Here is a 122005-nt window from a genome sequence, read left to right as displayed (position 1 = left end):
ACACCCCCCCCCCAAATGTACTTATAAATTCTCCTTCAAGGGTTTTGGGAATTACCCATGTCACACCCATACATCAATACTGACCGTACTAGACTCATGTACAGAAGGATCTTGTTTCTTAGATACCAAGAGCAACGATAATATACACTGACTGAGCAAATGTCATGGGATAGCGGAGCACTGATGCGCAGGTGTGTTGTCTGCGCACCACACGCCCCCTGTGCCAGCGACAGTTGTATAGGAGACCTTGTGAGCAGTGCCTGTGCATGTGACAGGTGTAACATGGAACGTCGTCGTGAGCTGACACCGTTCGAACGGGATATGGAGGTCGGTGCCCGACGGATGGGAATTGTTAACCCAACGTCATCGGGCACAACGACGCGCATTTGTCGCCAGTCACCAGGGATGGACACTGGAATAAAGGCGGAACGTGATATGGTCTGACGAATCACGATTTCAATTGCACCATGACGATGGGAGGCACCGTGTACGGCGCAGACCACATGGATCCCGCCTGCCTCGGAGGTGTGGTCCAGGGCGCTGGTGTCTCTGTTATGGTCTGGGGTGCATTTTTCTGGTATGGAATGGGACCCCTAGTTGTTCTGGAAGAGACTTTGAATTGTGCGCGGTATGTTGAGCTGCTCGGAGACCATCTCCACCCATTTTTGGCGTTCCAGCGCCCAGACGGTTCTGCGGTGTTTCAAGATGATAATGCGCTGCCACATCGCTCCCACGTCACCCGGGAATGGTTCCATGAACATGCAGCGGAGGTCCAACGACTCCCATGGCCACCTAGGAGCCCGGATATGAACACTATCGAGCATATCTTGGATGTCCTGGAACGCAGGCTTCATGCCATAGATCTTGCACCCACGAACAGAACAGCATTGGCGGCCGCTCTGCAAACGATTTGGTGTCAGCTGCGTCCAGAGTACTACCAGAGACATGTCGACTCACTTCCACGGCATCTCACTGCAGTTCGCAGGGCCAGAGGAGGCCCCACACGCTATTAGGTGACTATCCCGTGACATTTGCTAAGTCAGTGTACATGAAGAGTACAAGGAAAAGGCCGGGTAAGTAATTTTTTCATGAAACCCAGAAATCATTTTTTTTTTAAATTGCCAAACGTAATACGGTACTGTGAGTGGTTCTCATACGAAATAATTGTTTAAAACAAAGTGAAATATTGAAATTTCAGGTGTAACGAACAAAGAAAAAGTGTGCTTAATGCTCAGAATGCCTGTAATATCAAACAAATCCAAAATTTTCTCTCATGCACTAATTTCTTCAGGAAAAAAAAAAACAGGTAAGTCAGCTGGGTTTCTTCTGTGTGATTGTAAGACGATGAAATGTGTGCCATAAAAATCGGGTAGTATTCCTGAGATAACAAGAGCATCCCACTTAAGGTAATTGCAAAATTCTCTGCTACAGTTCATTTCTTCAGTATATCAGGACTTCTACAAGAATCTAACACCAACTCAGAGCACATATGTCTCGTGAGCGCCCTCGAGTTGGAGGTCATCAATATGGGCCATCCTTGCAGCAACACGTTGAAGATTTAACAGTAAAATCCCCGATATGGTCGAGAATCGAACCTGTGGCCGTCTAAACGGAAACCACTAAGTTAACAATTTGTCCAAGGATGTGATTATTATTACTACTTATAAACAGACCCTGAAAGAGCTGTAAACAAGCAACTGGATCACTGACTGACATAAGTGTTCACCCATTTCGGAATGAACTAGAAACTTTCATTTGCCAATGTTATAGCTACTAGCCTGTAACCGACATAGAAATTGCAAGAAGTTCAAATATTTAATATTTTTCCACTAAAAATATCGAAATTTTAGCCAAATTTAATGATGGTGCAGACTTTTGTTTCGAGATATCTAGTGTCTGAACGGTAATTGCTATCAATAAACGGACTGCACTTTCGCGTCCTTAAATAAAGGGATCTACAACTTTGCTCCCGTGGCTTTTTGTCGTATCTCGACCTCTTCTACATGAGATTGTGCTTCATTTCCTCGGTGTTGGTAAATTCTGTTCAATTTCCACAATTTATTTTACTGATTCTCACACTCTTAGGACAAATAGATGCATGAAATACAGCACGCTCCTTGGCACGAACAGTGGTCATATGTAGACCGACTTTAAATACTCCACCTGCCTTGAATGTATTGGAAAACGGAAGGTATACGTGGAAACACTACTCAAATTTCAGCCTAATTTACGATTCTTAAGCATTCTATGGCGAAGCCATTGGAGATACGACAAAACCACAAATAACCTAAATTGTAGGCCGTTTCATCGTCGATATTTCCTGTCAAAGTTTCAAGACTGTAGCTGTCTGCTAAGTTGGCAAAATATTTTTTCAACTCGTGAAAAGCGGACGAAATTTGGTATGGATCTGAAAGTTCACCTCTCTCTGTGGTATAAATAGGCGAGATACGGCAAAATGCCTTAAAGCAGTAATGTAGGCGACTAAAAGGGTCGTCCGATGGCGCAATCCATACATCGATACGACGTACCGTTTGGCCGCGATAAGTTTCCAAATGAAACTACATAGCGTGCACATTGCCTGGCTCTATCTTATGTAGATATATGTATATAAAACCCTATGGCTCACTGACTGACATAAATGTTTACCTACTTCAGCATGAGCTAGAAACTTTAAATTTGTCAATGTGATAGATATTAGCCTGTAACCTACGGAAAATGTCCTAAAAATTCATTTTTAATTTTTTTATTTTTGTCCCCCTCCCCGCAAACAAAATAACGGCTGCCATGATGCAGTGCCCTACAAAATGAAATTTTTTCTAAGTTATAGCTCCTACCCTGTAACCGACGTAGAAATTGCAAGATGTTCTTCTTCTTCCTCTTCTCTTCTTCATGTGTCATGTCGACGCAGAACGTTGGCGATCAGTAGCATGATCTGTTGTTTGTTCATAGCTGTTCTGAACAGAGTAAGCTTTGTCACCCGAAACCACTGGCTCAAGTTGTCGAGCCATGATGTCCTACTTCTCCCCGGACCACGTTTTCCATTCATTTTTGCTTGGATTATTACTTGCAGAAGGTGGTATTTACAGTTCCGCATGATATGACCAAAGTATTCTAGCTTCCTTCTATTGATGGTAGCGAGAATTTCTGGTTCTTTGTTCATACAGTGCAAAACGTCTATATTGGTCATTTTAGCTGTCCAAGGTATCTTCAGCATCTTTCGGTACGTCCGCATTTCAAATGCTTGCAAACGCCTTCCACATGGTCTCAGTTAATGTCCATGCCTCAACGCCGTATAACAGAATGCTGAAAAAGTAGCACTGGAGTAGTCGTGTCCGTAGTGAAATGGAAAGGTCATGGCTTGTCAAAAGTTTTCTAAGTCTCTGAAAAGAAGTTCTGGCCTGCTCAATTCTGCATTAGATCTTGTGAGTAAGATGTTCAAATATTTAATGTTTTACCCACTAAAAATATCGAAATATTACGCCAAATTTAATGACGGTGGAGACTTTAGCTTTGCGGTATCTTGTGGCTGAACGGTAATTGCTATCAATAACGGGATTGCACTTGCGCCTCTTAAAATGAAGAGATCTACAACTTTGTTCCTGTCACTTTTTGTCGTTTCTGGACCCCTTCTACCTTAGATTGAGCTTCATTTTCCCGGCTATTTCCATAATATTTTTTTACTGATTCACGCACTCTTCGGACAGATACATGTACACAATTCAGCACACCCCTTTGCACGATAATTGGCCATATGTAGACCGACTTTCATTATTCTAGCTGCTTTGTATGTATGGGAAAGCGGAAGGAATTTGTGGAAACACTTATCAAATTTCAGCCTAATTGATGTCCCTTAAGTAATCTATGGTGAAGCCCATGGATATACGGCAAAACCTCAAATAGAAAAAATTGTAGGTAGTTTCATCGTCGAAATGCCTGCCAAGTTTCAAGACTGTAGCTGTCTGCTAAGTTTGCAAAATATATATTTTTTTTAACTTGAGAAAAGCGGGCGAAATTTGACGGGTATCGAAACGTTCACCTCCATCTATGTTATAAATCGGCGAGATACGACAAAATGCCTTAAGGCAGTAATGTAGGCGACTAAAGGGGTCGTCTTATAGCGCAATCCGTACCTATATACCATGTACCGTTTGGCCGCAATCAATTTCCAAATGAAAGTCTGCACTACATACCGTGCACATTGCCTGGCTCTATCTTATGTAGATATCTATTTATATAAAATAAGAGTTTTGTCTGTACATTGCTCAGAATTTGAAAAGAATGGTATTTCTGTATCGATCATGTCCACAGTAACAAGAAAATGCAGTTTTTACTTTTCCGTAATTTTTGTCTGTCTGTCTGTCTGTCTGTCTGTCTGTCTGTCTGTCTGTCTGTCTGTCTGTCTGTCTGTCTGTCTGTCTGTCTGTCTGTCTGTCTGTCTGTCTGTCTGTCTGTCTGTCTGTCTGTCTGTCTGTCTGTCTGTCTGTCTGTCTGTCTGTACACCCATCACGAGAAAACGGCTGAAGAGAATTTAATAAAAATCGGTATGTAGAGTCAGGGGGTGAGCCGCTACAATCTAGGCTATGCATTATTTTATTCACCCTGAGTAAAATGGTAGTTTAGGGGAAGGCCTAAAATTCAATTATCAAATATTTATATTATTAGTGGTCATATCGATAAATACTGCATAACTTAAGTTATGTAGAATTAAATTTCTGATCATTTACGTCTTATGCATTTTTACCGTATCGGCTATGATAACAGAGATATTCATGAATTTGGATTTTTGTTGCTAAGTCCATATCAACGCCGAGCCCCGACAAAGTGGGTAAATCGGTATATAGAGTCGGGGAATAAGAAACTACAGTTTAAGGTATAAACAATGTTATTCACCCTGGGTGAAATGGTAGTTTAGAGGAAGGCACCTAAAATTTAATTTTTAAATACCCATGTTCCTGGTCCTATGGAAAAGTACTACATAACAAAAGTTATAGAGAATATAATTTCCGATCATTTATGTTTTATTCAGTTTTACCGTACCGACTATGATAAGAGTGGTATTTCAGAACCAGAAGACAATTAATAATGTGACGGCCTACAATATCGAAACCGCGTAACATAGATCAACAATAACATAACACTGACCGTTGTTTGTTGTATGTTCTTTGTCTCTTATGCTGTCATTCAACTCCGATAGATAGGATTACTGCCGCGTACCGAGTATAACAGCCTAACTGAAAATTGGCGGGACATAGCTGAGGAATTAGATAACTTTCTTCTTTGGCATGCCAATCCTGTGGTTCATAAATTTTCTGATACTGCTGGTACGTAACACAATGGGTCATCATAGTATGCCAGCTATTCGATACCTACTCTGACGCGCTGTTTTGAATGAGCAGTGTGCGCACTTAAGTCAGAGGCCCAGTTAGTAGTAGTAGGAGTAGTAGTATGAACTGGTCTGGAATTGTGATTACAATTTAGCCCTATTCCAAATTATAGTACCAGAATTCAGTAAATAACTCAAAATTCAACCCTGAAAAGAGCCGTTTCTTAGGAAAAGCTTCTTCCTCTTCACTTTCATTAAATCTACATTAATTTTATTCCAAATTAGCAGCGAAGATGTGGTTTCTTCTCTGGCTTGGAGGAAAAATTGCCTCCACGTCAGATAGTTCTTTCCCCCGCCAGTGTAGTGAACTGAGATTTTCCGACTCAGCGGGTACTCCCAGGAAGCCGATAAGTAAGCGGACATAGTTTTTGCCCCTCCCCCCGCCGAAAAAAGGACGAAGATTGTTCATGGATCACGGATGTCTGCATCTTGGTCATTCCAGCTTTGTAGCTTTGGACTGTTAGTTCGGCAGTATAGTACTGTTCGTTGAAAGTGAAAAAATGTGTGGTTTTTCATTTGATCGAGTATTTCATATGAAGGCATTGCTTTTAATCGCACCATTCCTACCGACGTCATTGTAATAACCCATGTTCATTTCAGTTTGGAAAACCACTAAGAGAGTCTTTCTTAGAATCTATAAAGGCAGGCTGAGAGTGAGTGTCTTCCATTATAATGAAAACTCCCCAACCTGATTGTGACCGACTGTAGGCAAGGTGGCCTACCATTACAATGAAAATTCCCTAACCCAGTCTTGATATGAGAAAATACGTTGGTGTCTTCCCCGTCGCGTTTCTATGGCAACGTTAAAAGCTATGCAACTTAATACAATCTTGCTCACAACGTTTACACTACCTAACCTAGAATTCTGTATAAAATTTAGAATTCCGTAGCGAAGCACGGGTACGCTGTGGCACACTGACCAACATTAATGTTTATCAATTTTGACATGAGCTAGAAACTTAAATTTATCAATGTGATAGCTATTAGCCTGTAAGCTACAGAAAAATTCCAAAAAGTTCAATTTCTTTACTTTTGCCAACCACCCCCAAACAAAATGGCGGACGCCGTGATACAGTGCTCGACAAAATTAAAATTTGGTAAAGTTCTAGCTCGTAGCCTGCAACCGACGTAGAAATATCAAGAAAAGCAAATATTTAATATTTTTCCACTAAAAGTATCGAAATGTAGGCGAAATTTAATGACGGTGCAGTCTTTCATTTCGAGCTATCTAGTGATTGGCCGGTAATTGCTATCAATAAACGGATTGCTCTTTCGGCTCGTAAAATTAAGAGATCTACAACTTTTGTCCTCTGATTTTTTGTCGTATCTCAACCCCTCCTATCAGGGATTGAGCTTCATTTTCCCGGTTTTGTTCAATTTTGTTCAATTTCCATAAATTATTTTACTTATTCACACACTCATAGGACAGATAGATGCCCGAAATTCAGCACAACCATTGGGATGATGATTTGCCATATGTAGATCAACTTTCATTATTCTAGCTGCTTTGCATGTGTTGGAAAACTGAAGGAATATGTGGAAACACTATTCAAATTTCAGCCTAATTGATGTTTCTTAAGCAATCTATGGTGAAGCCCATGGAGATACGGCAAAACCACAAACAACTAAAATAAATTTTCAACTTGTGAAAAGCGGACGAAATTTGACAGGGATAAAAATATTCACCCCAGGCGAGATACGACAAAATGCCTTAAGGCAGAAATGTAGGCGACTAAATGTTTCGTCTGATGGCGCAGTCGGTACCTATATACGATGCACTGTCTTGCTGCAATAAATTTCCAAATGAAAGTCTGCACTAATACTGTGCACATGCCCGCCTCTATCTTACGTATGTATATAAAACCCTATGGCTCACTGACTGACATAAATGTTTACCCACTTCGGCATGAGCTAGAAACTTTAAATTTGACAATGTGATAGCTATTAGCCTGTAACCTACGGAAAATAATCATTTTTTATTTTTAACCCCCTCCCCCCAAACGAAATGGCGGACGTCATGATGCAGTGCCCTACAAAATTAAAACTTGGCATAGGTCTAGCTCCTAGCCTGTAACCGACGTACAAATTGCAAAATGTTCAAATATTTAATATTTTTCCACTAAAAGTGTCGAAATATAAGCCAAATTTAATTACGGTGCAGAGTTTCGTTTCGAACTATCTTATGGCTGAACGGTAATTGCTATCAATAAAGGGACGCTTTCTAAAATTAAGAGATCCACAACTTTGGTCTTTTTTTTTTTTGTCGTATCTTGACCCCTTCTACCTGAGACTGAGCTTCATTTTCCCGTTTTTTGTAAATTTGGTACAATTTCCATAAGTTATTTTACGGATACACACACTCATAGGAAATTGAGCACGCTCCTTGGCACCATCAGTGGCCATATGGAGCCCGACTTTCATTATTCCTGCTGCCTTGGATGTATTGGAAAAGGGATTGGGGAAACACTACTCAAATTTCAGCCTAATTTATGATCCTTAAGCAATCTATGGCGAAGCCGATGGAGATACGACAACCCGAAAATAACTTGAATTGTAAGTCGTTTCATCGTCGATATGCCTGCCAAGTTTCAAGACTGTAGCTCTCTGCTAAATTGGCAAAAAAATTTTCCACTCGTGAAAAGCGGACGAAATTAGACATGGATCGATAGGTTCACCTTATTCTGTGGTATAAATACGTAAGATACGACAACATTCATTAATACAGTAATATAGGCGACTAAAACGGTCGTCTGATGGTGCAATCCGTACCTATATACGACGTACCGTTTGGCCGCAAAAAATTTCCAAATGGATGTCTGCACTATTTAGCTTGCACATTGCCTGGCTCTATCTTATGTACTGTACATACGTATATAAAATCCTATGGATCACTGACCGATATTAATGTTTACCCACTTCGGCATGAGCTAGAAACTTTGAATTTGGCAATGTGATACTTATTAGCCTGTAACCTACGGAGAAATTCCAAAAAAATCAAATTATTTATTTTACCCCCTCCCCCAAACAAAATGGCGGACGCCATAATGCAATGCCCTTAAAACTTAAAATTTGGCAAAGATCTAGCTCCTAGCCTGTAACCGACGTAAAAATAGAAAGAAGTTCAAATATTTAATACTTTTCCACTAAAAATATCGAAATATAAGCCAAATTTTATGGCGGTGCAAACATTCGTTTCGAGCTATCTTGCGGATGAACGGTAATTGCTATCAATAAAGGGACTGCACTTTCGGCTCCTAAAATTAAGAGATCTATAACTTTGGTCCTATGATTTTGTGTCGTATATCGCCCCCTTCTACCTGAGATTGAGCTTCATTTTCCCGGTTTTGGTCAATATTTTTTTCAATTTACAAAATTTATTTTACTATTTCACACACTCATTGGACAGATATATGCACGAAATTCAGCACGCTCCTTGGCACGATCAGTGGCCATATGTAGCCCGACTTTCATCATTCTTCTGCCTTGTATGTATTGGAAAACGGAAGGAATATGTGGAAACACTACTTAAATTTCAGCCCAATTTATGTTTCTTAAGCAATCTATGGCGAATCCGATGGAGATACGTCAAAACCGCAAATAACCTCAATTGTAGGTCGTTTCGTCGATGATATGTGTGCCAAGTTTGAAGACTGAAGCTGTCTGCTAAGTTGGCATAAAAAAATTTCAACTTGTGAAAAGTGGACGAAATTTGACATGGATCGATAGGTTCACCTCTTTCTGTCGTACAAATACTCGAGATACGACAAAATGCTTCAAGGCAAATAGTCGTCTGATAGCGCAATCCATACCTATATACGACGTGCCGTTTTCCCAGAATAAATTTCCAAATGAAAGTCTGCACTATTTAGCGTGCATATTGTCTGGCTATATCTTATATATATATATAACCCTATAGCTCACTGACTGACATAAATAATTAGCTACTTCGGCAGGAGCTAGAACTTGAAATTTGGCAATGTGATAGCTAATAATATGTAACATGCGGAAAATTTCCAAAAAATTCAAATTCATTTTGCCCCCTTCCCGCAAATAAAATTGCGGATGCCATGATGCAGTGCCCTACAAAATTTAAATTTGACAATATTCTAGCTCCTAGCATGTAACCTACGTAGAAATTCCAAGATGTATAAAATTTTAATATTTTACCTACTATAAATATCGAAATATTACGCCAAATTTAATGACGGTGCAGACATTCGTTTCGAGCAATCTTGTGGCTGAATGGTGATTAATAGAAAGATTGCATTTTCCACACTAAAATGAAGAGATCTACAACTTTTTCCTATGACTTTTTGTCTTATTTCGCCCCTTCTATCTTAGATTGAACTTCATTTTCCTGGTATTGGTCAATTTTGTTCAATTCCCACAATTTATTTTACTGATTCACACTCTCGTAGGACAGATTGGTGCACGAAATTCAGCACGCTCCTTGGCACGATAATTGGTCATATGTAGATCAATTTTCATTATTCTAGCTGACTTGAATGTATGGGAAAAACGGAAGGAATATGTGGAAACACTAATCAAATTTCAGCTTAATTTATGGTCCTTAAGCAATCTATGGTGAAGCCCATGACGATACGGCATAACCTCAAATAAGCAAGATTGTAGGTCGTTCTATCGTCGATCCGTCTGTCCAGTTTCTGCTAACTTGGCAAAATATTTTTTCAACTTGTGAAAAGTGGACGAAGTTTGACTTGGATCGAAACGTTCAAGTTAAACGGTTAAGTTAAATTAGGTGATGCCGTTTGTATAAGAAAACTGAAACATTTGCCACAAAATGCAATCGAACATCTTCGATATCGTTTTCTCGCTATGTACACTTGCAAGCTATCTCGTCGACATTTGAAGACAATGTCTATGGTATAAATGGGCGGGATGCGACAAAATACATTATGGCAGTAAAGTAGACGAATAAAAGGGTCGTCTGATGGCGTAATCCATACCTCGATTTGACGTACCGTTTGGCCGCAATAAATTTCCAAATGAATGTCTGCATTATTTAGCGTGCACATTGCCTGGCTCTATCATACCTTACCTGTATATATATATAAAACCCTATGGCTCACTGACTGACATAAATGTTTACCCACTTCGGCATGAGCTAGAACTTTACAATTGGCTTTACGTCACAACGACACAGATAGGTCTTATGGCGACGATGGGATAGGAAGTGTCTAGGAGTGGGAAGGAAGCGGCTGTTGCCTTAATTAAGGTACAGCCCCAGCATTTGCCTGGTGTGAAAATGGGAAACCACGGAAAACCATCTTCAGGGCCGCCGACAGTTGGGTTCGAACCCACTACCTCCCGGATGCAAGGTCGCAGCTGTGCGACCCTAACCGCACGGCCAACTCGCCCGGTGAGCTAGAACTGGAAATTTGGCAATGTGATTGCTATTAGCATGTAACCTACGGAAAAATTCCAAAAACTTCAAATGTTTAATTTTTGCACCCCTCCTCGCAAACAGAATGGCGGACGCCAAGATGCAGTGCCGTACAAAATTTAAACTTGGCAAAGTTCTAGCTCCTAGACTGTAACTGAGGTAGAAATTGCAAGAAGTTCAAATATTTAATATTTTACCCACTAAAAATATCGACATATTACGCCAAATTTGATGACGGTGCACACTTTCGTTTCGAGGTATCTTGTGGCTGAACAGTAATTGCTATCAAGAAAGGGATAGCACTTCCGCGTCCTAAAGTGTAGAGATATACAACTTTGTTCCTATCACTTTTTGACGTATAGCGACCTCTTCTACCTTAGATTGAGCTTCATTTTTCCAGTTTTGGTCAATTTTGTACAATTTCCATAATTTATTTTACTGATTCACACACTCATAGGGCAGATAGATGCACGATCATTGGTCATATGTAGACCGACTTTCATTATTCTAGCTACCTTGAATGTATGGGAAAACGGAAGGAATATTTAGAAATCAGCCTAATTGATGTTTCTTAAGCAATTTATGGTGAAGCCAATGGAGATACAGCAAATCCTCAAAGAACGTAATTGTAGGTCGTTACATTGTCGACCCGCCTGCCAAGTTTCAAGACTGTAGCTGTCTGGTAAGTTGACAAAATAATTTTTCAACTTGTGAAAAACGGACGAAATTTGACATGGATCGAAACCTTCACCTCTTTCTAGGGTATAAATAGGCGAGATACGACAAGATACCTTAAGAAAGTAATATAGGCCGCTAAAAGGGTCGTCTGATGGCGCAGTTCGTACCTCGCTACGACGTACAGTTCGGCCGCAATAAATTTCCAAATGACAGTCTGCAGTATATAGCGTGCATATTGCCTTATATATATAACGTAACGACGTACCGATTCGTCACAGTAATTTCCAAATGACCACTTATAATGTAGATAAATTGGAGGTTTGGGGGCGGAGCCCCAAACGAGCGAAAGCGAGTTATATTATAAAAACTTTTTCGGGTCTGTTTGTGAAACCCGGAGTGCACCAGCCTTGTATGCATTTTCTTCCCAACTCAGGCTTCTGAAATACGCTAATGCACATACATTTCAAGAATTATTGTAGTTAATAAACCTCCATGATTGGTAAAACAATATTATCGGTACTAGGGGGAAAATTCCCAGTATTTTTGTAAATTGAAGTAGGACCGATTGATATATATTTTCATGATTATGTGTGTTCGTAGATGATGTTACGACAGAATATAGAGCGTTTAATTAAATGTGTGGTGGAGGAGTTATTTCAGGAGAGTGACCTAGGTACTTTTTTTTTTTTTTTTTTTTTTTTTGCTAGTTGCTTTACGTCGCACCGACTCAGATAGGTCTTATGGCGACGAAGGGATAGGGAAGGGCTAGGAGTGGGAAGGAAGCGGCCGTGGCCTTAATTAAGGTACAGCCCCAGCATTTGCCTGGTGTGAAAATGGGAAACCACGGAAAACCATTTTCAGGGCTGCCGACAGTGGGGTTCGAACCTACTATCTCCCGAATACTGGATACTGGCTGCACTTAAGCGACTGCAGCTATCGAGCTCGGTGACCTAGGTACTGATCAGGCGCGGATCCACATGGGGAGGAATGGGGGAAAGTCCCCCACCCAAAACTACGGTCAGATCAAAAGGGATTATTTTTAAAAATTATAGTCATTTAAAAAATAAAAGAGAGCACCAGTCTTTAGGGTGATACGAGAATACAGTATAAAAATAATCACTTGTAAATGTATTGAATGTACAATTTACTTAGTGACAGGACACACGTTGTGGCGTTATAAAATAAAATGACAATAAGCAGGCCTGTCGCCGGTTCAGCATAAATGGCAACAGCTAACCACTTCTGTTAGCAGCACCAACAACTTGACCTTAAACACGAGAAGAGAGAGAGAGAGAGAGAGAGAGAGAGAATGCAACCCCTGGTGTCGATTTAATTTTTTGACCACGAATAGACTTGAGTTTTCGGAAATATCTGTTGTGAGGTTCACTTAATCCTTAAACATATTTCCAAAACGCCGCCCTTCTCATAATATAACGAGCCCCAGCTCGTAACATATCTTTGGTGATCCTTCCCTTGCGACGGCCCTGTGGTACACAGTTCAAAAAGTTAGGGGAACATGTTTTGTAACATCTGGTATGTGAACGTTAATTTGGTAGATGGGGTTCCTATGGTCGTACAGCATACAATGAGACCTTAGCTACTCAGGGTATGACAAATCGAAGTGATACTCCAACTGTAGGGCGTAGCCATGCATTAAACTGTCAGGTGACCCCTCAAACAAAAGTGAATAGCGGTGCGTCCATGGTCGTTGTGAGGTACACAGACTACTGCGGCCATTTGAGCACGTTGGACGTGAATCAGCACATCCCATCAGACATCTTAACGAGGTTCAAGTCGCAAGGGCCGTCACTTTGATCCAGGAAGGATGAACTTTTCGTCGTGTTGCTGTGGATCTCAATGCTCTCCGTCAACACTTGTGGAATCGCTACAGTGAGACAGGCCAGTTCACAAGGAGGGTTGGACAAGATCGTGGCTGCATGAGAACCCCACAGGATGACCGATATCTGACCATCTGTGCGTTGCGGCGTCGTTCAGCAACTGTCAGGGAGCTGGAACAAGACCTCATGAGGGTCACTGGAGACACGGTGTCTGACCAGACAGTAAGGAACAGGTTAAGAAAAGTGTCCTTACGACCCAGACCTCCTATTCGAGTGCCCCGTATAACGCAGCAACATCGCTCAGCTCACCTTCTGTTTGCCCGTACCCTCATCGACTGGCAACTTCACCAATGGAGATCTGTGTTGTTCGCAGACGAACCCAGATTTCCCCTGGCACAGCGTGATGGACGTCAACGTGTATGGAGATGCCATGGTGAGCAGTACATGCCAAATGTTGTCCAGGAAGTTGACCGATTCGGACAAGGTTCTGTGATGATGTGAGGTGGCATCTGTATTGATAGCCGTACGGGTCTTGTCGTCGTCCGTGGTAATCTTACCGCTGCGGGGTACATCGAACAAATACTCCTACAACATGTGTTGGTTGCTGCATACTGTGTTGGCCATGAAATCGTACTCATGCACGACAATGCCAGGGCTCATGTAGAGCGCATCACCAGAGTTGTCTTGCGAGAACTGGACATTCAAGAGATGGAATGGCCAGCAGTGAGTGCCGAACTTAATCCCATCGATCATGTGTGGGGTAGGCTCGGCAGAAGTGTTCGTGAGCGTCCTGTTCCACCACAGACTCTCCAGGACCTCGAACAGGCTCTCATTGAAGAATGGGACCTGATAGCGCAACGTGACCTCCGTCGACTTATAAGGAGCATGCCCCGTAGGTGCCAAGCTGTGATAATTGTTCGTGGAGGACATACACCATACTGAAGCCTTCCAACTGTGATAAACATCCACCCTAGAGGATTGATATCACTTTGTTTTCGCCCCTAATTGGAAATTTCCGTTTGTGTTCTGAAAATGAACGCGAATTCATCGATGTTCTTTTGTATGCTTCAACGGTAAGATATAATGGTTCAGTTGGTAATACACCTAGATGTGAGGTATTGTTTTGTGGTGCTTAGCATACGTTCAAAAACATGTTCCCGCAAATTTTTTGCACTGTGTAATCCTTGTTTAATTTTTTTTTTTAATGTTATTTGCTTTACGTCCCACTAACTACTCTTTTACGGTTTTCGGAGACGCCGAGGTGCCGGAATTTAGTCCCATAAGAGTTCTGTTACGTGCCAGGGAATCTACCGACACGAGGCTGAAATATTGGAGCACCTTCAAATACCACCGGATTGAGCCAGGATCGAACCTGCCAAGTTGGGGTCAGAAGGCCAGCGCCTTAACCGTCTGAGTCACTCAGCCCGGCATTTCTTGTTTCTGGGGAGGGATAGTTTATTCCTAGTATGCTGACTTGCTAAGGCGACGTCCGCACCAGAGGTGCCTTGCCTAGCGCCCAGATGGCGGATAGTCCCTAGGATGGTCCATCCAAGCGAACGAACTCCCAAGAACGAATGCAAATGGCCGCACCGAGCCCTCTGCTTGGCATAGCTCCCTGGGTAGTCGCTAAGCGTCTATCCTAGCGAACGAACTGGGCTCTTTTTCCAAGCTTCTATCCAGGTAGAAACGTGAACTTGTTTCTGTACTTTAGGTCCTTTTTACGTAGCTTTGATTCACTCTTAACTGGACTTACGCGCATTTTTTCTTTAAATGAAAATTAAATTATGTACCTTGGTCTTTTACCAACATCAAAGTGACGACAAGTCGTTCTTTGGGTGATATGCATTTCCTATAGTTGGCATCCTGCTTTTGCAGTGTGTCTTGAATTTTAATAAGCAGAATATCGTACGTTTTTTGTAGTCATTCGTAAATAATCATTAAATGTGTCCGGATGATATTGTAACTGTTTGTAGAGATTAAACGACCCATTCACAGACCTACGCTCATTCACTTCGTGTATCCAACAAGAAGAAGAACGCAAGTAGAATATTTCGTACTTCAAACTAGACTTTCCAGTAAGTCCTAACTTCGACAGAGGCATTTTTAAAGAGCAATTAACACAGCTCCGGGCAGTGCGGCCACCACATATCCTACCTAAGCTCCTATCTAGGCACCTATTATCGGCACACTTTATCTGGATGCATTTGTGTACGAGGGTGAGGAGCAAGGAGGGAGCTGTTCGGGTTCCGGTAGTGCTGCCAACTGAATGAAAATGAAATCTGAATTGAATCGAGAATATGATCGACCGATATGAAGTTTCTAAACCGTTATTATTTTAAGCCAACAACTCTTCACATACATATTATATAACATTTCTCGATGCGAATCTTGTTCCTAGTATGGATTCTAGAGTTTGTATTTGCTGTACACGCTCTGTGACTGGGAGTCACGCGGCTCGCTTCAGCGAGTAAATTGGTAGTGCGACCTTGCGCAAGCTTGCATCAAGAAATAAGAAAAAATCTGATCAAGTCGTAAAGAAGTGGAATTTCGCTGGCGGGTGGTTATTACACTGTGTGCACGTGGGATGCGTGTGCCTGCTCGTGGTAGCACCACTAACATTTTCTTTCTTTCTTTCTTTCTTTCTTTCGTTGTTAATCCTTTTATCCTCCAGGGTTGGTTTTTTCCCACGTACTCAGCGAGAGATCCCACCTCTACCGCCTGGAGGGCAGTTTCCTGGAGCGTGAGACTTTGGGTCGGGGCTACAACTAGGCAGGAGGACCAGTACCTCGTCCAGGCGGTCTCATCTGCTATGCTGAATAGGGGTCTTGTGGGGGGGGGATGGGAAGATCGGAAGGGATAGACAAAGAAGAGGGAAGGAAGCGACCGTGGCCATAAGTTAGGTATCATCCCGGCATTTGCCTGGAGGATAAGTGGGAAACCACGGAAAACCACTTCGAGGATAGCTGAGGTGGGAATCAAACACTCTCTAGTTACTTGACCTCCTGAGGCTGAGTGAACCCCGTTCCAGTCCTTGTACTGCGTTACTACCAACTCAGTGAAACCAAATAATTTGTTTCTAGACGCAAGCGTGCTGCTTGTCGATTGAAGCTGCGAAGTGACTTTAACTTTCTAAAACGTTTGATTAAAACCCTTGAATATTTGAGTTTTTTTTAATGTGTATGCTATTTCTCAATTTGTGTAGTCTTTCCCGTATATGTAATACTGATTGAATATATGTACACTACAGCAGATATTTCAAAGTTAAATAAAATTCCTTCATATAACAATTTAAAAGAACAGCCTGCTTAAAGATTGTATGTTTTTTTTTTTTTAACCTTAAGCTTACTTCAATGTAACAACGATCATTTCTTCAGGAGACACACAGTTCATAACATATGATCTGATTGTCTGAAGATTAATGGAGTTATATTTTCCACGATGTAATAAAATGTGGAAGGCATCATTCGGAAATACCCAAAGAACTTTTCCGGTTATTTGAGTAGATCACTAATATATATATTTGTATCTCCATCTTCTTGTCTAGCAATAAAATATTAATCCACCCATTCTTCTCTTATTACAACTAAATCCATAGCTAAAAACTTTAAAGTACTATCTTCTAGTACAAAATTCTCTTCGTCCGACGAATCCATTTTGCAACCTACTCGCGGCACTACGGTATAACCATTTCAGTGCAAGGCACTTGTGCCCGCTCGCATCACCAATTATTCGTGCAAGCGTGCATTCAACGAGCCCTAATACAGGACAAAATGTAAGAGTGAGGGACAAGGCCTCGCTGATATTGGTTGGGGGGTGTTTAAAGCTTTCATTCCATACCCGAACAGGGTATGGCGGGCCTCCTGGACGGTAGCGCCGTCTCTCTGGTCAGGGAGATGCGTGTTGGTGATGTGATTTGTGGAGAACGTTCCTTAGTGCAGTAGAATGGAAAACCAGGGAACAGCCGCTGGTGAGGACCAGTCCCATCGTTTCCCCAACGTACAGCTGCAAAGGTAGCCAAAGATAGCCGCTATTAAGAATAAGGCTATTCTGTTCGCTTCTGGTAGGGATCCGAAACCGAATGCAAGTTTTCATTTCCTACCCTGAAGGAGTGGGGCGGACTACCTGAAAGGTTGTGCCTTCTTTTTTTAATTCACTTTACGTTGCACCGACACAGATAGGTCTTATGACGACGATGGTATAGGAAAGGACTAGGAATGGGAAACAAGCAGCTGTGGCCTTAATTAATGTACAGTCCCAGCATTTGCCTAGTGTGAAATGCGGAACTACGGAAAACCATCTTCAGGGCTGGCAACAGTGAGGTTCGAGCTCACTACCACCCGAATGGAAGCTCACAGCTGCGCGCCTCTAACCGCACAGCCAACTCGCTCGGTTTTGCGCCTTCTCTAGGGCCACAAGATATAAGGGTAGCAGAAGATGTGAGGAATGAGGGGGGGTGTAAAAAGGGCCCTGTATTTGCACATGGCCCGAGCTGATCCAACATGCATTGCGCAACATAAAAGCCACGTGTGGTTGTCTAGGAACTGTCATTACGTCGCCTGATTACCGCGATTACACTACATAACACTTCGATGATTTCCGGATAGTTCAATGCTCAACATGGCAGAAGACAACGTGGAATTCCAGTCCGCTTTTATCTTCATTTTAAACGAACATACAATTCTGTTTTCAAATTCACAGTTACCGGATAAGAAGCACAAGAAAACAAGTGCAATAAATGCAGTTCAGTGTGAACTACTTGCTAAATTTAACTTAAATACCTTTCCGTCCAACAACTGTTAGTAAAAAATTACAAAACGAAAACAAGACTGAAATATAAAGTAGAATTAAAGCGTACTGGAAACAAACCCATACCGTTAAAATAATGGGAGAAGTGACTGATGAATCTGATCCAGAGGGAGAATAACATTCAAATTATATACAGTAATGAGGGTTCGGATTTTAGGTACAAATGTCAGATGAAAAAAGGAAGGGAAAAGGTGCTAAAAAACGGTAAAAGGTATTGGTTTATTCAACTAATTCAACGATTTCTCTTTCCTCCATTTTAGTTTATTGAATTACAAACAAGTACATCATAGCTCATCACTCATTAAAAGAAGGAAACAGCATGAAGCTGTTGTACTTCAACACATTAAGCATCTCTACATTTTTAAAAGTAAGTCTGTTTCTGTTAGGAGATAAAATGTCTTTGTAGATGCGAAAGCTTCTTTCGAGATCCACAGAAACCAGTGGGGCAAACCTTGTATTCACTCGGAACGGCAACTCTACACATGTGGCGAATTTCTCAATACCTGGATTCTTCTGAAGACTAGACTCAAGTTTGTCTTTGGCAAAGCCACCTAACTGCTCCCTCACGGAAGTAAAAATATCCCATTGTTTTTCCTTTTCCGGAACTTGTTCTTCTAATCGTTTAATAAGTGCAGTCAGGTACTTGTAACTATGGATACAATATAGTTATGTCTACTAATGATGTATTTTCTCCGCTAACAGAAGTTGCTGTGCCTTGAAAATTGCACCTGCGTCGGCTGGATGCGAAGAAAGCACAAATTCTCTATTTTTTTCAAAATGTTCACACAACATATCAGCACACTCAATCCACGATCCCCAGCTAATAATGACCGGAAAATTTGGAAGGGGTAGGCCAGTGGTTTCCCTGTAGGCAACAACACGACTCGGAGCTTTCAATGATCTTCTTCAGGGCAGAGATGACATGATTTGCGATGTCGTATTCCATCCTTATGGATTCACAAAACCCTGTGAAGGGCATGAACCAAGCATGGTTTCAGTCTGTTAACAGCTGAAACCATGTATGGAGCTTGGTCCGTAACCACAAGAAGAAGGTTTTCAAACTCGATACCAGTAGGCCAGAGTTTTTGGCAGAAGATCATAATCGATTGCATTACTTTACTGGTATTGGTTGCAGCTCATGCATTTTTAATAACATGGGCTTAACGTTCTCACTTGCTAAGGGAAAAACTAAAATTTTCAAGACATATCGTTCCACTGAGTCTATGGTTTCATCCACAATAATTCCCACACCGCAATCAGACACTTTCTCCTTGATTCTTTGTGTGGTTTCTTGGTAATCAGACTCCATGCAGTTTTTTCTTAAAGTACTGCAACCCACCCGTTCTCTAGCGACATTGTAAAACGTAAAATGATACGAACGTAGGGGAAAATCGAGGCGTGGACCACGACTAGGAAAGGCCATCAGAAAGCAGCCTTGAGCTGGAAACTATCATCATTATTGATGAATAAGGATATCAGTCTAAAACTACAGCAATAAAATCCAAATAAATCTTAAGTGGAGGTTTATTGATAAAATAAGATTGAAACAGAAAGGTAAAATAGTGATGTCAATAACTTAAAAAAGGGCAAAAGATTGTATCATAAGCATACCTCGTTCAATGGATGTCTGAACATTATAGCGTGTGCGCGGCGTTTTTACACTCCAAGATAGAAATAAATATTACCACAACCTTGCCGCTTCAAATATAACCTGGTTACATTATGTGCAGGTAATTATACAGCTCACACGGCCCAACTAGGTCGTTCTTTTTACGAGATTTACTTTATTCACAGCATATCCCTCTTTATAACCATTATTCACACCACAACAATAGCCATAGCTCATCAAAAAAGCTCCGCGCATAATGGAGAAGGAAAAAAGTAAAACAAAAACGTTAGATAATAACACGCCAGAGAGAGAAACATCTCTGGACCAAAGAAGTGTATTAAATCGAAAGGAGAAAACACAGGCATTTGCATAGCCCAAATGAATAAAAGTAAGCAATCATGGCTGCTTCACGGATAAGCAAGCGCCCGAGATAGAGACCAAGCCAAAACAAGCAATACTGTACCGAGAACAAACAAAAGATACAGAAACTAAAGCACAAACGAAAATACAACTCACCGATACATCATCTTTCCACTCCCCTCACTCACACAGACGCACCCAGGTTTACACCCATATGCCAGCACGGCAGGCAATATGAGCGGTCGCTCTAATTAATAAAGTAGAACACCAATTCATACAGGGTGACTCACCTGGTCACGAACTACAGGTCTCGCATACACCAGACAGCAGTGTGCACGACGCAAACAATATAACAAAGGGATCGGAGGAATCCCGTACTCAATTTCATCATGTCACGCGCCTCGTACGACGAGAATGGATCTTCCAGTCGACACGGAGAGCATACACATATTTGATGGCGAAATATCATACGATGCAGTGCACATAAATTGCGTCTTTTTAGACCCAGTTACCAACATTGCATAGTCACAAACACACTAACAGACACACGTCCCATTCATGCTGTTTGGGGCGAAAGACGCATATCAATCAGCTATACTCAATAGGGCGAATAGTAATACTAAAGAAACGTAAAACCAAAGTTAAACAAGAATTAACGTACCTCCAATATGAATAATCAAAATATTAAGATGCATGTTAGTATGAGCTTGGTTTGAATATATTAAACATCCATTTATAAGATAAGAATGCAGCTCTGCTCTGTGTGGGCTCCATTGTTAATTAGTCTCCCATAAACAAAGCAAAGATTCCCCTCAAAGAGATAATACTCCTCGTCTCGCAAAAGGAACGATCTTCCGTGTTTATATCAGAGAGTACTGCCCTCTCTGCTACTTTATCAGACACGAATAAGTTATTCGAACTGAGGCCATAGGAAGCCATTTACATATTTGAAAAACGTCACATTTATGAACATGCCACTAGGCATGGTTCAGTACTCTCATCGGGCATTGACATCTTTGTGTATTTTTCAAGAAATACCTTGAAGGCTGGATGGTTCACCTTATTGAGTGGAATTCCTGCTTGTGTAAGTTGCTGCATACAAATCAGTGTTTAATTCCTTCAAATTTTGGCTTTTTGAAGAACTCTGTTGAAACGCATTTCGTAATAGAGGTTGCCGCGATTTGTTTGCTTGAAGAGTCTTATTCATTTGATGCTTAGAGCTGGAAATGTGTTGTTTGATGCGATCTCGCTGGTGTTTTTCATCTAACAAAATTCTGGAATCACAAATAGTACATCGCATAACAGTTCCGTCAGTGTCTATGAAATCTTGTTTTAATTCTTGCTCCAGAGCAATAAATCGGGCACTGGACACCTTTGGCATGGTAAAATTTAGTAGTACACTCGTTTAATAATGTGACAAAGTGCTAAAACCAGTTCACTTGCTACCTCAATGCGACTGTCACACAACACACTCTGGAGCTCACTCGCTCACTTGCTGTCCACACTCTCTTATAAGAGCGCGACAGTTACCAGAATGTTCTCATTCATGGTGGAACTGCAGTCTCAGCGATTTCTAATAGTTTCGAGTAGAACCCAGTCTCAATTATCGGAACTACGCGGGTGCGGTCGCTGACATCTCTGCGTCACCAGCTCCCGCCTTCATGTGAACAAATGACATCTCTCACAGTAACAAACCCACATTCACGAACAGCAGGTTACTGATTCTGGTGGGGTAGAATCACTCACTGTCAACTGCATTATTGCGGGCTACATTATAGCGGTAAAGCGAGAGAAAGAGGTTTTGTCGAACATACAATTATTTTCCATTGTTGCCGGTGTACTTTCAACTCCAGAGCGGTGTTTCCTGAAAATGGTAGGCTTACTATTCGTGGAGACATTAATTGAAAGTTAAATATTTTATATTGATTAAAAATATTATAGAATAAATTGGAATTAAAAGAAAAAAGGGGTAAAAGGGGAATTATAGGCATGGTTCGGGGAAAAGGTGCGTGAATATTCCTCTTTTCGCAACTAGGAGCAAAATTCACACTGTGATGTCTTTCCTAACAGCTTTAATTTACCCTAACAAAAAAGTGCGCACCTAAAAATCCTAATATTAATAATGATAATAATAATAATAATAATAATAATAATCGTATGGCCTGAGCTACTTTCTACGTACATTTTAATTTGACCCCATCTGTCTGTCTGCTCGTCAACTTCGACGTTCCGTTTTACTCTAGGCCTACTAGATGGCAGAATAAACCGAATCTTTTCTGGGTGTCTATGGCTGAGTTTTAATTAATTAATTTTGTCGAGTAAACACCAAAAGTGTCACCAGATTAGAGATTACCTTAAGGGCCGAATTCATAGACAGCACTTATTCGTTTCATATTACCTACTTAAGTGTCCCACTTATTGCTATAAGTGAACCTCCCATTGCATTTCATTCACAGAATACTTTCCGTGCACACAGTAGAGATGAAAAATCCTGTCGAAATGTAATGCGACCAACATTTTAGTAAAGTGAGAGTTATGAATATTCTTGTTCCTTTGATTGAGAGAGTGAACATAATATCTAGAGGACCCACTATCTCATCATTAATGAAGATATTGTTTTGAGATAATATACCACCACTTAATTCCAGGTTATTGTTATTATTATCATCACCATCATCCTTACCGGTATTTGGCTTAATTAATTGGAAACCTGTTACAAGTTGATAAGTTATCAAGGCTGTAGGCCTACGGAATAGTAAAGAACTATACTGAGTTATAAGAAAAATGAACGTGTTGCACTACCACCATTTAAGATTGATTTGTGCCAATTATATCAGGTAAGTCAACCAATCGTTAGCCGGATTATATCAGAAGTTTCTGAAATTATGGCATCGCATATTAAAACATACTATTTACATTTTATTGGGGAGGTAATGAGGCCTATTACAACGTAACGGCTACGGATATATTTGTCAAATCATTAAAACCCTTTAAGGCTAGATATTCTAAATTTGGATGAATATTTGTAGGTACAGATGTGAGTACCTGGATAACAATAAACATATTATGTATGTGTATGTTGGGTATTCAGCCCGAAGGCTGGTTGGATCCTGAGCAGGTTCACCATTAGCTGTCATAGATGGCCTAGGTGTCATTGAAGAGGCGTACTAGGGAAATGAGAAGTGAGGTAGTTTCCCGTTGCTTTCCTCACCGAGCCAGAAGTTGCTATTGCATATCAGTCTGCCAAGTCCACTGAAATGCCTGCACCAACTGACCCTACGAGCGACATTTTCACACCATTCATGGCAGGGACAGGCTGCATAAGGAATGTATGTCAAAGCCAAGGATGAGACTGAGACAGGTCAATGAAAGTAACAATTTTATTCTAGCCCATACCAGAAGACATAGCGCACTGTAAACACTACATCTTGCCAGCAAAGGCATAAACATATTATATTAAGAAGAAAATTAGAATCGGGGCATTTTTGTAGTTTGCATTGTCCACAACAAGTTTTTCCACGTCATTCATAATCTGATGAGAAACTGCATCGGTCTACTTGTTCTATATTATGTGCATGTACTTCGACACAAGTTCTTGCAGGTACCGTCTCAGCTCGCTGTTGTTATCCATTGTGATAACCAAATACAATATAGACGATCTTTTAATCTCAAAAATTTCGCGCGCAATCACGCGATGTCCTTCGATAAACAAAACACAATAGATCATCCCACTAGTCGGTAGCCAGAACTACATGATCCAGGAAGCATAGGCATAAATACAGCATTGCCACATCTCCAGTGATACTGTATCAGTGAGTGTGCTCTTTAAGTGCTGTCTATGAAATGTGAACTCACATAAGTGAATACTTAATATAAGTGATCCCTTATTACTTAAGGGTTCCACTTATGTATAAGTGCTGACTATGAATTCGGCCATAAATGATATTTCAGAATATCTGTGACACAAAAATATCTGTGACTTTTATCTGTGATTCTGTCACAGGAAGCATCGTCACGGTCATTCTGGTGGCCGGCGGCCAGTATGCAAATACTTCTAGTTGATATGATTACAATATCGAGCAGTATTTTTCGGAAGATTCGGGACATTAGAAGTGGAAAAAATAGTATTCACCGTTATAATTTTAAAGTTTTAATATTGCATATGGAAAAGGTTGTTAACATGATGTGCAATAAATTAACAAAATGGAGTGTGATTACCCGTGTGGTGTCTCCGGGATACCAAATATTTACAATACTAAATGTAAGTTTAAACAAATGACTAAAAATAATACATTTATGATCTTAATATAAATATTCTTCACATATACAGGGTTATTCGGCAAAGTTGTTCACCTCAAACGACTTGTGAATGGTTAAAGACATTGGCATTTTGAATATTGAATTTTCACGACCGCATTGTAATCGAAACAGACTTTCAACGTATTAGGTCGAGTTACGTACATGTAGTACGTGTTGATGAGATGTTAAGTACAGAACAATAATGGCCAACCGGACACCAGTGGGATCCGAACCCCCAACCTCCCGATTTCGCGTTGGTTGCTCTACCAATTGAGCTATGGTGGCCTAGGCCATCTTTGTTCTGTTTGAAAGGATCTGAGCTACAGGTCTGGCACTGCTGCTAGCACACTGTAAGTGCGTTTAAGTCGCCCGTTGTGGGGCATGTCAATGAATATTGAATTTTCACGACCGCATTGGGTCCGCCTCTGTGGTGTAGTGGTTAGCGTGATTAGCTGCCACCCCCAGAGGTCCGGGTTCGATTCCCGGCTCTGCCACGAAATTTGAAAAGTGGTACGAGGACTGGAACGGGGTCCACTCAGCCTCGGGTGGTCAACTGAGTAGAGGTGGGTTCAATTCCCACCTCAGCCATCCTGGAAGTGGTTTTCCGTGGTTTCCCACTTCTCCTCCAGGCAAATGCCGGGATGGTACCTAACTGAAGGCCACGGCCGCTTCCTTCCCTCTTCCTTGCCTGTCCCATCCAATCTTCCTATAACTCCACTAGGGCCCTGTTCAGCATAGCAGGTGAGGCCGCCTGGGCGAGTTACTGTTCATTCTCCCCAGTTGTATCCCCGACCCAAAGTCTGAATGTCCAGGACACTGCCCTTGAGGCGGTATAGGTGGGATCCCTCGCTGAGTCCGAGGGAAAAACCGACCCTGGAGGGTAAACAGATTACGAACGAACGACCGCATTGTAATCGAAACAGACTTTCAACGGCTGGCCATTTTTGTTCTGAACTTAACATCTCATCAACACGTACTACATGTACGTAACACGACCTTATACGTTGAAAGTCTGTTTCGATTACATTGACATTTTGTTTTCATTTTCAGTATTCGTACAGTAGGTACCAAGGGGCTAATTAATCAGTACTTACAGTGTGGTATGCTCTCGACGAACACTCCTACTTACCTCTCTTCTAATTTTCGTTTCCTTTCCTCTTCCCATGAAATTAGTACCCGTTCTGGTTCTCTACTTGAAATTCCACTAAGTCGAACGTATTCCTACAATCATTCCTTTTTAGTTACTGCATCGAGACTCTGGAATACACTCCCAATGGACATTCGGCACCATACTTCGTCTCATAAATTCAAATCTTTCTTTCTTTCTTAATCTGTTTATCGTCCAGGGTTAGTTCCCTCGGACTGAGCGAGGGATCCCACCTCTACCGCCTCAAGGGCAGTGTCCTGGAGTTTCAGACATCGGGTCGGGGGATACAACTGGGGAGAATGACCAGTACCTCGCCCAGGCGGCCTCACCTGCTATGCTGAACAGGGGCCTTGGTAGGGGATGGGAAGATTGGAAGGGATAGACAAGGAAGAGGGAAGGAAGCGGCCGTGGCCTTATATTAGGTACCATCCCGGCATTTGCCTGGAGGAGAAGTGGGAAACCACGGAAAACCACTTCCAGGATGGCTGAGGCGGGAAACGAACCCACTTCTACTCAGTTGACCTCCCGAGGCTGAGTGTACCCCGTTCCAGCCCTCATACCACTTTTCAAATTTCGTGGCAGAGCCGGGAATTGAACCCGGACCTCCGGGGGTGGCAGCTAATCACACTAACCACTACACCACAGAGGCGGACATAAATACAAATCTGCCTGCCGAAAGATTTTCCTGGGAACATAAAACTGAGTTGTGTGAGTCATTGTGTGTACGTTGTGTGAATGGGTTTTCTTCATTTATTATTACTATTATAATTTTTATTATTATTATTATTATTATTATTATTATTATTATTATCACACTAATTGCCGTACTGATATGTAGGCCTGACTTAGTCTTAGAATTATCTGTCCGTAGTATTATTTCTTTTTAGAATTTCTATGTCTTACTTTTATGTTTAAATTTTTAAATTTGACTGTTTATAGTGGTTAAGTGTGAGGGAGGGCCGTGAGCCTTAACTTCGCCACAAATGTAGGTCGGAAATAAATAAATAAAAATAAATAAATAAATAAATAAATAAATAAATAAATAAATAAATAAATAAATAAATAAATAAATAAATAAATAAATAAATAAATAAATAAATAATAAATAAATAAATAAATAAATAAATAAATAAATAAATAAATAAATAAATAAATATTTTCTGAGATCATGGTACTACCTTCGATTTTTAAACGGTACCACATTATTTTGTTCACATAGCCTTAACATTACAAACATTGCAAGTTCAGCATCGTGATTATTTTGAAAATCGGTCAAGCACTTCTCGAAAAAAGATCATGTATTCAAACGTGCTTCATTTGGTAGCTGTTGGCATATCGAGTTGCTAGTCAGATATTCTCTCTACTGTGCTCATAAATACACTATGATAAAATGAATGATTTAACACCTTTCATATAGCCATAGGTAACTGGTAAATTAAAACGGATATAGACCTGTGAACGTGATCCAAGTACACAACTAAAATGATATTTTGTCACAGATACTTCAATGGCCGCGTATCTGAGAATCGGTGACAAAGTAGCAGGCTGTGATTTTTCGACCATGTCTACACCAGATGCCGGCCCCGCGGTGTAGGGGTAGTGTGCCTGTCTCTTACCCGAAGACCCGGGCTTGATTCCCGGCCAGGTCAGGATCTCAGGGCTGGTTCGAAGTCTACTCTGCCTACGTGATTACAATTGAGCAGCTATCTGACGGTGAGATGGCGGCCCCGGTCTAGAAAGCCAAGAATGACGGCCGAGAGGATCCGTCGTACTGACCACATGGCACCTCATAATCTGCAGGCCTTCCGGCTGAGCAGCGGTCGCTTGGTAGGCCAAGGCCCTTCAAGGGCTGTAGTGCCATACGGGGGGGGAGGGATCGATTCAGTATTTTTAGTTTAGTTTAGTCATCATCATCATCATCATCATCTGTTTACCCTCCAGGTTCGGTTTTTCCCTCGGACTTAGTGAGGGATCCCACCTCTACCGCCTCAAGGGCAGTGTCCTGGAGCTTCAGACTCTTGGTCGGGGGATACAACTAGGGAGTATGACCAGTACCTCGCCCAGGCGGCCTCACCTGCTACGCTGAACAGGGGCCTTGTGGAGGGATGGGAAGATTAGAAGGGATAGGCAAGGAATAGGGAAGGAAGCGGCCGTGGCCTTAAGTTAGGTACCATCCCGGCATTCACCTGGAGGAGAAGTGGGAAACCACGGAAAACCACTTCCAGGATGGCTGAGGTGGGAATCGAACCCACCTCTACTCAGTTGACCTCCCGAGGCTGAGTAGACCCCGTTCCAGCCCTCGTACCACTTTTCAATTTTTTTTTCGTGGTCCGAGATGGTACCTAACTTAAGGCCACGGCCGCTTCCTTCCCTCTTCCTTGTCTATCTCTTCCAATCTTCCCATCCCCCCGCAAGGCCCCTGTTCAGCATAGCAGGTGAGGCCGCCTGGGCGAGGTACTGATCATCCTCCCCAGTTGTATCCCATGATGCTTCAGGACACTGCCCTTGAGGCGGTAGAGGTGGGATCCCTCGCTGAGCCCGGGGGAAAAACCGACTCTGGAGGGTAAACTGATTAAGAAAGAAAGAAAGAAAGATTAAACTTTTTTATAGCCTAGAATATAGCGCCTTATCTCAGCAAGCATACGGGAGGGAGTTTGGTTGAATCAGGAAACGGTCTTGGATAACGACAAAGAGCTGCGCATGACAATGAGGCGGGTCAGGACTGGGAACATGCAGCCTTGTCGAGAAGCACTGAAATATTAGTCTATTCAAGGACGGGGTGATGTATTGTCATAGGTCGTGGCTTGCGAGTCTAGATTTGGATGACAAGACACGCTGATTCAACCAAGGCTTGCCATGTATATAACTGTTGCCGTTTGCCGAATGATTAGTCATGCAACCATTAACCAATTATTCATTCAATTCATTAATTCATTCATTTATTCAGTTTATTCACAGGTCTGTTGTAAATGGAGGCTAACTCTGTACAGAATGGCTATATAAATGTAGCGCCATATTCCCGACTTAACATACCATTTTCTCGTGATGCGCATACATACATACTGAACCCATGACCTTTGTGGGGACCACCAAGGGTTCAATACATACACACATAAATGACGGAAAAATAAGAAGCGCACTTCATTGTTACTCAGGACATGATTGATGCCGAGAAACGTCCAATGAAAGACAAAATTCCTTTTTGATTTTGTGATTTTGTTGGGTCAGAACGGGTTAATTCTTGGTCTGACTCCTCGGCTGAATGGTCAGCGTTGAGGCCTCGAGTTCAGAGGGTCCCGGGTTCGATTCCCGGCCAGGTCGCGTCTGATTAATTCTTCTGGCTCGGGGACTGGGTGTTTGTGTTTGTCCCAACACTTTCCTCTTCATATTCAGACAACACACTACACATTCAACCATCACAGAAACACGCAATAGTGATTACATCTCTCCACATAGGTTTAGTGTCAGGAAGGGCATCCGGCCTAAAACATGTGCTACACTGTTCGAACCCGCGACCCCACAGGTGTGAGAAAAGCTGTAGCGAAAGAGGAAGAACGGGTCGATTGTTGACTGTGACAATTATCCTGTGCCTGTTCTTTCACTAGGTTGTTCCTCTGTATCAGATATAATCAATATTCTTCGGCAGTCCCTATCAACTGTAGCACGCTTGTGGGTTGTTGTTATTGTTGTACTATAGCTCATTCCATGCTAAGAAAACAGTATTGTTCTTATGGACCTACAAGGATTAAACACACCCCCTCTTAGACTCCCCTAATTCGATTCCCGCCTCAACCATTCTGGAAGTGGTTTTCCGTGGTTTTCCACTTCTCCTCCATGCAAATGCCGGGTTGGTACCGAACTTGACACCACGGCCGCGTCTTTCCTCTTCTTTGTCTACGCCTTCCAATCTTGCCATCCGCCGACAAGGCCCCTGTTCAGCATACAAGTGACGCCGCCTGCGCGAGGTACTGGTCCTTCTCCCCAGTTTTATCCCGACACCAAGTCTCACGCTCGAGGATACTAACTTTGAGGCGGTAGAGGTGGGATGCTTCGCTGAGTCCGAGGGAAAAACCAACCCCGGACCGCAAACGGATTAAAAAAAGGAAGAAAAAATAAGGAAAATTTGCAAAAATGATTCAACTTATTATTATTTTTTTCTAGGGGCTTTACGTCGCACCGACACAGATAGGTCTTATGGCGACGATGGGATGGGAAAGGACAAGGAGTTGGAAGGAAGCGGCCGTGGCCTTAATTAAGGTACAGCCCCAGCATTTGCCTGGTGTGAAAATGGGAAACCACGGAAAACCATTTTCAGGGCTGGCGATAGTGGGATTCGAACCTACTATCTCCCGGATGCAAGCTCACAGCCGCGCGCCTCTACGCGCACGGCCAACTCGCCCGGTATTATTATTATTATTATTATTATTATTATTATTATTATTATTATTATTATTATTATTATTATTATTATTATTATTATTATTATTTCATAAAATGCATATCACCGAGCAAGCGTCTGGGGGTCTTGGGTCACGTAATTATCAGTTTGCATTCGGGAGATAGTGTGTTCGAGCCTCATTGTCGGCAGCCGTGAGGATGGTTTTCCGTGTATTCCCTTTTTCACACCAGGCAAAGGCTGGGGATGTACCTTAATTGAGCCACGGTCGATTCCTTCCCTCTCCTAGATCTTCCCTCTCCCATCGTCGCCATAAAACCTATCTGTGTCGGTGCGTCGTAAAGCGAATTATAATAAAATGTATTACATTATAACAGTAAATTTGTGTCGTCATCCCCGTGGCTGTGCGGCCCTTTCTTTTTTTCGGGCACACCCGCAATAGATGTGAGCTGAATGTACCACTGCGACCACATATCATTCTTAAATTTCCCTCAGTACCTGGAATCGAACCCGAACCACGAGGACGGCAGTTAATTACATAAACCGTTACACTACGAAGGCAGTTCTCTAATATACGCGTTTATTTCCGTTACTCGAAATGTAGCCTAATTTGCTGGCTTTAATATTTATTATAACAGGCCTGATGTTGTGTTAGGCCTTAGCATATATGTAATTATTTAATTTTAACCGTTCACACTTCCTTGATCATTATATTATTATTATATATATTATTATATATTATTATTTTATCCATGGTTGGGTGTCCTAAATTAGGCCTACTGGCTGAACAATTGATGATGATTTTGTCATGTAGTCTGTTCTTAATGCAAACACAACTGCTCAAAACTTATGCACTGAGTGCTTATAGAGACACAATATATCATCATCATCATCATCATCATCTGTTTACCCTCCAGGTTCGGCTTCTCCCTCGAACTCACCGAGGGATCCCACCTCTACCGCCTCAAGGGCAGTGTCTTGGAGTTTCAGACACTTGGTCGGGGATACAACTGGAGAGAATGACCAGTACCTCGCCCAGGCGGCCTCACCTGCTATGCTGAACAGGGGCCTTGTGGAGGGATGGGATGACTGGAAGGGATAGGCAAGGAAGAGGGAAGGAAGCGGCCGTGGCCTTATGTTAGGTACCATCCCGGCATTCCAGGATGGATGAGGTGGGAATCGAACCCACCTCTACTCAGCTGACCTCCCGAGGCTGAGTGGAAACCGTTCCAGCCCTCATACCACTTTTCAAATTTCGTGGCAGAGCCGGGAATCGAACCCGGGCCTCCGGGGGTGGCAGCTAATCACGCTAACCACTATACCACAGAGGCGGACGACACAATATATAAATTAGCATTATTTCACAATTCGCAGCTTATGGAAAAACTATTAATTACATGTAATCAAAGGTAATATACAAATGTTAACAGCTTTTTGATTCTTAAATCCATTTTTAAATCCGAAACTAGCCTGTATCCAACACGGAAATACTGTGGAGTAACGCCCAACTTAGTCCCAATGTGGCGGCTACCGGCTACTTGTACGTGTCCTGGGGGTCCTGTTTCATAAAACATATTTCACTAATATTATTAGTAAGAAACAAATAATGTCCACCTCTGTGGTGTAGTGGTTAGTATGATTAGCTGCCACCCCCGGAGGCCCGGGTTCGATTCCCGGCGATACGAGGACTGGAACCGGGTCCACTCAGCCTCGGGAGATCAACTGAGTAGAGGTGGGTTCGATTCCCACCTCAGCCATCCTCGAAGTGGTTTTCAGTGGTTTCCCACTTAAGGCCACGGCCGCTTCCTTCCCCCTTCCTTGCCTGTCCCTTCCAATCTTCCCGTCCCTACACCAGGCCCCTGTTCAGCATAGCAGGTGAGGCCGCCTGGGCGAGGTGCTGGTCATTCTCCCCAGTTGTATCCCTCGACCCAGAGTCTGAAGCTCCAGAGGTATATGTGGGATCTCTCGCTGAGTCCGAAGGAAACACCGAACCGGAGGGTAAACAGATTAAGAAGAAGAAGAAACCAATAATATTAACTAATAATATTAGTAATTAGTTTATGAGTCAAAATTAATAGTAAGTATTCCTAATAATATTAGTAAATTGTTTAATAGACAACATGACTAATAACATTTACTTATATTATTGGGATTATTTCCACGAGTGTATTTTGACTCATAATCCATATTATTAGTGAAACTAAAGTTGGTGATATTTTAATATTTTAACATAAAATCGTGAAGATCAGTGAAATGGTCGACTCTGATTCAAATAATGATGTGGAATGAGTGCAAGTATTCACCGTTCAATAAATGTTAGACCAGAAACAGCCTGCACTGGTACATAACAAACATACGAATACAATGAGAGATTAAGGTTAGATTACCGAACATTTGAGTATTTGGTTGATAGGACTGGTAATAGAATGTTCCACAGCAAGGAATGAAGTATAACCTCAAAACAGCAGCTTCACATTGCACTCCATGGGTTGGTAGTGATACACAGTATCATCGTGTTTCCCTAGTGCAATTCTGCTCGGAGACTCCAGCTATCCTTTAAAATCTTGGCTTTTACCACCAGTAAACCAAGTTGGAGGTGGTGATGATTATTGTTTTAAGAGGAAGTACAACTAGGCAATCATCCTCTATATAACACTAATCAGATATAAAAATGGAAGGGATCTAGTAGTTCGAATGAAGGTATCGGGCAAAGAAAAAGAAGGGCCACAAAGGGCGTGAAAATGAAAGTCTCTCTAGGCCTCGCAACCTAATACCGTCAGGATCGGAAAAGAATAAGATTTGAACATGAGAGGTCGGATAGGATAAATTAAAGTGAGGAGCCTCGCACAATTAAGTGGAAGTAATGTAAGGACTCAGCTCAGGGCACTGTGATCGCCAACCCACACTCCCAAGTTGTGAGACCTTGGGGACCCTTTTAGTTGTCTGTTACGACAGGCAAGGAATACCATGGGTGTTATTCTAATGCCCCCACCCACATGGGGTAGTAAACCAAGATTTTGCTAGTCCATCTCAACAGAGATTTTTAAGAGAGCATAAAATAAAACAGTAAAAAGAACAAGGACGGTTATAGGTACCAAAGGGTGCGAATAGTTGACGCTTTAACTCAAATCTCTTTTTTCACTTCTTTTATCCATTCTCTTACGTATCAACATCAGGGAAACGAAAATATCAAGCGAGCCTATTGAACATATGGATTAATAGCCGCTTGTAGCCTACTGCTAGGAACAAACACAAACCAAGAACATATGCAACAGACCGATGCTAACCTCCATGTGAATCAGCTGACTAATGAACTAATATTATGAGTGAAAATATTTTATTAGTCATGTGTAAACCTTAATGAAACAGAATTAGGTTAACTAATAATTATTTTTATGAGTTCTAATATTATTAGATAATATTATTGTGTAGTTTTATGAAGTAAGGCCCTGACCTGTGTATATAGACCTTTCTGATTGCAGCCACTCGAGGAGCCACCAACTGGGTATAAGTTCAATTAACTGTCACGCCAACAGATGTGCATACTAGACGTAACTTCAAAGAAGGGTTTCATATGAAAAAATGTCCATGTTATTCCAAATGTTCGAAAGTTCCGTAGTAAGGTCTCAGCCATCAAGACGAGTCCAATAGACCTCGTCTTCATCAGTAATCTCCCATGATCTACCCTATCAAAAGCCTTGGATAGATCAATGGCGGTATAGTCCATTTGATCTCTTGAATCTAAAATATCTGCTATATCTTTCTGGAACATTAAAAGCTAAGCTTCACTGGAAAAACTTCTCCTAAACTCAAACTGCCTTCTATCAAACAAGTTGTCAATTTCACATAACGTGTCTAATATAATCAGAAATAATGTTTCCCCAGAGCAAACAGATAACACATGTCAAGCTCACTGGCCTGATTTATTTTGCTACATTCAATTTTCCAGTAAGATCCTTTCTTTAACTGCTTTACGGCGCGCCGACACTGATTGGTCTCATGGCGACGATGGGATACAAGAGGCCGAGGGGTGAGAAGGAAGCGACCGTTGCCTTAATAATGATACAGTCACAGAATTTGCCTGGTGTGAAAATAGGAAACCACGGACACCATCTTCAAGGCTGCCGTCAGTCGGGGTTCGAGCCCAGTTTCTCCCGAATGCAAGCTGATAGCTCCGTGACCCAAACCGCACGGCTGTAAGCTCCTTCAATCTCCCGTTACTCATTATGTTCGTCATCGTTTCCCCTGTACACTGGGGCTTCTATTGCAACTGCCAATAACTTGGTATCGCTCGTTCAGACATGGCATTATATTCCAACCCGAGAAAGCATGTCAATTCCAGCTGCTTTTCTACCTTCCAACTCTTGTACCTTTTTATAAATGTCTTTAATATCATAGGTTAATATCAGTAATATGCCAGTATAAATCGCCTCGTCTATGTGGACATTATCTTTATATCCAACTACCTTTAATACTGCTGACTGAATACTTCTGCCTCCTGTAAATCCCTCATATACACTCCCCTTTTTCATTAATTATCCTTGGAATGTCCTTCATGGAACCAGTTTCTGCTTTAAAGTATCTCTAAACATACTTCTATTGCTTCCTGAGAGTCATACGACTGCCAATTATGCTTGTCATCATTTTATCATTAGCTGGTTTCTTCGCTAAATTCAATTTCCCATTACGCTCCTTCAGTCTCTCCTTACTCCCGCAACCATTCCTAAGTATTTCTTTCTCATCTGCACCTCCTTAATCTCCTTATTTCCCTGTTATAACATAATGGGCCCTTGCCATTCTCCCGTGCCTCTCTTAGCAATAATGTAATTGGTTTTCACGTCCCATTAACTACTTTTACGGTTTACCGAGCCTTTCTTATGAACCATGGTATTGCATCTCAGTCCTATTTTAACGACATTCCTTTCTATCACATTTATTTTTACTACGACAGAAACATTTTCATGATCATTTATACCATCCATCACTTCAGTTTCTCTATAGAGCTCATCTGGATTTGTCAGCACAACGTCTATATTCGGCGTCAACTCAAGTCCTAAGGGGTCCCTTTGATGGAAACTGGGAAGGGGATGCAAATGACAGAAAGCATAACCACAAATGGCGAATAATTAATATGCGAAAAACAGCTGAATCAAAGTGATGGAACAAACTAGAGGGACAAGTATACAGTATTACAGGACTTAATATACATTCCATTTCTTACCGCATTTAAAAATAGGTACATAACTGTTCTCACACACCGCAACAATTGCTTTAAACCCATTCTATTACATTGAAGTTGAAAAGGAGCTCCCAACTTTCGTAAGGGAATTAAATGAAAGTTCAAATCTTACTATCATAAAACAAGTAATGACACTAAAAACAAAGTTAAGCAAAAATAACGTAGTTGTTACCAAAGCAGACAAAGGTAAAACCACAGTCCTTTTAAATAAAATGACTATATTGAAAAATTAGAAGAATTCTTTTCAGACAAAACCTACACTGTCGTAAACCAAGATTCCAAAAATAAGATTCAACGGAATCTAAAAATTATCCTTAAGAATTCAACTATTTTATTTAATGGACAAGAACACAAAAAATGATATGTTTGAATCCGAAGTTACCAACGGCTAGAGCATTACCCAAATTACATAAATCCAACGTACCCATACGTCCTATAATTAACAGTAGAAATAGTCCTACGTATAAAACATCTAAATTTATACACTACTTCCTCAAATGACATTACAAGTTTAATGACGAATCGACAGTCAAAAATTCAATAGAATTTTGTAACAAACTAAGTAAATTCAAGTAACAACCACAACATAAAATTGTTTCATTCGACGTAACTAACATGTGTCCAAATATACCGATTAAACAAACTATCAATATCATAAAACACAATCTCCTTACACACAATACATTAAGTAAATGCGAAATAGAATAATTCATTAAGTTATTGAAATTTATCTTAAACAACAATTATTTCACATTTAAAAAAATTTTCAATCAAACATGCTTGGCAATGGGAGATCACACGTCGGGCACACTGGCAGACATATATATGGACCATTTGGGGCAAAAAAATAAAAACAAACATAAAAGGACTTTGTCTTTGGATCAGATATGTAGACGATACCTTTGTCATAATAGATAGAAAAAAACGATAGTGAAAACATCCTAAATTTCCTAAATAATATTGACCCAAATAAAAATTTACGAAAGAAGACGAAACCAACAACTCAATAAACTTCCTGGATATTAATGTAACACGAATAGGAGACAGGTTTGAATTTCAAATATTTGGAAAATCATCATACGCTCCTTTAACGATAAAAAGTGATTCACTCCATCCAAAATCACACAAACAGACGGCTTTTTTCAGTTTGATTTATAGAGCCTTTAAAATCCCCCTCTCAGATAGTAACTTAAGAAAGGAGCTCAAATTTATAACAGATATGGCTTCAATTAACGGATACAAAATAAATATGATCAATCGGATCATCATTAAAGTAAAACAAAACATAGCAACTAATGTTACTCCCGAAAAAACAAAGAAGTCTAAAATCGCAACATTTTCATTCACTAATCCAGCCATTTTTCAAATAACTAATCCTATTAAAACGAGAAGTTAATATAGCATTCAAGACACAAAATACAAACAGAAACAGTTTTTCAACTACAATAGTATAAATTCTAACAATAACCCTTATCTAAATTCTGGCATCTATAGATTAACATGAGTAGAGTGTAAATGTTCATATGTTGGCCAAAGTGGCCGTAGCTTTCTCACAAGATACTTAGAACACGTTAACGCTGCAAAACACAACACACATTCTGTGATGAGTGCTCACATTAGAGAATCAGGCCACCATTTTACAACTATAGAAAAAGACCTAAAATTATCAAAAAGGTAGAAAAGGGAAAATTAATGACAGAATTGGAAAATATCTATATCCATTTAGACCAGCATTTCATTAAGGAAAACCTTTTAAAAGACGAAATCGAAATAAGAAATCCTTTACACGAACAATTACCTAAACTTTTACAAACGCTTATTCTAGATAAAAAAAGTTTTGCCAAAGTTTTCATCCCCCAAAACAAATAGTAATCGTGGAACATTAAATAACACAACGCCTCCCTGCGCCCCTACTAGACATTCCTCGTCCAAAACTACACCTACTAACAGTTCTCCTCTTACCCCTACTCCCTCCCCTCAACTCCTACCATCTCAATCATATAACACAAGGAGTCGGCGCGGAACAGCAAGCAGTCGTCGCACAACCTTAGTTAACACCAAACTGACAAACGGCGGTTGGAGGGGTCAGTAAAGTTCGTGAAGCAAGCAATTAAGTAGCAACACAACTTCCGATTACTTAAAAGATTCCTTTTCTTGTTACAGACAAACAACAAGATAAACTACGCAACAACTTTTTTAACCACGATCGTCGATTTATGTCCCTTTCAATCATATCTTATTAAATCTATTATTTCAACGAATGGTCACTGACTTCAACAAGAGCATATTTATTCAACAGCACTCGCCGAGACCAATATTATTATGTCACAAGTTCAATCATCAAATCGACGAGATTTTTGAATCTTTATAGACTCTTATCCTTAAGGGATATAAAACATTTTTACCAGATCTACATTGCAAAGACATTTGCAAATTTAGTTCTTAAGATTGAATTTCACGTCTTTCTAAGATGTTAGACATGCACTTGCTTTAAGTATTTTAGAACAACTCATTCTACCGCAATTTTAATGTATCTCTCCTACTAAGCCCAAGTTATTAAGGCATGTCACCAAAGATTCTGTATTTTATGATATTCTACTAGAGTAAGTTTGAGTTTGTGAAAAAAATGGTTTAATAGTATTTGAGTCTTTACTTACAAACCTAACCATTTTTCGAGATTCAGATTTGGCTGATCCTGTCACAAGTTCAATTATCAAATCGACGAGATCCTTGAATTTTTATAGATTCTTATCCTTAAAGGATATAAATTATTTTACCAGATCTCATTGCAAAGAAATGTTCAAATTTAGTCCTTAAGATTGAATTTCACCTCTTTCAAAGTTATTAGACATGCTACTTGTTTTAAGTATTTTAGAACAACTCATTCTACCACAATTTTAATGTATCTCTCCTACTAAGCCCAAGTTATTAAGGCATGTCACCAAAGATTATGTATTTTATGATGTTCTAGTACAGTAAGTTTAAGTTTGTAAAAATCGGTTTAATAGTTCTTAAGTCATTATTTACGAACATGACCATTCTTCGAGATTCAGATTTGGCTGATGATGCTCTGTAAGGGAGTGAAAAATATCCCACAAATAAATTTTTAATTAATGAAGATATTTTAAATGTGACAACGTTAGAATGTATTGAAGAGGTTGTGCCATTTCACTATTCACAATAGGATCCAATCGGAACAAAAATGGAGTCTAAGTTATCAAAACGACGATATTAAAACGTCATATACTACTACAAGCCGAGGTAGTAATGTTTTCGTCAAGCGCTAGGCGAAAGAAGAAACATAGAAGGGGGTGATAAAAGAATGACGTATGAAGATTGTTAAGAATTATTATTAGAAGAAAATTTTTACATTCATTCAATCTGCTTATAAGAGGAACGTCAGAGTCGGTCTGAAGAGAAGGGAAAATATCGTTGCACCGGAATTCTAATCCTAAGACAGAAAGAAGTCTTCGTTCAAGGCTATTCTCTGCAATATTAGCGCTACAAATTATTTCGCTCCGCGAAAGTAAATCGCTTTTAAAATATAAAAAGATTCCACAGTGATACATCACGTCACACACCTAAGACGACGTATTAGCCGATACCACCAATTCAGAGCGGCTAAAGGAGTGTAATATCGGCAAGAAGATAGAGAAAGAAATATATAAAGACCCAATCTTCACAATTTGATTAGAATACTCATTTCTACATATTTCAAACCGTTAAAATATTTCTGAGATCAACTCTTCCAAGAACAACATTTATTCATCACAGGCAGATAGTAGCAAAATATAGCCATAAGATGACGACATTGACTAAATTGATGTCTTATTCTGTTCCAATTGCTCAAGCTACTACCATGATGCACTAAGAAGATGAAGGCGAGACTGCCCAGATGAAAGCAGCACAGGATGCCGCTGCCGGCCCGTGAAGACCAGTAACCAGGCGAGACGGTCCCAAAAGTTCCCAAACACCTAAGGGAAATGCAAGGAGCTATGCCCGCATGTCCAGCTACCCGGATGTGAGACGACTACGTGAAATGCTAAGCAAAGATAAGTGTCCTTTGAGTCAAATGTACAAGTAAGAATTTATTCATTCTTTTTATTAAAGCGCTATTCTACTTAGTATCAGTGTGATAATGATATACGAGAAGATGGTTACCAAAGTTAGGTTAAAGGATGTTAGGTATTCATCAAACCTAAACGTCAAATCCATATGTAGGGTATAGTTAACCAGTGATAATAAAACATCCGTTCGTAATGCTGTCAATATACAGTAATATGAGAGCAAGTTAATTTCTTTTAATCTATTGGTGAATTTCATACGACGTTGTGATAAAAGTTAGGCATATGTGAGAGCTTATGACACTGCATAATTATGGAAATGAGATCGTATGTAGGAAATACTTACTATATAGAAGGATATGGTAATATCTTTTGAAATTATGAAAGGATTAAAACTATGACAGAGTAGTTAAGTTCACGGTCCATGATGACAGTGAGAAATACGTCGAGTTGGAAAGATAATGCATATACTGTAAAGTGAAATGTGATATTTATATGAAATGTGAAATGATGGTTCTTTAATGCGAGTAATGATCTGAGGTTATAATAATTAATGTTGGTGATAGTTATTATTCTTCATGAATATGGTCATAGTTGTGTTGTTAAGGAAAATAATGTTCCATGTTACGTATTTTTGAGGTAGTTAATGAATATAATCTGTCTTCAGTCGACCATTTTGTAACTGTTCGACCCCTCATCAAGACACTTAGGGAGATGAAAGTTATTATCTTGGGACACATGAATATCGAATAAACTATTTGTGGCTTGCCCGCAAATTGCCACGCAAATAGAAACAATTAACATTCCATGGTTTCCCATTTTTCTATGTGATGTTTGGGCGCCAGGGTTACAGTTTTAAACAAAACTGTAAACCAAAATTTATATTTACTAGCATAGAGACTTATACTTAAATCACATAGGTAGGATTTTAAATAATTAACCATTAAGTATCGCTTAAGAAAGAAAATTAACGCAATATAAAATACAAATTCATTTATTATACAAAAAATGAGATGAATCGGAAAAATTCCTTAAAGCGTGGAGGAATTTATAGTTTACTTTACTGAATTTACTATTGCTTGCTTTATCTAATTGAAGCTCACCAATTGCAGCTTCCGTTGAAGTCATCTGGTTTCCGTGGTTGCTCGTTCTCTTCTTTTCGATGTAGAATTTGCTCAATGGACATCCTTCCTTCCTTCTCTGATATGGTACGGGCTATCTGGACTAGCACTCCCTACTTGACTAGTCTTTAAATTAGACATTGGCCCTATACTTGTAAAAACTGATGAGCGTTGATCGTATGAGGAGAAAATTCAGAGATATGAATTTTTCCATATTAGTAGAAATCTCAATCCAACTGAGCTATACTACTTGTACCAAATTCCGTAGACTTGAACTAAACATAGTTCTTCGTCCAGAATATTTACTGAAAATAACACAAGCCGTAAGCTTGTTTCGTCTCACGCAGATCCGATAACATTACCGCAGCTGAGTACTGTATCGAAGCGACAACACATTGTACAAAAATAACTATGTCACGGAGCGACCACACACTGTTTCAAAAATCAAATCACGTCGTTCAAAGTAGATGTTCACAGTAGAAGTAGTAGTGATGGAGTATCCGTAAGTATCTCGCTCCTCACTTGATATCACTGGGCTCCCCCACTCTAGGTAACAGCATAATCACAGATCTCTATATAACGAAACATCTGATTCGTAGATCGCATTATCATCTCCCCTTCTCTTCTTTCTTGTCGAGTGCAGGAGGCGTGGCGATGATGTACTCTACTGGTATGCAAGCCTCGCGCGCGGGTCGCTGTTTACTGCCTTCGCCAAACCCATGAGTCACGCAAAATCCCAACTTTAAGAATAACTTTCCGTATACACAAATATGAGATGAAATGAAAACAACTATGTCTCAACATATTGACCGTATTTACAACATAATGAATTCCTATCCTACATAATATAATAATTTAAATAATAAAACGATATTATCATATATACAATATGATTCCAAAAGGCCTTGATTACAAATGATTGACGTTGAACAAATATGTTATTACAAATAATTGCCGATGGCGGATAAACTTGATATCAAATGATATCGCGTAAATGATATTATATTAAATTAGTAGGGCTGGAGAAGCCTGGACGGTTACAATTTATCCATGAGTAAGCCAAGAGTAGAATAGGATACATTCTCGATGCCGTCCGTATTTTTATTAAAGATCACCAAATGATTCATAATGAGAAGGATGATATTAAACTAGCCTACATCCGTATATTTCTTCTAATTACAGGAATTTTCTCACATGTTAGGCAGACTTTAAAGTTGATTCCAATGCATTACCCGATGTCACTGGTAAATTAACTCCACAAATATGAGTTGTTAGTTGAAAGTGAAGTCTTCTTACAAGGTAGACCACCCAATTATCGTATATTTTGAAGGAACTGTGGTTAGATACACTTAATAGCACAGTGTTAAGACATAGATATGCACTTGAATTAATTAATAATCTCGAAGTGAGAGAATAATTTGCATAATTTTCTAGATGTGATGTTTGATCATGATATTTTAAGAGTATATTTTGACTTAAAGGGGAGTTGTCGATGCTTATGCATGAAGATGTGCCAAGAAACACGAACATTTTGAAAATACGATATCTGTCAAATGTTTTAAATATTCTGAAGATATTTTCCCAGGTTAATTTGATTGTGTATCTGGACACAAAGAGTTAGGATCAAGAAAAGTTAACGTATTTCCATGAATTAACGTAAATGAGACGAAAGAAAATAGAATATTTGGATTAAAGTTTTCGAGAATTCATTTAGGGAAAGATGTGCTTCTAATTTTTAATTGATTTGTTGCCAAACATAAAACTGCGCCCTACATTTTCAAGAAAAACTTTCAATCCTCGATAGTGTACATAGTATGTTACGATGTAATCTTTTTATTAATTTTTATTAGATGCATATATAATTTCCATTTATTTTGGAAAGACCTCCTGTATTTACAGGCTGCCGCTAAGAACAAGGTAAAACATATCAATTTTATGTACATATGTATTAATAAAAGAAAATTCAAAATTAGCTGTAGAGGTGGTGCCTCATGATCTTGATGGAGGCTCGGAGGACGAGGGTCGCGATTTCTGGGATCAGCTTCATTGGGAGTTGGAAGCGCTTCCATGTGGCAACGAAGTGACGAGGTATGGTACCGCGAGCTCCGACCATTATCCCTATTATTTCAATTTCCTGAAGGTGGTATTTAGATTTGTAGTAAGGGATAGTGGGTTTGTATTTGTTAATCTTTTCTAGATTAACCTCCTCTGGCTGACCGCTATGGTGCTCGAACCTGACCGTCGGATCTAATATGAATCCTTGAGAGCTGTTGTCTTTAAAGGCTATGATGTCAATTCTTTGCGAACTACCATTTACGGCCAGTCAGAGTACCTCCTCATGTACACTGAATCCCTTCTTTCTCAGTTCTGCGGCAATGAAGGATCTGATCTGGTGGTGCCGCGTGTTTCTAAGGAGCTCCCCGCGTGTGCAGAATCCCAGGACATGACCAAGAGTTTCTTTCTCTCCGTGGCAATGCCGACAGAGGTTGTTGTCCAGGGATCTGCCTGGCACCGAGCGCACCGCAGAAACATTAGCAGTCATCTTTATAGCCTCTCTCCACTCATTACAAGACAGTCCGGTATGATCTCGCACCCAAGAGTTTGCTGGTGTATACTCTTTGTAAAGTTGTACTCCGAGTCCCTTTTGCGGTAGTGAACACCAGGAGGTGAATTCACGTTCTCATAGCTCTTGACGGATCTTCTTAGTATCGTACAGGCCGTTCTTGGCGGTTATTTTCTGGGTATCAGCGTTTGTTAGTTTTAGGCGTTCTATACATTCCCGACTCTCCGCGTGACAATCCCTCGAAGCGACACCAAGTGGATGTTTAGTCTTCAGCAATATATTGCAGGCATTAATGCATTGTAGGTAAACTTCCCACGAGGTTTTAAACAGAGCGAGTCCTTTTCGGTGTACATCATGCCATCTGGGGTACCCGTCGGCAACTGCAATATCTCCTTTGTTGCACTTTTAATCATTTTATCGCTATCGGATAAAAATTTCTGTGCAATTTTCTTGAAACTGCATGCCAGGAAAGGGTATATCAGGGTGGGACAGATTGAGGAATTTAGTACTATGAGCTTTTGGTCTTCCTTAAGCAGTGGCGACGATATTAGAAGTTGGAGCTTATTGTGAAGGTCTTACATTACAGCAGTCTCTTCGAACACTAGAGTACCCCTTTTATTATCTAATACTTTTATTATCTAGTACTTTTATTACCTAATACTTTTATCATCTAATACTTTTATTATCTCATACTTCTATTATCTAATACTTTATTGAACTTAGATTTTTTTTAAACTTTTCAATCACTTATTTCCAGATTAATTATTTTTTTCAGTTTTAGTTAAGATCTTTTAAGGTCATGATTATTTTATTTTCAAGCATACTCACTTGATACTTTATTTCTACCCAAAGACTTAAACTTAATGTTCCCAAAAATGAACTTCAAGACATATGTAAAGTTCAGTATTCATTACCTTTTATTTCAAAGAGAGAGTATGATAATCTTTGACTACTGATTGGACTTAATTTATAATAAATCAAACATGAAAAGTCAATCTTTCTTTTAATGACTTTTAGAGTAGTTGCCTAGTTGTAAGTGACGATATCTTGATAATTACATAAGCTATAGGGGGATACTAGCTAGGAATACGAGTAGGAGACGTCCTTCTGCGTAGGTTAGATATTTCCACGAGTATAGATCGGTGTTCTTTTTCTCTCAGTCGGAACTCATAGCCCATAAACGACGAACAGTGGAAATTATAATTATATTTGAGCTAGTCTGGAACTTGTGCGTCCGTACCTGGACGAGGGAACGGCGCAAGGTGGATTATAATTAAACTATTTTATTGCAAATAACAGACTTCAATACGGATTAAAACATGTGATTAGTCACTTGCAAATATACACGTACCTATAAAATTACTGAATTCTATTCCTTTCTTTACAGTACTTTTACAGTTCAACACTAACATAATGATATCATCCCTACTTGACATCATGCTTTCCTTACTGTCATCACCGCTCCCTGGCCCACCCCGTTTCCCTGAATGTACTGTGCTTCCCTATAACTGTTCATTTTATTCTTGTTCTTGTTCTTGTTCTTCCCCTCCTTCTACTTCTACTTCTAATAATTATAATAATAATAATAATAATAATAATAATAATAATAATAATAATAATAATAATAATAATAATAATAATAATAATAATAATAATAATAATAATAATAATAATAATAATAATATTTGTTTTACGTCCCTCCAACTACATTTACGATTTTTGGAGACGCCGAGGTGCCGGAATTTAGTCCCACAGGAGTTCTTGTACTTGCCAGTAAACCTACCGACACGGGGCTGACGTATTTGTGCACCTCCAAATACTACCGGTCTGAGCCTGGGTCGAATCTGCCAAGTTGTTGTCAGAAGAGCAGCGCCTCAGCCGTCTGAGCCACTCAGTCTGGCAATATAACTCTTCTAAACAAACCTCCTAACTTAAAAGTACCATTGCAGTTCAAGTGAAGGCCATCTGAGCATAGATCCCTATCTCCTACCCACCCATTAGCATCTACGAATGTCACTCCTAGTTTTCCACATACCCATTCCGTAGTCTCATTTAAATCCCAATTACCCTCCAGTCAGTATTCCTCCTACACAGTATCCCACTGATAACAATCTATCCTTCCTTAACACCTCCTGTGCTGCTGTAACCAGATCCCTCACATCCCCAACTATGTTAGTACTTATTCCAGTTTACCTTACGTTATTGGTACCAACGTGGAAAGTTACAATCTTGTCCTCTCCCTCTTCCTTCTATTTTTCCTAAACATCTGCCTCAACCTCATTCCTGGATAACACTGCCCTGGTTCTCTTTCCTCCACACACTTTCCCCACATGCCTGACAATTGAGTCACTCATGACTAGAGCATCAACCCCACCCTCCTCATTCAATCCCTCCCCTCTCCTGGCCTCCCTTAACTTCCCTGACGCCTGTAGAACCCACTTCCTCCTCCCTTTTGTCCCTTCACTACCTTGTTCCCCCTCCCTCTTCCTATCCTCTACTCTGTATTTCCCTTTCCTCCTGCCCCGTCACTCCTCTGTAGCTCTTCCACGATCTCCATCTTCCCTCTGCAGATCTACACACAGACTCCTCATCTTAACCTTTCCTGGGCTCACCGTCAGAGGAAAACACTTAGCCCTCGTTTTCCTTGACCTTCAGTCATTAGCTCACCTGTCTTGCAAAACTACTCCCCTTCCTTCCCCTCCCCCCCTGCCTACCCATGTATCCTGTACATTGATTGAGGGATAGCTATTTTCATTCCTCTCTCCAGTTACAAGTCTAATTATCTCTCTCGAAATCGATATCACTTCCCACATCTTCCTTACTACCCACTCATATCTACATTCCTTACACCTGCCTCTCTTAGTCATTCTCATATCTTCAAATATGGAAATATCAACAGAAAAAAAAAAGAAGTTTTTCTATGAATAGAAGTATGTATATATGTCAGCGGAAGGAAATATTGTATACTATAGAAAGATCTTACGACAATAGTTCAATCAGTAAACCGATATAATAACTACTCTACAATTATTCTAGTTAAACGTATCTTAATTTTAAAATGCACGAAATAAGAGGCTACCTATGGAAATATATAGCTACACAAATATGTACATATATATTATTAGAATTATTATTATTACTATTATTATTACATCCATTAAGAAGGCTGGGCTTGTACCGGTAACATAATGTTCTGACTTGGCCTAAGCAAGGGGTCACCGTCCTGATTATGAAACTATAGATACATATATCTCCAAATATTTACATCAGAAATAATTACAACATATACATTTATACAATGAATATGCACAGATGATGTCACTAAACAACTTCTTATATCCCAGTTTTGGAAATCTGTTCTTCAGTATTACGGGAACTCCGGCCTCGAACTTCATGCTGTTTCTTGTAACTCAGATGAAAAGTCGTTCCTAGAAACTTTCTCACAATGTGGCAGGTGCTCAGGAGGGTGGCTTCCTGTAGTTTGACGTACTGTATGTGTGATGATGCAGGTTTAATGCTCCCAGAGAACTGTGCAAGCTTTTCGGAATAACACCAGGACACGATATTACTATTGGAACTGTGATGACTGATTCTAGTTTCCACATGCGTTGCATTTCTATTGCCATGTCTCTGTATTTTTATCTCTTTGTTTTTTTATTATTATTATTATTTCTTTCTTTCTTTCTTTCTTTCTTTCTTTCTTTCTTTCTTTCTTTCTTAATCCCTTTACCCTCCAGGGTTTGTTTTTCCCTCGGACTCAGCGAGGGATCCCACCTCTACCGACTCAGAGGGCTGTGTTGGGGATATACAAATTGGGAGGAGGACCAGTACCTCGCCCAGGTGGCCTCATCTGCTGTGCTGAACAGGGGCTTGTGAGAGGATGGGAAGATTTGAAAGGATAGACGAGGAAGACCGAAGGAAGCGGCCGTGTCCGTAAGTTAGGTACCATCCCGGTATTCGCCCGGAGGAGAAGTGGGAAACCACAGAAAACAATTTCGAGGATGGCTGAGAATAGAATCGAACCCTCCTCAACTCAGTTGACCTCAAGAGGCTGAGTGGACCCCGTTCCAGCCCTTATACCACTTTTCTAATTTCGTGGTAGAGCCGGGAATCGAACCCGGGAGTCCGGGAATGGGAGCTAAACACATTAACCACTACACCACAGAGGCGGACATTATTATTACTATTTCCAAACAGACAAGGCAAGCAAGATACTGTCTAATAAGAATATTTTTGCTAAAATTCCAAACTGCAATTAAGCCTATCGTAATTACAACAGTAGAATTCTAGCCAGTTGCTTTACGTCGCACCGACACAGATAGGTCTTATGGCGACGATGGGATAGGAAAGGCCTAGGAATTGGAAGGAAGCGGCCGTGGCCTTATATAAGGTACAGCCCCAGCATTTGCCTGGTGTGAAAATGGGAAACCACGGAAAACCATCTTCAGGGCTGCCGACAGTAGGGCTCGAACAGTAGAATTCTAGTAAGTGCTAAATGTCTAGAGAGAGAGTTCCCCTACTACAAAAATATTTCGCTGTAATACAAAATGAACGCTAATTCTAATAAAATAACTACACTACAATAATTCTAAACTGCGTTCAGGCGTATCGAAATAAGAAGAGCTAGTTACTACGCCCAAACAGGAATGAAAATCGTCATAAATGTTATATTTCGGAATAAGCATACAAGGATTACACAATAAAGCTAAATACGTAGACAGATTATAATAATTATCGTTACAAATTTTTCTGCTATGCCCTAATAGAAATGAAAACCACCCGTAAGTTAAATGTTGAAATATCGAAAGGGTTACCGTACATAACGGTGACATACGAATATAGCAGGCAAGATGCTATGTAATAAAATGATTACACTACAATTCACAACTGGAAGGAATGCAAGTAAGGGTCAGACGCACGCCCTTAAGGAATAATGCTTTGGAAAATTTGAAGGTGACAAAGTTCAAGGAAAACTCATCCGAGACCTGAAAAAAAAAAGGAAATATTTTTTCTTTTGCCACATATTCTTGTGATGTTGGAAAGCAGAATAATTAGCATGCATAAGTTTCAAGGTTTCTTCAGTTTGATATTATCATATCAATCCGTGCCACGACACTCCGGACTCTGACCTTCACTCCATCAACTTTTGCCTTTTTATGATAGATAGAGCCCGAGAGGAAATTCTGCGACCTTGCTGGTAGAACTGGCTCATATAAGAGTTGCAGTGATGTGACTGCTGCAGTTTAGTGCATGCCGTCATGGGAAACGTTTGGAAGGCTGAGTATGGCATCGCCATTTTAATACTATGCTGTGCGTTTGTCTTTAAGCTTTGGTGGTCACGGCGTCGACTCCGTCAACTGGGCAACAAGATCCCCGGACTGCCGACATTACCTCTTCTGGGAAATGCAATTCAATGTCGTGGTAGTCCCCGTCAGCTGTTCGCTCTCCTTCGCCAGCAGTGGAGTCAAAATGAGGGACGTTGTTTCAAAGTTTGGATTGGGCCATTATTATACACAGTTGTAACATCTCCTGAAGACGCAGAGCAGATATTAGTGAAAACACGAGTGTTAAACAGAGATAAATATGCGATGAGGCCAGTCAGTCGATTTGTTGGAAATGGTTTAGTCACATGCACGTCTCAAACATGGAAGAAGCAGAGAAGGATTATTTCTCCATCAATGCAATACAAGATGCTAGATACATATATACCAGTATTCAACAACAGATCACGAATTTTGGTCGATGAGTTAAAGAAATTTTCTGATGGAAACAAGTTTAACCTCATGCCCCCACTGATGACATTCACTGGTTATACAATAAGCGAAACTGCAATAGGCGCTCCTCTAAATACAGATCTCGAATTTGAAGCAATCACAGACTTAGTGAAACGGGCGATTCAGATGATCACTGAACGTGTAATGAGACCTTGGTTAATGTATGACGCCGTCTACTACTTAACTGCTATGGGAAAGGAACAGAGAAAACTGGAAGAAATGTTACACAAAACAATAGACAGAATGTTAAGCAGAAAGCTGGAAGAATATCGGGAAATGAAATCGTCTGGGAGTATAACGGATGAGTGGATGAACAAAGGGAATTCTATTATAGATAATTATATCCGTGATTCCGAAACAGAAGGCGCTGAATTAGATGAACAACAGTTAAGAGACGAGGTGTGTACCGCTTTGATCGCAGGGACGGACACAACAGCTACCACCATGTGCTTTACTCTGATGTTACTAGCGTTGCATCCAACAATACAAACTGCTGTCTTTGAAGAACTGAAAGAGGTCTTCGCGGACGACTGGGAGAGGGATGTGACCTCCGAGGACGTTAAGGAGATGAAATACCTGTCTCGAGTCATCAAGGTAAGTGATTGTCGTTATTTGTGCCTTCCGACCATAGAACAGTTTGGTGCTGCTTTTAATTTCACCGTATCTTCAGCTAACATCTTAATATCTAAGCAGTGGCAGCTTGTGAAGTTTGGTAATACGTTTGAAGGAAGATATTTTTTTTAAATTGCAATAACAATGTAGCATACTTCGCATCCTATAAAATAAATATGAAATAAGCCAATAAGTCTAAAATAACCGTCCAATAATAATAATAATAATAATAATAATAATAATAATAATAACGTTATTGATTGACGTGCCACTAACTACTTTTACAATTTCGGAGACGCCGAGGTGCCTAAATTTAGTACCGCAGGATTTCATTTACGTGCCATCAAATCTACCGACACGAGGCTGCAGTATTTGAGCAGCCACAAATACCAGCGGACATTGTCAGAATCGAGCCTCCCACGTTGGGGTCAGAAGGCCAGCGCCTCAGCCGTCTGAGCCACACATTCCGGCAAATACACATTTCCCCTAACCCACAAAATGTGCAAGAAAATGGTGTTTTTGCCTTTCTTAAGCTTTAGTATCAAGATCTGGCTCTGAGGAGAACATTATTTCTCACCACAATAAACCGCACGCTTTAGGCTATTATTAATGTAAACGTACAAGAAACATACTACCAAATACGATGATTTTTTCACGAAACTGATATCTGCACTACAGGAATGTACCCTTTAACTATTTCCGGTTTGAGAACAATTCATCGGCCTGTCCACCTCCAGCTTGTTTTAAATGTTACCAAAACAGAGACGAACCTCACATTTGTGCCGCTCTATCCTGGATGAAATTAAAAAGGAATAATAATTGACTGAGAGAAAAGGGCAGTGTGGTGACGGAATTGGGAAATATATGAGCCGCAACTTTCTGTGGCGCCCCGGAAATTTTTTAAACACGTTACCTCTTGTCACTTGTACCTCACCAAGGGTTGATTTGGAAACTTTTGCTGGATCACTGGGCAACATGAATGCACAGATATAAGTGTTTCGAATGGTTAGGATAGCTGTATCTCCTCTATGCCCTAGGCCAATCAATCAATCAATCAATCAATCAATCAATCAATCAATCAATCAATCAATCAATCAATCAATCAATCAATCAATCAATCAATCAATCAATCAATCAATCAATCAATCAATCAATCAATCAATCAATCAATCAATCAATCAATCAATCAATCAATCAATCAACAGTTTTCTGCAGTTGGGGCAGCCGCTCAGGTGGCTGATTCCCTATCAGTTGTTTTCCTAGACTTTTAGCTAATGTACCTGCGCTTTGCTACGGTATTCTACATTGTATTCGAATATCGAAGTAAATACTGTACCTGCAGTAAATAAGATTGTTTTAAAAATGCATGTCTCTTAGCGTTATCCGAGAAATAGCATGGGCAGGTCCCCATACGCTGTTTCCAATATAAAGTGTTTGTTACGGACTTGTGATATAACGGCAGGCTCACTTGCCTACTGCCATTCACAATCGAGTTGGTAAGTTTACATTATAATTGCAGGCCCCATTGTCTACTGCACGGTCACAATCGATTTGGGGGAGTTTTCGTTACAATGGTAGCCCCTTTCCTACTTCCAGACAGATAACAGTTGAGGAGTTTTTATTATAATGGCAGGCAACTACCCTACTATCAGTCGAAATTGAGTTGTGCAGTTAATAATATAATGTCAGGCCCCTTTTCCTACTGCCAGCCAGCTTACTGCTAGCCACACCAAGTTGGTGAGTTTCCATCAAAATAGCAGGCCACTATGCCTAATGCAAGTCACATTTTAGATGAGGACATTTATTTATAATTGCGAGCACCATTGCCTACTGCCAAACGCAATCGGGTAGAGATGTTTTAAACAAAACTGCATGCTCTCTTGCCTTCTGAAAGTCAAATCGGGAAGTGAACTATTCATTACAATGGTAGGCCTTCCTTACTAATGCCAGTTACACAGGAGTCGGAGAAGGACCCCATTCCTACTGCCGATCAAAGTCGGTGTGGGGAGTACTGATTACAATAGCAAACAAACCCTTTGTCGATCGCTACAAACAGACATCAGTGAATATATATAGATCGACATACGAAAGTATATGCGTGTTTACAATATTGCAGAGTCTGACTCGTTGGCTGAATGGTCAGCGCCCTGGCCTTCGGTTCAGAGGGTCCCGGGTTCGATTCCCGGCAGGGTCGGGGATTTTAACCTTCATTGGTTAATTCCAGTGGCTCGGGGGCTGGGTGTTTGTGCTGTCCCCAACTCACACACCACACACACAACACTATCCTCCACCACAATAACACGCAGTTTCCTACACATGTCAGATGCCGCCCACCCTCATCGGAGGGTCTGCCTTACAAGGGCTGCACTCGGCTAGAAATAGCCACACGAAATTATTATAATATTGCAGACCTTCATTTACAGATTAACTGCTGCTAAACGTACGTCATATCGACAAAGGATTGTACCATAAGACGCCGGATTTAGTGGCCTAAATGGCTGGTCCTATGATATCTCATCTATTCATGGGTCAGATTTAGAAACGTTGAAAAGAGTAAAATTTTTGTAAGATTATCTCACATTGCATTACTTTTCGGATAATTATGTGACAGCTACATACAGAGCATTTGGCTCACATATGGCTACTGGATGGGCCAATTTTCGTGAAGAGTTTGATGATTGTATATTTCCCATAAGTTATTGAAAGTATGAATTATGCATGTGAAAAGTCGAACTTTACTTAAAATCGATTAATAGAGAAAAATAAAACGTAAAAAGGATACAGATACGACAAAAAGTCATAAGACCAAGGTTGTAGATCATTCCAAATTGACCGGGCGAGTTGGCCGTGCGCGTAGAGGCGCGCGGCTGTGAGCTTGCATCCGGGAGATGTTCGAATCCCACTATCGGCAGCCCTGAAGATGGTTTTCCGTGGTTTCCCATTTTCACACCAGGCAAATGCTGGGGCTGTACCTTAATTAAGGCCACGGTCGCTTCCTTCCAACTCCTAGGCCTTTCCTATCCTATCGTCGCCATAAGACCTATCTGAGTCGGTGCGACGTAAAGCCCCTAACATTCCAAATTGAACGGAGATTGTGCAATCCGTTATGAGTTAGGACTTCCCGAAGGTCTGCACCATCATTAAAATTGCCTCCATATTTCGATATTCTTCGGGGATAAAATGTGAAAAATTTAAGGATCTTGGAAGTTTTCCGTCCGTTACAGGCTAAAACGTATAATTTTGTCAAATTTCCATTTTCTATTTCGTCTGGCGGATTATGCCGAAATCTGGATTTTGGGCGAGGAGGGTAAAAATTAGGACTTTCAGGAAACTAACCCCCCCCCCAAAAAAAATATATGCAGATGGTCATTATTACCCCTTAAACGGGTAGCTGTGAGAAAATTTCGCCAAAATAGTCAATGTAGAGGCACACAGTCGTTCCGATTTTATTTATATAGAGAGATAAGGAATCTGCTCCACGTACAACACCTTTTGGGGTATGACCGCTGGACTTAACCTGCAAAACTGACCATTCATGATATCTCCCTTATTAATCCTCCTGACGAAAAAGTGCATATGAAAAAAAAAAAGTTTTAGGGATGGAATTCCATCACGTTTGATCCATTTCCAGTCAGGTTGGTCTTGTACTGTATATATTGTGGAAGAGTAAAATCACCATTTCTGTTCCCTATAAACCACCAGTCCATTCTGGGATCATGAAATGTTATTGACCTTTAAAACCTACCTTTGGACAGGTGGATGCTAAATATAAAGTTTCTTTCGAATATCTACAGTAGTTTTTCAAGTTGTTAGAAATGCGCTTTACACGCACCCACTCTTGAATTAAGTCCGAAAGGACTTTTACCGAAAAACGGTCCGTTAATGATTAGTCCCACCGAGCTCGATAGCTGCAGTCACTTAAGTGCAGCCAGTATCCATTAATCGGGAGATAGTGGGTTCGAGCCCCACTGTCGGCAACCCTGAAGATGGTTTTCCGTGGTTTCCCATTTTCACACCAGGCAAATGCCGGGGCTGTATCTTACTTAAGGCCACGGCCGCTTCCTTCCTATTCCTAGGCCTTTCCTATCACAACGTCGCCGTAAGACATATCTGTGTCGGTGCAACGTAAAGCAAATAGCAAAAAAAAAAAATAATAAAAAAAAAAGATATCTCCCTTATTAATCCTCGTATCGAAATGATGCACATGAGAAAAAAATGGTTTAGAAATTAATTTCCATTAGGGCAGGTAGATTTCCATTTTGGTTGTGTATATGTTGTGGGAGTGCAAAATCACTGTTTCAGTCAATTCAGGGATTTAGAAAAAATATTTGCCCTAAAACCTATCCGAGGACAGGTGGGGTCTAAATATATGAATTTTGGTGGAAATATGTCCAGTAAATTCTAGCACACGCGTACATACGGAGTAATTAAGGAAGAAAATAATACAGTTGTCCGCGTCGGTGTTGTTGTGTTTCGTGTGATTATCTGCCACAGCTGGAGGCCCGGGAACGATTCCCGGCTCTGCCACGAAATTTGAAAAGTGGTACGAGGGCTGGAACGGGGTCCACTCAGCCTCGGGAGGTCAAATGAGTAGAGATGGGTTCGATTCTCACTTCAGCCATCCTCGAAGTGGTTTTCCGTGATTTCCCACTTCTCCTCCAGGCGAATGCCGGTATGGTACCTAACTTAAGGCCACGGCCGCTTCCTTCCAACTTCCTTGCCTATCCCTTCCATTCGCCCCATCCCTCCACAAGGCCCCTGTTCAGCATAGCAGGTGAGGCCGCCTGGGCGAGGTACTGGTCATTCTCCCCAGTTCTATCACAGGGCCAAGAGTCTGAAGCTCCAGGACACTGCCCTTGAGGCGGTAGAGGTGGGATCCCTCGCTGAGTCCGAGGGAGAAGCCGACCCTGGAGGGTACTCAGATGATGATGATGATGATGATGATGATGATGATGATGATGATGAATACAGTTAAGAAAGTTGAAATTAATAGAAAATGGATTATAACTGAGGACAGCTGGATAACGACAAATATGTAAATGTCAAGTGAATGTATTGGAAAATCAAATGCCCCTCAATAAATTAAGCTGGTGTGAGTTATGGGTATAATAAAGCGGTAACAGAGGAGAAATTTAGGCGCTGTGATTCTTAGGTAAACAGATAAGAAGATGCCTAATGGTGTTATGACCTCCAACGATATTCCGCCAATATTCCGCAGATAGGCCGATTGACGCCTCTCTTGCCTTCTACCCAAGGAACAACCACGAATTTAAAAGCATGATGAGGAAAATGGCAATACGTTACTTCCCTGCTGGCTAGCAATCAGAGACGTTGCCATGGTAACCTGTAGGTTCGTTGTCGGTCTGTCGGTCACTTAATGCAGAGCATGATACCCACAGAAAATAGTAAATTTCTCCGTCATGTGAAGAGTAATGTAAATTATGAACATAACGAATGTTGTTTATAATGAAGCAACGTTTTACGTACGGTCCACAGAGTTTATAGAAAATCAATAGTATAAGAGAAAATGGAGGAAAACCGTTCTGATTTTCCTACAAACCCCCCGTTTATTCAAAGATTTTAAAATGAAATGCATATCGACACCTTCTCCGGGATGAGTATACTCCAAATATGAAGTTTGGTTGAGATCTATCCAGCCGTTTCGTCGTGATGGTGGGACAGACAGACAAACAGACAGACAAACAAACATACACGAAAAGTAAAAACCACCGATTCCGTCTTGAGTTGAACTAAAACGGATATATATCTGAAAAAATTGGCAAAACAAAAGAAATTACAGAAAGCGGACCCCCTACAACTTTATTTATATAGATTTCAAATAATTTGGAACTTTCTCCCTCCGTAAATTACTCCAAACACTAACAAATTTTCCTATAAAAGAATAGGGCTATTTTCCTCAACTTGTTCTCTTGAATTGCAATTTTATCTTCATACAGTATTTTCATCTTTCCTACTTTCGAAAATACCACTCAAATTTATTAGTCTGCTAATGTCATTCCACATCATCTCTCCACTAACAGCTCGGAACATACCGCTTAGTCGAGCAGCTCTTCTCCTCACTGCTGTCTTCCCAGTTCAAACTTTGCAACATTTTCGTAACTCTAATTTTTTGTTGGAAGTCATGCAGAATAAATCGAGCTGCTTTCCTTTGGATTTGTTCCACTTCTGGAATCATGTAATCCTGGTGAGAGTCGATAAACCGAAATCATATTCTAATTGTGGACTTCACAGTAAATTATATGCCCTCTCTTTTACATCATTACTACAAAGGCTAAACACCCTCATAACCAGATGGAGAGGTCTGGAAACTTTATTTATAACCTCGTTAATGTGATGAAACATATTAACACTTTTATTCTTACACTGATCGCCGTGAGGTAGGCCTACCTTCACGCCATCAACACAGTAATTAAAACATGGAGAGTCTTAGAACCTGACTTTTCGTCCCGGTTACCATCATATCACTGACGGCTGTCCCAGTAAAGTCTAAATTATAATTAGACAACGAATTTTGCGGAAAAACCTATTTTGTTTATGAAGGGATAACTTAAAATGAAGTTGTAATTGCAAGTTTCATATATTTGAAAGTTTAAAAAAGATGGACCTACAGTGCCTTTACGTGCCTAAATTAACATTAGAACCTACGTTTGCCTATAATCTTATAGTCCCTATATTTTGTTCCTTAATCGAAAAAAGCGTTTTTAATTTATTTCGAGAAAGTAAAATATTCTTGAAACACTTTTACAAACAATACCTTAAAAGCGGGAAGCTGTAAACTACACTCCCCGATAGTCCTTAAGAACCTCCCGCAGAAAACACTCCACAAGGCGAGAGACAGCGTCCATTGACTTGCTTAAAAAAAAAAAAAATCATTCTTTCATTCTCTGAGAACGTTTCGCTTGTGCATTTGTTCAGTGTGTGCATTATGCTCAAAGTATCAGTTTCCATGTCGTCTTTAATTAAACAGTGGTTACAGGAGCTTTCCCATGCCACATCGGATTGTAAATTAATATTCTGTGACGTTTGTTGCAAAGAGATGAATGAAGTTTGTTTTATGTTTCCTCTAAAGAATTATTATCAATTTAGTGAAGTAATATTATTTTGTATTTTATTGACAAATACTTATTAAAATAATTAAAATTATATATGCCTCAAATATACTTATAGAACCAGTTTAGTTCAATTTTGAAAGCCTATTGTAGGCACCTAAATTCCCTTTTAGTTCCTAAAAATCCCAGTTCTAGGGCTAGAAATAAATATCAAGTGCAACATAAATAATTAATTTCCATTATTAATATTGTAGGTTTTCAACTTCCCTAGAATGTGTCTTGTTTAATGTATCGTACGCCAGTTCGAACGACACAAATCGTAACCATTTTCCTAAAGATTGTAATATCAGAATAAAATAATCTTACCTAACCCTCATTTGTTTTACCACACTGGCGTGAAGAAGTTGAACCTTTGTGTCCATGTTCCAAATACTGTACATGTTACTGACAACCGCTTTTTGAATTTTAGGAATGTTCGTTTCAAGCAAAAAATCAAACTGCTCTAACAATCATATCATAAAAAATCTATATTCTTTGAGATCTTCAGTTTCAAATTCCCTTAACACAGTTGTACTTACTCATTTACTGTCTCTTCTTAATGAGCAGGGTCTTGTCCATATTCGTTTTCTATTACTGTTTAATTTCGTCCTCCATTTCGTCTATTATGGCTGAATTCAGTATACACTTACTAAATTACATGACTGAAAGATGAAAATATTTTTACAATATTTGTTTGTTTGTTTGTTTGTTTGTTTGTTTGCTTGTTTATTTGTTTATTTGTTTGTTTACAATTTGCTTTACGTCGCACTGACAGAGATACGACGACGATGGCATAAGAAAGTGCTAGGGAGCAAAGCAAAGAGCAAAGTCATCTCCGTACAGGCCATGAAGGCCCTTGGAGGGGTGGAAGGTAAAGGCTTCCACTATCCCTAACCTTAGCACTTGTTGCGGTAGGAATTAACCTGGTCCTCATTTTTTGTGTAGGCTGAGTGAACCTCAAGGCCATGTGCACCTTCTGAAGTGGCCATCTCATTTCTTAAATTTTACGACTTCCTGACGGGCATTCGAACCCACGTCTTTTCGGGTGAACCAAGCACGCCTTTACCGCCTCAGCCCCTAAGAAATGGCCGTGACCTTGGTTAAGGTACACGTGGAACGTTTGCCTGGTGTAAAAATGGGATACAACAGTAAACCATCTCCAGGGTGCCAACAGTAGGTTTCGGACCCACGACATCCTGAATATGCGCTCACAGCTGCGCGAACTAAAACCCGCAGTCTCTCGCGCGGTATCATGCACATCAATGACATTACAAGAAAGGAAAATAAATTCCTCAGGTTAATCTCTAAACACTGAGTATTCATGAACGTGGGGAGCCACTTGTACCCGTCAATGTGATCAGTTCTGTAAGAAATATGTTGAGAAATCAACATTACTTCCTGATTATAATCAACCTATTGGTTTTTTCTTTCTTAATCTGTTTACTCTCCAGGGTTGGTTTGTCCCACCTCTACCGCCGCAAGGGTAGTGTCCTGGAGCGTGAGACTTTGGGTCAGGGAAACAACTGGCGAGAATGACCAATACCTCGCTCAGGTGGCCTAACCTACTACGCTGAACAGGGGCCTTATGGGGGGAGGGGGGGGGGAATTGGAAGGGATAGACAAGGAAGAGGGAAGGAACTAGCCGTGGCCTTACGTCAGGTACCAACTCGGCATTTGTCTGGAGGAGAAGTGGGAAACCACGGAAAGCCACTTCCAGGATGGCTGAAGTGGGAATCTAACCCACCTCTACTCAGCTGACCTGCCGAAGCTGAGCGCACCCCGTTCCAGCCCTCGTAGCAATTTTCAAATATCGTGGCAGAGCCGGGAATTGAGCCGGGGCCTCCGGGAGTGGTGGCGGGGGGGGGGGGGGGTGGCAGCTGATCACACTAACCCCTACACCATAGAGACGGATGGCCCAGTACTCGGTAGGTGTAATTCCGGCTTTACACAAATGGTGGTTGTAATTATTGTTTTATTGAGGTAAAACAAAACACCAACACAAGGGTGAAAAGTCCCATAAACGAACACTTGGATGTGATTCGTTTAGGAGATATATTGAAAACGCTGTAGTCCCAGAATTCTCACAGAGTGTTCTCTAAGTCAGGGCATAATAAACCCCGGATACCTTGACACTCTGGCGTTAAAAATAAATTACTGGGTTACAGCTATTTACTACAAATTTCCCTCAATATGGCATACATTGGGCGTATAGACAGCGGCGGCTGCTCTTTAAGGGCACAAGGGCACGTGCCCCCTCCTCACCCCTACCGTCTTATAAGATACGAGCCTCGTTGCTTTTCATGTAGAACTTAAAATTAGAAAATCGCCGAGATTAAGGTATTTACATTCAGGCCCCGCGGTGTAGCGGGCAACGCGTCCGCCTGTCACCCCGCGGCCCCGGGTTGGATTCCCGGCCGGGTCAGGGGTTTTAAATTCTAAATGATTAATATCCCTCGCCTGGGGACTGGGTGTTTGTGTCGTTTTTAACGTTCATTTCCTCACATTCAACACTCTACACTTCCGCTATTTACAAAATACACGCAGGTTCCCCACATACGGTGCAAGTAGGGGCAAAAGACCTTTGTAGGTTGACGCCCCGGACAAATATCGTTTTTAAATAAAAATAAATAAATAAAAACATATTTACATCATCGTAGCATAAATGCAGCCAATTACTATACTTCCATTCTGCAAGTCCCAGTGCTAAATGTAGCAGCCAGGCATAACCTCTCTGCGACTGAAGGAGCAATATATAAGGAAAACTTACGGCTACATTGCCGCTGGGAATGTGGACGAGGGAGAACATTGCAAATATTACAGGAGCCTCGGTCACAAGCTCGATGTGTATGACCATCTACAATATACACCAGACCTTAATGCAGCTCGACATTAGCTAAAATAGCGCCGCGTCCGGTTTGTTCAAATATACATCGCTGATCTACAAAGACTGAGACTGATTTTTATTTATTTATTTATTTATTGATGTCTTTATTTGTGGCGAAGTTAGGGCTCTTGGCCCTCTCTTACACTTAACCACATTATGCGGCTTAATACTGAATCCAAACTTTACATTCTAACTTAACACAGTGTATATAATATAATATTAATATAACTTAATGTAGTCTAATACTAAAAGATTACATCCTAAGTCTAAAATTAGAAAAATAATAAATAAATTCAATATTAACTACTCTAGGTGGAATTCATAAAAAATAACAGTAATTTATGTAAACTTTTGGGAACTATTTACTCCAGACATTCACTCACACATTCACACATAACTACATGATATAGCCTACGTATTCAAGAGGAAATCTTTAGACTGTCTTTTGAAGGTAATTAATGAGGAACAATTTCTAATTTCAGGGGGTAAAGCATTCCATATTCTAGCGCCCGACGCAAGGAAAGAATTACTGAAGGCAGATGTATGATGTGGAGGTATTGCAATTGTTGACCCAGATCGCGTGTCACAGTCATGAAAGGAGGATAGAAAACGGAAATTACTGGAGAGATATTCAGGTATATTTTCAGTCAAGAGTCGATAGATAAGGGTTGATACATGGTGATTCCTCTGCTGCTCTACTTTTAACCAAGAAAGTCGTGCATAAAAAGGGGATACATGCGAGGCAAAATTCAATAAAAAGATAAATCTAATGCAGGAGTTTAAAGCTCTCTGCAATTTCCTATTTTGTTCACTTGTAGCATCCAGCAACACAACATCACAATAGTTAAAAATTGGAAGTATCAATGTTTGAACCAATTTTATTTTTAAGTTGAGAGGTAATACGGTCTGGTGAATCTTAAGGGGATGAAGTGATGAGTGAATTTTCCTGCATACGTTAGTGACATGCTCATCCCAGTTTAAAGTTTCATTTATAGTGACTCCAAGGCTTTTTACTGATTTACAGAGTGGGATAGCAACGCCATTTAGTTGAATGACTGGAATTTGTAGACTGTGTAGATGGGCAAGCAGTTTTCTCTGCCCTAGTATGATAGCTTGTGTTTTCGTTGGGTTGATGGAGAGAGAATTCTCAGCTGCATAACAGCTGATCTGCTCTAAGTTTCGGTTCATATTTTCAATAGCTGCATTTATGTCATTCACTTTTGTGTGGCAGTAAATTTGAAGGTCGTCGGCATAGAGATGGTAGTTGCAGTTTTTCAACTTAGAAGAGATGTCATTCAAATATAAAATAAACAACAGGGGGCCGAGTATAGAACCTTGTGGCACACCATTAAATTTGTACTTCCACTCCGTTCTCTTATCATTCATGACAACACACTGTCGTCGGTTATGGAGGTAGGAAGCGAACAATTTGAGAGCAGCGTGGCTAAGATGGAAGGAATGCAATTTCGCTATTAATATGTCCGTACTGATAGTGTCAAAAGCACTGCTGAAGTCTAGGAGAATGAGCACGGTCACTTTACGTTCGTCAATTGCTTTTATTACGTCATCCGTAATTTTTAGAAGAGCCGTAGATGTACTATGTCCTTTTTTAAATCCAGATTGCAGGTGATCAAGTAACGAATGGTGCATCAAATATTGGAGCAGTTGTTCATGCATGAGTTTTTCTAAGACTTTCGAAAGTGAAGAAAGTATACAGACAGGTCGATAGTCAGATGGAGAATTTGCTAGAGATTTCTTTGGTACTGGGAAAATTAAGGCATCCTTCCAAACAGTTGGGAAGTAGCCTTCCGAAAGACATGAGTTACATATGTGGGTTAAAATTGGCAGTATTACATCTATCAAGGTAACGACGAAGGATATCGGGATGTCGTCTACTCCGATTGCTCGCGATTTGATTGATGTTAGTTTTCTTCTTACATCGTTTTCATTTACTTTACGAAATTCGAACAAAGGCCGTTGTGGCAACGGAGTAGACTGGAGAGAATTTATTGTTGTTTGTATAATATGAGGGTGGGTATTAACTATTTCTCTAGTAAAGTGGGCATTTAATTCATCTGGATTTATGTCATGCGTATTGGAGTTTGTAGTTTGCCTCCCAATACCTACGGATCTGAGTTGTTTCCAGGTACTTTTTGTGTTCAAGTTACTGGCTAATTGTTGGAAGTACGCATATTTTTTGTTTCTGATTATTTGTTTAACTTTATTTCTAAGCACACGGTACTTTTCAAAATCTTCAGTTGATAATGTCTGCTTGTAACATCTGTGTAGTGCATCTCGTTCAGCCATTGCGGACTTAATGTCATTAGATAACCATGGAGCAGCTTTGCGAGTCACCCTAGCAGTACGTTTAGGTACGTGTTTGTTATACAATCCCAACAATAATGTGTTAAACCTCTTTACTTTTTCGTCATTGTCAGTCAAGTGCAGTATTTCGTCCCACGGGCAGAGATTAGCATCTTGTATCAATTGTTGAGGATTTAACTTTTTCATGTCTCTATAGGTTATCCACTTCGGCTTTGTTTTGGGAACTTTCAAAGAATAAGCTAAATATATGAGATCGTGGTATGATATACCAGGTACAGAAGTTTGTCCGTGTTTCAGTATTTTCTGAGGATTGTTTGTGATAAGTAAATCTATTAGAGTGTGTGAGGATCCGTTAGCCGTGTGCACGTGGTGAGTGGGGTTAAGTGGCAACACTGACATGTTACAAGAGGTAAATATGTTCTGTAAACGATTTGCTTCAACGGAGTCTATTAACAGGTTTGTGTTAAAGTCGCCAAATATGAGTACATGTTCGTAGGTAGGTACGAGTCTTAGTAACTTTTCTTCAAAGTCGGTGAAGTTTCCTGCTTTTGGTGGTTTGTAAACAACTCCAATCAGTACTTTAGTCTTATCAACAGATAGTTCTACAAACATATATTCAGTTAAGGTGTCAGTAGATAATGTCGAAGTTTGCATAATCTTCCCCGTTAAATTGTTTTTGTAGTATAGAGCTACTCCTCCTCCACGGCGGTTCGGTCTATTGTGAAAAACTGCATTAAATCCTTCTATATTTACCGAGTTGAGAGGGACCGAGTCCTTCATCCAACTCTCACTAATTGCTACAACATTTACCATGCTTCCTTCAAAAATAGCTTTCAGCTCAGTGTGATGGGCAATTATAGACTGAGCATTGACATGGGCACACAGTAATGAGCGGGGAAAGGACGAGAATTCTCTCTCCAGGTGACTGCGGGCGGGGTGAGAGGGGGTCAGGGAAAGAAAAGGGTGGGAGGGTTCAGAATCAAGGTGAAGGTTGTTTACCCTACCCAGGGAGAAAGCTACGTTATTACCTGTGTTAGCCATAATCAAAAATAAACAGAGGGCAACTTACCATGGTTTCCTCTTGCCTACGTAAGCCACTTGAATCATTTAAACATTCACTCATACTAAACTTATAATAAAACCACTTATAATTAAAACGTAAATCCATGAGTCATGTACTCTACTAATCACCTAGCCCTGAAATAACAGCATTTAGTTCCGCTTTAGTGGTCACAGTGAATTTGTTTTTGTTTTTGCCTAGGACTACGATTCTTCCTTCCTGGGTCCAAACGTTACGCACTCCGAGCTGGTCTCGGGCTCGATTTAACAGATCTTTTCTAGAAGCAGTCAATGACTCCGTAACCAATAGTTTGGTGCCTTTGAAGAGTTTCTTAGCGCGCCAGACACGATCGCGAACATGAAACCGGACGAATTTGACTATAATCGGCATGTTTCCCGAGGTCACAACTTCCTCAGCTGATCTGCGTAGAGGTCCCAATCTATGACAGCGATCGATGTCATCCCTCGATAATTCCACTTGTAGGTAAGATTTTACTGTCTCTATCACTTTGGCATAGACATTCTCAGCCGGTTCTTCTTTCACCCCGTGTATGAGTAGACAGTTCCGTCTACTGTATTGTTCGGCTTCGTCAGCCCTGGCTTCGTGCTGGTCAAGACGCTGTTGAACAACTAGTAACTCCTCCTTTACACAAGAAATTTCCGCCGAGATGTACTGGCGAAAGTCTTTGAACTCGGAACAGAGGGAAGACAGATTTTCATCGGCGCGGTCGTTAGTGTTGGCAGCCCTGCTGGCACTGGCTGATGTCAACTGTTCCAAGCGAGCTTGGAACTCATCCATCCGTTTAACAAACTTTGTTTCAAAGTCCGACACACGCTTATTTACACTTTTTACGGACATGTTTTTACTAGAACTAGACGTCAGTTGTCTGGTGTAATTACTGACACACACTCTCCGGACCTGTCTGCTAATTATCTTGCTAATTCAGGCTGGTAACACAGAGCTCTCCTACACAACACACACAGCACGCGCCATCTTTACTTAAATACTTGTAGTTTTCGTGATAATTTCCTATCTGTAACATAAATATTTGAAAAGAGCGGGTTTTTATATATAATGCACGTAGTCGGCAGCACTCTCATATCGGTAGGTTGGTTGTAGACGCTACGTGCATTTCGCATACCAGACAATGTGATGGAATGATTTACCAGCATGCAGTTCCCCGTCACACTACTGTTACTACACGTCAGTATTGGCTACACTGAGGAAGCACATTGCAAAGAAACGACCAGAGCTTTCTCGGACTGGGTGGCGACTTCATCATGGTAAACAAGTCAAATGGTCAAATGGTACTAGTTTCGGCATCTCTGTGCCATCATCAGCCTTAAATACAAATTAAACAATATATATATATATATTTAAAACATCTAAAACACATTTTAGCACATTATAAAATACAATTACTGTAGTGATACATGAAATAAGTTAAAATTATGTTGCAATTGATTGCTGTGATATAAAATTCTTAAAATTCCGACTGTTCGTTACATATTTCAGTCTGTGTACATCTGAGATAAGTGAACTTGTGCTGTTGTATGCTGTCTATGTGAATAACATTTGTTCCCTTGATATTAGGTGGTTCCGGGGAAGTTTACTTTGATCACGTAAGATCGTGATATAAATAAAAATGAATTCCCACTTCAATTTAAACCTAAAAGACCAAATAGCCAAGTTAGACGTTGGAAGCAATGTATGGAAGTTACTAGAATCATTAGGTTCATTGAATGATGATTGACTCACCTTGAGCAGCATGTTAAACGTGTTGTTACACAGACGGAGCCGGACGAAGTGTGTGGGCAGCGGTACAGGAGGCGAGGGGAAGGAAAGAGGCGGAGCACCTGCGGGGAATGGAACTAAGGCGGGGTGGAAGGATGGGGTAGTGGGGTAATTGACGGGAGTGTGTATTCCGGATTACTTGGAAAATCGAACTTTTTTTAATAGTTTGGTATTTTTAAGCCAATCGATTGAAAGATCGAAAAGGATATTGGGTTTCTCGTAAATTTCATTTAAATTACAATTGGGGTTGAAGTATTGATCGTAGTTGATGTAACAACCTTCAATAATATTCATTATATGTCCCTTCCTTACTGTCTGAAGAACTTCCATATCCTGCTCAATGCCGGTAAATTTGTGATTAGTGTCGTGCATATGTATACCCATGGCGGAGAACTTATTGTGCCTCATCGCGTTGACATGTTCTGAATATCTAATCATAAAGTTGCGTCCTGTTTGACCTATGTAAGAGCTGCTGCATTCATTACATTTTAGTTGTGTAAAATTTCGGAGGTTCTATTGTTAGTTTTGAATAAAATTCTTACATTGTGTTTCCGGAAAAGGTTGGTGATTTTGTGGACGTCGTTATTGTAAGTGAAGGTGGTTGAAATAGGAGTTTTTTCTTTTTCTTTTATGAGTTTGGTTTTAGGCCGGTACCTATATTTGTTTATTATTTATTCTATAAACGGCCTATTGTACCCACTGAACTTGGCAATTGCCCTTATGGTATTAAGTTCGTTATTAAGATCTTTCTTTGCCATGGGTATGGCAAAAGCTCGATATACCATGCTATTGCATGCTGCACGTTTGTGCATTATGGGATGTATGGAATCTTTGTGGATAGTGTTAGCAGTTTGTGTAGGTTTCCTGTATATTTTGTAAGACAGGCCAGATGTATTTCTAATAATGGTTATATCTAGAAAATTGATTGTTTTATTGATTTCTGATTCTAATGTGAATTTAATGTATGGATCAATACTATTCAAGTCTAGAAGAGTGGAGTCCGCGTTCTTGATTAATTCATCCATGATTACGAATGTGTCGTCCACATATCTAGCCCATATGAGAATATTTGGAAAGTTGTTATTATTGATTTTCGTATGTTCTAAGTTATCTAAATAGATATTAGCCAAAATTCCTGATGAAGGTGATCCCATCGCCAGTCCGTTCTGTTGATATATAATTTTGTCGAAAACTAAGAAGTTATTGTTGATGACCAGTTTTAGAAGCTGAATGTAATCTAGTATTTCTACTTTACTAAGAGAACTATGTTTACTTAAATTATTCTCAATGATTTTTGGAAGTTTAGAAATTGGTATGCTCGGATACATATTTTCTATATCAAAGGAGTGGAGGGAGTGGTTAGGTTGTAGGTTAAATGCCTTAATTTCTCAATCAGTTCGGTAGTGTTTTTAATGGATTTGTCAGAGAGAAAGTGATAATTTTTGGTAAGGAAACTTTGAATGAATTGGGATGCTTTGTAGAGTGGACTGGGTCTGTAGTCGATAAAGGGTCGGATAGGAATATTAGGTTTGTGAATTTTTGGAAGGGCTTTGACTGTAGGAAGGCCTGGATTCATAGTTATTAGTTTAGATTTTTCATGGTCTGTAAAAAGAAATGTTTAGTTCTTAAACGTTTGTGTTAGTTGTCTCTGAATTTTTTGGGTAGGTTCTTTCTTGATTATTTTAAATGTGTTGTTGTTGAAAAATTATTTAGTTTTTGGATACATAATCTGTTTTATTCATTAAGACAGTAGCTTTACATTTATCTGCCTTTGTGATTATTCAGCTAACTCCTTCTAGGGGGAAAAGGAGGAGGAGGGCGTGGTGAGGCGGCGGAGGAGCCCTTTCGCCCTTTAGCCCATTAGGCCCTTAGCCCATTAGCCCTTTAGCCCATTAGGCCCTTAGCCCATTAGCCCTTTAGCCCTTTTGCCCATTTGCCCTTTAGCCTATTAGTCATTTTGCCCTACAATGAATGTGCGGTAAGGAGGAGGAAGAGTCCTTTCATCCTTTTGCCCTTCTGATAAGACGCAACCCCTGGGTTCCATTCCCTATCATGTGTGTAGCACGATTACTTTTTCTGTTCAGCATTTTACATAGTAGCCCTCGCCTGCACAAACTACATGCTTGTAACCCATGCCAACAGATTGAAATAATGTTTCCGAACTGATATTTTATGTGATAACTTGTTCAACTGCTAGGGACTTAAATGTAAGCAGTGTATTTCTTATAGCACTAAGCGTTCTGTTTAATTTTACTTTCCGCATGAGCTACATGCTTGTAACCCATGCCAACAGATTGAAACAATGTTTCCGAACCGATATTTCATGTCACATGTTTATGTGATAACTTGTTCGACTGCTTTTCGCACAAGACAAATGATAAAATGCAAACAATTAAAATTGTACTTTTGTTGTATTCATATTATCGTTTACCGAGCGAGTTGGCTACGCAGTATGTGTACTGTCTTATGCATAAGATCGCGTTGTATTTTCGATAGAGACATGCCTTAACCGAGCAGGAAGAGGAGGAGGACGTTATAACAGTCGCTATCTTGCATAAGCTGTTCAGAATTCTAGTCTTATTATTTTGTTTCTCTGTTCGAATCCACCTTCTAAGAACAAAGGTCTCCCCTAACATGTTCTGAACACATGTTGTATCGTGTATCGTGTTCTAAACAAATCAATCAATGTTCTAATCACATGTTGAAGTTAACGACATCGAGTACACTGTTCGATTCTAGTCTTAATTACTTCTTTTGTAATCTAATCTTCTTAGAACAAAGGCATCCCCTGGCATGTTCTAAACACATGTTGTATCGAGTACAGTGTTCTATTCTAGTCTTGATTACATATTTCGTGTTCTGAACACATCAATCAATGTTCTGATCACATGTTGAAGCTAACGACATCGAGTACAGTGTTCGATTCTAGTCTTGTTATGTTTCAATCACTTCTTTTGTAATCTGATCTTCATAGAATAAAGGTATCCCCTGACATGTGCTGAACACATGTTGTATCGAGTACAGTGTTCGATTCTAGTTTTGATCACTTATTTAGTGATCTGAACACATCAGACAATTTTCTGAGCACATGTTGTATCGAGTACAGCGTTTGATTCTATTCTTGTTATGTTTCAATCACTTCTTTTGTCATGTGCAAGTCTAAACATGCATAATGATGTTATCGCTGCACACTCCTGCCTTCGCGATGCAGGTTGGATAAAGCTATGCCTTGACAAATACTTTAATATGATAATACCGGACAGCTTGCGGTTTTCAGCGAGAAAGTCGATAGTGCTGCTACCTACATGGCTTGGTGTGACCAACTCTTCAGTAACATATTGCCATCTTGGAGCTCTGGCGTGTTGTTTATAATGTATCAGTGTTTGTCACTAAAAAATCTTACATTGCAGTTATATTCCAAGAAAAGCGTTATGCGCTGAACAAATTAATGAACAAGATAATCGTATGGGAACTGATCAGGACCGCAAGTATTAGAAAAAGTAATGACCTCGCATCTATATTGAGGTTACATTCTATGCCCCTTTCATTAAGAAATAAATCAAGTACTCTACTGAAATATTGGTGGGACGTAAAACCAATAACATTTACAAATATGGAACTCTAGTTCACTCAAACTTGAGGGTCCACATTGCTAAATAGTAGGCTACCATAAATTTCACAGTTGAAAACTTGTGGGCCTGTAGCGTAGTGATTATCGTGGTAGTCTTGAAATCGAAAATTGAAGGCCTCGAATCCAGCCGGCTCTTTTTACTGTAAGATAATAATAATAATAATAATAATAATAATAATAATAATAATAATAATAATAATAATAATAATAATATCAATTTTCTTTACGCCCCACTATGGTTTTGGGATACGCCGGCTTACCGGAATTCCATCCCACAGAAATCCTTCTACGTGGCAGTTAATCTGTCTGCACGATGCTGGCGTATTTGAGCACCTTCAAATACCAGCGGACTGAGCCAGGATCGAACCTGCCAAATTCGGATCAGAAGGCCAGCGCCTCAACCGTATGAGCCACTCAGCCCGGCGTAAGAAAATTATTTCAGTGTATTATTTGCATAGGCTTGAGCACCAGTCCAACTAATTTAATACGCATGTAGGATAATTCTTCATGCATAAATATGTGAAAGAGACTTTAGGAAATTCTGAACACTTCTTAAATGTCAGACACATCGTAGGTCACTCACGTAACCCCAATATGTATTATATATATATACAGATTAGCATTTCTGTCTTCAGAGGTGAAACAGAACATTCAAAGTCCGGCAAAGGTGAGATAGCAGCTTGTGGTGAGCTGTTCTGTAGAGTTCGGGAAGATTGGCCGAGTACCGAAGAAGAAGAAGAAGAAGAAGAAGAAAGAACACGATAAGGGGAAGAAGAAAAACACTGGACCAAAACTCCTGTTCCTTAATTACACCTTCTCTTTCCTGAAACCTTAATAAACCATGGATATTGTTAAGGTATCTGCCTCCTCTGGGGCTTTGGTTGAATGTTTAGCGCTTCGTGGCCCTTATCTTACTTTTGATGATACCTTCATTCTTCGGAGTTTTGGTCCTCTTCCATTTCCGTTCTGAGAGGATGGTTGGCCAGTTATACTTCCTCTTAAAATAATAATTACCACCACGGAATGGTCAGCACACTGGCCTTCGGTTCAGAGGGTCCTGGTACGATTCCCGGCTGAGTCGGAGATTTAGATCTCTTCTGTTAATTCGTATAGATCGGGGCCTACGGGTTTGTATTCGTATTCATACGCATCTTCAAATATAGGCTATACAACATATCACACGGAAAACAACAACAGAAACACGCAATAGTAAATACATATACGGTATCCTTCCACATAGGGTTGGTGTTAGGAAAGGCATCCGGCCGGAAAATTAGGCTAAGTCTACACAAAGTGCTGCCCGAGGTAACTGGGTAAAGTCTAGGAAGAAGAGAAGAGAGTAGTAGGTGAATATTCTTCCCAGAGGCTGGGCGGATACTCAAAGAAATTCTGATTTTAATTTTTAAGACATAGAGAAACGCACGGCTAACACAGTGCTCGTTTGGAGGTTTATGAAGGAGGCATTTCATATTTAACAATTTATTTCTTAATTATTATGATTGTTCAGTTATTTTAACAAAAATATTTCCAATGTATGTAGATGCATTCCTCTTAACTGTAGCATAGATAAGTGTGCAGTTCCTGGGCTTGTCACACCTGCACGCTAGATGTCACCACCGTCACTGTTCGCACTACGCTCCATGCTGTTGAGATAGAGCTATCCGGTATTGGTGTATTAAAGTATTTGGCCTTGACATAGGAGGAGGCGGAGGAGGCCTATGTATAGCCGCTATTGTTCAAAGATGGCCGCTGACAGCTGTCAAAAAGCACTAGAATTTTTCAAATTACCCGCCACCACATTTCAAAGGTATAAGTTTTAGTGCTGTAAAGATAGCAGTACGATGCTCTGTTGATTAAAGATGAGAGCTGTCAAAAAGAACGAAGAATTTTACAAACAAGAGCACGTAAAATTTCAGATTGCCCACCACCGCATGCATAACAGCAGCCGCCAACTTGCGCAGTAGCCTCTAAGCTAGCTTTCTTCATAAGAGCCTGTGTATAATCGCCATCTTGTGCGAGCACCCCTAGGCCGTCTCCAAAGGAGCTATGTATAGCCGCCATCTTGTCGCTGCTATCTTGCGCATGCATCCCTAGGGCGTCTCATAAGAGCAGCAGCCATCTTGTACAAGCGCTCTTAAGCCGTCTCATAAGGAGCTGTGTTTAGCCGCCATCTTGTGTCCGCCATCTTGCGCAAGCATCCTTAGGGAGTCTCATAAGAACCTATGTATAGCAGCCATCTTGCAGCCAACATCTTGCGTAAGCACCCTTAAGGCGTCTCATAAGAAGTCATGTATAGCCGCCATCTGGTGCAATTATCGTCGAGAAGGGCATCCGTCCGTAAAACTGAGATTAAGTCCTTCTATGAGGTTAGGCTTGCTGTCTTGCGTGTTAAAATTCCTTGCGCAAGCACCCTTAAGGAGTCTCATAAAGAGTCATGTATAGCCGCCATCTTGTGCAATTTACGTCGGGAAGGGCATCCGGCCTTAAAACTGAGGTTAGGCCCTTCCGTGAGGTTAGGCTAGCTCTCTTACGCATAAAAGTTAGGTTAAGCCCCTCCAAGATGGCGGATATGAGGTTAGGGTCGCGTTCTTAGCCAGAATGAGGAGGAGGCCTCTCCCGAGAGCCGGAGGAGGAAGTGGTGGAGGAGGCCTATGCAGAGGGCCTGTGGAGGTGGAGGCCGCAGAACTGTCCACTTATACTACTGAAGTTTTTAACGCATAGTAACTCAAAGAAAATATTCAAAAGGTCTGCCTCGTGCTCGTGTTTCCAGACGACATCTAATATAGAGAACTGCAGCGTGGGTGTTGATGCAATACCGAATTAAAATTTGAGGCGCGAGAACGGTCTACTGTTCTTTTACCTGGTCCGCCACGGTGCGTTATGGTCTTGCTACCGCGCAAACATCACGACTTCGGCCAGGAACGAACCGGCAATCTGTGAGTTATGGATCCAACGTGCTAACCACGAGCTCTATATCCCAATTATCATTCCATTATCTGACAAAATGAATTATTCTAACACACTTACTAACATGCACTCAAAATGAGTGTATAAAAACTGACTTCATTGTAAAAGCAAACAACAACAACAACAACAACAACAACAACAACAACAAAGAGTTGTGTATTGTTGGATTAAATATGAGAAGATGTCAGACTTTAAAGCAAGAATATGTCAACAATGTTTAGCAACAATAGGCCTGGTATAAACTGAAACAAACAGCTGTAAAAAAGGCAAAGTAATTCATTGTGATGCAATAAATATTCCACCACTGTATATGAGATTCTAAAGGTGAACGGGATCAGATACAGAGAACGAAGAATTGTCTACAACCTGTACAAAAATCAATCTGCAGTGATAAGAATCGAGGGCTTTGAAAAAGAAACAGCAACCCAGAAATGAGTTCATATGAAACAGAAAATCAAAGAGCAATTTGGAAAGAGAATCGCAATCCAAGGAAAGGAAATCAAAATGCTGAGATTTGCAGATTATAGTATTATTATTTTACCTGAGAATGCGGAATATCTTGAGAAATTGCTGAGTGGTATGGGCAGAGGCTTGGAGAAGGAGTACGAGACGAAAATAAATAAATCCAAAACAAAATAGTTAAATAGAATTGAAAAGATTAGGACAGGATAGGGTGGCATGGAGTGCTACAACAAACCAGTCTATGGACTGATAACTCAACAACACATGTATTTGATGTGTCCGGATGCTTGCTTATTCTTCGCTTTTCTTATTGTGTTATTTATTTTCTTTTGTGTCGTATAACGTGCTCCTGTTTTTTCTACTATTCTACCTGATTCTACGTCTGCTACGGCTCGACATGCTGCTACTAACCTCTGTGCGTGTGCTCTCTTCGCCCATCCAGCTGGTACTGTTCGCACTGTTGCCCTCCCTCCTTTCCTCCCCTATCACCTCGCTGCGCAATGTGTACCTTCTGCTCTCGTCTTTTCTGGACGTTTCCATCGTAATATAAATAGGCCTCCTCTGGGCTCTATCGGCGAGTTGGATGAAGAAGACGACTTGTGTGGAGGGAGGACTTTCTTTTATTTGCGCTAGCGGCTGGTCCGTGTGCAATGTTTTTAAATTGGTGTTTGTTGTTCGTGATTGAAGCTCAAGGACTGCTGGACGGGTGAGCGAACTTTAAATCTATATTCTCCTCCCATACTAAATTTTCTCTTTAAAGCTGTATTCCCCTATTTCTTCATGCCGAACTGGCTGCTAATGACTGTTCACGCTACCAAATATCACTAGTCTGAGCTGTGGACTTTGGTGTTTGTCATGGAACTACACTACGGTTTTTTCCAAATTTCGCTTTCTATTATGTGTAAATCACAGTGATATGAACCATTGGATACTAAAAGACTTGGTGAACAAACGCAAGAATAGGACTAACTGTATTGATATTAACGCCCAGCTTCTGTTCGAGTTTCAGAATTATATTAAAACTTGTAGGTTCTATCTTACCTAATCCCTGTTGCCAGCCCTAGGTACTGTTCTCTTCCTCGTCCCTCCTTTTTTTCCACGTTCATGCCCCCGGGTTCTCTTTTCTTTTCTTTTGCGATTGTACAGTGGCCTATATGCCTGTTCAAAATTCTTTTAAAATTTTGTATTAATGGGTAATATCTGTTTAGCATTTGTAGGATCCTCCTAATGAAAACTATTGTAAAATTCATCTCTTGTTTTGGTTCTAGCTGTTTTGGATAGATAATTGTGTTATTTAATGGTCGTCCCATTTATTTTAAAAATCCAAAGTAATTATTTTGAAAATATTGTTGGTCTCTTTAAGCATCTGTTCACTTTCTTTGGCATGTAAAAATCGTTTTTGGTATTTCTTGTAATACATTATTATTACGAAAAAGCAGTTCCTTCTCTTTCCCTGATTACTGTCACACGTATTTCCTTGCCCCTTATTATCTGTACTTACCTCGGGTCCTTCTGGAAAATCGACACAGTAAAATGCTTCCTTGTGCGCTCTGCTAAAACGCTTCACTTTGAAACTGAGATCTGAGTACTTGTTTACGTATGGATTTTGGGGAGAGCTGCAATCCTTCGTGGCATGCCATACCTTGATGGGCTGCTGTTTGTTTATGTCACCACGTTAGTCGGACTAGTGTCCAAGTTCATAACTTGGTTGTGTTCTCTAATGATCCCTGATTATTCGTGAGTGTACTACAATTTTGGCTGTATTTCGTAGTTCTAATTATTAGTTTATTGATTTGCCATCTCTGTACTGCTATATTCCAATTATTCTCAAGGTACTTGGATACAACCAGACAGACACGACACTAAAAAGTCCCACGTTACAGTTGTTTGCATCGAGGGCATTGATCCATTGCTGTCAATGGCAGTCGCGGTGAAGGCGCAGGTCGATTATTTTCTTCGTTATGTAAAATGCTGTAGTGTACCCCCCATTTTGTAATCGGAATTTCCGTTGCTTTTCGTGCTTTCTTTCTCTTTAGAGTTTTGAAGAGGTTCATTTTTTTGTTTCTTCTTTTAATTTTTATACTACTAGCCTACTCTATGTTGGCTCCTCTACTTCGATATTAGCCTCTGGTTGTATCCCTAGTTGTACCCGTAGGTTTGTACTGCCCATTGAGTTTCTGTTTCCCTCGCTTTCTACATGTATAATGGTACGAACGTTTCTTTCAACTTATTTAGCATTTAAAGTCGAACCTGCTTTGGGCTTTTATTTTATTTTATTGGTTCGGAGGACGTTCTCTTGAGAGGGATTTGTTATGTCAACAATCGGTTCGTTAATGAGCTCCTCACCTATCAGTGTCTATGCAGATCTCTGCGGTTCCCTTACATTTTTCTATGTCGACTTCCATCAATTTTCTTTTAATGTCGTTGGTTCTCGGTGTCGATTTTGGCTTCTTAATTTCACTGCGATTTGGCTCATTATCAGTTGATAACCATGCGACTATAACATTCCCTTCATCTGATGAACGTTGAAAAGCAGTTGAAAGTTTTCTCTGATATCTTCTAGGGAGGTTGTAGGCTACATGTGTAAGCAGATTAATGTGATTTCTGAAGTCTTAGACAAAATGAAATAAATCTTATTTGCCTGGGAAGCAGACGCATGTTTGCGTTGCACACGAGAAGTCAGGAGGGTCAAACATATACATGAATCACGTCAGCTAATGATTTCCAATATCGTCATTAGGTTACTTCAAGGTACCGTCAGAACTCAACGTACTGTTCTAATAGTCTATGGTTTTATATAGGGCTATATTTGAGACGGTACTTCAAGTACCATCAGAATAAAAATCGTTAAGACACAGAAGAAATAACTGTAAAATCCATGACATGGTCGGAAATCCAACCTGTGGCCTTCTGAACGGAAACCGCTAAGCTAACAATTTATCCAAGGATGTGATTATTATTACTACTCATAAACAGATCCTGAAAGAGCTGTAAACAAGCACTGTGCAATCTTATATATATATATATATAACCCTATGGCTCACTGACTGACATAAGCGTTTACCCACTTCGGCATGAACTAGAAACTTCTATTTGCCAATGTGATAGCTACTAGCCTGTGACCTACGGAAAAATTTTAAAAAATTCCATTTTTGCCCCCTCCCCCAAACAAAATGGCGGACGCCATGATGCAGCGTCCTACAAAATTAAACTTTGGCAAAGTTCTACCTCTTAGTCTGTAACCTGCGCAAAAATTGCAAGAAGTTCAAATATTTAATATTTTTCCACTAAAAGTATCGAAACATAAACTATATTTAATGACGTTGCAGACTTTTGTTTCGAGCTATCTTATGGCTGAACGGTAATTGTTATCAATAAACGGATTGCACTTTCGCGTCCTTAAATGAAGGGATCTACAACTTTGGTCCTATGCCTTTTTGTCGTATCTCGACATGAGATTGAGCTTCATTTTCTCGGTTTTGGTCAATTCTGTTCAATTGCCACAATTTATTTTACTGATTCTCACACTCATAGGACAGATAGATGCACGAAATACAGCACGCTCCTTGGCACAAACAGTGGCCATATGTAGACCGACATTCAATACTCCACCTGCCTTGAATGTATTGGAAAACGGAAGGTATATGTGGAAACACTACTCAAATTTCAGCCTAATTTACGATTCTTAAGCACTCTATGGCGAAGCCATTGGAGATACGGCAAAACCACAAATAACCTAAATTGTAGAGCGTTTCATTGTCGATATGCCTGCCAAGTTTCAAGACTGTAGCTGTCTGCTAAGTTTGCAAAATAATTTTTTAAACTTGTGAAAAGCGGACGAAATTTGACGGAGGTCGAAAAGTTCATCTCCATCTATGGTATAAAAAGGCGAGATACGACAAAATGCCTTAAGGCAGTAATGTAGGCGACTAAAAGTGTCGTCTGATAGCGCAATCCGTACCTATATCCCATGTACCGTTTGGCCGCAATAAATTTTCAAATGAAAGTCTGCACTACATAGCGTGCACATTGCCTGGCTCTATCTTACGTAGATATATGTATATAAAACCCTGTGGCTCACTGACTGACATAAATGTTTACCCACTTCGGCATGAACCAGAAACTTTAAATTTGGCAATGTGATAGCTATTAGCCTGTAACCTACAGAAAAATTCCAAAAAAATCACTTTTAAATTTTTGCCTACCATTCCCAAACAAAATGGCGGACGCTGTGATACAGTGCCCAAATAAGTTAAAATTTGGTAAAGTTCTAGCTTCTAGCTTGTAACCGATGTAGAAATAGCAAGAAATCCAAATATTTAATATTTTCCAACGAAAATATCGAAATGTAAGCGAAATTTAATGACAGTGCAGTCTTTCGTTTCGACCTATCTAGTGGCTGAACGGTAATTGCTATCAATAAACGGATTGTACTTTCGGCACCTAAAATTAAGAGATCTACAACTTTGGTCCTATGACTTGTTGTCGTATCTGAACCCCTCTTACCAGGGATTGAGCTTCATTTTCCCGGTTTTGGTCAATTTTCTTCAATTTCCATAAATTATTTTACTGATTCGCACACTCATAGGACAAATAGATGCCCGAAATTCAGCACAACCATTGGGACGATCATTTGCCATATGTAGACCGACTTTCATTATTCTAGCTGCTTTGTATGTATTGGAAAACTGAAGGAATATGTGGAAACACTACTCAAATTTAAGCCTAATTGACGTTTCTTAAGCAATCTATGGTGAAGCCCATGGAGATACGGCAAAACCTCAAATAACTGAAATACGGTAGTAGGTCGTTTCATCATCGACCCGCCTGCCACGTTTCAAGACTGTAGCTGTCTGCTAAGTTTGAAAAATAAATTTTCAACTTGTGAAAAGCGGACGAAATTTGACAGGGATAAAAATGTTCACCCCCAGGCGAGATACGACAAAATGCCTTAAGGCAGTAATGTAGGCGACTAAAAGTTTCGTCTGATGGCGCAATCGGTACCTCTATACGACGCACCGTCTTGCCACAATAAATTTCCAAATGAATGTCTGCACTATATACCGTGCACATGCCCGGCTCTATCTTATGTATGTATACAGTATATAAAACCCTATGGATCACTGACTGACATAAATGTTTACCCACTTCGGCATGAGCTAGAAACCTAAAAGTTGGCAATGTGATAGCTATTAGCCTGTAACCAACGGAAAAATAAAAAAAATTCAAATCTTTTAATGTTTGCCCCTCTCCCCACCAAACAAAACGGTGGACGCAATGATCCAGTGCCCTACAAAATTAAAATTTGGCAAAGTTATAGCTCCCAGTCTGTAACCGATGTAGAAATAGCAAGAAGTAAAAATATTTAATATTTTTCAATTACAAATATCGAAATATAAGCCAAATTTAATGACGGTACAGTCTTTCGTTTCGAGCTATCTCGTGGGTGAACGGTAATCGGTAATCCTAAAATTAAGAGATCTACAACTTTGGTCCTATGATTTTTTGTCGTATCTCGACCCCTTCTACCTGAGACTGAGCTTCATTTTCCCTTTTTTTTTTTTTGGTCAATTTGGTTCAATTTCCATAAGTTATTTTACGGATACACACACTCATAGGACAGATAGATGCACGAAATTCAGCACGCCCCTTGGCACCATCAGTGGCCATATGGATCCCGACTTTCATTATTCCTGCTGCCTTGCATGTATTGGAAAACGGATTGTGGAAACACTACTCAAATTTCAGCCTAATTTATGATCCTTAAGCAATCTATGGCGAAGCCGATGGAGATACGACAACCCTCAAATAACTTCAATTGTAGGTCGTTTCATCGTCGATATGCCTGCCAAGTTTAAAGACTGTAGCTGTCTGCCAAGTTGGCCAAAACATTTCTTCAACTTGTGAAAAGCGGACGAAATTTGACATGGATCGAAGGTTCACCTCTTTCTGTGGTATAAATAGGTGAGATACGACAAAATGCCTGAAGGCAATAATGTAGGCGACTAAAAGGGTCGTCTAATGGCGCAGTCCGTACATCGATACGACGCACCGTTTGGCCGCAATAAATGTTCAAATGAAAGTCTGCACTATTTAGCGTGCACATTGCCTGGCTTTATCCTACCTTATATATATAAAACCCGATGGTTCACTGACTAATCATAAATGTTTACCCACTTCGGAATGAGTTAGAAACTTTAAATTTGGCAATGTGATAGCTATTAGGCATTAACCTAATGAAACATATAAAAAAATCACATTTTTATTTTTTCCCACCCCCTCAATGTGGCGGACGCCATGATGCAGTGCCCTACAAAATTAAAATTTGGTAAATTTCTAGCTCCTGGCCTGTAACCGACGTAGGGTTTCAAAAGCAATTGTGATAAGATAGGCTTTATTGAACCTTACAGGCCTTCGCCCAATAGAGTTCAAATCCATGATAGCCTAAGCAAACAAAACCATATAGAAATTGAAAACAAATGTAACCGACGTACAAATTGCAAGAAGTTCAAATATTTAATATTTTCCCACTAAAAGTATCGAAATATAAGTCAAATTTAATGACGGTGCAGAATTTCGTTTCGAGCAATCTTGTGGATGAACGGTAATTGCTATCAATAAAGGGATTGTACTTTCCCGTCCTAACATTAAGAGATCTACAACTTTGGTCCAGTGATTGTTTGTCGTATCTCGACTCCTTCTACCTAAGGTTGAGCTTCATTTTCCTGGTTTTGGTCAATTTTGTTCAATTTCCATTACTTATTTTACTGATTCACACACTCATACGACAGATAGATGCACGAAATTGAACACGCTCCTTGGCACGATCAGTGGCCATATGGAGCCCGACTTTCATCATTCCTGCTGCCTTGAATGTATTGGAAAACGGATTGTGGAAACACTACTCCAATTTCAGCCTAATGTATGATTCTTAAGCAATCTATAGCGAAGCCAACGGAGATACGGCAAAACCGCAAGTAACCTAAACTGTACGTCGTTTCAACTTCGATATGCCTGCCATGTTTCAAGACTGTAGCTCTCTGCTAAATTGGCAAAATATTTTTTCCACTCGTGAAAAGCGGACGAAATTTGACATGGATCGATAGGTTCACCTTTTTCTGTGGTATAAATACGTGATATACGACAAAATTCCTTAAGACAGTAATATAGGCGACTAAAAGGGTCGTCTGATGGTGCAATCCGTACCTATATACGACGTACCGTTTGGCCGCAATAAATGTTCAAATGAAAGTCTGCACTATTTAGCGTGCACATTGCCTGGCTCTATCTTATGTTCTGTACATACGTATATAAAACCCTATGTATCACTGACTGACATAAATGTTTACCCACTTCGGCATGATCTAGAAACTTTGAATTTGGCAATGTGATACTTATTAGCCTGCAACCTACGGAGAAATTCAAAAAAATCAAATTATTTATTTTACCCCCTCCCCCAACAAAATGGCGGGCGCCATAATGCAATGCCCTTAAAAAATAAAATTTGGCAAAGATCTAGCTCCTAGCCTGTAACCGACGTAAAAATAGCAAGAAGTTCAAATATTTAATACTTTTCCACTAAAAATATCGAAATATAAGCCAAAGCATTCGTTTCGAGCTATCTTGCGGATGAACGGTAATTGCTATTAATAAAGGGATTGCACTTTCGGCTCCTAAAATTAAGAGATCTATAATTTTGGTCCTATGATTTTGTGTCGTATATCGACCCCTTCTACCTGAGATTGAGCTTCATTTTCCCGGTTTTGGTCAATTTTTTTTTCCATTTCCAAAATTTATTTTACTATTTCACACACTCATTGGACAGATATATGCACGAAATTCAGCACGTTCCTTGTCACGATCAGTGGCCATACGTAGCCCGAATTTCATCATTCCTTCTGCCTTGTATGTATTGGAAAACGGAAGAAATATATGGAAACACTACTTAAATTTCAGCCTAATTTATGTTTCTTAAGCAATCTATGGCGAATCCGATGGAGATACGTCAAAACCGCAAATAACCTCAATTGTAGGTCGCTTCGTCGAAGATACGAGTGCCAAGTTTGAAGACTGAAGCTGTCTGCTAAGTTGGCATAAAAAAATACAACTTGTGAAAAGTGGACGAAATTTGACATGGATCGGTAGGTTCACCTCTTTCTGTCGTATAAATACTCGAGGTAAGACAAAATGCCTCAATTCATTAACGTAGGCGACTAAAATAGTCGTCTGATGGCGCAATCCATACCTATATACGACGTGCCGTTTTCCAGGAATAAATTTCATAATGAAAGTCTGCACTATTTAGCGTGCATATTGCCTGGCTATATCTTATATATATATATATATAACCCTATGGCTCAATGACTGACATAAATGATTACCTACTTCGGCAGGAGCTATAACTTGAAATTTGGCAATGTGATAGCTATTAACATGTAACATGCGGAAAATTTCCAAAAAATTCAAAATCATTTTGCCCCCTCCCCGCAAGCAAAATTGCGGATGCCATGATGCAGTGCCCTACAAAATTTAAATTTGACAAAGTTCTAGCTCCTAGTATGTAACCTACGTAGAAATCCAAGTAGTATAAAATTTTAATATTTTACCTACTAAAAATATCGAAATATTACGCCAAATTTAATGACGGTGCAGACTTTCATTTCGAGCAATCTTGTGGCTGAACGGTGATTGCTATTAATAAAACAAATTGCATTTTCCACACTAAAATGAAGAGATCTACAACTTTTTCCTATGACATTTTGTCGTATCTCGACCCATTCTATCTTAGATTGAGCTTCATTTTCCTGGTATTGGTCAATTATGTTCAATTCCCATAATTTATTTTACTGATTCACACTCTCGTAGGACAGATTGGTGCACGAAATTCAGCACGCTCCTTGGCACGATAATCGGTCATATGTAGACCAATTTTCATTATTCTAGCTGACTTGAATGTATGGGAAAACGGAAGGAATATGTGGAAAAACTAATCAAATTTCAGCTTAATTTATGGTCCTTAAGCAATCTATGGTGAAGCCCATGGCGATACAGCAAAACATCAAATAAGCAAGATTGTAGGTCGTTTTATCGTCGATCCGTCTGCCCAGTTTCTGCTAACTTGGCAAAATAATTTTTCAACATGTGAAAAGCGGACGAAGTTTGACTTGGATCGAAACGTTCACCTCCGTCTATGGTATAAATAGGCGAGATGCGACAAAATACATTATGGCAATAAAGTAGACGAATAAAAGGGTCGTCTGATGGCGTAATCCATACCTTGATTTGACGTACCGTTTGGCCGCAATAAATTTCCAAATGAATGTCTGCACTATTTAGCGTGCACATTGCCTGGCTCTATCATACCTTACCTCTATATATATAAAACCATATGGCTCACTGACTGACATAAATGTTTACCCACTTCGGCATGAGCTAGAACTTTACAATTGACTTTACGTCACGACACAGATAGGTCTTATGGCGACGATGGAATAAGAAGTATCTAGGAGTGGGAAGGAAGCGGCTGTTGCCTTAATTAAGGTACAGCTCCGGCATTTGCCTGGTGTGAAAATGGGAAACCACAAAAAACCATCTTCAGGGTCGCCGACAGTTGGGTTCGAACCCACTATCTCCCGGATGCAAGGTCACAGCTGTGCGACCCTAACCGCACGGCCAACTCGGCCGGTGAGCTCGAAATGGAAATTTGGCAATGTGATTGCTATTAGCATGTAACCTAGGGAAAAATTCCAAAAACTTCAAATGTTTAATTTTTGCACCCCTCCCCGCAAACAAAATGGCGGATGCCATGATGCAGTACCGTACAAAATTAAAACTTGATAAAGTTCTAGCTCCTAGCCTGTAACTGAGGTAGAAATTGCAAGTTCAAATATTTAATATTTTACCCACTAAAAATATCGAAATATTAGGCCAAATTTGATGACGGTGCAGACTCTCGTTTCGAGATATCTTGTGGCTGAACGGTAATTGCTATCAAGAAAGGGATAGCACTTCCGCGTCCTAAAGTGTAGAGATATACAACTTTGTTCCTATCACGTTTTGACCTCTTCTACCTTAGATTGAGCTTCATTTTCCCAGTTTTGGTCAATTTTGTTCAATTTCCATCATTTATTTTACTGATTCACACACTCATAGGGCAGATAGATGCACGATCATTGGTCATATGTAGACCGAATTTCATTATTCTAAAGTAGAACGCAGCCCGGAAGGGGGTTTCGTTGCGCAGAGAGAGACAGAAGTATGAGGTGCGGTGTTGCCAATTTGTTTACTCATAGCAGCATGTATGTGTAAACATTTTTTCATCCAGTTATATCTTTAATTCCAAAGCGATGACCTATATTTTTTGTGGGCTTAAAAGTTTCGTGAAAATATAAAGTAATTTTTAACATCAAACCCCGAGAATGTGTTGAGGGAAATTTTCGAGATATTAAAGAAGTTAAATGGAAGTCGAGAGAAATGAAGGCGAAGTGCAGAGAGCATAAGAGCATGAATGTGTAAACATTTTTTCTTCCAGTTATATCTTGAATTTCAAAGCAATGACCTATATTTTTCGTGGGCTTAAAAGTTTCCTAAAAGTAAAAAATTAATTTTTAACATCAAACCCCGCGAAAGTGTTGAGGAAAATTTTCGAGATATTAAGGAAGGTAAATGCCGTAGGATGTTCGCCGTATTTATACATATCAAATATTGTTGTACGCAGAACATTTTTATTGAAATCATGGAGGATCGTCACTGGCTTCTTCCTCTAAGGGTTCTTCTCTGGCGACCTGAACACCGCATTATTTTTATTTCCGAAGCTTGTTTTATCCTCTGTACTGTTCGCAGGCCGATACCACACGCGAGTGCTGTCTTCTTTTGAAGCGTGGCAACATGGCGTTCCTCACCTTCTCCGCCTATGAACGCCTACTGCTGCATGCTTACAAAATAGAATACACTTTAAATACTATTTCCCTCGCCTGTCGACGGAATACTTGTCTTTTTGCTCTTCCCGGATCTATCGTTCACACGCAAATAGTTCCCTAAATTAGTTGATTATGATATTTACAAATAAAACCTCGAAACATACACTTGTGACCCGCACAAATAGGCACCTCTTACTGAAATGATTCTATTGGCTCAGCGGAAAACACGTCATACTACAAATAGCGCGAATGTTACTGCGCAACCCTCTTCAAACCGCCTTCCGGGCTGCGTTCTACTCTAGCTACCTTGAATGTATGGGAAGACGGAAGGAATATTTAGAAATCAGCCTAATTGATGTCTCTTAAGCAATCTATGGTGAAGCCAATGGAGATACGGCAAATCCTCAAAGAACCTAATTGTAGGTCGTTACATTTTCGATCCGCCTGCCAAGTTTCAAGACTGTAGCCGTCTGATAAGTTGACAAAATAATTTTTCAACTTGTGAAAAACGGACGAAATTTGACATGGATTGAAACCTTCACCTCTTTCTAGGGTATAAATAGGCGAGATACGACAAGATGCCTTAAGAAAGTAATGTAGGCCTCTAAAAGGGTCGCCTGATGGCGCAATTCGTACCTCGATACGACGTACCGTTTGGCCGCAATAAATTTCCAAATGACAGTCTGCAGTATGTAGCGTGCATATTACCTGGCTCTATCTTATCTTATATATATATAACGTAACGACGTACCGATTCGTCACAGTAATTTCCAAATGACCACTTATAATGTAGAGGAATTGGGGGTTTGGGGGCGGAGCCCCAACCGGGCGAAAGCGAGTTATATTGTAAAAACATTTTTGGGTCTGTTTGTGAAACCCTGAGTGCACCAGGCTTGTATGCATTTTCTTCCAAACTCAGGCTTCTGAAATGCGCGAATGCACATACATTTCAAGAATTATTGTAGTTAATAAACCTCCATGATTGGTAAAACAATATTATCGGAACTGGGGGGAAAATTCCCAGTATTTTTGTAAATTGAAGTAGGTCCGATTGATATATATTTTCATGATTATGTGTGTACGTAGATGATGTTACGACAGAATATAGAGCGTTTAATTAAATGTGTGGTGGAGGAGTTATTTCAGGAGAGTGACCTAGGTACTGATCAGGCGCGGATCCACATGGGGAGGAATGGGGGAAAGTCCCCCACCCAAAACAACGGTCAGATAAAAAGGGATTATTTTTTTATTATAGTCATTTAAAAAATAAAAGAGCGCACCAGTCTTTAGGGTGATATGAGAATACAGTATAAAAATAATCACTTGAAAATGTATTGAATGAACAATTTACTTAGTGACAGGACACACGTTGTGACGTTACAAAATAAAATGACAATAAGCAGGCCTGTCGCTGGTTCAGCATAAATGGCAACAGCTACCCACTTCTGTTAACAGCATCAACAACTTGACCTTAAACACGAGAAGAGGGAGAGGGAGAGTGAGTGAGAGAGAGAGAGAGAGAGAGAACGCAACCCCTGGTGTCGATTTAATTTTTTGACCACGAATAGACTTGAGTTTTCGAAAATATCTGTTGTGAGGTTCACTTAATCCTTAAACATATTTCCAAAACGCCGCCCTTCTCATAATATAACGAGCCCCATCTTGTAACATATCCTTGATCATCCTTCCCCTGCGACGGCCCTGTGGTACACAGTTCAAAAAGTTAAGGGAACATGTTTTGTAACATCTGGTATGTGAACGTTAATTTGGTAGATGGGGTTCCTATGGTACTAAACCCTTACAGCTTACTCAAGGCAACCATTAACTTTTACAATTCGGATTAAAGCGTCTTAGAGAGCCTTAATGCTCTACAATTCTACCAAGGAGACTTCGCTCCTGAACCCTTACAGCCTACTCAAGGCAACCATTAACTTTTACATTTCGGATTAAAGCGTCTTAGAGAGCCTTAATGCTCTACAATTCTACCAAGGAGACTTCGCTCCTGAACCCTTACAGCCTACTCAAGGCAACCATTAACTTTTACATTTCGGATTAAAGCGTCTTAAAGAGCCTTAATGCCCTACAATTCTACCAAGGAGACTTCGCTCCTAAACCCTTACAGCTTACTCAAGGCAACCATTAACGTTTACAATTCAGATTAGAGCGCCTTTGTTCAATACAATTACACTTTCAGGCCTCTCTAGGCACAACCTAAAATTTACAAGCACTTATCAATTACTTTTTAAGTTTACACGGGGGTATCGAATACCCATTATACCCGACCTTCGTGGAAAATAACATGTTCAATTACTGGCCCAAAAATCAAAATGTATGGCGGTGGCCACTTGCACTCCAAAAGCCTACCTGGGTGGTGGCCCGACAATACAGAGGCTAATCCTAAACTAGTGAGGTGACTAGATGGGGGAGATTTAAGTTACAATTCTACAGATAGAAAACGGTTACAAGAACATAGTCACCTCAAATACAAGTTGATAGGGAACTCGAGAGGGTGTCGCACTCTCTATTCCCGAATTTCAGTTAAGTACACTTGATTTACTCGAAGTTTTACATGAGAAGAAAGAGAAGTTTACATTTTAGGAAATAGCCTGTTACATAGTTAAAGGTTGGAAGCTTCCCCCCGAATCAGCTTATGGGGATAACTACTGAGATAGAAAAATGGTGGCCATTACCTTAGTTGATGTTCTGCCGGCCGAAGGATCAGGCACCTGCCTCCTCTCTCTTAGCACACACACTCAATAGCACGATGATCAATAAGATAAGTTAACTCGAAAAAACCTCAGCTTTTATACCCGGGAGGAAGGTTCAAGAAGGCTCTGGACTAAAACCAGACACAACCCCTCAATTTTTATTGGACAGTTGGAAAGTTACAAGAAGCCTATGATTGGCAGAAAAATAATGACACAAAATTTTTGATTGGCCAGAATCCAAAGTTGGCGGAATAAGTAAAAAGTGCTGCAAACCTTGAGGTAGGTATCAAAAACAAAGAAAGTCAATTCAGTTCAGGAAACCTATAAACACAAAATTTCTTTAAATTTCCAGTTGCTCCACTTTGCACCAGAGTGCATGACATCAGGTTTTTTAATAGAGACATCTATGGAGAAAAGTCCCAACTTGTTGAAGTAGCTGTTGTAATCATTAAGTGTTAGATAGATAGCGTTCTTCCAGGCGCTTCATTTAAATGCACGGGGTTGAGGTGTACCTTCCGGTACAGTAGTGATGCTCCATTTATTCATTAAGCATTCATTAAGGTGCATGACAAGCCTCTACTGCTGGCACGTTCATCATCTTTGATTCCCTCGCATAACGCGGTACTGCACTAGCTTCGCCACTGGATCAAAAGATCGTAAGTTAAAAACCGGGAGAAGTAGTCAATTTCTCTTCTTCATCTAATTCCAGACATTCTTTCCATCTTAACTGAGGTCTGCCTTTTTGCTTTTCGTCCTCATTTTGCGCAGGCTTCAAAGTCCACAAGAGCTGCAGCTCTCATGCCCTCCCTCATGGAAACGGGGTGGCCTAGGGAGCGGTGATGAGGGAACAGGGAACTGGAAATCAAGCAGGGATGACATAAAAATGTTAGTATTGAACTGTAGAAGTATTGTAAAGAAAGGAATAGAATTATGTAATTAATAGATATACAGGGTGAACGAAAAATGCCGTACTTGGAAGTCGGCCTGCGATTCCTCATCCCATTGCAGGACAAAAGTTTCTATAGCCAAATCGCGTCTGCTGCTGTTGGAAAACAAGTCGAAAACAAGAAGGTGGCAACACTGTCACATCCTGCAGCGCATCGGAATGTGGTAGAGAAACGTGCATCATCCCGCTCTACCGTACCCGCCGTCGCAGCACACTTAGACTGCTGGGTATCTCAAACACTGGTTGTTGACGTGTTGACGCATCTACATCATTATACGTTAACTCAACACCAGCGGCCAGAAGACCGCATTGAACGAGTACAGTTGTGTGAATGGCTTTTGCAACAAGTTGAAGATAACAAACATTTTATAAAGAATGTTATATGGAGTGACGAATGTAGCTTCACTCGGGAAGATATTTTCAACCATCACATCAGCCATTATTGGTCTGACCACAACCCACATGTCACCCGTAAATGTGGCTTTCAGGCACGCTTAGGCATAAACCTGTGGGCTGGAATCGTGGAAGGAGTGCTTTTGGGCCCTTATCTATTGCCGGACATGTTGAATGCGCCACGTTGTCGTCGTTTCTGGGCAATACTTTGCCTGACGCTTTAGAAAACGTTCCACTTGGTGTTCGGCGACAGCTATGGTTTCAGCATGATGGTGCACCGCCACACTTTGGAATGACTGTGCGTAACTGGTTAAATGAAGCGTTTCCAGGGAAATGGATTGGTCGTGGAGGTCCAATGTTCTGGCCTCCACGTTCCCCGAACCTTAATCCACTAGTGTTCTGTTTGTGGGAAAACTTAAAGGAACATGTTTATAGTACTCCACCCATAGATGTACAAGACGTAATAGCTCGCGTGCATGCTGCATCGGCAATGGTGAACGCAGGTGTGTTGCGTAGGGTCCGGCAAAGTATGCTCCAGCGAAGGGCGAAGTGTTTGCAAATGCAAGGTGGTCGCTTTGTACATCTGCTGTTAAGTGAACGTTGCTCGTAAGTGTACGTACCGGCTCTGTGAAGATAAGACTGGACGTCACACGCACACTATGGGATTATTGTGCGTAGCATAATGGGCAATCCGGTGTAGCCTACGTACAGTACTGTATTGTGTTTTCTTGTACCGCATTGGATCGAGACGATGTTACTGTATTCAATATTATTTTCTACGTATCGGCTTTATTTGTGCCATGGAAGAAACAAAGTGGTCGTTTACGTCTGTAAGAAGTTCATGTTATGTTTGAATGTTTAAATAAAGGTACCTGTAACGGTAAGACAGAACATAGTGTATTGCATAGTGGAGGTGTACACTGGATACAATTTGATACAATAACTGAAAAAAAAGCGCGAACGTGACTGGACCATCGGTGCGTCCGAACATCCGGCATTTATGGCATTACCACGTCTCACTGAGCTAATGAGACAGTTTCGGCAGAGCGCCGAGTTCATGCGATCTGTGCTTGGCAACGCTGCACGCCGTTACAGCGTTGCCAGAGCCTCGTTTCTTAACTCGCACTTCTATTAAACTTATTGGTGGGACTAGGTTTTGCAAGATAAAATTTGTCGTGAATTTCGACGAGGAACCGCATGCCAAACTCCACGTGTGGCATTTTTGTTCACCCTTTATATTTACCAGATATTGTAAAAGGAGTTAAATCACGGCTGAGAAATTATATGATGGATGCAAAAATTTTCTCACGTAACTGGAGTGTGTATCGTAGAGATAGGATAGGAATGGTGGGAGCGGGAGTATTCATTCTGGTGAAAGAAGGATTTATAAGCTACGAAAAAGTTAGAGATGACAAACATGAAATTCTAGGTGTAAGGCTCATTTCTAAAGATAATAGGCAACTTGATATCTTTGGAGTGTACAGACCGGGAAAGGGTAGCGCTGACACGGATTCAGAGTTATTTGATAAGATAATCAGCTATGTGGGAAACGGCACGGAAAGGAACGTGATTCTAGCAGGAGATCTGTATTTACCAGATGCCAATTGGGAAGGAAATGCGAACGACAGGAAGCATGACCAACAAATGGCAAATAAGTTAATATGGGAAGGACAACTGACTCAGAAAATGATGGAACCAACTAGAGAGAAAAATATCCTGCATGTGGTGCTGGTAAAACCAGACGAGCTCTATAGACAAACCGAAGTAATAGATGGTATTAGTGATCATGAAGTTGTTTTTTTGTAGTTAAAAATAAATATGATAGAAAGGCAAGTCTTAAGAGTAGGACTATTAAGCAGTAACATATGGCTGATAAAGCAGGCATGAGGCAGTTTTTAAAAAGTAACTATGATCGGGTCCGTCTCTGTGGTGTAGTGGTTAGTGTGATTAGCTGCCACCCCCGGAGGCCCGGGTTCGATTTCCAGTTCTGCCACGACATTTGAAAAGGTACGAGGGCTGGAACAGGGTCAACTCAGCCTCGGGAGGTCAACTGAGTAGAAGTATGTTCGATTCCCACCTCAACAATCCTGGAAGTGGTTTTACGTTGTTTCCCACTTCTCATCCAGGCAAATGCCTGGATGGTACCTAACTTAAGGCCACGGCCGCTTCCTTCCCTCTTCCTTGTCTCTCCCTTCCAATCTTCCCATCCTCCCGCAAGGCCCCTGTTCAGCAGAGCAGGTGAGGCTGCCTGGGCGAGGTATAGGTCAACCTCCCCAGTTGTATCCCCCGACCCAGAGCCTGAAACTCCAGGACACTGCCCTTGAGGCGGCAGAGATGGGATCCCTCGCTGTGTCCGAGGGAAAAACCAAACCTGGAGGGTGCACAGATTTAGATAGATAGAACTATGATCGGTGGAAAACGGTAAATAAAAATGTAAACAGACTCTAGGATGGGTTTAAAGCAATTGTCGAGGAATTTGAAACAGGTTTGTACCTTTGAAGGTGGTAAGGAATGGTAAAGGCCCACCTTATTATAATAGAGAAATAAAGTGACTAAGAAGGAGGTGCAGATCGGAAAGAAATAGAATTAGAAATGGCTGTGGAAGTAAGGAGAAATGGAAGCAACTTACTAGGAAATTGAATCTAGCAAAGAAGTCAGCTAAGAATAACATGATGGCAAGCATAGGTGGCAGTCATACAAATTTTAATGAAAAATGGAAGGGTAAGATAGGTATTTTAAGGCAGAAACAGGTTCCAAGAAGGATATTCCAGGAATAATTAATGAAAAAGACAATGGGTTGGGATATAGTACCATATCTGAAATACTTATTTGATTATTGTTTGGTTGAAGGATTTATACCAAATGAATGGAGATTTGCTATAGTAACCCCTGCGTATAAAAGAAAGGGTGATAGACATAAAGCTGAAAATTACAGACTAGTAAATTTGACATGCGTTGCATGTAAGCTTTGAGAAGGCGTTCTTTCTTATTGTATTAGAATTGTTTGCGAAATTAATAACTGGTTCGATAGAAGGCACTGCGATTTCAGGAAAGGCTATACCACTGAAGCTCAACTTGTAGGATTCCAGCAAGATATAGCAGATATCTAGGATTCAGGAGGTCAAATGGACTGTAACCAGATTGACCTGTCTAAAGCATTTGATAGGATGGATCATGGGAGACTACTGGGAAAAAAATGAGTGCAATTGGACTAGACAAGAGAGTGACTGAATGGATTGGTATATTTCTAGAAAATAGATCTCAGAGAATTAGAGTCGGCGAAGCTTTATATGACCCTGTAGTAATTAAGAGGGGAATTCCTCAAGGCAGTATTATTGGGCCTTTATGTTTTCTTATATATACTCGTATAAATGATATGAGTAAAGAAGTGGAATCAGAGGTAAAACCTTTTGCGGATGATGTTATTCTGTTATGTTATTTGTTATTTGAGTCATCAGTCCATAGACGGGTTTGATGCAGCTCTCCATGCCACCCTATCTTGTGCTAATCTTTTCATTTCTACGTAAGTATTGCATCCTACATCTGCTCTAATCTGCTTGTCATATTCATACCTTGGTCTACCCCTACCGTTCTTACCACCTACACTTCCTTCAAAAACCAACTGAACAAGTCCTGGGTGTCTTAAGATGTGTCCTATCATTCTATCTCTTCTACTCGTCAAATTTAGCCAATTTGATCTCCTCTCACCAATTCGATTCAGTATCTCTTCATTCGTGATTCGATCTATCCATCTCACCTTCAACATTCTTCTGTAACACCACATTTCAAAAGCTTCTATTCTCTTTCTTTCCGAGCTAGTTATCGTCCATGTTTCACTTCCATACAATGCCAGGCTCCACACGAAAGTCTTCAAAAACATCTTTCTGATTCCGATATCAATGTTTGAAGTGAGTAAATTTCTTTTCTTAAGAAAGCTCTTCCTTGCTTGTGCTAGTCTGCATTTTATGTCCTCCTTCCTTCTGCCATCGTTAGTTATTTTACTACCCAAGTAACAATATTCATCTACTTCCTTTAAGACTTCATTTCCTAATCTAATATTTCCTACATCACCTGCCTTCGTTCGACTGCACTCCATTACTTTTGTTTTGAACTTATTTATTTTCATCTGGTACTCCTTACCCAAGACTTCATCCATACCATTCAGCAACTTCTCGAGATCTTCTGCAGTCTCAGATAAAATAACAATATCATCGGCAAATCTCAAGGTTTGGATTTCCTCTCCTTGAAGAGTAAGAAATGTTACAAGATGGGGTTAAAAGCTGGTTGTGAGTTTCAGAAATAGGAAAAGTCCACATACTGTGTTGATGGAGTGAAAGTTTCTTTTGGGGATCATTGTAAGTATCTAGGTGTTGTGATAGTACATATATCACACCGCCGAATTATATGTAGAAGTTAGAGATATTATTGTCAGTATTCGATTTATTATTATTATTATTATTATTATTATTATTATTATTATTATTATTACTATTATTATTATTATTATTATTATTATTATCAGTATTTCATTTGTATATTTTGCCATTTATATTGGTAAGCTGGAAGATATCCACATATGTAGGTATGAGTAATTTGTTTTGCACGAGTGGGAAAACATTGCTTTAATAACCCTGGTAATCTGGATGAGTCATGTGGCTACCCCAGTGTTTGTTGTGATGTACTTGTGTCAGGAAATTCCATTAGTCATGTATATATCCCAGCCTGATGAGATGAGCTTGTTGTTGTACCAGGGAAATTCGATGATTCATGTAAAACTCCCGAGTGTTTGTTTATAATTGGGAGAAAGAAGAGGTTTACTCACGATTGGCTGGCAAGCACCAATCCAGACGTATCATCTGAGAGGAGGGGGATGTCGATGTCTATAAAGGTTGATCATACGGCGGCAACCGAGAACATTGTATGGGTGATTGTAAAGGAACGAGAAGGAAGACAACTACTACAACTACAAGCAGTAACACTGTATGAGAGAACTACAACTGACGCACTGTACGGGAAGGAAGTGGTGCTGATACACGGTACTGGAGTGACACGGCTGCAATAGACTGGACTTCAAACGTTCGTGGAGCGTAGTCTTGTTATGTTCGTGGAAAGTGGATGATTGTGGAGAGTGCTTGCGCATTAAGTATGGTAGCACTTGTGGCGGCCTAGCATTATATGTTGGTGAAAGCTATCTCTGACTTTCCATAATTTATGTTGAGGATCGACAGACGTGTGTATATATCTTTACAACAAGTGTTAAAATATGTGAACACAGTAGTACAAGGTACAGTATCTGTGTGATGTGATAACTGCCGATTATGAGAATCGGTAAGTCGAATTGATATAGAGACAGTGAAGGGTATTTATCTTCATACATGTACATTGTTCATCGGACTATCTACAAATGGTAGTTTAGTTCTCGCTTTCGTTTTCCCACGATTTTCATTATTGTTGTTGTTGTAAATATGGAGTCTTCCAGCAATATTTTATGTGTGTATTATATGTATAATGTTGTATGTTGATGAGGTGCTCATGCACGGAATTTGTTAAGAATATAGTTAGCTATTTTAGAATCAGTGTTATTGATGAACCTAGGTGCAGTTCCTACCTAATTAGTCGTTTTCAGGAGGTTAGGTAAGGCCTGCAGCAGATGTACCAGTACGCAGCATTATGTACACGCCCTGGGATATAAAGTTTATCATGCTCTTATCTAAATTCGAGGGATCCATTCTGGTGAACTCTGGCGCCCATACTACGGACATTTCGGTTAATTATGCTTATTAATTTTATTAAGTTTTTGAGTAATTTTATTTATATATTTGTATTTATGATTATATTTATTATTATCATCAAAAATAGTTACAGTGTTAATATAAGGAAAGAGCTTCATTAGGGTAATCACATAAATAGGACTGTAAATAAAGGGTACAGATCTCTGCACATGGTTATGAGGGTGTTTAGGGGTTGTAGTAAGGATATAAAGGAGATGATATATAAGTCTCTGGCAAGACCGCAACTAGAGTATGGTTCCATTGTATGGGAACCTTACCAGGATTACCTGATTTAAGAACTGGAAAAATCCAAAGAAAAGAAGCTCGATTTGTTCTGGGTGATTCCCGACAAAAGAGTAGCGTTACTAAAATGTTGCAAAGTTTGGGCTGGGAAGAATTGGGGGAAAGAAGACGAGCTGTTCGACTAAGTATGTTCCGAGCTGTCAGCGGAGAGATGGCGTGGGATGACATTAGTAGACGAATAAGTTTTGGTGGCGTCTTTAAAAATAGGAAAGATCACAATATGAAGATGAAGTTGGAATTCAAGAGGACAAATTGGGGCAAATATTCATTTATAGGAAACGGAGTAGAGGATTGGAGTAACTTACTAAGGAGATATTCAATATATTTCCAATTTCTTTGAAATCATTTAAGAAAAGCCTAGGAAAACAACAAATAGGGAATCTGCCACCTTGGCGACTACCCTAAATGCAGATCAGTATTGATAGATAGTCCTCCCACCGCTTTACAGGTCGGCCTCGTGGTCATTGTCCATCTGGGCTGAGCGTAATACCTCGCTTCACGATATATTCCGGGTCAGCTCTGGCCACGTGATTGTACCATCTGAATTTCGTCGGGAATCATGTCAACAATAAGAGTGTTCCTGAGTGTGGTCCAGTGGCGTGACTCCCAGCGTCCTTCTGACCATGGACATCGGCGTTAAGTGCAGGATCTACTCGTGTCTCTTTGTCACCGGCTAACGTTCCACTCCATAGAGTATCACTGGGGAATGACTGTGCGGTAGATCTTCGATTTGAGACTCCGGGGTACTTGCTTTGACCAAGGACATCGCCCATGACCTGACATTACTTCAACCAGGCGGCTTTTACTCAAGCTCGAGCGTCTACAAGTGTGTCACTGTCAGCTGTCTTGCGGGAATTAACATCACAGAACTCTGATGTCTCAGGTAGTGGAAGGTTGTCGACCAATACTGTCCCACTTATCTGGGTGCTACACTCCATGTACTCTGTTTTTGTGAGGTTTAGCCGCAATCCAATTGTTTCCAACTTTTTTTCAACTGGGTGACTAAATTATTAAGCCCCTTTCCCGAGTCGCTAACCAGCATAGCGTCATATTCATAGATAAGGGTTCATGGATGTGGTGTCTGCAGATCCGCGGTTAGTGTGTCCATGCACAGGATCAACAGGAGTGGTGACAGGGCGGATCCTTGATGAACTCCCACTCGAATATGAAGTGGTGCTGTGACGCCAGCTGCGCAGCGGACAAAGCTTATAGAGTGGTGGCAGAGGTGCTGAACCCAACGGACATATTTCCCTGGGACACGATGCCATGCGTGAGTAGACGCCGTTCCAGCCCTCGTACCACTTAACATATTTCGTGGCAGAGCCAGGAATGGAACCCTGGCCTCTGCGGATGGTAGTTAATCACTCTAACTACTACAGTGCCAGGTTTCTTCACTAGAATTAGAGACACTTGCAGACATGTGTTATTTCCATCTCTTCTCCTAACCGTAATTCCACCTTCCACCTTTTGAGGACTGTACCAAGAGGTACTCTCCCTTGCCGTATTCTCTTAAATCTTCAATTTATACAGATCGATCTGCTTATATTGTATATTTGTAGTTAGTATGTTTTCTCCTTGTATCTTAATAAAATACACATGTTGTCCCGCCCCCCTTATGGCCCCAGGGAAAAGTGAAAATTATTTCCGCCCCGGTGTCACCTTCCATATTATGTTGGCAAGCCTTCCTCCGCCCTGCGCACTTGTGGCGTTGTCTCTCCACCTTGCCCCTCCTCTCCCCTGCAGAGGGAGGGCACGGTGCTGGGTAGTTCTGAGAGAACTTGGTTCAGTTCGCTTGGAGTGAGCAAGCTCCTTAGTCGCCTAGCCGTAAGCGTGGAGGTAGGAGAAATGCTTGTCAACCAACTTCAGACTTGGGAGTTGTTTAATATTCAGGATGTAACATATTTGTTCTCTTGTCAGTAGAGGCTAAGGGCCTCAGTAAATAGTAAGAGGGTTTATTTCTGAAAAGGCTAATGTGTTAACTTGGTTTTTAAGTAACTCAGTATGTTGTCACTAAAGGACATTGTTCCCGAGGCTGAGCCTCGATTTCTTGGTAAAATGAGTGTAGCCCTCATGATAGTTGAATCGGTATGTGGCCTAAGGCCCCTGTAATTCCTAAGAATCGAGAATTGTATTTGAATTGTCGGAGGGCAGGTCTCCCAATGAACACGAACTTTAATCTTGTTCGCACTTACTACTGTAATAAATGTTCAGCATTGCAACGACTCGGTTTTCGCTGGCTGTGTTATCGCTTCCCTTGCTCGTCACTGGTATTCAGCCTTCGGTCTTTTAAGCCCGCACCTTCCTTACTTCCATATCGCTGCCAATCCTTGGTGCAGCAGTCTGGTAGCAGAGGGTTTATTTGTGCTCCTACCAGTGCTTTCGGGCAATTTTGAGCGTGCGTGGTCTCTCTCTCTCTCTCTTTCGGTTACGGTGTTTCCCGTTCAGCTTGGTGGCCGGAGATATTTTTACCATGGATACTCGAGACGTGGCATATCCTGGGTCTCTTCGAAAAGAAGAGTTGTTATACGAATTATTAATTCGTAATATAGAGTCTAAAGGGACAGTTAAAGCGGATGAGTTATTATTACGAACTAATTTAGATAAAGTTGTTGTGGTGCCCAAGGTCTCTGACAGTGAGGCTGCGAGTGTGGCGTCCCTTATTCAGGCCAATTTGACTGAAATATCCTCAGTTATGGATTTTTTAGAAAACTATGTAGCGTCTCTCCATCAGTTTAAACGAGTACAAGGGCGTCTAACCCATTATGTTCATCGGACGGAAGATTTACTCTCCTTAGAATTAAAGGAGGAATTAGTAAGTCAAGTTGGAGCTTTGAAGGACAAGGCGGTCCAACTTTTAGGAAAGGTTGAGGATTGGATGGCCGCACTCTCCGTTAAATCTAAACTAGTCACTCCTTCTGTTAATCGGGTTGAGGAGGAACCCAATAAGGGTATTTGTAATCTTGAGTTGGATGGGGCGCAAGGCTTGTTGGAATCGCAGCAATGTTCCTTACCTAGGATTCTCCCCCAGGCTAATCTTCCAGTTCAGCAATCGATCTTGCCTTCTGTGAATTTTCCCTTTTCTAGTATCCCTCACCCATTAAGTAGTATGTTGAAAAACGTTCCTCGTTATTCGGTAAATTCCGCCGATGATGTAGTTACCTTTTTGCGATTTTTTGTGGAATTTCAGGATCATGCCCTTGTGTTCGGGCTAACTCATGTTCAAATATTGCAAATTCTTTATCCGTATACTACAGGAGTGCTTTCCAATAGAATAGTTAGTGCTATTTCCGATCAGTTGTCACTTCAGCAGTTTCATGCTTATTTGCTTACTCATTTTATTCCGGCTAGGGCTCTCAGCTCTCTAGTGCTGAAATTTTATTTCAGGGTTCAACGCTCGGATGAGCCTTTAACAGAATATGTTGCTGATGTTAAATTTTACGCTAGGGTGTTTGCGTTACATTATACGGAAGAGGAGATCGTTCTCACGATCGTAGAGGGCATTTCCCCGTCATACCGCTCCTGTCTTTGTTTTGCTGCTCAACCTCACAGTTTTGCGGAGCTCGAAGCGATAGTGGTATTGGCTGAAGGTGTTCGCTATGTGGACTCACTTCGTATTCCTAGCTTGCCCCCGGTTGTTTCTAATGTCAGAGAGTCGGTGGTGGTTCGTAAGCCTAACTTATTAAGAAAGTGTTATAATTGCGGTGCTTCTGATCATTTGCGTAATAAATGCCCCTCTCGGTCTCGTAACAACAGTCAGGGTACTAGCGCTGGTTCTAGGGTAGAGGTTCCGCCCAGAACCAGTAATATTGTATGCTTTCGGTGTGGGGTCGCAGGTCACCTTGCGCGACATTGTACCACCCATTCAAATAGCTCTTGACTACAGCGGGAGGTGGTGCAGGACAATGATACCGCCTTACCTTCCCCTGTTAATAATCAAACATATTGTTCGTTTGGTGAACCGTCTCCTATTTGCCCTGTGGGCTGTTTAGAGATATCTACGGAAATTAAAGGTTTGAGTCCGTTGCTTGAGGTCGAAATAAACAATGAGCCCGTTTCGGCCCTTCTGGATTCTGGCAGTGTAGTGTCATTTATTAGTGAAAGATGGTTTGCTTTGCATAAAGCTGTCTGTAAATTTCCTGATTTATCTCCGGTTTCGCATTCGTTTGTGTCAGCTAATTCTTCCAGAATTGAAGTCCTGTGACTGGTAAAATGTAAAATTCGTCTTTCCAATTTTACTTGGAAATTTCCCTTGTACGTTGCGAGTAATTTACCGTATCCTGTCATTCTTGGTTCAAATTTTTTCGATCATTCTGGTTTAGTGTTAGATATTCAGGAGCGTTCATGTTGGTTTAAGTTTTCACAAATCAATAAAATTCCTTTGTACATTAATAATTCTGCTTCGCCGGGCTGAGTGGCTCAGACGGTTAAGGCGCTGGCCTTCTAACCCCAACTTGGCAGGTTCGATCCTGGCTCAGTCCGGTGGTATTTGAAGGTGCTCAAATACTACAGCCCCGTGTGGGTAGATTTACTGGCACGTAAAAGAACTCCTGCGGGACTAAATTCCGGCACCTCGGCGTCTCCGAAGACCTTAGAAAAGTAGTTAGTGGGACGTAAAACATATAACATTATTATTTATTATTAATTCTGCTTCAGCGTCGTCGGTATCGCCGCCTCAGGACGAAGTGGTGTCAGATCTTAGCCATTTGACTGAGGATAAGGCGCAGCGTATTAGGAAGTTGTGCGAGGCCTACCCGGATGTGTTTACTGAGAAATTGGGGATGACAAATATCTTAGAGTATAAAATTGAGGTCACGGATTCGGTCCCCGTCAGATTCCCGCCCTACCGTTTATCTCCTCCTAAGATGCAGGCATTAAAGAAGATCATTAACAACATGCTTGAGGAAGGGATCATCCGGCCCTCTACTTCGGCTTACTCTTCCCCCATTTTCCTGGTGCCCAAGCCCCAGGGTGGTTATAGGCCTGTGCTGGATTACAGGGCTCTTAATCGTAAGGTGGTCTTGCAGTCAGTCCCGCTCCCGGATTTACATACGTGTTTCTCATGGTTCAAGAGGGCGAGGTACTTCACTGTCTTGGATCTCAATCAAGCTTATTACCAGATTCCGCTCGAGGAGGAGTCTCGTCATCTGACGGCCTTCGCGACGGACTGGAACCTTTATGAATTTTGCCGGCTGCCTTTTGTGATCTCGACAGGTGCCGCCGTTCTCACAAGACTCCTTCATCAGTTGTTTTCCGACATTAAATTTGACTACCTTTATCACTATCTTGATGACGTAGTTGTGTATTCGGAGACGTTCGAGGATCATCTCCAGCACCTCGATAGTAGTATAATACAGGGATTCGGCCGCCGCCTCCGCCTCCGGGCTCCCAGGGGCCCCTCCGCCTCCGCCTCCCGAGGGGCCTTCCCAGAGGCCTCCTCCGCATCCCGCGGGAAATTTGAATTGGTAAACAAAGCCACGTGCTTTTTGACAGCTGTCATCGACAACAACGCATCGCTAACCTCACTGCTGCCATCTTAACGGGCCTAAACCTCAGTAGTACCAACTTAACCTAACTAGCGCGAGATTTGAATTTGTAAACAAATCCACGTGTTTTTTGAGAGCCACGTGCTTTTTGACAGACAACAACGCATCGCTAACCTCAGTACTGCCATCTTGACGGGGCTAAACCTTAGTGCTACCAACTTAACCTGACTAGCGCGAGATTTGAATCGGTAAACAAAGCCACGTGCAGCTGTCATCCGCCATCTTTAATCCAGAGAGCACCGTGCTGCCCTCTTTATCGTAGTAGATGCAAATTCGTCACCTGTCATCCGCAGTGCTGCTATCTTAACGGGCCTAAACCTTAGTGCTACCAACGTAACCTCACTAGCGCGAGGTTTGAATCGGTAAACAAATCCACGTGCTTTTCTGACAGCTGTCATCCGCTATCTTTAATCTATAGAACACAGTGCTCCCCTCTTTAGGTACTTACCTTTGAAATGTGGTGGCGGATAATTTGAAAAATGCTTTTTGACAGCAGCCATCTTTAATCCAGAGAGCACCGTGCTGCCCTCTTCAGCTAGATACCTGTGGTGGCAGGCAATTCCACGTGACTGCAGCCATCTTTAATCAAGAGAGCACCGTGCTGCCCTCTTTGTGGCGGTGGCAAATTCCACGTGCTTTACAAACTCTCGTGCTTTTTTCTGACAGCTGTCATCCACCATCTTGCATCACAAACCTCAGTGCTGCACTCTTTGGCAAGATACCTTTGAAATGTGGTGGCGGCAATTTGAAAAATTCTATGGGCTCTTGTTTGGAAACAAAGCCACGTGCTTTTCTGACAGCTGTCATCCACTATCTTTAATCAATAGAGCACCGTGCTGCTATCATGCGGGCAATTTCGTCAGCTGTCATCCACCATCTTTAATCTACAGAGCACCGTGCTGCCCTCTGTAGTAGCGGGCAATTTGAAAAGTTCTGCTAGCTGTCATCCGCCATCTTTAATCAAGAGAGCAACGTGCTGCCCTCTTTAGCTAGATACCTTAGAAATGTAGTGGCGGAAAATTGAAAAATTCATCGTGCTCTTGTTTAGTAAACAAACTCACGCGCTTTTTGTCAGCTGTCATCCGCCATCTTACATCGCAAACCTCAGTGCTGCGCTCTTTAGGTACATACCTTTGAAATATGGTGGCGGATAATTTAAAAACAAAAATTCTACAGCAGTCGTCTATCGACGCTAATTGCACAAGATGGCTGCTATACATGACTCCTTGAAGTTGCTTATGCAAGATGGCCGCTATACATAGATTCTTATGAGACGCCCTTGGGATGCTTGCGCAAGATGGCGGTTATAAAAGGCTCCTTATGAGAATCCCTAGGGATGCTTGCGCAAGATGGCGGTTGCTCTTATGAGGCGGCTTAAGGGTCATTGCACAAGATGGCGGCTATACACGACTCCTTATGAGACGCCTTAAGGGTGATTGCGCAAGATGGATGCTGCTCTTATGAAGAAAGCTAGCTTAGAGGCTAACGTGTCGTGCTAGTTCGATTCATTAAATTTGGGGCTTAAATGCAAAATGTTAAATATCTCGAAAACGGTGCATCGTAGAGCAAAACGGACAAAATTTTTCTGCCGAATACCTCGGTTCGCAGAATGAGGAACAAGAAAAACATAGTCTAATGATGACATCAACGGTTCGGTTCTAAATTAGGCCGTTTGGCATTAGCTCTGTTTCAGCTTGTAATGAAGCAAGTCTTCGTAACATGATGAGGTCTAGTTATGGTAGAGAGTATAACGTGCCGTGCAGGTTCGATTCATTAAATTTGGGGCTTAAATTCAAAATGTTAAATATCTCGAAAACGGTGCATCGTAGAGCAAAACGGACAAAATTTTTCTGCCGAATACCTCGGTTCGCAGAATGAGGAACAAGAAAAACATAGTCTAATGATGAGATCAACGGTTCGGTTCTAACTTAGGCCCTTTGGCATTAGCTCTGTTTCAGCTTGTAATGAAGCAAGTCTTCGTAACATGATGAGGTCTAGTTATGGTAGAGAGTATAACGTGCCGTGCAGGTTCGATTCATTAAATTTGGGGCTTAAATGCAAAATGTTAAATATCTCGAAAACGGTGCACCGTAGAGCAAAACGGACAACATTTTTCCACCTAATACCCATGTTTGCAGTATCAGGAACATGATAACATAAGAAAAACATAGTCTAATGATGAGATCGACGGTTCGATTCCTACTTAGGCCCTTTGGCATTCGCAGCTATCTATTTCTACAAGATGGCGGCTATACATAGCTTCTTATGAGACAGCTTAAGAGGGCTTGCACAAGATGGCTGCTGCTCTTATGAGACGCCCTAGGGGTGCTTGCGGGAGGTAGCAGCGACAAGAAGATGACTATACACAGCTGCTTATGATATGGCCTAGAGGTGCTCACACAAGATGGTGGCTGCTCTGATGAAGAAAGCTAGCTTTGCATCGTGCAGGTATTTATACAGCACTAAACCTCATACCTTTGAAATGTGGTGGCGGGCAATTTGAAAAATTCGACGTGCTTTTTCTTCACAGCAGCTATCATTAGACAATAGCGGCTATACATAAGCTGTTAAGGCCTCCTCTTATGTCAAGGCATAGCTCTATCGAACAAGTTTAAAACTGCATCGGGATAGCTAGAGTAAGCACGTGCTGCAGTGATGACGTCATTAGGCATGTTTAGACTTGCAAATCACAAAAGAAACGTAACAAGACTAGAATCGAACACTGCACTCTGTGCCGTGAACTTTATCATGTGATCGGAACATTGATTAAAGTGTTTAGAACACTAAATAAGTAATCAAGACTAAAATAGAACACTGTACTCAATACAACATGTGTTTAGAACATGTCAGGGGATACCTTTGTTCTAAGAAGATTAGATTACCGCACATTCCTTGTAGGGTATGCCAGCCGGACACCAGTGGGAGGTTGTGGGTTCGGACCCCACTGGTGTCCGGCTGGCCATTTTTGTTCTGTACTTAACATCTCTTCAACACGTACTACATGTATGTAACACGACCTAATACGTTGAAAGTCTGTTTCGATTAGAAATGAAATGTTTAGGAGAAGATAGGGTGGTATGGAGGGCTACGTCAAACCAGTCTATGGCCTGATGAATCAACAACACATGTATTTGATGTGGTCCGGGTGCTTTCTTATTCTTCGCTTTTCTTATTGTGTTATTTATTTATTTATTTATTATTTATTTCCTCTAGTGTTGTTTGCATCGAGGGTTTTCATCCTTCGGTGTCAATGGCGGTCGAATTACAGGCGTAGGTCGATTATTTTCTTCGTTATGTAAAATGCTGAAGTATATCTCCCATTTTGTAATCGGAATTTACGTTGCTTTTCGTGTTTTCCTTCTCTAGCGTTTTGAAGAGGTTCATTTCTTGTTTCTTCTTCTAATTTTTATACTACTAGCCTAGCTCTATGTTGGCTCCTCTACTTCGATCTAATCCTCTTTTTTCTGTGTCGACTTCCATCAATTTTCTTTTAATGTCGTCGGTTCTCGGTGTCGATTTTGGCCTCTTAATTTCACTGCGATTTGACTCATTATCAGTTGATAACCTTGCGACTATAACATTCCCTTCATCTGAGGAACGTTGAAAAGCAGTTGGAAGTCTTCTATGATATCTTCTAGGGAGGTTGTGGGCTACATGTGTAAGCAGATTAATGTCATTTCTGAAGTTTTAGACGAAATGAAATAAATCTTAGTTGCCTGTGAAGCAGGCGAATGTGTGCGTCGCACATGAGGAGTCAGGAGTGTCCCATAGGGCCTACATGAATCACGCTAGCTAAATATTTCCATTATCTTCATTAGGTTACTTCAAAGTACCGTCAGAACTCAACATTCTGTTCTAACAATCTATGGTTTTATATAGAGCTATATTTGAGACGGTATTTCAAAGTACCAACAGAATAAAACTCGTTAAGACACAGAAGAAATAATTGGGATATTCATGTCTCTTTTTGCTACTGTTTCAGGAAACCATGCGTTTATTTCCTGTAGTGGCGGTATTGCCTCGAGACGTCGACGAGGAAATCAAACTCAAGACCTGCACGCTCCCTGCAGGTTGTTCATGCGCGGTGATTAACTACTTCATCCACCGAGATCCTCGCTACTTTCCAGATCCTGAACGATTTGACCCAGATCGGTTCCTGCCTGAACGATCGATTGATCGACATCCATACAGCTACATGCCGTTTGGAGCGGGACCTAGAATATGTGTTGGTTTCAAGTACGCCGAGATGGTCATGTCTGTTGTGTTGGCAACAGTGTTGAGGAAGTACCGGGTGCTGCCTGTTGTCCCTTACGAAGATCTTCAGAAACTAGAGCTTGGAATATTTCTGAGGCCAGAAACAGAATTTATGATTAAAATGTTGCCACGGGAATAGACACAACTTCAAACAACTGACACAGCAGGACAAATGTAGTGCCTGTAATTTTATTTTATGGAAATTGGAGTGGTTTCCGGACGTTTCATTCCACCCTTTCCAACCTAGGAATAGTTTTTAAGGAGTCACCTTCTCCCTGGGATCTTCACACCGGACTTTTCACACTCTTTTATTTCAACCTTTCACCATGTTCATCCCTCCGAAAGACAGGAGCTGTTTTGGACGATAAGCACGAAGAGATACCAGATGGCGTGAACGGCTTTGGAGAGTACTTTGAGTGCACATAAAACCGTGCACTATTTTGGCACACATGCGCGCAGATGGGACACGTAAAATTGCAGCTTAACTTCACTACCGTGCACTATTTTGGCACACATGCGCGCAGAGTGGACACGTAATATTGAAGCATAACTTCACTACCGTGCACTATTTTGGCACACATGCGCGCAGAGTGGACACGTAATATTGAAGCATAACTTCACTACCGTGCACTATTTTGGCACACATGCGCGCAGAGTGGACACGTAATATTGAAGCATAACTTCACTACCGTGCACTATTTTGGCACACATGCGCGCAGAGCGCGTAAAATTGCAGCGTAACTTCACTACCGTGCACTATTTAGGCTCACATGCGCGCAGAGTGGACACGTAATACTGAACATAACTTCACTACCGTGCACTATTTTGGCACACATGCGCGCAGAGCGGACACGTAAAATTGCAGCATAACTTCACTACAGTACTCACTTATCCACCTTGCACAGCACGGTATACAGGGAAAGTACAACGTAGTGGTGTACAGGCATAACAGATCCCAGTGCAAAGTAAGGAAGAAACACCCCACATTCTACCATGTCGTATCAAGCAACATGACGATGACGACACTGCAGGAAATACTCTTACACTAACGTAACGTAAGAAAAGGTTCAGTAGTTTCAAGGAGATAGGTCACGTCTTTTACAACTTAATAGTTTGCGTGTGTTTAACCTATTCTAGACGGCATACAACTAATTGTGGACAGCAGGAGCAATTTCAAAGTTCAAGGAATTAAATGTGCATATAACTCGTTATTAATAAATCATTGGGTGAAGCACATGAGATGATTCCAGGGAGAACCGTTTACGTTATAAACTGACTGGGAGGGGAAAAGTACTTCAGTGTGAAACATTTGAAGTGAAATATCTGTAACTGAAGCAAAAAAAATGCCGATGTATTAAAGGTTGAAGAGAATTGGTGAAACGTCTAAGAAACACGGTAGAGTAGTTTTTTGATCTTATGGTATTTGCATTAAAAATCATTTGGATCTATGAAGTAACTATTATTTACTATGTACTGACGTGAGTATGACTATATCTCAAAAAATAACTACCTCGCTGCGGCAGTGGTTGTCTTTAATTTACGACCGACCTCTAAATAGTCACTCCAAAGTTCATCATCATCATCATCATCATGTCCTACTCGTTGGCTGAACGGTCAGCGTACTGGCCTTCGGTTCTGAGGGTTCCGGGTTCGATTCCCGGCCGGGTCGGGGATTTTAACCTAAATTGGTTAATTCCAATGGCACGGAGGCTGGGTGGATGTGTTGTCTTCATCATCATTTCATCCTCATCACGACGCGCAGGTCACCTACGAGCGTCAAATAGAAAGACCTGCACCTGGCGAGCCGAACCCTTCCTGGGATATCCCGGCACTAAAAGCCATACGACATTTCATTTCATCATCATCATCATCATCATTTATTATCCTAAACAGAACCATGAGGCACGTAGGAGAAGATAACGTTTACAGGCATTGACAGTCACAATCACAAGTAAGATCACAGGCATTGGTCCGTCTTCATCGGCCTTTTGCCTTTTGCAATTTCGGCATTACACGATTCTTACGCCTCGTATTTAGACGTCCTCTTGGTCCTTTTCTCACACACACGTGCTCTTAATCGTTATTAGATTCTTGTAGAAGTCATGACATACTGGACTGCTGCAGTTACATCCTGTCATCAACTTTTGCAATTTCCTTAACTGAGGCACTCTTTTATACTGAGAGCACATGTGTCTTTTTTTTAGAAGAAGCATGCGGTTTGGGAGAATTCCCTCTGGTCTTCGGACCTACCGTGATCACTCAAGACTTTCTCTCCTATCGTGTTTCTAATATTCGGCCGCCCAAAGACATCGATTTTTGGTCTGTTTTCCTTCCCGTCTTCCAGCCTCTGCGTTTTGTGTTGAATTGTATATATTCCTCAGCTCTTCACCCCCTCCCCCAATGTACTTATAAATTCTCCTTCAAGGGTTTTGGGAATTACCCATGTCACACCCATACATCAATACTGACCGTACTAGACTCACGTACAGATGGATCTTGTTTCTTAGATACCAAGAGCAACGATAATATACACTGACTGAGCAAATGTCATGGGATAGCGAAGCACTGATGCGCAGGTGTGTTGTCTGCACACCACACGTCCCCTGTGCCAGCGACAGTTGTATAGGAGACCTTGTGAGCAGTGCCTGTGCATGTGACAGGTGTAACATGGAACGTCGTCGTGAGCTGACACCGTTCGAACGGGGTATGGAGGTCGGTGCCCGACGGATGGGAATTGTTAACCCAACGTCATCGGGCACAACGACGCACATTTGTCGCCAGTCACCAGGGATGGACACTGGAATAATGGCGTAACGTGATATGGTCGGACGAATCACGATTTCAACTGCAACATGCCGATGGGAGGCACCGTGTACGGCGCAGACCACATGAAGCGATGGATCCCGCCTGCATCGAAGGTGTGGTCCAGGGCACTGGTGTCCCTGTTATGGTCTGGGGTGCATTTTCCTGGTATGGAATGGGCCTCCTAGTTGTTCTGGAAGAGACTTTGAATTGTGCGCGGTATGTTGAGCTGCTCGGAGACCATCTCCACCCATTTTTGGCCTTCCAGCGCCCAGACGGTTCTGCGGTGTTTCAAGATGATAACGCGCTGCCACATCGCTCCCACGTCGCCCGGGAATGGTTCCATGAACATGCAGCGGAGGTCCAACGACTCCCATGGCCACCTAGGAGCCCCGATATGAACCCTATCGAGCATATCTTGGATGTCCTGGAACGCAGGCTTCATGCCATAGATCCTGCAACCACGAACAGACCAGCATTGGCGGCCGCTCTGCAAACGATTTGGTGTCAGCTGCGTCCAGAGTACTACCAGGGACTTGTCGACTCACTTCCACGGCATCTCACTGCAGTTCGCAGGGCCAGAGGAGGCTCCACACGCTATTAGGTGACTATCCCATGACATTTGCTAAGTCAGTTTACATGAAGGGTACAAGGAAAAGACCTGGTAAGTAATTTTTTTCATGAAACCCAGAAATCATTTTTTTAAATTGCCAAACGTAATACGGTACTGTGAGTGGTTCTCATGCGAAATAATTGTTTAAAACAAAGTGAAATATTGAAATTTCAGGTGTAGCGAACAAAGAAAAAGTGTGCTTAATGCTCAGAATGCCTGTAATATCAAACAAAACCAAAATTTTCCCTCATGCACTAAATTCTTCAGGAAAAAACAGGTAAGTCAGCTGTGTTTCTTCTGTGTGATTGTAAGACGATGAAATGTGTGCCATAAAAATCGGGTAGTATTCCTGAGATAACAAGAGCATCCCACTTAAGGTAAATGCAAAAGTTCATGACTTGATGTTTCTGCTACAGTTCATTTCTTCAGTATATCAGGACTTCTACAAGAATCTAACACCAACTCAGAGCACATATGTCTCGTGAGCGCCCTCGAGTTGGAGGTCATCAATATGGGCCATCCTTGCAGCAACACGTTGAAGATTTAACAGTAAAATCCCCGATATGGTCGGGAATCGAACCTGTGGCCGTCTAAACGGAAACCACTAAGCTAATAATTTATCCAAGGATGTGATTATTATTACCCCTCATAAACAGACCCTGAAAGAGCTGTAAACAAGCAACTGGATCACTGACTGACATAAGTGTTCACCCATTTCGGAATGAACTAGAAACTTTCATTTGCCAATGTTATAGCTACTAGCCTGTAACCGACGTAGAAATTGCAAGAAGTTCAAATATTTAATATTTTTCCACAAAAAATATGGAAATTTTAGCCAAATTTAATGATGGTGCAGACTTTTGTTTCGAGATATCTAGTGTCTGAACGGTAATTGCTATCAATTGCACTTTCGCGTCCTTAAATGAAGGGATCTACAACTTTGCTCCCATGGCTTTTTGTCGTATCTGGACCTCTTCTACATGAGATTGAGCTTCATTTCCTCGGTGTTGGTAAATTCTGTTCAATTTCCACAATTTATTTTTCTGATTCTCACACTCTTAGGACAAATAGATGCATGAAATACAGCACGCTCCTTGGCACGAACAGTGGCCATATGTAGACCGACTTTAAATACTCCACCTGCCTTGAATGTATTGGAAAACGGAAGGTATACGTGGAAACACTACTCAAATTTCAGCCTAATTTACGATTCTTAAGCACTCTATGGCGAAGCCATTGGAGATACGACAAAACCACAAATAACCTAAATTGTAGGCCGTTTCATCGTCGATATTGCCTGTCAAGTTTCAAGACTGTAGCTGTCTGCTAAGTTGGCAAAATATTTTTTCAACTCGTGAAATGCGGACGAAATTTGGTATGGATCTGAAAGTTCGTCTCTGTCTGTGGTATAAATAGGCGAGATACGGCAAAATGCCTTAAATCAGTAATGTAGGCGACTAAAAGGGTCGTCCGATGGCGCAATCCATACATCGATACGACGTACCGTTTGGCCGCAATAAGTTTCCAAATGAAAGTCTGCACTACATAGCGTGCACATTGCCTGGCTCTATCTTATGTAGATATATGTTGTGGCGTTGAATTATTAACAGTAGCTTGGGTAAGGTGTCGTATTTGGATAAGTATGTACACTCAGAATAGATCTCGCAATACACCAGAGTGGAAATGGTAAGTCAAAATACCGACAAGACAAACACGATCATAGAAGAATATAACTAAGTCATGAACTTGGACACCAGTCCGACTAACGCAGTAACATAAACACCAAATCTATGCAAGTGATGGCATGCCACGAAAAAGATTTTTAACTCTCCAGGAAAAAATCGATACATGCACAAGTACTCAGATTTCAATTTTCCAAGTGAAGGATTTCAGCAGAGCGCGCAGGGAAGCATTTTACTGTGTCCATTTTTTTTCAGAGGAACCCGAGGTAAGTACGGATAACTGAAGGACATGGAAAATGCACGTGATAAAAATCAGGGAAAAAGAAGGAACAGTTTTTTCATAACAATAATATATTAGCACAAACACCAAGAAGGATTTTTACAAGCCAAAGAAAGTGAAACAGATAATAAAGAATCCAACAATATTTTAAAGATTAGATACTTCTGATTTCCAAAAAACATTTGGGACGACCATTTAACAACACTAATTTCAATTTAAAGAAAACAGTTAGACTCGAGGCAAGATGAATTTTACAATAGTTTACATTGGGAGTATCCTACAAAACGGTAAACAGATATTACCCATTAATACGAAAATTTTAAGAAAGTTTTGAAAGGCATTAGGCCACTGTACAATAGCAAAAGTAGAAGAAAAGATTAAACCCGGGACAGAAACGTGGGGAAAAAGGGAAGGACGTGAAAGAAAACAGTACCTAAGGCTGGCAACAGGGATTAGGAAAAATGGAACCAATAAGCATTGATGGAATTCAAATTTTCAAACAGAAGCTAGGCGTTAATAAAATTACAATTAGTCCTATTCTTGCGTTTGTTCACCAAGTCAATTGGAATCCAGTGGTTCATATCACAGTAATCACTTGACGTAATTGAAAGTCAAATTTTGAAAAGAGATCGTAATGCAGTTGCAAGAAAAACACCACTGTCAACAGCTCCGACTAGCAATATTATTAGCGTGAACAGTCATTTGTAGCCAGTACGGCATGATGAAATCAGGAAGCGCAGCATTAAAAAGAAAGTGAAGTATGGCAAGGGAAAATAAATTTAAAGTTCGCTCACCCGTCCAGCAGTCCTTGAGCTTCAATCATGAACATTCAACACCATTTAAAAAGAAACATTGCACACGGACCAGCCGCTAGCGTAAGTAAAATAAAGTCCTCCCTCCACACAAGTCGTGGTCTTCATCCAACTCCGCCGCTCAAGCCCAGAGCAGGCCTTATTTATATTCCGATAGAAACGTCCAGAAAAGACGGGAGCAGACGGTACAGATAGCACAGCGAGGCGGTAGGGGAAGAAAGGATGGAGGGTAAGCAGCACGAGCAGTACAAACTGGACGGGCGAAGAGAGCACATACACACAGGTTAGTAGCCGCATGTCAAGCGTAGCAGACGTAGAATCACGTAGAATAGTTGAAAAATTTGGAGCACGCTATATACTCCCAGCAGCCGGAGAAATCCGAAGGATTGGGTGTAGAAGCGACGAAAGTCCATTGATGCTCCAGAGGGGCGCCGAACTCCGGAACAAGAAGAGAGAGTCGTCGTCGGGAAGGCGAAAACAAAAAGCAAGAACAGGCATGAGTTACAAGTAAGAGAAAAAAAAGGAGACAGAGGGGGGGGGGGATAAAATAGAAAGAACGATCCGGATCGAAAAGGGATATAAGAGGAGGAAAAAAGGGGGGGATACAAAAAAGTTTTACAATAGAAATTACAATATATATATAAAATACAAGTGGCCGTACAAAAGATTACACAAAACTAGGAAATTTAAATAAATAAATAAATGAAGTTACAATGACAAAAGATCTAATCGTAAACATGGTGTCCCATAAAGAAAAACAAACCCATCAGGGGAAAATGATCGATGGGGGAGCCAGACGAAGTGACGAAGTGTGTGGAGGGAGCATGACTGGGCGAGCGAAAAAAAGGCAATGAAATGAACCACAGAAAGAAAAAGAAAAAAGGGGGGGGGGTACATGCGTGAACAAACGCAAGTAAAGAAAAAACAATAGTACACTAGGAAAGAAAAAGGGGAAATGCATTTATGTGTTTTCCATCCCTGCGGCAAGCCAAAGGGTTAAGCGGATAACAAACCAAGCATTTGAGGAAAAGATGCTAAATTGAGATTCAGAAATTTACGAACAGAGAAAAGCCACATAGTAAGGTTACGGGGATCAGTGGCTAGTAACTGCGGAACCTGAAGTAAAGATTGTTTCACAATATGAACATTCAAAGAACTGTCAACAGCATTAAGTTTTGGCATGGATGGAGAAGAATGGGGGCGTAGATCCGGACCCACGTTGTGATGGTGAGAAAATGGGAAAGATTTGTGATCAGAAAACCGGTTATGGGATGTAGGAGTAGAAGGATAAGAGAAGGAACTCGGAGGAGTAGAAGTAGAAAAAGAAATTAAGTCACTCACGGGAGGGTTAGGCAAAGAATGATTATGATAAGTAGGAGGTGGAGAAGAATTTTCTTCACCCAAGGGGAAATTATCAGAAAAGCATGCCATAATAGAAAAATTACTGAAAGAAATGTAATAATGAGAGAAAAAGGTCTGCTATCATTTGTGTCGGTAGATTGGTAGCTTGGGGTAAGTTTGGGTGTGAGTGTGTGTCGTGTGTATGTCGTATTTGGATAAGTATGTACACTCAGAATAGATCTCGCAATACACCAGAGTGGAAATGGTAAGTCAAAATACCGACAAGACAAACACGATCATAGAAGAATATAACTAAGTCATGAACTTGGACACCAGTCCGACTAACGCAGTAACATAAACACCAAATCTATGCAAGTGATGGCATGCCACGAAAAAGATTTTTAACTCTCCAGGAAAAAATCGATACATGCACAAGTACTCAGATTTCAATTTTCCAAGTGAAGGATTTCAGCAGAGCGCGCAGGGAAGCATTTTACTGTGTCCATTTTTTTCAGAGGAACCCGAGGTAAGTACGGATAACTGAAGGACATGGAAAATGCACGTGATAAAAATCAGGGAAAAAGAAGGAACAGTTTTTTCATAACAATAATATATTAGCACAAACACCAAGAAGGATTTTTACAAGCCAAAGAAAGTGAAACAGATAATAAAGAATCCAACAATATTTTAAAGATTAGATACTTCTGATTTCCAAAAAACATTTGGGACGACCATTTAACAACACTAATTTCAATTTAAAGAAAACAGTTAGACTCGAGGCAAGATGAATTTTACAATAGTTTACATTGGGAGTATCCTACAAAACGGTAAACAGATATTACCCATTAATACGAAAATTTTAAGAAAGTTTTGAAAGGCATTAGGCCACTGTACAATAGCAAAAGTAGAAGAAAAGATTAAACCCGGGACAGAAACGTGGGGAAAAAGGGAAGGACGTGAAAGAAAACAGTACCTAAGGCTGGCAACAGGGATTAGGAAAAATAGAACCAATAAGCATTGATGGAATTCAAATTTTCAAACAGAAGCTAGGCGTTAATAAAATTACAATTAGTCCTATTCTTGCGTTTGTTCACCAAGTCAATTGGAATCCAGTGGTTCATATCACAGTAATCACTTGACGTAATTGAAAGTCAAATTTTGAAAAGAGATCGTAATGCAGTTGCAAGAAAAACACCACTGTCAACAGCTCCGACTAGCAATATTATTAGCGTGAACAGTCATTTGTAGCCAGTACGGCATGATGAAATCAGGAAGCGCAGCATTAAAAAGAAAGTGAAGTATGGCAAGGGAAAATAAATTTAAAGTTCGCTCACCCGTCCAGCAGTCCTTGAGCTTCAATCATGAACATTCAACACCATTTAAAAAGAAACATTGCACACGGACCAGCCGCTAGCGTAAGTAAAATAAAGTCCTCCCTCCACACAAGTCGTGGTCTTCATCCAACTCCGCCGCTCAAGCCCAGAGCAGGCCTTATTTATATTCCGATAGAAACGTCCAGAAAAGACGGGAGCAGACGGTACAGATAGCACAGCGAGGCGGTAGGGGAAGAAAGGAGGGAGGGTAAGCAGCACGAGCAGTACAAACTGGACGGGCGAAGAGAGCACATACACACAGGTTAGTAGCCGCATGTCAAGCGTAGCAGACGTAGAATCACGTAGAATAGTTGAAAAATTTGGAGCACGTTATAATGTATATAAAACCCTATGGCTCACTGACTGACATAAATGTTTACCTACTTCAGCATGAGCTAGAAACTTTAAATTTGTCAATGTGATAGATATTAGCCTGTAACCTACGGAAAATTTCCTAAAAATACATTTTTTATTTTTTTATTTTTGTTCCCCTCCCCGCAAACAAAATAACGGCTGCCATGATGCAGTGCCCTACAAAATAAATTTTTTTCTAAGTTATAGCTCCTAGCCTGTAACCGACGTAGAAATTGCAAGATGTTCTTCTTCTTCCTCTTCTCTTCTCTTCTTCATGTGTCATGTCGTCGCAGAATGTTGGCGATCAGTAGCATGATCTGTTGTTTGTTCATAGCTGTTCTGAACAGAGTAAGCTTTGTCACCCGAAACCACTGGCTCAAGTTGTCGAGCCATGATGTCCTACTTCTCCCCGGACCACGTTTTCCATTCATTTTTGCTTGGAGTATTATTTGCAGAAGGTGGTATTTACAGTTCCGCATCATATGACCAAAGTAATCTAGCTTCCTTCTATTGATGGTAGTGACAATTTCTGGTTCTTTGTTCATACGGTGCAAAACGTCTATATTGGTCATTTTAGCTGTCCAAGGTATCTTCAGCATCTTTCGGTACGTCCACATTTCAAATGCTTGCAAACGGCTTCCACATGGTCTCAGTTAGTATCCATGCCTCAACGCCGTATAACAGAATGCTGAAAAAGTAGCACTGGAGTAGTCGTGTCCGTAATGAAATGGAAAGGTCATGGCTTGTCAAAAGTTTTCTAAGTCTCTGAGAAGAAGTTCTGGCCTGCTCAGTTCTGCATTAGATCTTGTGAGTAAGATGTTCAAATATTTAATATTTTACCCACAAAAAATATCGAAATATTACGCCAAATTTAATGACGGTGGAGACTTTCGCTTTGCGGTATCTTGTGGCTGAACTGTAATTGCCATCAATAACGGGATTGTACTTGCGCCTCTTAAAGTGAAGAGATCTACAACTTTGTTCCTGTCACTTTTTGTCGTATCTGGACCCCTTCTACCTTAGATTGAGCTTCATTTTCTCGGCTATTTCCATAATATTTTTTTACTGATTCACACACTCATCGGACAGATACATGCACACAATTCAGCACACCCCTTTGCACGATAATTGGCCATATGTAGATCGACTTTCATTATTCTAGCTGCTTTGTATGTATGGGAAAGCGGAAGGAATTTGTGGAAACACTTATCAAATTTCAGCCTAATTAATGTCCCTTAAGTAATCTATGGTGAAGCCCATGGATATACGGCAAAACCTCAAATAGCAAAAATTGTAGGTAGTTTCATCGTCGAAATGCCTGCCAAGTTTCAAGACTGTAGCTGTCTGCTAAGTTTGCAAAATATTTTTTTAAACTTGTGAAAAGCGGGCGAAATTTGACGGGTAACGAAACGTTCACCTCCATCTATGTTATAAATCGGCGAGATACGACAAAATGCCTTAAGGCAGTAATGTAGGCGACTAAAGGGGTCGTCTTATAGCGCAATCCGTACCTATATACCATGTACCGTTTGGCCGCAATTAATTTCCAAATGAAAGTCTGCACTACATAGCGTGCACATTGCCTGGCTCTATCTTATGTAGATATCTATATATATAAAATAAGAGTTTTGTCTGTACATTGCTCAGAATTTGAAAAGAATGGTATTTCTGTATCGATCATGTCCACAGTAACAAGAAAATGCAGTTTTTACTTTTCCGTAATTTTTGTCTGTCTGTCTGTCTGTCTGTCTGTCTGTCTGTCTGTCTGTCTGTCTGTCTGTCTGTCTGTCTGTCTGTCTGTCTGTCTGTCTGTCTGTCTGTCTGTCTATCTGTCTGTCTGTCTGTCTGTCTGTATGTACACGCATCACGAGAAAACGGCTGAAGAGAATTTAATAAAAATCGGTATGTAGAGTCAGGGGGTGAGTCGCTACAATCTAGGCTATGAATTATTTTATTCACCCTGAGTGAAATGGTAGTTTAGGGGAAGGCCTAAAATTCAATTATCAATTATTTATATTATTAGTGGTCATATCGATAAATACTGCATAACTAAAGTTATGTAGAATTAAATTTCTGATCATTTACGTCCTATGCATTTTTACCGTACCGGCTATGATAACAGAGATATTCATGAATTTGGATTTTTGTTGCTAAGTCCATATCAACGCCGAGCCCCGACAAAGTGGGTAAACAGAATTTAATGAAAATCGGTATATAGAGTCGGGGAATAAGAAACTACAGTTTAAGGTATAAACAATGTTATTCACCCTGGGTGAAATGGTAGTTTAGGGGAAGGCACCTAAAATTTAATTTTTAAATACCTATGTTCCTGGTCCTATGGAAAAGTACTACATAACAAAAGTTATAGAGAATATAATTTCCGATCATTTATGTTTTATTCAGTTTTACCGTACCGACTATGATAAGAGTGGTATTTCAGAACCAGAAGACAATTAATAATGTGACGGCCTACAATATCGAAAGCGCGTAACATAGATCAACAATAACATTACACTGACCGTTGTTTGTTGTATGTTCTTTGTCTCTTATGCTGTCATTCAACTCCGATAGATGGGATTACTGCCGCGTACCGAGTATAACAGCCTAACTGAAAATTGGCGGGACATAGCTGAGGAATTAGATAACTTTCTTCTTTGGCATGCCAATCCTGTGGTTCATAAATTTTCTGATACTGCTGGTACGTAACACAATGGTTCATCATAGTATGCCAGCTATTCGATACCTACTCTGACGCGCTGTTTTGAATGAGCAGTGTGCGCACTTAAGTCAGAGGCCCAGTTAGTAGTAGTAGGAGTAGTAGTATGAACTGGTCTGGAATTGTGATTACAATTTAGCCCTATTCCAAATTATAGTACCAGAATTCACTAAATAACTCAAAATTCAACCTTGAAAAGAGCCGTTCCTTAGGAAAAGCTTCTTCCTCTTCACTTTCATTAAATCTACATTAATTTTATTGCAAATTAGCAGCGAAGATGTGGTTTCTTCTCTGGCTTGGAGGAAAAATTGCCTCCACGTCAGATAGTTCTTTCCCCCGCCAGTGTAGTGAATTGAGATTTTCCGACTCAGCGGGTACTCCCAGGAAGCCGATAAGTAAGCGGGCATAGTTTTTGCCCTCCCCCCGCCGAAAAAAGGACGAAGATTGTTCATGGATCACGGATGTCTGCATCTTGGTCATTCCAGCTTTGTAGCTTTGGACTGTTAGTTCGGCAGCATAGTACTGTTCGTTGAAAGTGAAAAAATGTGTGGTTTTTCATTCGATCGAGTATTTCATATGAAGGCATTGCTTTTAATCGCACCATTCCTACCGACGTCATTGTAATGACCAATGTTCATTTCAGTTGGGAAAACCACTAAGAGAGTCTTTCTTAGAATCTATAAAGGCAGGCTGAGAGTGAGTGTCTTCCATTATAATGAAAACTCCCCAACCTGATTGTGACCGACTGTAGGCAAGGTGGCCTACCATTACAATGAAAATTCCCTAACCCAGTCTTGATATGAGAAAATACGTTGGTGACTTGCCCGTCGTGCTTCTAGGGCAACGTTAAAAGCTATGCAACTTAATACAATCTTGCTCACAACGTTTACACTACCTAACCTAGAATTCTGTATAAAATTTAGAATTCCGTAGCGAAGCACGGGTACGCTGTGGCACACTGACCAACATTAATGTTTATCAATTTTGACATGAGCTGGAAACTTAAATTTATCAATGTGATAGCTATTAGCCTGTAAGATACAGAAAAATTCCAAAAAGTTCAATTTCTTTACTTTTGCCAACCACCCCCAAACAAAATGGCGGACGCCGTGATACAGTGCTAGACAAAATTAAAATTTGGTAAAGTTCTATCTCGTAGCCTGCGACCGACGTAGAAATATCAAGAAATCCAAATATTTAATATTTTTCCACTAAAAATATCGAAATGTAGGCGAAATTTAATGACGGTGCAGTCTTTCATTTCCAGCTATCTAGTGATTGGCCGGTAATTGCTATCAATAAACGGATTGCTCTTTCGGCTCGTAAAATTAAGAGATCTACAACTTTTGTCCTCTGATTTTTTGTCGTATATCAACCCCTCCTATCAGGGATTGAGCTTCATTTTCCCGGTTTTGTTCAATTTTGTTCAATTTCCATAAATTATTTTACTGATTCACACACTCATAGGACATATAGATGCTCGAAATTCAGCACAACCATTGGGATGATGATTTGCCATATGTAGATCAACTTTCATTATTCTAGCTGCTTTGCATGTGTTGGAAAACTGAAGGAATATGTGGAAACATTACTCAAATTTCAGCCTAATTGATGTTTCTTAAGCAATCTATGGTGAAGCCCATGGAGATACGGCAAAACCACAAATAACTAAAATAAATTTTCAACTTGTGAAAAGCGGACGAAATTTGACAGGGATAGAAATATTCACCTCCAGGCGAGATACGACAAAATGCCTTAAGGCAGTAATGTAGGCGACTAAATGTTTCGTCTTATGGCGCAGTCGGTACCTATATACGACGCACCGTCTTGCCGCAATAAATTTCCAAATGAAAGTCTGCACTAATACCGTGCACATGCCTGGCTCTATGTTATGTATGTATATAAAACCCTATGGCTCACTGACTGGCTCACTGACTGACATAAATGTTTACCCACTTCGGCATGAGCTAGAAACTTTAAATTTGACAATGTGATAGCTATTAGCCTGTAACCTACGGAAAAAAATCATTTTTTATTTTTAACCCCCTCCCCCCAAACGAAATGGCGGACGTCATGATGCAGTTCCCTACAAAATTAAAACTTGGCATAGTTCTAGCTCCTGGCCTGTAACCGACGTACAAATTGCAAAATGTTCAAATATTTAATATTTTTCCACCAAAAGTGTCGAAATATAAGACAAATTTAATGACGGTGCAGAGTTTCGTTTCGAGCTATATTGTGGCTGAACGGTAATTGATATCAATAAAGGGACTGCAGTTCCGCTTTCAAAAAATAAGAGATCCACAACTTTGGTCATATGTTTTTTTTGTTTGTTTTTTTTTTGTCGTATCTCGACCCCTTCTATCTGAGACTGAGCTTCATTTTCCCGCTTTTTTTTAATTTGGTACAATTTCCATAAGTTATTTTACGGATACACACACTCATAGGAAATTGAGCACGCTCCTTGGCACCATCAGTGGCCATATGGAGCCCGACTTTCATTATTCCTGCTGCCTTGGATGTATTGGAAAAGGGATTAGGGAAACACTACTCAAATTTCAGCTTAATTTATGATCCTTAAGCAATCTATGGCGAAGCCGATGGAGATACGACAACCCGAAAATAACTTGAATTGTAAGTCGTTTCATCGTCGATATGCCTGCCAAGTTTCAAGACTGTAGCTCTCTGTTAAATTGGCAAAATATTTTTTCCACTCGTGAAAAGCGGACGAAATTTGACATGGATCGATAGGTTCACCTTATTCTGTGGTATAAATACGTAAGATACGACAACATTCATTAAGACAGTAATATGGGCGACTAAAAGGGTCGTCTGATGATGCAATCCGTACCTATATACGACGTACCGTTTGGCCGCAATAAATTTCCAAATGAATGTCTGCACTATTTAGCGTGCACATTGCCTGGCTCTATCTTATGTTCTGTACATACGTATATAAAATCCTATGGATCACTGACTGACATAAATGTTTACCCACTTCGGCATGAGCTAGAAACTTTGAATTTGGCAATGTGATGCTTATTAGCCTGTAACCTACGGAGAAATTTCAAAAAAATCAAATTATTTATTTTACCCCCTCCCCCAAACAAAATGGCGGACGCCATAATGCAATGCCCTTAAAAATTAAAATTTGGCAAAGATCTAGCTCCTAGCCTGTAACCGACGTTAAAATAGCAAGAAGTTCAAATATTTAATACTTTTCCACTAAAAATATCGAAATATAAGCCAAATTTTATGGCGGTGCAAGCATTCGTTTCGAGCTATCTTGCGGATGAACGGTAATTGCTATCAATAAAGGGATTGCACTTTCGGCTCCTAAAATTAAGAGATCTATAACTTTGGTCCTATGATTTTGTGTCGTATATCGCCCCCTTCTACCTGAGATTGAGCTTCATTTTCCCGGTTTTGGTCAAATTTTTTTTTCAATTTCCAAAATTTATTTTACTATTTCACACACTCATTGGACAGATATATGCACGAAATTCAGCACGCTCCTTGGCACTATCAGTGGCCATATGTAGCCCGACTTTCATCATTCCTTCTGCATTGTATGTATTGGAAAACGGAAGGAATATGTGGAAACACTACTTAAATTTCAGCCCAATTTATGTTTCTTAAGCAATCTATGGCGAATCCGATGGACATACGTCAAAACCGCAAATAACCTCAATTGTAGGTCGTTTCGTCGATGATATGTGTGCCAAGTTTGAAGACTGAAGCTGTCTGCTAAGTTGGCATAAAAAAATTTCAACTTGTGAAAAGTGGACGAAATTTGACATGGATCGATAGGTTCACCTCTTTCTGTCGTATAAATACTCGAGATACGACAAAATGCTTCAAGGCAAATAGTCGTCTGATAGCGCAATCCATACCTATATACGACGTGCCGTTTTCCCAGAATAAATTTCCAAATGAAAGTCTGCACTATTTAGCGTGCATATTGCCTGGCTATATCTTATATGTATATATATAACCCTATAGCTCACTGACTGACATAAATAATTAGCTACTTCGGCAGGAGCTAGAACTTGAAATTTGGCAATGTGATAGCTAATAATATGTAACATGCGGAAAATTTCCAATAAATTCAAATTCATTTTGCCCCCTTCCAGCAAATAAAATTGCGGATGCCATGATGCAGTGCCCTACAAAATTTAAATTTGACAATATTCTAGCTCCTAGCATGTAACCTACGTAGATATTCCAAGATGTATAAAATTTTAATATTTTGCCTACTAAAAATATCGAAATATTACGCCAAATTTAATGACGGTGCAGACTTTCGTTTCTAGCAATCTTGTGGCTGAACGGTGATTGCTATTAATAGAAAGATTGCATTTTCCACACTAAAATGAAGAGATCTACAACTTTTTCCTATGACTTTTTGTCTTATTTCGACCCCTTCTATCTTAGATTGAGCTTCATTTTCCTGGTATTGGTCAATTTTGTTCAATTCCCACAATTTATTTTACTGATTCACACTCTCGTAGGACAGATTGTTGCACGAAATTCAGCACGCTCCTTGGCACGATAATTGGTCATATGTAGATCAATTTTCATTATTCTAGCTGACTTGAATGTACGGGAAAAACGGAAGGAATGTGTGGAAACACTAATCAAATTTCAGCTTAATTTATGGTCCTTAAGCAATCTATGGTGAAGCCCATGGCGATACGGCATAACCTCAAATAAGCAAGATTGTAGGTCGTTTTATCGTCGATCCGTCTGTCCAGTTTCTGCTAACTTGGCAAAATATTTTTTCAACTTGTGAAAAGTGGACGAAGTTTGACTTGGATCGAAATGTTCAAGTTAAACGGTTAAGTTAAATTAGGTGATGCCGTTTGTATAAGAAAACTGAAATATTTGCCACAAAATGCAATCGAACATCTTCGATATCGTTTTCTCGCTATGTACACTTGCAAGCTATCTCGTCGACATTTGAAGACAATGTCTATGGTATAAATGGGCGGGATGCGACAAAATACATTATGGCAGTAAAGTAGACGAATAAAAGGGTCGTCTGATGGCGTAATCCATAACTCGATTTGACGTACCGTTTGGCCGCAATAAATTTCCAAATGAATGTCTGCACTATTTAGCGTGCACATTGCCTGGCTCTATCATACCTTACCTGTATATATATATAAAACCCTATGGCTCACTGACTGACATAAATGTTTACCCACTTCGGCATGAGCTAGAACTTTACAATTGGCTTTACGTCACAACGACACAGATAGGTCTTATGGCGACGATGGGATAGGAAGTGTCTAGGAGTGGGAAGGAAGCGGCTGTTGCCTTAATTAAGGTACAGCCCCAGCATTTGCCTGGTGTGAAAATGGGAAACCACGGAAAACCATCTTCAGGGCCGCCGACAGTTGGGTTCGAACCCACTACCTCCCGGATGCAAGGTCGCAGCTGTGCGACCCTAACCGCACGGCCAACTCGCCCGGTGAGCTAGAACTGGAAATTTGGCAATGTGATTGCTATTAGCATGTAACCTACGGAAAAATTCCAAAAACTTCAAATGTTTAATTTTTGCACCCCTCCTCGCAAACAGAATGGCGGACGCCATGATGCAGTGCCGTACAAAATTTAAATTGGCAAAGTTCTAGCTCCTAGACTGTAACTGAGGTAGAAATTGCAAGAAGTTCAAATATTTAATATTTTACCCACTAAAAATATCGAAATATTACGCCAAATTTGATGACGGTGCATACTTTCGTTTCGAGGTATCTTGTGGCTGAACGGTAATTGCTATCAAGAAAGGGATAGCACTTCCGCGTCCTAAAGTGTAGAGATATACAACTTTGTTCCTATCACTTTTTGACGTATAGCGACCTCTTCTACCTTAGATTGAGCTTCATTTTCCCAGTTTCGGTCAATTTTGTACAATTTCCATAATTTATTTTACTGATTCACACACTCATAGGGCAGATAGATGCACGATCATTGGTCATATGTAGACCGACTTTCATTATTCTAGCTACCTTGAATGTATGGGAAAACGGAAGGAATATTTAGAAATCAGCCTAATTGATGTTTCTTAAGCAATTTATGGTGAAGCCAATGGAGACACAGCAAATCCTCAAAGAACCTAATTGTAGGTCGTTACATTGTCGACCCGCCTGCCAAGTTTCAAGACTGTAGCTGTCTGGTAAGTTGACAAAATAATTTTTCAACTTGTGAAAAACGGACGAAATTTGACATGGATCGAAACCTTCACCTCTTTCTAGGGTATAAATAGGCGAGATACGACAAGATACCTTAAGAAAGTAATATAGGCCGCTAAAAGGGTCGTCTTATGGCGCAATTCGTACCTCGCTACGACGTACCGTTCGGCCGCAATAAATTTCCAAATGACAGTCTGCAGTATATAGCGTGCATATTGCCTGGCTCTATTTTATATATATAACGTAACGACGTACCGATTCGTCACAGTAATTTCCAAATGATCACTTATAATGTAGAGAAATTGGAGGTTTGGGGGCGGAGCCCCAAACGAGCAAAATCGAGTTATATTATAAAAACTTTTTCGGGTCTGTTTGTGAAACCCTGAGTGCACCAGCCTTGTATGCATTTTCTTCCCAACTCTGGCTTCTGAAATACGCGAATGCACATACATTTCAAGAATTATTGTAGTTAATAAACCTCCATGATTGGTAAAACAATATTATTGGTACTAGGGGGAAAATTCCCAGTATTTTTGTAAATTGAAGTAGGACCGATTGATATATATTTTCATGATTATGTGTGTTCGTAGATGATGTTACGACAGAATATAGAGCGTTTAATTAAATGTGTGGTGGAGAAGTTATTTCAGGAGAGTGACCTAGGTACTGATCAGGCGCGGATCCACATGGGGAGGAATGGGGGAAAGTCCCCCACCCAAAACTACGGTCAGATGAAAAGGGATTATTTTTATAAATTATAGTCATTTAAAAAATAAAAGAGAGCACCAGTCTTTAGGGTGATATGAGAATACAGTATAAAAATAATCACTTGTAAATGTATTGAATGTACAATTTACTTAGTGACAGGACACACGTTGTGGCGTTATAAAATAAAATGACAATAAGCAGGCCTGTCGCCGGTTCAGCATAAATGGCAACAGCTACCCACTTCTGTTAACAGCACCAACAACTTGACCTTAAACACTAGAAGAGGGAGGGAGAGAGAGAGAGATAGAGAGAGAGAGAGAGAAAGAGAGAGAGAATGCAACCCCTGGTGTCGATTTAATTTTTTGACCACGAATAGACTTGAGTTTTCGAAAATATCTGTTGTGAGGTTCACTTAGTCCTTAAACATATTTCCAAAACGCCGCCCTTCTCATAATATAACGAGCCCCAGCTCGTAACATATCTTTGGTCATCCTTCCCTTGCGACGGCCCTGTGGTACACAGTTCAAAAAGTTAGGGGAACATGTTTTGTAACATCTGGTATGTGAACGTTAATTTGGTAGATGGGGTTCCTATGGTCGTACAGCATACAATGAGACATTAGCTACTCAGGGTATGACAAATCGAAGTGATACTCCAACTGTAGGGCGTAGCCATGCATTAAACTGTCAGGTGACCCCTCAAACAAAAGTGAATAGCGGTGCGTCCATGGTCGTTGTGAGGTACACAGACTACTGCGGCCATTTGAGC

At 40.6% G+C, this 122005-nt stretch overlaps 1 protein-coding gene across 1 annotated transcript; it reads left to right on the top strand.

Annotated features, from left to right (window-relative positions):
* The first annotated feature begins 48165 nt into the window (after positions 1-48165).
* On the top strand, positions 48166-102523 carry LOC136883137 (cytochrome P450 4C1). Its single transcript, XM_068229604.1, has 2 exons — positions 48166-49275; positions 102091-102523. The coding sequence occupies exons 1-2, from the start codon at positions 48166-48168 to the stop codon at positions 102499-102501; spliced, it is 1521 nt and encodes a 506-aa protein (XP_068085705.1). The 3' UTR covers positions 102502-102523.
* Positions 102524-122005: the final 19482 nt, after the last annotated feature.

Source organism: Anabrus simplex, chromosome 11 (genome assembly GCF_040414725.1).
Source record: "Anabrus simplex isolate iqAnaSimp1 chromosome 11, ASM4041472v1, whole genome shotgun sequence".
Taxonomy (NCBI): Eukaryota; Metazoa; Arthropoda; class Insecta; order Orthoptera; family Tettigoniidae; genus Anabrus; species Anabrus simplex.
The sequence above is the reverse complement of the archived record's forward strand: the minus strand, read 5'-3'. Positions and strand labels throughout refer to the sequence as shown.

Bases quoted from the DNA above. Each gene is read 5' to 3' on its own strand.
- LOC136883137 (XM_068229604.1), top strand. From the start codon at position 48,166: ATGGGAAACGTTTGGAAGGCTGAGTATGGCATCGCCATTTTAATACTA. The intron at 49,276-102,090 runs GTAAGTGATTGT...CTACTGTTTCAG, and splicing joins ACCTGTCTCGAGTCATCAAG to GAAACCATGCGTTTATTTCC.